We start from the raw sequence: 144,179 nt of genomic DNA, 5'->3' as shown, positions 1-144,179 counted from the left end.
TTATCCTCTTTCTGTATCTGTTGCATTCTGTTACACAGATAGAAAAAGGAAAACACCTCTTGCGATTGTTTCTATGCAGGAAGATGTCCCTTCCTGCACAAAAACAATCATTCCTGCAGCGCAGGCACCCTTGCACCATGGTGCAAGGGTGTCTGCGTTGGCACTGGGCAGCAATTTGTTCACCAGCGCAGAGGAGAGGACAGAAATGTGTGGTGTCTTGTATATGCAGCACATTTTGGCCCTTTCCCGGTGGTGCAGGGTGGTGCAGCAAGGTACTTGCTGTGCTACTCTGCACCATGGGCCTCGTAAATGAGGCCCTGTGTCTATGCAAAAGACATTAAATAAAACCGTGCCATTAGACTGCCACATAAAAATAGACATTAACAAATCCATCTGGTCTGGCATTTGAAGTGACAGTAGTTGTTTATTTATTGTTGTGGTCCTCTGTGGTTCTGAGAATTGATAAGTGAGTAAATTATTGGAGTTATGAATGAACTAGTTGATGAGTGCATGAATGAATGAAACAATGAATTCATGAGCGCATGGATAGATTCGATTTTAGGTTGCATGGATGGATGCTGGATGAATGTGTGAGTACATGGAAGGAAACTGAGCCAGTCGATGGAGGAAATCAATTATGAATTAAAGAGTGTATGGATGATGAATGGTTGACTTGATGATTAAGTTAATAGATGGATGATTGGGATCCCATCCCCTACGTCCATGCATTGGTCTCTCTGTCTCTTTATTCCCCTTCATCCACGCATATACTCATCCATCTATCACCCTACATGCTCTACCATCTATCCTTCAATTCATATATATCACCAAACCATGAATCTTAGCATCTATGTATACATTCACAATCATGCATTCTTCTTGTCATCCAGATATCGACTCACGTTTATGCATTCATTGATCATTCACTCACAGTCATGTATTATCCGTCTACCTGTGTATTATATGCTAGTACATGGAAATTGTATATGTACCTTCATGGGTGTTGACTGTTTTGTATTACATCTAAATGTGTGTTGTTTGTAAATAAATGAGTTTCTTTATGTTTGTTGATCAGTGTGTTATTACGTGTTTGTATTAGTATTTGAGTTTCCACGCGTGTACCAGAAGGTGCACATATGCACGGAGGTCTGTTGCATTGGAGCCCTTATATAGATATTGTTTTGATTGATAGTGAATGGCTGCAGATTTGTTTGCTCCTTGTATGAGATAAAGGACTCCTGTTGTCTCACCATGACTGATGACGCACAACATGCTACTTCCCGTCATCACAACCTGGGCTCTCTGGCCCAGACGCTCTAGGGGAAGTAAAAGGGAGAGAGGACTTCAGTAGTAGGCCACTTAAACATCTTGTTTTATTGGCTAGCTTTACGTACTATCAGCCAAACCTATTTTCTCTGTTTAGTAATTAAAGATATAGGTTTGAAATAAGGTCTGTTTATATAGATTCCAGTCCTACCTCATCATTCCAAAGCCCTCATTGTCCTGAAAGTTTTTTTTCATGTATAAGGAGAACAACCAGTTCTCGTGAGGGTCGTGTGTATAGCATATGAGTATATATAATAATATGACAGTAGGCCGGCCATATTTTTTTAAACAGCATTTTTAATGGATTAACTTTTCGCTTCACATCAAATGTTAGTAGCATCTGTTTAAAAACCCTAGTATGCAAGTTTTGTAGCCTAAAAAGTGAGGACTGGTGGAAAGCGTCAACTCGTCCATGCATTCATTTTTACAGCAAGGCATATATCTACCGTTAGAGTGGCTTCCCAGACACAAAGGTCAATATGATTATCTTTATCATAAAGGAGTTTTAAACCCATGATTCTATTTCATCTCATTTACATATTGCATTGTCCTGGAGTTTTCCCGTGTTAGGCATGGACAGCTAGTCCAGTCCAAGAGCTCCCTTTGTATTCCAGTACTTGAATAACCATGCCTGACAGATGAAAACATAAGAATTCTATACTAACAAAAGCTGACTATAATGAAGCAAAGTATATATCCACTGAAAGCCTCTCACCGTTGTATCTGTTTTCCATTCTTCTGCGTTGTATCTCTGCATTTCCTTTCATATTGCCATATTAGCTGTCAGTGAGTCAGATTTAAGTGCTTATATTCTACTTCTTCGGGGTCCTAGCAGTGTAAAAGGAAACAGAGCACTTCCATCCGTGTTCAAACTGAAACAGCTACTGTGCTGGAACAAAACTGAAAATTCATATATCATGACTCACAGGTACACTCAATGAATGTCAGGGGAATATGGGCTAATCCGTATGTGAATACTGCAGCCAACCATGGTGGCGTGGGCATGGCCTCTGGACTTCTCTTTGATAAGATAGCATAAGCTTTTGTAAACAGCTAAAGCTTCTATGGACAGATCTAACAGAAACACATAGGCCCTCATTACAACCCTGGAGGTAAATCCCGCTTACTGCCGTGCAGAAGACCGCCAACACACCGCTGCGGCAGCGGAATTCCGCTACAGCTATTACGACCCACAGCTTGGAATCCGCCATAATTCAGACACCCACACAAGTCCGCCACACCAAAGGTCAGTGATAAACTGGCAATAACAAAACCAACATCATCATGCCAACAGGAATACGCCCACACTATCATGACCCACGAATCCACGCAGCGACCCTTCAACCGTGGTATTCTATTGGCGGTACACACCGCCGCACTCAAAATACACAAACATTTACAAAACACAACCACATTGGACAATTCAAAATACACACACCTGATACACATACACACACCACACCCACACACCCAATCCAATATAAAACACACACCCACATCACCCACAAACCCTTGCTACCAGAATTCCGATACCACGCCAGAGAGAGACTCCACCAGAAACAACACCAGCCACGACAGACACACAACATCATCACTCACAAAACATCCACGCACCTCAAACAACACACAACAACACATCCCCTCACACAGCACAACACACACCACCTCACACATCACCCACACCACATAATGGCACCTCGAAGACAACCCAGGTTCTCTGAGGAGGAGCTCAGGGTCATGGTGGAGGAAATCGTCTGGGTAGAGCCACAGCTATTCGGATCACAGGTGCAGCACACCTCCATTGCTAGGAAGATGGAGCTATTGTGCAGAATCGTCAACAGGATCAACGCAGTGGGACAGCATCCAAGAACTAGGGATGACATCCAGAAGAGGTGTAACGACCTACGGGGGAAGGTGCGTTCCGTGGTCTCCAGACACCAGATTGCTGTATAGAGGACTGGCGGTGGACCACCACCTCCTTACAATATGGGAGGAGTAAGTCTTGGCAATATTGCATCCTGAGGGCCTTGCAGGAGTAGGAGGAGGACTGGACTCTGGTAAGGCAAATCTTTACTACTATATCCCCCACCCCACCTGCATGCCATCACATACTCCCCCCTTACCCTCACACCCATCACCCCAACAACCCACAGATACCCCACCAACACAACCCACCCATCCCAAAAACAAGCCTTGCATGTAACACCAATGCATGGACACCCATCACCCAAGCATGTCCACCACAGATACCCACACAGACCCCAAACCAATTATCACACAAGGACCTAGACAAGAATGCAAGCACTGGAGTACAGGGTCACTCACCCATTGCACACAATGGCACACACAGATGCAATAATCATGCCTTTACACCCCTGCAGGACCCCTACCCAACCTCACCAGACAGGAGGTACCAGACATATCCAGTCCCCCACAGTGATGACAGCAGCTCTGCACAACTGGATCAAGATGGACAGCCCGGCCCATCAGGGACCTCGGAACAGTCTGTTCCCCTGGCACAAGCCACCACAGAGCCTCCCCCTCAGGAAACACCAGCACAGCACCCACCCAGCGGGCCCATCCCTCTGTCCCCAGGACACGTCAATAAGCAGTGTGTCCAACACTACAGGGAACCCAGGCAAACCCACCAACCCATGACAATCAGGGACCTGGGGGCAGTGGCAGTGGGCACACGGTTCAGGGGACACAGGAACAGGAAAACAGGGGAACTGGGAGGACTGCTGTGCGAGAGGGGGAGGACATTCCCAGGGAACCCACTCTCCACAAGGCCCTCTCCAACATCATGGGAGCGTACCTTCATTCCCAGGAGACGATGGCAACGGTACTGGCCAAGTTTCAGGAGACCCAGCGGCTGCAGGAAGAACACTATCTGGGGATCAGGGAGGAACTGAAGTCCATTAACACCACCCTGGTCACCATTGCAGGGGTGCTGCAAGACCTTGTCAACACCAGGGACACAACAAGGGGCCCCTGACACTAGCCTGGATGATGAACAGCCCTCCACCTCCGCCAGCGCTAGCTACTGGAGGCACCGCCACAGGAACACAACACCATCACCCCACCCCCTGCAAATGGAGAGCCACCCCGCAAACGGTCCCTGAGATCCAGGAACAAGACAGAAAACATTGCCAAGACCCCGCCAGGAAATGAGACCCCCCTGAATGTCAATCAATCAATTAATCAATCAAGGATTTATAGAGCTCACTAATCACCCGTTAGGGTCTCAAGGCGCTGGGGGGAGCCACTGGTCGTAAAGCCATGTCTTGAGGCATTTCCTGAATGCCAAGAGGTCTTGGGTCTGGCGAAGGTGGAGCGGTAGGGAGTTCCAGGTCTTGGCGGCTATGTGAGAGAAGGATCTTCCTCCGGCGGTGGTGCGGCGGATGTGGGGGATGGAGGCGAGGGCGAGGCTGGCGGAGCGAAGATTGTGGGTGGGGGTGTGGAAGGTGAGTCTGTCGTTGAGGTAGGCAGGGCCTGAGTCATGGAGAGCCTTGTGTGCGTGGATGAGGAGTTTGAAGGTGATCCTCTTTGATACTGGTAGCCAGTGAAGGTCTCTGAGGTGGGGGGAAATGTGGTCGCGGCGTGGGATGACCAGAATGAGGCAGGCGGATGCATTCTGGATTCTTTGCAGCTTTGTTAGGAGTTTGGTTGTTATTCCTGCATATAGGGCGTTTCCGTAGTCCAATCGGCTGCTGACCAGGGCGTGGGTGACAGTTTTCCTGGTTTCGACGGCAATCCACTTTTAAGATTTTGCGGAGCATGCGGAGACTGTTGTAGCAGGAAGAGGAGATGGCATTGACCTGCTGAGTCATGCTAAGTGTGGAGTCCAAGATGAAGCCTAGGTTGTGTGCGTGGGTGGTGGGTGATGGCGCGGTTCCTAGGGAGATGGGCCACCGGAAGTCATTCCAAGTTGAGGGGTTTGTTGCCAAAGATGAGGATTTCTGTCTTGTCTGTTCTTAACTTGAGGTTGCTTGATTCCATCCAGCTGGTGCTGGCGTGAAGTCCGTTGTGGAGGTTGTTCTTTGCTGTTGTAGGGTCTTTCGTGAGGGAGAGGATGAGCTGAGTGTCGTCTGCGTAGGAAACTATGTTGATGTGGTGGGTTCGTGCGATGTTGGCGAGGGGGACCATGTAAATGTTGAAGAGCGTGGGGCTGAGTGAAGATCCTTGGGGAACGCCACAGTTGATTCTGGAGGCTTCTGACAGGAACGGTGGGAGGGGGACTCTCTGGGTTCTGCCTGAGAGAAATGACGAGATCCAGTCAAGTACCTTGTCGCGGATGCCAGCGTTGTGGAGGTGTGATGACATACCATGTCGAAGGCTGCCGAGAGGTCCAGGAGGATGAGTGCTGCTGTTTCTCCTTCAGTGAGCATGGTCCTAATGTCGTCTGTGGCAGCAATGAGTGCAGTCTCGGTGCTGTGGTTTCTGCGGAATCCAGATTGGGAGGTATCGAGTACCTTGTGGTCTTCCAGGAACCGGGATAGTTGGCTGTTTACGATTTTTTTGATGAGCCCGGTAGTTCTTGGGGGTCGTCTGGGTCTGACTTTGGTTTCTTCAGCAGGGCATTGATTTCTGCGTGCTTCCAGCTTTCTGGGAAGGTGGCTGACTCGAAGGAGCTGTTGATGGTTTTGCAGAGGTGGTGGGTGATGATGATGTTTGCCTTATTGAAGATATGGTATGGGCAGGGGTCCGATGGTGATCCGGAGTGGATGGAGGCCATGGTGGTGGCGGTGTCCTCTATGTTGATGGGGGTCCAGGTGTGGAGGAGGTGGGTGTTGCTTGGAGCATTGGGTTCTTGGGTGTTTGTAGTCAGCTGGTGGGTCTGGGGTTTGAAGCTATTGTGGATTTCTTCTATCTACTCTTGTGATGGCGGGGGTTAGTTGGAGCAGGTCCTGGGGATGGACAGCTCATTGACGATGCCGAAGAGCTCTTTACTGTTGTGATCGTTGGCGTCGGTGCGGTTTTTGAAGTGGGTCCTTTTGGTGGTGCAGATCAGTTGGTGATGTTTGCGTAGGGCATCCTTGAAAGCGATGTGGTTGGAGTTGGTAGGGTCAAGGTGCCAGGTGTTTTCCATTCTGCGACATAGCCGTTTGGATTCCTGTAGTTCTGGGGTGAACCAACTGGCCTTAATTCTGTGGGAGGTATTTGTTTTTTTTTTTGAGCGGTGCGAGGATGTTGGCGCAATCTTCTATCCAGCGATGCTGGTTGGTTGTGGCTGTGTTGGGGTCCAGGGTCCCAGGGTCCCAGGGGGTGGGGCCTGGGCGAGAGTGGGGATCAGATGATCCGTTGATATTTTGTCACAGTTCTGTCCCACTTTGTCTCGCTGTGCATCCATCAACTGCCCTTGCTCCACTTCCTATGCCCCTTTGGACAATGCACCTGTGAAACAAATAGACTGGACTCTGCCATGGACATTCCTCCACCACCACCCCTGCCTATTTTACAAACCCCTCCACTTATTTGCACAGAAATAAACACCCTTGAATCACAAAACAATCTGGAGTCAGTCTGTGCTTTCACAAATGTGTAATTGCAATAACTATGGAATATAGCAATGTCAATGTAATTGTTCACATACCAATGAAACACAGCTGTAGGGCTGGAGGAAATATAGCAGAGGGCACAAAGTGGGACCCACATCTGTTAAATGGAAAGGCAAAGTGACAAGTCTGGGTCCATACACTGAGTGAAAATGGCAGACGTATGCTAGCTCCAACAACAGTATGAGATGTTTGAGGCAATAAAATCTCCTTACCTGTGTCTCACTTTAAGTATTGCTGGATAATGTTGTTTCTGTTGTCGATATCCTCTTCTTCTGCCTCCTCTTCTTCACTGTCCACATGCTCCACAGCTGCCACAAGACCACCAGCTGGACCATCTTCCTGCAGAAAAGGCACCTGCCGTCGCAAAGCCAGGTTGTGCAGAATACAGCAGGCCACGATGATCTGGCACACCTTCTTTGGTGAGTAATATAGAGAACCACCTGTCATATGGAGGCACCGGAACCTGGCCTTCAGGAGGCCGAAGGTCCATTCAATCACCCTCCTAGTTCGCCCATGTGCCTCATTGTAGCGTTCCTCTGCCCTTGTCCTGGGATTTCTCACTGTGGTCAGTAGCCATGACAGGTTGGGGTAACCAGAGTCACCTTCAAATGTCAAGGGACAACTGTTAGACACACATTAACCAGTAGGGACAACCCCATACCCAGACAACTATTCACACTGTATAGGGTCCTTGTCCTCACCTATTAGCCACACACGGTGCCTCTGGAGTTGCCCCATCACATAAGGGATGCTGCTATTCCTCAGAATGTAAGCGTCATGAACTGAGCCAGGAAATTTGGCATTCACATGGGAGATGTACTGGTCGGCCAAACACACCATCTGCACTTTCATCGAATGGTAGCTCTTCCGGTTTCTGTACACCTGTTCACTCCTGCGGGGGTACCAAGGCCACATGTGTCCCATCAATGGCACCGATGATGTTGGGGATATGTCCCAGGTCATAGAAGTCACCTTTAACTGTGGGCAAATCCTCCACCTGAGGGAACACGATGTAACTGTGCATGTGTTTCAGCAGGGCAGACAACACTCTGGACAACACATTAGAGAACATTGGCTGGGACATCCCTGATGCAATGGTCACTGTTGTTTGAAAGGAACCACTTGACAGGAAATGGAGTACTGACAAGACCTGCACTAGAGGGGGGATCCCTGTGGGATGGCGGATGGCTGACATCAGGTCTGGCCCCAACTGGGCACACAGTTCATGGATTGTTGCACAATCAAGTCTGTAGGTGATTATTACGTGTCTCTCTTCCATTGTCGACAGGTCCACCAGCGGTCTGTACATCGGAGGATGCCGCCATCTCATCACTTGCCCCAGCAGACGTGCCCTATGGACGAGAACAGCGAGCAGAGTGTCAGCCAACACTGAGGTATCACAAAATGTAATTTGCACACATTTATTAATCCGCAATGTGCCTGTTACTGTGTATATGCAAGGCCTACATTGGTGTGACGCAGTTAATATTAATGCCATGTGGCCCCCTGAAATGGCGGATGCCTGACGTGTAAGGTGAGACAAGGGGATATGAGGTAACTGCGCTGACGTTGTACACCGTCGCGGTAGGCAGTCGAAGACCGCAGTACAATCCTGCATTGGTTAACATTGGACCCTATGGGTACCAGGAGCCAATGACGATGTACGCCGGCAGTGACGGTATGCACCACTGCAGACGTGTCCGCCATTTTCTGTCTGTTCCCTCAATAGATACCTAACCTTCAACAGGAGAGGACCTACACTGCAAGTGCTGCTGTGACCTCAGTCTGGAATCGACGATGGCTCATGTGTCTGGGGAAAGGGCTCCTGCCTTCACTTCGGAGGAGTTGCAGAAACTAGTGGATGGGGTCCTTCCCCAGTACACACAACTGTACGGTCCTCCAGACAAACAGGTGAGTACACTGTGAGAATGCTGCATGGGCAATGCCTGTTTGGAGTGGTGTGGATGGAAAAATGGGGGGGGGGAGACTGAGGCCTACATGTGTGGATGGTGAGTGTATGTGCGTCAGGGCAAGGGTGGGAACATGGGCCAAAGAGGATGACGGTAAGGATTTTCATTTTCCCCTGTACTATTCCTCTAGGTGAGGGCCCACCAGAAAAAGGATATTTGGCGTGCCATCGCCAAGGACGTCCGGACCCTGGGGGTCTACCACAGAAGGAGCACCCACTGCTGGAATAGATGGGAGGACCTTCGCCGCTGGAGCAAGAAGATGGCGGAGGCCCAGCTGTGGATGGCCTCCCAATGTGGGAGGGGTGCCCATCGCACCATGACTCCCCTGAGGTTCCTGATCCTGGCTGTGGCGTATCCAGAGTTGGATGGGCACTTGAGGGCATCACAGAAGCCACAAGTGGGTGAGTAGACTATAATTCTGCTGACTTTGTGCGCATTACAAGGTGTCTGGGTGGGGGAGATGGGCAGTGGGTTCCCCTAGGCCAGGGCGAGCTTTGTAGGCAAGATCCATTGTGAGGCAGGCTCTGTGGCATCCCAACCCCACTAGTGGTTAGTGCCATCTACACATAGTCAGGCTCCTGTGACTTCCAGATGTGCAGCAATCGGGCTTAGGCCTTGTAACCCATGGGCATGTGGTAAATCTAGGAACTATAAGTGCATGGCATAGTGCAGAGGGCTGCTGTGTCTGTTGTGTCTGCCAACGGTAGTGGTGTTGCATGCACTGAACATGTCTTTCTTCTGTCTCACCCCCCCTTTTTGTGGTCTCTCTGTTCTTGTGTGCAATAGCATCATCAGGCGGAGGAGCAGTGGCACCGGAGCAGGAGGAAGCTGCATCCCACTCGGCCCAGGAGGGCGAAACAACGGAGGCTAAAGCCACCAGTGGGACGGAGGGTGAGGGGAGCTCCACGGCGGGGACAGAAGCCGACAGCAGTGACAGCGACTCCTCCTCTGATGGGAGCCCCTCTGTGCCCCCGTCATCAACAGGTACAGCCGACACCCCCCCTACCAGCAGCACCCCCCCAGCAGCCCTTCAGCGTGTGTCCCGTGCCCGCTCACCCAGGAGGGTGGGCATCTCCTTCGCCCCAGGCACCTCAGGCCCTGCCCCAGTCAGCACTGCTGCCCTCAGTGAGGAGGCTATTGACCTCCTGAGATCCCTCACTGTTGGGCAGTCTACCATTCTGAATGCCATCCAGGGTGTTGAGAGGCATTTGCAAAAAACAAATGCATACCTGGAGGGCATTTATTCTGGGCAGGCAGCCCAACAGAGAGCATTTCAGGCTCTGGCCTCAGCACTGATGGCAGCCATTGTCCCTGTGTCCAGCCTCCCCCATCCAATTTCCTCCACCCAGACCCAATCCCTTGTACCTCAGCCTATCCCAAGCACACCATCAGACCAGCATGCACACAACTCAACACACAAGGGTGGCTCAGGCAAACATAAGCACCACACATCCAACAGGCACTCACACAAGCATCATACCCATGGACGCCTAACAACATCCACTGCCTCCACTGTGTCCCCCTCCTCCACGTCTCCCTCCTATCCTACCTCCCAGTTTTGTCTCCACTCACACCTGCATGCACTACATCCTCACCCACTACCTCCATCACCAGCACGCCCATCACCACACACCGCTCATGTGCACTCACCACCCCCACTACCATTCACACATCCCCAGTGTCCTCTCCCAGTGTGTCTGTGAGCCTTCCTTCCAAAGTACACAAATGCAGGCACACACCCACCCAACAGCCATCCACCTCACAACAGCCTCCAGCCCATGCACCTTCACCCAAATTCAGCAGACGTACACCTCCTACAACCACTACCTCTACCTCCACTCCCAAACCTCCTCCATCTACCTGTCCCAGTGTGTCTAAAGAACTTTTCCTGGCTAATCTTGACCTCTTTCCTACACCTCCCCCCAGTCCTTCCCCTAGGGCCAGGCTTTCCAGGTCCCAGCCCTGCACCTCAGCCACCACATCCCCAGGCACAGTGGTGCTAGCATCTGCGGGGTCATGGAGTGTGCCAACCATCAGGGCTGCCAGTGTGCCACGGAGCGAGGGCAAGGACATTCTGCCACCTGCCAAGGTGGGGTCAGGGAAAACGAAAGGGGATAGTGGCAAGACAGCTGTGCCACCATCAAAGGTGGGGAAGGGCCAGAAACTGAAAGGCAGGTCAGGAGAGGGCATGGTGGCACCGACTGAGGGACCAGTGTCACACCTTCGGTCCACGTCGACGCCAACCTGTACGGCAGAGAAGCCCGCCACCTGCACCGCCACAGAGCCTGCCGCCAGCACCGCTGCGACAGAGCCTGCCGCCAGCACCGCTGCCAAAGTGCCCGCCGCCAGCACCGCTGCCACAGACCCTGCAGCCAGCATTGCCGCCACAGAGCCCGCTGCCAGCACCGCTGCCACAGACCCCGCAGACAGCACCACCGCCACAGAGCCCGCCACAAGCACCGCCGCCACAAACCCCGCCGCAAGCACCGCTGCCACAGAGCCTGCAGCCAGCACCGCTGACACAGAGCCCGCTGCAAGCACGGCCGCCACAGAGCCTGCCGCAAGCACCGCCACCACAGAGCCCGCCGCAAGCACCGCCACGACTGACACTGCCGCAAGCACCGCCAGCGGCCCCGTGACATCCAGAGCCAGTGGCACCACCGCAGACATGGCTGCCATCCCCAGTGGTCAGTCGTCCAAGGCTGGTAGTGAGTTCCAGGAGCCTGGGCAGCTTCCATGAAGCATCACTGTCATCATAGTTGTCACCTGCAAATGGAATGCAAAGCCACAGCAGTATGGAGTATGTCTCTGCCTCCATGGCGTATCAGCCTATCTGTACCTCGGCAATCTCGTGGCACCCACACCCAGGCGAGTGTATTGTTGCAGCCACAATGCACATGGAGCACTCTGGGCACAAAGCTCCCTCCAGAACCAGTGGAGAAAGGCATCCACTACCCCAGTCCTTGGCAGGATGAAGCACTCTGGGCACTATGCCCCCTCCAGAACCAGTGGAGAGATACATCCACTACCTCAGTCCTTGGCAAAATGAAGCACTCTGGGCACCAGGCCCCCTCCAGAACCAGTGGAGAATACATCCACTTGAGAGACTGTGGCTTTGCACACCCCAGGATGAAGAGGTGGGGAAACCACCCACTGGAGAGACTTGAGAGACTGTGGCTTTGCACTCCCCATGATGCAGCAGTGGGCAAACCACCCACTGGAGAGACTTGAGATACTGTGGCTTTGCACTCCCCAGGATGCAGCAGTGGGCAAACCACCCACTGGAGAGACTTGAGAGACTGTGGCTTTGCACTCCCCAGGATAAAGCAGTGGGCAAACCACCCACTGGAGAGACTTGAGAGACTGTGGCTTTGCACTCCCCAGGATACATCAATGGGCATGGGGCCCCCTCGTGGAGCAGTGGTGTCATGCGTTCATCAGGCTGAGGTGCCCCTCTCCCTCTCCCCCTGAGGTGCCTGTATGATTTCTATGTGATGCCCCTCCAGTGTTCTCTCCGTTTGGAGTCAGGTATCTAGTGTGGGCCTCGCCCATGCATCTTGGGCCAAGTGGTCCATGGACAATGATTGGTGCACTATCCGGTCTTGTGTAGTTGGTGTACATAATTGTATATACTGGATTTTGAGTTTTGACTGATGGATTTTTTTTTTTTATTACAATTGTTACAATCATTTCCTTTTGTCCTTGCGTTATTCAAGGTGGGGTGGGGGGGTGTATGTGTAATGTTGCAGCATGTATTTGTGTGTATGGTGTTGTGGGTGAGGGTGAGGGTGGGGGTGTTGCATGTTGCGTGTGTGTGCCACTCTCTTTTCCCTCCTCCCTCCCCTGTGTTGTAGGTGCAGTACTCACAGTGGTCGTTGCCGCCGTCGTTGGAGCTCCTGGTAGAGGAGCAGGAAGACCACCGCCGGCAGAATCTGCAGTTCGGGCTCCATGGCGTCCTGTTTCCTCATGGGGTGTGGAGAGGTGAGTGTTTTCCCTTCTGTGTACTGTTTCCCCCGTGTTTTTATTCGCGTTGGGTCCGCCCCGGAAAAGGTGGGGGATAGCCATGCTGTGATAGGGTGGGCGGCACATTGTCTCCCGCCTGTCTGTTGGCGGTCTCCGCCGCGCTGTTTGTTTGTACCGCCGTGGCGGTCAGAGTGTTAAAGTGGCTGTCTATGTTGGCGGTTTCCGCCACGGTCGTAATCCCATTTTTTTTCCTTCCGGCCTGTTGGCGGTACTACTGCCGCTTTAACACCAACCGCCAGGATTGTAATGAGGGCCATAGTCCCTGATTACCACCTGGGGGTACAGGGTGAGGTATTCACCACTCCTAGTAAATATTGCCTTCCATGGGAGCAATCAGTACAGAATTCTGCATTTATCATAGCTTACACTATATTTTTCCTTGGTAAATTTTGGCAGGTTTCACGTTCCAAAATTTTCCATGAGAAAATTTCAGAGGAGGGTAGAAATTACTGTATTACTCCTAATGCAGTTCTTGACAACACAACTCACACCCCAAACCATATATGCAGGCTGTCTTTTATCAGCCCTCTATATGAATACCTCTGGTTATGTGGCTTCAAACCCCTTCTGCCAAACTCAAGTGGGCAGCCTAGCTTTTGCACAGGCTTTGCAGAAAATGTGTAAAGTACTGCATTTATATGATCAGAGAATTGCACCATACTGCGCTGAACTGTCTACATTTCATTTTGGAATTTAATTGTAACTGGCTTATTAATATCAAAAAGACGGGTGGATTGAGCTGATAATCAAGTCTTAGCTGGGATTCCTAATGATGTACTCCTCCTAAAGGCAGGCTGTTAGACCTGGCATCCTTGGTGGGGTTTCCCCTAACTTTTTTGCCTTTAAACCTCATGTTTTTGCTGACTTTGTTTGGTTGGCTTTGAGAATCTGAAAACTTCACCAATGCCAACCAGTGATATGGGCTTGCGTCTTTTCCCTATTATTAGACTTTTCATCCTTGGCTTGGTCTCCCTTAACTATTTGCCTTTGTTTCCCAGGTTGTTGATGTTTGCTGGACTCTGAGTTTACTTTTTTTTGTTACTCTGGGCACTTTACCAATGCTAACCAGGGCTACAGTGCAAGTGCTCCTTTACAAAATGTGTATGTAATTGGCTTATCCATGATTACATATTTGATTTATTAATAAGTCCCAAGTACAGTGCACTAGAGGTGCCCAGGGACTGTAAATCAAATGCTACTAGTGGGCCTGCAGCACTGGTGGTGCCACCCACATAGGAAGCTCTGTAATCATGTCTCAGACCTGCCTCTGCAGTGTCTGTGAGTGCAGTTTTAACTGTAAATTCGACTTGGCAAGTGTACCGACTTGCCAGGCCTAAACCTTCCCTTTTCTTACATGTCAGACACCCCTAAGGTAGGCCCTAGGTAGCTCCAAGGGCAGGGTGCAGTGTATGGTTAAGGTAGGTTACTATATATAGTAATGTGTTTTATATGTCCTGATAGTGAAATATTGCTAAATTATTTTTTCACTGTTGCAAGGCCTGTCCCTCTCATAGGTTAACATGGGGGCTACCTTTAAATCCGATTAAAGTGTAGATTCCATTTGGGAGCGGATGGACATGCGGAGTTTGGGGTCCCTGAGCTCACAATTTAAAAATACATCTTTTAGTAAAGTTGATTTTAAGATTGTGTGTTTGAAAATGCCACTTTCAGAAAGTGAGAATTTTCTTGCTTATACCATTTCTGTGGCTCTGCCTGTTTGTGGATTCCCTGTCTGGGTCAGTTTGACAGTTGGGCTGGTTGCACCTCACACTAGACAGTGACACAAAGGGAGCTGGGGTGTAGCCTGCATATACTGATGATCTATCTGTGCTAGGAGGGAGGGAGGAGTGGTCACTCACACCTGAAAGGGCTGTGCCTGCCCTCACACAATGCAGTCTCCAACCCCCTGGTAAGCGCCTGGGGCCCGGCCTGGGCAAGGTAGGATTTCACGTTCAAAAGAGCCCTACTTCAAAGGAGAAATTGGGTTTAAGAAGGGCACCCAAAACCACAGACTTTACAACACTTTTGCAAACCAAGAGGAACCTCTGCCTGGAGAAGAGCTGAGGTAGGAGAGCTGCCTTGCCTGTGACTGTGCTTTGTGGAGCTATCAATCAGTTGCTGCTTCTTCCGGAGTAAGAGGGCAAAGACTGGACTTTGTGTTGCCTTCCTTCTTCTGAAGATCTCAAAGGGCTGAATTTAGAGATTGCATCCTGTTGTTGAAGTCTGAGGGACAACAAAGACTTCTCTGTGCCAGCACCTGGAGTCTCTGAAGAGACTCCTACTCTGCCTTGTGGTGCCCATCCAGTTCCTGGGACCCTGAAAAGGAGAAGCTGGCAGCCTAAGAGGAGGAAATCCACGAACAGAGCGCCGTGCGGGGAAAAGATTGATGCGACTCCGATCTGCAGCTGAAGAAATGACGCGCCACCAGCTTCGCAGCTGAAAATCGATGCTCGTCTGCAATGTGACTGAAAAATCGACGCATGGAGCTGGAGAAACGACGTACAGCATTGCTGACGGAGGCTGGGAGATCGCAACCCGGCCCGCGTGGCTTTCGGATCATTGTGCAGCCGGATTTTTGATGCAAAGACCGCTGGCTGTGGAAAAGCAATGCAAGGCCTGCCCGGACCCAAGAGTGCTGACCGGATCGACGCATCGCTCTCCTGTGGAGAGAAGAAATGACACACCCCGACCCAACGAAAGGAGAAACGATGCAAGGTCTCGCTCGTGAGTCAAATCGAAGCTTCGCAAGCCCTTTTGGATGCAGACTCGCAAGTGCGGGGTTATTTTTGACACACCCCAGGTAAATGTTCACGCTAACAGTGTTAGTGTGTGTCTAAAACTACATGAAGACTCTTTTTGCTTTTTAATTGATAACTTGACTTGTGTATTGTGGATTTTTGTCGTTTTGGTCTTGTTTTGTTTAGATAAATTTTCCCTATTTTTCTAAACCTGTGTTGTGTCATTTTGTAGTGTTTTCATTAAGGTACTGTGTGTCTTGGTACAAATACTTTTCACCTAGCACTCTGAAGTTAAGCTTATTGCTCCTGCCAAGCTACCAAGGGGGTAAGCAAGGGTTAGCTGCGGGTGATTCTCTTTTACCCTGACTAGAGTAAGGGTCATTGCTTGGACAGGGACAACCAAAGACCCCATTTCTAACACAAAGGTTTGGTGCTGGAAAAAAAAAACTCTGTATATTTGCTGTACAGTGCCACACACAAAGAAAGTTGGAAAACTTTGAGAAAAGACTAGAAAAGGTGAAATTTTTTTAAGTAAATCCTGTTTACCAATGGTAGAGAGTTGCAGGGGAATGCCATTTCCATCCCATGACACATCCCTTTATGCATCCTTTGGTGTGTACTGTTACTTTAGGAGTCTTTCCAACACAACATTTTGCTGTGGGTTTTGTCACTTTTGTGACACAAACCTGCTGCAAAGTGTAGATGAATTCTCTACTTAGTCTCTACTGCTCATTATAAGTCCTTCGCTGGTGAGGCATTTCCCACCTCATTACTGTGTCATTCATTGTCGTTGGAGCACTCTGCGCTCAGGCCTTCAGAATTTTTTTCCACAAAAGGTATGCTGACTAAATTGTAATCCTTCTCTCCAATGGCAAGGATTCTACAGGTAGCAGGAATTTGTGGATTACAGTGGACAAAGAACAAACCCAAAAGGGAGCCAACTATTATAAAATCCTGCTTTTATTAAAAAAAGAAAAACAAAGCAAAGTGATCAAATTACACGAACAAAAGACTCGCTGTGTTAACGTCAACATTTTTCCAGCTTCCCAGATTTAGCAGAGATGTAAGAAAATCAATTTCTACTTCTGTTTTTGTTTTTTTCTCAGTAGAATTCAATTATTCCTAGTGTCTGTGGCTTCTATACACTTATAGTTTGTTGTGAAAACCAGTGTGAAACCCATTAAAGAGCCCAGAAAGCTGTACATTTAATAAAAGTAGATGATATTCCAATGTCATCATTGACTCATTTTTGTGGATAGCTCTTATTTTTCCCAAAATTCTAAATATTTTCTGTACTCCTTCTTGTACCCATGATACTCAGAACTGAAGACCCCCCATATGACATAGATGTGTCTCTCGTACCCTCAGTAAATCCATAAACATCAAAAAAGAGACAAGAGATTCTGATTGGTTACACATTAAGCACACTTTCAAAAATAAGAAAGGAATCTCTAGAAACAATAAACCCATCCTTTATCTGACATCACTTTTAAGGTAACTCTCTTGAGTTCAAGTTCAAAGTAAATAGACTAGGGATGTAGAAGGCTCCAGACGACTACAAGGAATAGGAAGAAGAGGTAAAAATCATAGACGTGTGTGACAAGGGACCCACAAGACGGAACAACATGAGTCTGTAGTGTCAAACAATAATAAGCAGTTTATTTGTTTCAAGAGACCTCATACATCCAGCATCTAATCTCCGTCACTACTCCTTTCTGTCACTCCTGTTGCTTTACAGTTTGGAGACTCTTAAAGGTTTAGAAAGTTTTACAAATGTTTCGTTGCCTCATGATTTTCTAATCATTACCCAATCACAAAATATTACTACTGTTTTCTTCACTGATTTCCTTTTGTCAAAGTATTCTTTATGTATCTTAACTTTCTCTTCCTCTCTCAACTTCCAATCATCAGATTACTATCCTTGTGGTCTGACTTCCAGGAGATCGCCCCCTCCACTGGTATCAGGGATCCCGATGAGTTGGCAGAAGTCAAAGCCATAGACAGCCACGGTAGTGCGTCAGTTCGGCACTGGCATCCTGATCACAACTTTCCTTTGTGCCAAGATTTTCATGGCGGGGTCCCCGCCATGAAAAGGCTGGTGGAAAAGCAGTGATGGGGGCTACAGGGGCCCCTTGCACTGCCCACAACCATGTCATGGGCAGTGTGGGCCCCCTGTGCCAGCACCTTTGGAATGTGCACTGTCTGCTACGGTAGACAGTGTGCAGTCCAAGGATGCTGTGTGCGATGATATTAGCCTTGACCCCCTAAGGGAGCCAGAGCCAATGCCCTTGCACTGTTCCCACCAGATTTACCAGCATAAACGTGGTAATACAACGGTTTCTGCTGGTCACCCCGGTGGAAACATCATAAGACGACAGGGGTGAGGCCGCCGGCTTGATGGTCGCCTCACTACTGCGTATTAGAGTTCAACAGCCCAAGTCCAAATCAGGCCCAATGGATTGTGGTGGAACTAACCTAGTGTCGCGAAACAGCAACCTTCCATTTTCCACGAATTCACCTTTAACACACCAGAAACCTTTAGGGGCATATTTATACTCTGTTTGCGCCGGAATTGCGTAATTTATTTTAACGCAATTCCGACGCAAAACTAACTCCATATTTATACTTTGGCGTTAGACGCGTCTAGCGCCAAAGTCCATGGAGTTTGCGTCATTTTTTTGCGTGGACACCTACTTTGCGTTAATGATATGCAAGTTAGGCGTTCCCGTCTAAAAAATTTACTCCGAGGCATGTGCGCCGTATTTACAATCCCGGGCAAAACTCACGCCCGGGAGTGGGCGGGTCAAAAAAAATGACGTCCAGCCGCTTTTGCGCTGTTTTTTAGCGCCTGGTCAGGGCAGGCGTTACGGGACCTGTGGGCTCGGAAGGAGCCCGGAGGTGCCCTCCCATGCCCCCAGGGACACCCCCTGTCACCCTTGCCCACCCCAGGAGGACACCCAAGGCTGGAGGGACCCATCCCAGGGACATTAAGGTAAGTTCAGGTAAGTATTTTTTTTTATTTTTTTGTGGCATAGGGGGGCCTGATTTGTGCCCCCCTACATGCCACTATGCCCAATGACCATACCCAGGGGACAGACGTCCCCTGGGCATGGCCATTGGGCAAGGGTGCATGACTCCTGTCTTTGCTAAGACAGGAGTCATTTCAATGGGGGTTGGGAGTCGAAAAAAATGGCGCAAATCGGGTTGAGGCGAAAAATTTGCCTCAGCCTGACTTGCCCCATTTTTTGGCGCCCAAGCTCCATATCCCCCTACGCCGGCGCTGCCTGGTGTACGTCATTTTTTTTCACGCACACCAGGCAGCGCCACCGGCTAACGCCGGCTAACGTCATTGATTAAATACGGCGCCCGCATGGCACTACAGAATGGCGTTAGCCGGCGCTAATTTTTTTGACGCAAAACTGCGTTAGCGCAGTTTTGCGTCAAAAAGTATAAATATGGCCCTCAGTTTCTCAGCTCTTTTGTTTTTTGTAAACAAGCCTTCTCTCATATGTAAGACTCCTTCCTGTATACCCTCATAGACTGGAATTCAGTGTGACATTTCTCATCTGACACTACTGCAGTATCCACACCGCAAACCGTTTCATAATCAATATAATTTTCATCTTCAAATTCTTCATAGTCTTGTCCCTGACCTGTTGCAACCAACCTGGACAAGGAATCTGCCACCATGTTCTCTCTACCAGGAATGTGCTTTACTATAAAATCGTACTCCTGGAGTGTAACCACCCAGTCTGTGATCCTACTGGAGACAGCAGTTGTTCCTTTTTTCTTAAAAAACTCATACAAAGACTTCTGATCGGTTCTAATCTCAAATGTTCCTCCCCATGAAGATCTTTTAAGCTCTCTTGTAGCCCAATACACCACTAATGCGTCTCGCTCTATCACTGAATATCTGGTTTCTGTCTTGTTGTACTTGGCATTGTAGGTAAGTACCCTCTTTCTTGGAATGGTTACCCCCTTTTTCTGCCTGATGTCAGTGTGATTGACTGTGTTCAATGGGATTCTGCTAACCAGGACCTCAGTGATTATGCTCTCTCTCCCCAAACTCTCTATTCCATCCCACAGTTGGCATACTGGTGCCCCCATGTGAGCTCGTAGTATATGGTACTCAGGTACCCAGGGCATTTGGGTTACAGGGGACCCATGGCCACAGCAGTTATTCTGCCACCCATAGAGAGTCCATGTTCCCAAGGGTTATGTGGGCTTGACATTGCAGTCTGCGTGAACCGGGTGCATGCACCTGTTTTCACTATAGGTCACTGCACCAGGTCACTATAAGTCACCCCTATGGTAGGCCCTCTCAGCCCAGAGAGCAGGGTGCATGTACCTGTGTGTGAGGGCACCCCTGCACTAGCAGAGGTAACCCCACAAACTCAGACCCATTTTCCTGGACTTTGTGTGTTCAGGTACGCCTTTTTATGTGTGTACTGGACATAGGATACTACCGATGTCCAGCTACATAATGGTAACTCCACATCTAGGTGTGTTTGGTTTCAAAGATGTTTGAATCATACCCCAATACTTTTGCAAGTATTGGTTGTATGATTCTATGCACTCTGGGGGCTCCTTAGAGGACCCCCAACATTGCTCCTACAGCCTTCTGAGGTTTTCCAGGCAGCCCCAGCTGCTGCCACCTCACAGACAGGTTTCTGCCCTCCTGTTGCTGAAGCAGTTCAAGCCCAGAAAGGCAGAACACAGGATTTCCTTTGGGAGGGGGTGTTACACCCTCTCCCTTTGGAAATAGGTGTCACGTGGCTTGGGAGGGGTAGCCTCCCCAAGCCACTGGTATGCTTTGAAGGGCACATTTGGTGCCCTCTATGCATCAACCAGCCTACACTGGTTCAGGAACCTCCAGTCCCTGCTCTGGTGTGAAAGTGTACAATGGAAAGGGGAGTGACCATTCCCCTGCCCATCACCACCCTAGGGGTGGTGCCCATAGCTCCTCCAGAGGGTCCCTGGCCTTTGCCATCTTGAATCCAAGGTTGGCAGAGAACTAAGGGAGCATCTGAGTTACCAGGTCAGGCAGATGACGTCAGAGCCCCCTCCTGATAGGTGGTCAGCCATCTAGATGACTAATCCCCCTTTAAGGGTTTTTTAGGGTCTCTCTTGTGGGTGGTTGCTCAGATTTGGCTTGCAAGATTGCATCAGTTTTCCCCTGCATCCCTTCCTTTAACTTCTGACCACGGAAACTGCATCTGGACTTTCAGGGACCCGACAATCTGCAACAAAGACAAAGACTTTGCCTGTAACATTGTTTCTCTGGCTCCTTCCAGCTTCTGCAACATTTCCCCAGTTGTGCATCATCTGAGGACAGCCTGTCTTCAGTCTGCACAGGAAAAAAGAAGGAATCTCCTTTGGAGTGAAGGAGTCACACCCCTGCATCTGCAGGCACCAACACCAACGATGACCGGCTGCGTGGATCACCTCTCCTGCTGAGCTGCATGGATCCTGCATCACAGGTGGTGGTCACAAGTTGTCCAGATGGTCCTCTCTACCAGCTGTCCAAACTTTGGTGGAGGTAAGCCCTTGTCTTCCCACACAGGAAGTACCCCCTTGCACCATGTCTTTTGCAGCTGCCAAGGCTTGTTGGCACTTCTTCCAAGAGGTCTTCAGTCTTAATTTAGCTCCAGCACTCCTTCTTGCAATGCATAGCTCCCTGAGTGACTCTCATGCGGCGTGGGACTCCTTTTCGTAGTGCTGCGTGGGTTCCTTTTGAAACTTCTGTGTCCCCATCCTGTGGGACCCCTGTGAGTGCTGCCTGTGCTTTTGTGGGCTCTCTGCAATGCTGCAGGCTTCCTCTGACTCCCACTCATGGGTAGAGTCCTCCTGGGCCTTGCTGGTCCCCGGCAGCACCACTTTCCACTAACCACGAGTTTTGCCTGTGCCAAGGCTTGTTGGTGGAATACGGACATGCAAACCCCACTGCAATCTTCCTTCCTGCATGGGACATCACCTGCATCCCCAAGGAACTGGACTCTGACTCCAGGGCTGCAGTGCTGACATTACTCCCTCACCACCAACCAACTCCTGCATCTTCAGCTTGGTAGGTAGGGGCTCCTGCCCTCACTGGACTCTGCTGTGTCTTCTGGACTTGGTACTCTCTTTCTACAGGTCTTCCTCTTCAGGAATCCACCATTGTTTTTTTTGCAGTCATCGCTGGGTTTTGCAATTCTCTTCTTTTCTTCTAAGTGGGTGTTCTGGGGAAATTCTAGTGATTTACTCCTGATGTCCTGGCCACTGTGAGGTGTTGTGGTACTTACCTTTGTGCTTTCCTGGTACCCCCAGTGCCCCTCTACACACTCCACTTACCTAGGTGGGGGTCCAACTCTCTCATTCCATTTTTTTAGTATATGGTTTGTGCTTCCCCTAGGTCCACTAGTTTCTATTGTGTTTTACACTGTTTGCACAATTTTCTAACTATTCTTATGCCTATTCCTGACACCTAGTGTATATATTGTGTGTATTACTTAAGAGACTATTGCCTCTATAGTAATTTTGGTGTTGTGTTAACATAATAAAGTACCTTTATTTTTGTAACACTGAGTGTATTATTTCATGTATGTAAGTGCTGCACAACTACAGTGGTATTGCATGAGCTTTGCATGTCTCCTAGATAAGCCTTGGCTGCTCATCCACAGCTACCTCTAGACAGCCTAGCTTCTACACACTGCCTACACTACACTAATAGGGGGTACCTGGTATAGGGTCTAAGGGCCAGATGTAGCAAAGTGTTTGCGCCTCGCAAACGGCGAAAATCGCCGTTTGCGAGGCGCACAAGCCACTTAGCTATTCAGAAATGCATTTTGCGAGTCGGCTCCGACTCGCAAAATGCATTTCCGACTCGCAAATAGGAAGGGGTGTTCCCTTCCTATTTGCGACTCGCAGTGGGATGCAATTCCATTTGCGACCGCGTACGCGGTCGCAAATGGACTCGCAGTTACCATCCACTTCAAGTGGATGGTAACCCACTCGCAAATTTGAAGGGGTCCCCATGGGACCCCTTCCACTTTGTGAATGGACCCAAAAATATTTTTTCAGGGCAGGGAGTGGTCCAAGGGACCACTCCCTGCCCTGAAAAAATACCGAAACTAAAGGTTTCGTTTTTTTTTAAAGTGCAGCTCGTTTTCCTTTAAGGAAAACAGGCTACACTTAAAAAAAAAAAAACTGCTTTATTTAAAGCAGTCACGAACACGGAGGTCTGCTGACTACAGCAGGCCTCCATGTTTGCGAGTGCCTATACTTGCAATGGGGCCGCAATTTGCGACCCACCTCATGAATATTGATGAGGTGGGTCATTGCGACCCCATTGCGAGTCGCAGTCGGTGTCTGAGACACCGTACTGCATAGCAAATTGCGACTTGCAATTTGCGAGTCGGATGGACTCGCAAATTGCAAGTCGCAATTTTGCATTTTGCTACATCTGGCCCTAAGTACCTTACGTACCTACCACACACCAGGCCAGCTTCCTAAAGGCATCTTTTTGTGTGTTTCCCCTGTCTTTTTGCCTTCTGACCTCTGGTTTTTATGGTATGCTGGATTCTGTGTTTGCTGGTTTGTTGTCTCTGCACACTTTACCACTGAGGAGTGCAAGTGCTCCCTATGTAAATTGTATTGGTGATTGATTTATCAATGATTGAAATATTTATTTTACTGGTAAGTCTCTAGTAAAGTACACCAGATGCTACTAGTGGGCCTACAGCACTGATTGTGCCACCCACATGAGTAGCCCTGTCAACATGTCTCAGTCCTGCCACTGCATTGTCTGTATGTGCAGTTTTAAATTGCAAATTCGACTGGGCAAGTGCACTAATTTGCCAGGCCCAAACCTTCCCTTTTACTACACATAAGGCACCCCTAAGGTAGGCCCTAGGTAGCCCATTGCGCAGGGTTCAATGTTTTTTAATGATAGGGCATGTACTGGGGTGTTTTACATGTCCTGATAGTGAAATACTGCCAAATGTGTTTTTCAATATTGCAAGGCCTATCTCCCCCATAGGTTGATGAGGGGATTGCATTTAAATTCCTCTTAAATGCAATTTCCCATTGGGAGCAGATAGGGATATAGAGTTTGGTTTCTTTGAACTCACAACTTAAAAATACATCTTTTGGTAGAGTTTTATTTTTTATTTTTTAGATTGTCTTTTTGTAAATGCCACTTTTTACAGGGGGCACTTTTTTGCTTAACCATTCTGTGGCTCTGCCTGCCTGTGTAATCCATAAGTGGGTCAGACTGACAGTTGGGCTGCTTGTTAATTCGCTCTAGACAGTGACACAAAGGGAATCTGAGGTGTGTCCTTCATGTCCTGATGAGTCTCCTGGGCTAGAGTGAGAAGTGAGGAGCTGACACCTGCACCTGAAAGGGCTGTGCCTGTTCCCACACAATGCAGTCTCTGGAGTGTGTCTGAAGCCTGTGCAAGGCAGGATCCTCTGAACAAGAGAGACTTTCCTTTGAAGTTTTCCTTCTTCAAAGGCAGAAATGAGTATAAGTAGTGGACTCAAAACTTTTTTAATACTTCAAGTGGAACCTCTGCCAAGGAGAAGAGCTGAAGAACTGGAGGAGGAGTACTGCCCGTTTGCTGTGTGTATTTGCTGGGTTGGCCTGCAGTTGCTGCTCCTGCCTGAAAGAGAACAAAGACTGGACTTTGCAGTGTATCCTGCTTGTGAAGTTTCTCCAAGGGCTTGAAGTAGAGCTTGCCAACTGTTGGAAGTCTTAGGGATATCAAAGACTTCAGGTCCATCTGGTCCATCTGCCTACAGCATTGGGAAGTGTGTGTTTTGTGCTGCAATAGAAGAAAAACTTTCACATTGCCATCAATGACTCAGCTGCCTGCAATGTGACGTGATGCTGCCGCATGGAGCCGTGCCCTGCTTCGCACCACAACCCTGGTCTCACCAACACTTCCACCTGATGTCACCACAGACCCACTGCTTGCACCGTGACCTGTGGGCCCCGCACTCTGCATTGCCTTGCGAACACTGCAGCCTTGGTTTCCCCAACGACAACATTCTGCACTGACACCGAAGCTGCTGCCTGCACCATGTATTGAGGAAACTGCTCATGAGGTATACGAAGTACCATCCTGTCCCGCATTGTAGCCCCGGTCAACCACTCCAACATCATCAACAGAAGCCCCTGTCTGCAACACGCCCTGTGGGCACCTCACTGTACCCGTCCTGCATTGTACTGCTACCTCGGGCCTACCGGCAACAGCGATTTACCCATGACGAAGCTGCTTTCTACACCACGACCTGTAGACACCGTATGTTGCACCGCTCCACTTCACACTGTAGCACTGATCTCACCGATACGCAGGACACTATCACCGAGCCACTGCCTGCACCATGACCTGTGGGCACCGCACGTCGCATCATCCCACTTCGCAGCACATCCCCGACGCCATCAAATCCAGCGCTCCTGATTTTGTCATCAGCCCAGAGTTCGATCTGCAAAGCGTGTGACTTCGAGGGTCCAATGACCCCTGCACTGCCCTCCAGAACCAACACCTGCCGACACCTGGTGACACCAGCAATGCCACACTCCTGATCTAATTGTGAGGATCATGTCATCCTACATTTCCAAGGTACTGTTTGCAGATCTTCGCTACACCATAGCTAGCCTGCGATGCCGCAGACGGCCTGAACTGTTGGATTTGTTGTTCACGGCGCTGTGATAGCTTGAGATTGAGCTATCAACTTAAAGGAACTGTATTTGTAAGTAATTCTTGAAAAAATTAAAATCTTTATTACTGTATGTTGGATTTTTCTCATTTTGGTATTGTTTTACACAAATAAATATTGGCTATTATTCTAAAACTGGTGTGGTGTCCTTTTGTAGTGTTTTCACTGTATTACTGTGTGTTATGTGCAAATGCTTTGCACATTGCTTCTGAGATAAGCTTGACTGCTCGTGCCAAGCTACCTAGGTGATGAACAGCGGTTATCTGAGCTGGGTATCTCCTTTGCCCTGACTAGAGTGAGAGTCCCGACTTGTACAGGGTGTAAACTAACTGCCAATGATAGACCCTCATCAGGCTGCCATCTGTAGAAAGTATTAACTTTTCCTTTGAATTAAAACTTATCAACTTAGGGGCACAACTAAGTTTCTCTTTTATTTCTTTGAATTCTTTTTTACACTAATCTTTCCATGAAAAATCCCACTCACTGCAGCACTGCTTAACTTTTGCTACAGCAGGAAATAATTACTCAACACGGCGCTGGCTGCCAATAAACATTTTAAACCCCCGTCCTTGTTTGAGCCTGAATCTTTTTATTTAGATGATGGAATCTCACCTCACATAAGAACTGAATTCTTCAAAGATGAATGCCCCCTTTAGTAAAAAAGGGATCTGCATTCACATTCTCCTGATGTACATAGGGTTGGGCCAGCATGAGCAGATATGAACCCTGTATTTGTTGCGTTCATTTTTTTTTCTTTTTTCAAAACAAATGTTCCATGTTCCTCAGCATCCCATCCTCATCACCAGCATGATAAGGAACCCACAGGAAGGATCTAACTCTAGAACACAAGGTAAAAGTCACAAATTACATATTATACTATTGTATACATGACAACATGCGTTTAATTTCCGAAGCAACACCTAAAAAGTTACAGTATGGACATGTTTTACTCACTGTAGAATTAAAAGCAAGTGAATGCTTATAAGGTGACTTTTCAATTAAGTTTTGCAAAGTAGCAATCCATGATTGTAGTCATCTGGAATGGCAGGGACGTTTGAAAATCATTGAGCCATGCACCCAAATTAATTTCCCTCTGCTGAGGTAAAGAAGAGTCTAAGAAGCATGAGACAAGCAGATGTAGCCTTTGAAACAGAATGACACAATTTGGGTGAGTCTGAATAAATGAATGATTTTTTTTTGTTTATTTCATTTAATAAAAACCGTACATAGCACAAATGTAATGAAGAGGAATTCAAAAATATTTCAAGATGAAAGAGGAAATGCATTTTTCAGAAATACTTAATGGTTTGCATAACAAGAAAACAGGCTGGATAATTCCCATACGTTCTCTTTTAAAAACCCAGAAAGTTTACTGGCCGAGAGCTAGGCTAGCATAAAGGTTTGTGCACATGTTTACTGTGGCTGGATGGAATGTGGGCACCTTCACACTGGCTTCTAGCTATCAACCACAACCTGGGGCTTTTCAAGTGATATTAAATGCCAATAGTCTGGAGGGGATTGATTTGTCCGCTCTATTCCAAGGTTTAATACATTTCAACAGAACAGCTATGAAGTTTCCTTTCAAGGGACAGTGAGTTGTGCGAAGGAGCTTGATGATTTGCTCAGCAAAATGCATAATGACATTTCAGGGCAAGTAACAGTCATAAGACTTCATTAGCTCGGAGGCTTTACTGACCTTTGGTTGAGGTGTAGCATTTGCGTATATGAACATGGTGACCGTGGAAGAATGGACTTTGGTAACCTTCAGCATGACGTCTAGCTGGCAGCCACACCTTAGAGATAGATTCAGTTGACAATGGTCTGGAAGAAAGGAATTTTTCCGCTCTATTCATGAACAATATTTAAAAATGTTTTACACATATCGTGCATCCTACAAACAAAATTGCAAGTGGTCTGAAGTACCATAAAAAAGCAAATAAAATCTCACAAAGATATTGTTTGCTTCCCTAATAAACAGCGCAAGACCTTGATTTAGAGTTTAGTGAATGGGTTACTCTGTGACAAACGTGATAGATATCCCATCCACATTATTACAAGCGCATTATATCCTAAAACCCTACAATTAGGTTGATGGTATATCTGTCAAGTTTGTGGTAGAGAACCCATTCACCAAATTCTAAATAAGGCCAGAAATTTCCAATTTGAAATGTGTTTTGAAAAATCATTAGGCAAAAAGGGTTCCATTAAAAAACAGAAGAAAAATATTAACGTAAAAAGTAAGGGCCACATAATATGTTCCAGTGAAAAACACAAACAATATCCAAAACAAAGATCAATTAAAGAACAAAAATAATAAGTCAGCGCCTACCCACTGCCAGTTGGGTGTGTGGCCCTGTAGCCAATGGCCACTATATACACCTGCACATTAAGCACATTGGCCCTCATTACAACCCTGGCAGTAAATCCCACTTACCGCCGTGCTGAAGGCCGCCAACATACCCTGGCAGCGGTGGAAATCCGCTACAGGTATTACGGCCCACATCCCGTAATCCGCCACAATACAGACACCCACACAAGTCCGCCACACCAAATGGCAGTGATAAACTGGCGATAGGAAAACCCACACCGTTACGCCAACAAGAATACGCCCACAATATCACAACCCAAAAATCAACACGGTGGTCTTTCAACCGCGGTAATCCAGTAGCGGTACACATCGCTGTGCTCAAAATACACACACATTTACAAAACACAACTACATTGGACAATTGGAAATACACACACCTGATACACATACACACACCGCACCCACAACAGTATAAAACACCCACCCACATTGCCCACAAACCCTTACAACGACATTTTGGCGAAGAAGCACAGAGAGAGGATATCCAACACTACACCAGCATCCACAAGCACACTACGCCATCACTCATACAACATCAATGCACCTCAAACAACACACAGCAACACAAAATTTCACACATTACAACAAACATCACCTCACACATCACCCACACCACATCATGGCACCTCAAAGACACCCCAGGTTTTCTGAGGAGGATCTCAGGGTCATGGTGGAGGAAATCATCCAGGTAGAGCCACAGCTATTTGGATCACAGGTGCAGCACACCTCCATTGCTAGAAAGATGGAGCTATGGCGGAGAATCGTTGGCAGGGTCAACGCAGAGGGACAGCACCCCAGAACACAGGATGACATCAGGAAGAGTTGGAACAACCTACGGGGGAAGGTGCGTTCAGTGGTATCCAGACACCAGATTGCTGTACAGAGTACTGGCGGTGGACCCCCACCTCCTCCCACACAACCAACAACATGGGAAGAGCAAGTCTTGGCAATACTGCATCCTGAGGGGCACTCAGGAGTAGCAGGAGGACTGGACTCTGGTAAGTCAAATCTTTACTAATTTATCCCCCCACCCTACCTACATGCCATCACATACCCCCACCCACCCTCTCACCCCATCACTCCAACACCTCACATATGCCCCACTATCACAACCCACCCATCTCAATACCAAGCCGTGCATGAAACACCAAAGCATGGACACCCATTGCCAAAGCATGTCCAGTACAGATTCCCACACAGACCCCAAAACACTAATCACACAATGGAAAACACAACAAGGCAAGCACAGGCATACAGGGTAACTCACCCAAAGCACAAGATGGCACACACAGATACTAAAACTATGCATTTACACCCCAACAGGACCCATACTTAACGTCACCGGACAGAAGGTTCCAGACATATCCAGTCCCCCCACAGAAGAGGCCAACAGTGATGACAGCAGTTCTGCACGCCTGGATCAAGATGACCAGCCTGGCCCATCAGGGACCTCTGGACAGTCGGTTCCCCTGCCACTGTCACAAGCCACCACAGACCCTCCCCCCTCAGGAAACACCAGCACAGCACCCACCCAGCGGGCCCATCCCTCTGTCCCCAGGACACGTCAACCAGCAGTGTCTCCACCACTACAGGGACCCCAGGCAAACCCACCAACCCAAGGCAATCAGGGACCTGGGGTCAGTGGCAGTGGGCACACGGTTCAGGGGACAGAGGCACAGGATAACAGGGAAGCTGGGAGGACTGCTGTGCGACAGGGGGAGGACAGGCCCAGGGAACCCACTCTCCATGAGGCACTCTCCTACATCATGGGAGCATACCAGCATTCCCAGGAGACCATCGGCACAGTACTGGCCAAGTTTCAGGAGACCCAGCGGCTGCAGGACGAACACTATCTGGGGATCAGGGAGGACTTGAAGTTCATCAACACCACCCTGGTCACAATTGCAGGGCGTGCTGGCAGACCTGGCCAACACCATGAGGGACACAGTGGCACACAAATGGGCCCCTGACAGTAGCCTGGCCGATAAACAGCCATCCACCTCTGCCGGCACTTGTGGGCAGGAAGCCCCACCACAGGAACAACAGTCCACCAGCACCCAACCCCCTGCAGAAGGAGAACCACCCTGCAAACGGTCCCCGAGATCCAGGAACAAGACAGAGAACATTTCCAAGACCCCACCAGGAAATAAGACCCTCCTGATTGTCACTCTTCTGTCCCACTTTGTCACCCTGTCCACCTTAAACTGCCATTGCTCCACTTCCTATGCCCCCATGGGCAATGTCCCTGTGACACAAAGAGACTGGAATCTACCATGGACATTCCTCCACCATCACCCCAGGCCATTGCACACCCCCCTCCACTTATTAGCACAGAAATAAACACCCTTGAATCACAAATCAATCTGGAGTCAGTCTGTACTTTCACAAATGTGTAATTGAAACCTTTCAGAAATCTAGCAAAGTCAATGTTCATGTTCACATACCATGGTTACACAGTTGTTGGGCAGCAGTAAGCATAGCAGAGGGCACAAAGTGGCACCCAGATCTGTGAAATAGAAAGCCAAAGTGACATGTCAGGGTCCATACACAGAGGTAGAAAGGTAGATTGTCCTACAGTAGTATGAGATGTGTGAAGCAGTGCCATCCTCTTACCTGTGTCTCACTGGAAGTACTGCATGATGATGTTGTTTCAGTTGTCTATATCTTCTTCTTCTGCCTCCTCTTCTTCACTGTCCACAGGCTCCACAGCTGCCACAAGACCAGCATCAGGCCCATCCTCCTGCGGAAAAGGCACCTGGCATCGCAAAGCCAGGTTGTGCAACACACAGCATGCCACGATTATCTGGCACACCTTCTTCGGTGAGTAGTATAGGGAGCCACCTGTCAGATGGAGGCACCGGAATCTGGCCGTCAGGAGGCCGAAGGTGCGCTCTATTATCCTCCTAGTTCGCCCATGTGCCTCATTGTAGCGTTCCTCTGCCCTTGTCCTGGGATTCCTCACTGGAGTCAAAAGCCATGACAGGTTGGGGTAACCATAGTCACCTTTAAATATCTAGGGACAACTGTTAGACATCCTCCAACTATTGGGGAATCTCCCATACCCAGACACGTATTTAAACTGTGTTGGGGCCTTGGGCTCACCTATTAGCCACACACAGTGCCTCTGGAGTTGCCCCATCACATAAGGGATGCTGCTATTTCTCAAAATGTAAGCGTCATGCACTGAGCCAGGATACTTGGCATTCACATGGGAGATGTACTGGTCTGCCAAACACACCATCTGCACATTCATTGAATGGTAGCTTTTCCGGTATCTGTATACCTATTCATTCCTGTGGGGGGGACAAATGCCACATGTGTACAAGCAATGGCACCGATAATGTTGGGGATATGTCCCAGGGCATAGAAGTCACCTTTCACTGTGGGCAAATCCTCTACCTGAGGGAAAACAATGTAGCTGCCCATGTGTTTCAGCAGGGCAGATAACACTCTGGCCAACACATTAGAGAACATTGGCTGTGACATCCCTGATGCCATGGCCACTGTTGTTTGAAAGGAGCCACTTGCCAGGAAATGGAGCAATGACAGGACCTGCACTAGAGGGGGGATTCCTGTGGAATGGTGGATAGATGACATCAGGTCTGGCTCCAATTGGGCACACAGTTCCTGGATTGTGGCACAATCAAGTCTGTAAGTGATAATGATGTGTCCGTCTTCCATTGTCGACAGGTCCACCAGGGGTCTGTACACCGGAGGATGCCGCCATCTCATCACATGCCCCAGCGGACGTGCCCTATGGAGGAGAAGGGTGAGCAGAGGGTCATACACCACGTAGGTTTCACAAGGCTGTTTAGCACAATCGTGAAATAATCTCTGTGTTCCTTTTTTCTGTCCGTATTCCTGGCCAAAATTGCTGTGACGCAGTTAGTTGGCCTGCCATGTGGCCCTCTGAAATGGCGGCTGCCTGACATTGTAAGGAGGGACAAGGGGAAATGAGGTAACTGCGCTGGCATTGTGCAGCGTTGCGGTAGGCGGTCAAAGACCGCTGCGTAATTCAGCATTGGTTATCATTGGGCCCTATGGGTTCCAGGAGCCAATGACGATGTACGCCGGTGGTGACAGTACGAACTGCCGCGGACATGACCACCATTTTCTATCAGTTCCCTCACTTGTTACCTTACCTGCAACAGGAGAGGACCTACACTGCAAGTGCTGCTGTGACCTGAGTCTGGAAGCGACAATGGCTACAGTGTCTGGGGAAAGGGCCCCTGCTGTCACTGCGGAAGAGTTGGAGAAACTGGTGGATGGGGTCCTCCCCCAGTACACACTAGTCTATGGTCCTCCAGACAAACAGGTGAGTGAACTGTGTGCATGGTGGATGGGACATGATTGTATGGAAGAGATGGGGGGACAGGCCAGCATGTGAGGATGGTGAGTGTATGTTATTCTCGGCCATTGTGGGAGGTTTGTGGTCAATGTGTGAGAAGAACTGTACAGGGGAGTAACATCCTTTTTTACTTCACTATTCCTCTAGGTCAGCGCCCACCAGAAGATGGGTATTTGGCGTGCCATCGCCAAGGAAGTGCGGACCCTGGGGGTCTACCATAGACGGAGCACCTACTGCTGTAAAAAATGAGAGGACCTGCGCCGCTGGAGCAAGAAGACAGCGGAGGCCCAGCTGGGGATGGCCTCCCAATGTGGAAGGGGTGCCTGTCGCACCATGACCCCCCTGATGTACCGGATCCTGGCGGTGGCATATCCTGAGTTAGATGGGCGTTTGAAGGCATCACAGCAGCCACAAGGGGGTGAGTACAGTCTCATTCAGCTGACTCTGCATGCTTGACGAGGTGTCTGGGTTGGGGAGGTGGGCTGTGGGTTCCCCTAGGCCAGGGCAGACGTGCCAATGTAGATCCATTGTTTAGCAGGCTCAGTCACACTCCAATCCCAAAGGTGGTAGTTGCCCTCTACACCTAGTCAAGCTCCTATGGGTTCCAGCTGTGCATGAAATGGGTCTAGACAGATTCCCCCATGGGCATGTGCTTTTCCTCTGCACTGTTAGTGCATGGCTTAGTGCATAGGGCTGCTCCCTGTGTGTTGTGTCCGCCAACGGTACTGGTGTTGCAGGCATTGACCATCTGTCTCCTCTGTCTTTCCCCCTTTCTTGTTTTGTAACCCTGTCCTTCTGTGCATTAGCATCATCTGGTGGAGGGGCATTGGCACCAAAGACGGAGGGAGCTGCAACTCACATGACCCTGGAGGGTGAATTTACGGAGTCTGAAAGCACCAGTGGGACAGAGGACGAGGGGAGCTCCACAACGGCCAAAATTGCTGTGACGCAGTTAGTTGGCCTGCCATGTGGCCCCTTGAAATGGCGGCTGCCTGACCTGTAAGGAGGGACAAGGGGAAATGAGGTAACTGCGCTGGCATTGTGCAGCATTGCGGTAGGCGGTCAAAGACTGCTGCGTAATTCAGCATTGGTTATCAAAGGGCCCTATGGGTTCCAGGAGCCAATGACGATGTACGCCGGTGGTGACAGTACGCACTGCCGCAGACATGACCACCATTTTCTATCAGTTCCCTCACTTGTTAACTTACCTTCAACAGGAGAAGACCTACACTGCAAGTGCTGCTGTGACCTGAGTCTAGAAGCGACAATGGCTACAGTGTCTGGGGAAAGGGCCCCTGCCGTCACTGCGGAGGAGTTGGAGAAACTGGTGGATGGGGTCCTCCCCCAGTACACACTAGTCTATGGTCCTCCAGACAAACAGGTGAGTGAACTGTGTGCATGGTGGATGGGACATGATTGTATGGAGTGTCGTGGATGGAAGAGATGGGGGGGACAGGCCAGCATGTGAGGATGGTGAGTGTATGTTATTCTCGGCCATTGTGGGAGGTTTGTGGTCAATGTGTGAGAAGAACTGTACGGGGGAGTAACATCCTTTTTTACTTCACTATTTCTCTAGGTCAGCGCCCACCAGAAGATGGGTATTTGGCGTGCCATCACCAAGAAAGTGCGGACCCTGGGGGTCTACCATAGACGGAGCACCTACTGCTGTAAAAAATGAGAGGACGTGCGCCGCTGGAGCAAGAAGACAGCGGAGGCCCAGCTGGGGATGGCCTCCCAATGTGGAAGGGGTGCCTGTCGCACCATGACCCCCCTGATGTACCGGATCCTGGCGGTGGCATATCCTGAGTTAGATGGGCATTTGGAGGCATCACAGCAGCCACAAGGGGGTGAGTACAGTCTCATTCAGCTGACTCTGCACGCTTGACGAGGTGTCTGGGTTGGGGAAGTGAGCTGTGGGTTCCCGTAGGCCAGGGCAGACGTGCCAATGTAGATCCATTGTTTAGCAGGCTCAGTCACACTCCAACCCCAAAGGTGGTAGTTGCCGTCTACACCTAGTCAAGCTCCTATGGGTTCCAGCTGTGCATGAAATGAGTCTAGACAGATTCCCCCATGGGCATGTGCTTTTCCTCTGCACTGTTAGTGCATGGCTTAGTGCATAGGGCTACTCCCTGTGTGTTGTGTCCACCAACGGTACTGGTGTTGCAGGCATTGACCATCTGTCTCCTCTGTCTTCCCCCCCTTCTTGTTTTGTCACCCTGTCCTTGTGTGCATTAGCATCATCTGGCGGAGGGGCATTGTCACCAAAGACGGAGGGAGCTGCAACTCACTTGGCCCTGGAGGGTGAATTTACGGAGTCTGAAAGCACCAGTGGGACGGAGGGCGAGGGGAGCTCCACAACAGGGACAGGAGCAGACACCAGCGACAGCAACTCCTCCTCTGATGGGAGCTCCCTTGCGGTGGTGAGCACCTCTGTGCCCACCGCAACAACAGGTACAGCCGCCAACCCCCCTACCAGCACCACCTTCCTAGCAGCCCCTCAATGAGTTTCCCGTGCCTGCTCACCCAGGAGGGTGGGCATCTCCTTCGCCCCAGGCACCTCAGTCCCTGACCCAGTCAGCCCTGCTGCCCTCAGTGAGGAGGCTATTGACCTCCTGAGATCCCTCACTGTTGGGTAGTCAACCATTTTGAATGTCATACAGGGTGTCAAGAGGCATTTGCAGCAAACAAATGCATACTTGGAGGGCATTCATTCTGGCGTGGCAGCCCAACAGAGAGCATTTCAGGCTCTGGCCTCAGCACTGATGGCAGCCATTGTCCCTGTGTCCAGCCTCCCTCCTTCAAATTCCTCTACCCAGACCCAATCCCCTGAACCTCAGCCTATCCCAAGCACGCCATCAGACCAGCATGCACACTCATCAACACACAAGAGTGGACATGGCAAACATAAGTACCACACATCCCACAGGCACTCACACAAGCACCATCCCCATGCAGAAACACCAACATCTACTGCCTCCATTGTGTCCCCCTCCTCCACGTCCTCCTCCTCCTCCTCCCTCCCTGTCTCGTCTTCACTCACACCTGCATGCACTACATCTTCATCCACTACATCCATCACCAGCACACCCATCACAACACACCGCTCACATGCAATCACCACCCCCACTACCATTTACACATCCTCTGTGCCCTCTCCCAGTGTGTATGTGAGCCATCCTCCCAAAATACACAAACGCAGGCACACACCCACCCAACAGCCATTCACCTCACAACAGCCCATGCACCTTCACCCAAATTCATCAGACGTACACCTCCTACAACCACTACCTCTTCCTCCACTCCCAAACCCCCTCCATCTTCTCTTCCCAGTGTGTCTAAGAAACTCTTCCTGGCTAACATTGATCTCTTCCCTACACCCCGTCCTTCCCCTAGGGCCAGGATGTCCAGGTCCCAGCCCAGCGCCTCAGCCATCAAATCCTCTAGCACTGTGGTCTCAGCAAGTCCGGTCACATCGCGGGCGGCACCCATCAGGACTGCCAGTGTGCCACCTAGCAAGGCCAAGGATCAGCCCATTCCGCTACCTGCCAAGGTGAAGAAGGTGCCCACATGCCATAGGGAAAAGCTGCACCAACCACCCAGCAAGGGCTCCTCCAAGCCTATAGGGGACAGTGCTAAGGGACCAGCAGTGACATCAAAGGTGGGGAAGGGACACAAGGCGAAGGGGAAGTCAGGACAGGGCACGGAGCCTCCGGCTGAGTAACCAGAGTCACCTCTTCTGGCAACCAGGACACCAACCTGTATGGCGGGGGACACCGCCACCTGGTCCTGGACCACAATGTTCCAGGTACACACACTGTAGTGGCCTGTTGGACACTAAGAAGGATGTCTGCGGTGGGCGTTTGATATTAGAGCCCTTGATCTGCTGGCAAATGTCACAGCAAAGGACATACTGCTTTGTACGTCTGCATAGACCAGGCCACCAGAAGCGTTTCTGTAGGAGTGTTATCGTGGCCTGTATACCAGCATGTGCAGAAGCGACACCCTCATGCGCTGCTTTAATTAGATCTAGTCTCTGGTCTTCATTGGGGATCACTCGATCTCCAACCCCAGGAATTGTTGTGTAAGCAATATTCTGTGCACTGATATGGTAAGTATAGTTTGTAGGGTATCCTTTCAGAAGGTGTTTGCCGGCAGCTGAAGCTTTAACGGCAATCAATATTTCACTATCCAATCTCGTCTGAGAACGAGTCACTGCAGCCACAGAAGCTGTAGCTACTGCTGCTTTGGCCGCTTCATCAGCCAATGTATTACCAGTAACGTGTACTCCTACACGTTGGTGTCTCAATGTATGGACTACGTGGACACACGGCAGCTTATCCTTAAGATCAGCCACCCTCCCCCACAGTATTTTGTGTTTAATGGTGTTCCCTTTAGAATCTCTAAACCCGTTTAGTTTCCAATGATTGAGATAGTCATTGTATGACTGGACACAGTAATAAGATTCACAAACTAATAAAGTCTGGCATCCTGGCTCAGTATGTTTGAGCGCTAGAATAAGAGCTTTAAGCTCAGCCAACTGGGCTGTGCAGTCCCCTAAGGTCTGTGTGTAGGTATTGTGAGGGTGAAAAACTCCATCTTCCATCACTCCGCTCACGGCTGCACAAGCTGCCAAGTATTGATGTTTAGTACCTACAGCCGGTTGTGCTGAACCATCAGTGTATTTGATAGCATGGTAGTTCTCCAGTGGCAAGATATTTAGAGGAGCGGTGTACTCTTGTTTGTACTGTAGAAACTCTTATGTGACTGAAGTTTTGGATCAAAAATGTAATCGACATCAGTGGCGGTCAGAGACGTTGCCCATTGAATCCAACGTTGATGTAGTGCGTTAGCGTTAGGAATGCTTGCTTTGGTGACAGCCTCTAAGGCCGGCACCGGGGAGACAACAATAATACGTTTCCCCTGTGCAAGTAGCCTCTCTTTTATGACGGCCATCTGAACTGCCGTCAGAATCTTTTGTGTAGGTGCAAAACGCTGTTCAGCATTAGAGTATAAATTAGATTTATACGCTATGGGTACCGTGTCACCCTCATTGAAGGTGACATAAGTAAATCCAATGGCACCAGCAATTATTCTGATGACAAAATTTGTTTTATTGTCACGTGTGTGCAAGTGTTTAGCTTCTAGTAGGTCCTGTTGCATTTCCCTAAGTATGTGGGTGTGTTCAACTGTCCAGTGTCTGCTAGAAAAATTGGGCTGAACCAAGTCATAAAGTGGCTTGATCCTTTGTGCATAATCTGGAATGTATGTTCTGCCAAAGTTAAAGAAACCCAATAATGACTCTAGTTTCTTAAGTGTGTTCGGAGGGTGCAGTTAAACACATTTTTCTAGAAAGTGAGGGGCCAGGCTCTTTCCCTTGTTTGATAGCTCATATCCCAGGAATAATACGCTAAGAAAGGCTAGCTTGCTTTTCTTCAAATTGAATTTGTAACTGAGGTCTGAAAATCCCAAAATGATCTGATCGACCCTCGCAAGATGAATGTCGAGGACGTCGTCTGTGAGATAAATGTCATCCACATAGGATAACGCCTCAGAATCAATATTGTGTAATATTGATGTGACACAGGCTGAAAATAGCCCTGGGCTATTTTTATAGCCTTGAGGTAAACGACAAAAGTGTTCTGAGAGCCAAATGAGAATGCACTCAGGTCCCGACTTTCATGTGCTAATTTCTGGCAGAAGAATCCATTAGAAATGTCTAATGTTGTTTTATATTTTTTACGCACTATATTGTTTATTAGTGCCGTGCTGTGTGAATTTTGTATAGGATATGTATGTGTATGACTATTTAAGTGTCTATAATCAATGACTATTCTATATGAATGGTCCGGCTTTGCAACAGGGAATAACGGATTATTCATTGCAGATGTACAGGGCTCAGTCACTCCCTGGTACTCAAGCTGGGCGAGGATCTCCCTCATCTGAGCTTTTGCTTCATGTTTAACAGGATATTGTGGCTGCGTTTGGGGTGTAGATCTAAGGGGAATAACATGACAAGGAGACTCCTTGTCCCAACCTACATGATTGTGATATAACGCAGGGGCCTGTGCTAAAGCCCATTCTGAAGCTTAGGCTTCTTTGTCTGCTTCCGGAACAAGATCGGAGAAAGAAGGCAAAATGACATCTTCCCCATGTGGGAGCTTGCGGACGTTCTCAGGTGACCAGTCTCTTTCGGCCAAAAGGATATCACTAGTAAGTTCATCCCAAAATATCACACTAATAGTGCGTTCCACGTCTCCCTCTATCTGAATTTTTCAACTAAACCCTATCGGGGGAGAACCCGGTCATCCGCTGTTTCAACTGAGATGAAATCACTAGTTGCTGTCGCATCCAGATGATCTTTCAGACTCTGGTGACATATTGTGACCTCTGCTGCGCTGTCTAACAGAGTCACTGCCCATGTCTTGTTCCTCAACAGTGTTCTCAAGCATACTGGCATTTTTAGCTGTCAGTGCTGCCACCTACTTCTTTTTAAACTGTGGCTTTTGCTGAGGAGTCTTATCTTCCTTTTTAATGGTAGACTGCGGTGAGTCTTTCTTTTCTTTCACGTACTCAGGATGTCGATCTTGACAGCCCCCTCTCTTGCTAAGTTTATCCGGTGTGTCCTGAAAGGAACGAGAGGGACGTGAATCAGTATATCTGTCTGGAGTTTTAATGTTCTCACTATTTCTGAGATTATATCTCCTTTCTGAGTTCTCCGGGTGTGGAGAATCAGCTCTCTTATTTCTTCTTTCTTTGAAATCTTTTTGTTTGTCCCAGCGCTTCTTAGAGCCCTCTTGTGCCTGCTTTGTACCCTCCTTATGGGCGGTACCTTGTAACTCCAATTTGTTTGGTTTGGCTCCCAAACTATCCCCTCCTATACTAGTGTAGGTATCGGAAATACTTTTCGGTAGCTGTCTCTCTTGTTCCTGGTGTGGAGTTTCCCGGAGATGCTGGTGAATTGCCAGTGCTACCGCTTCCCCTTTAATGTTACTGAGTATTATTGAGGATATGGTGTCAATGTTACGCATTAATTTCATCCCCAAATCCAGGGCTGGTGCAGCCCCATGCTCATTTTGTATTTGTTTTAACACTTCTGGTAAATTGGCAAGTGTTGGGGTACCATGTGTGGTAGTATATATGACAGCAAAGACTGTACCCCATGTGGCACAGTCATCCATTGAGGGAACCATACCAAAAGGAAAGCACATAGTGAGCAGTCTGTTTTTCCTGTGGTCCCGTATGGGGAAACACAGCTTCCAGCTGATTAGTTTTCTGGGCAATCCAGAGCGGTATTTTTTCCCGTTCCGCGGGTACTTTACCCATAATAGTATGCACTGTTTGTGGATTAATCCCAGTAGCCAATTGATAACCACCAGGTGCTGGCGGTGCTGGACGCGCTGGTGTTGTGTTCAATGTTCGCATTACGAACTGAACTAATCATCTATATAATGTCACCAATTCATTATATAAATCTTCCAGATCTGCTATTGGCATAGTTTGTATGCCTGGGTGAGATGTGTAGGTGGCAAACATAGGCCATGCCGGTCCATCGTTACTTAATGGACCTTACCTCACTTTTTGTAGTGCATGTCGTAGGGTGCCTTCGAACCAGTTCTGATGCTCTTGGTATGTGACCAATATTTCATGATACTGGTATGCTCGGTACCGTTGAGGTACGTTCACAATTTCATATGTGTGGAACGTATGTGTTCTTTGGTCGCCCTCAGGAAAGGTGACCCAACAGTAAAATGTTTCTGTTTGGTATGCTTCATTAGCTTCTATTATAAGAGTAACATCCCCGCCCTCATCTGTAAGGCCATGCATTAATAAATGTTGTGTTAGTGCTTGTCTTGCATTTTCGGGTGTGTCAATGGCGCTAGCCATATTTGTTTAGAAAAACGGAACACCAAAAATGGGGGGTAAAGTCCTGTTATGAGTTCGAGGTCGAACAACCTACAGCTTAATCAGGTGTTACCTTTTCGGCTGAGGAGGATTTTCCCAAAGACCACGGACGTCTCCCTATAATGGTAGTTAGGGTACCTGTTGTCTGTGAGACAGTGATTGTCGGGGTATCCGTAAATTAGTGCCGAAACACCATCATTGGTGGCGCCATGTCGTAGTTTGGACTCTTGCTCTGGGCAAGACTGCTGGTTGAAGTATGACATTACTTTTGTTTGTAGGCGACTACGCCTTTCCTACAACAAGTCGCAACTGTTGTCCCAACCTTATCGGCTCACTAGCAGCACCTCACCAGAAACACAATAGTAAAAGGTGATTTGTGGCAGCCTTTACGTATGGACTCGAGAATAAGGCAACTTTCACCCAGGATTAAGACATGTACATCAAGGTTTGGTTGGCTGTCCTCATCTGTGGCTACATGATTATCAAATGTTTCAAGAGCTTATACTAGAGTACCTGCTTACCAGCGGCATAAACCTGGACTGTACTATGCTGGTAGCCTCTGCTGGAGTGGATCATGGACTCTAAATGCTATCCCCAAAGTCCTGGGGATTTAAAAGCCTTGGAATTTAAATCAGAATTCCCGCATAATTATGTTTAAATATTAACCCATTCTGACCTTTATAGCTCACCTGTATGCTTCTTTTATACAATCATATGGGCCATCTTCCTTAAAGATAGGTGTATTAGGTCTGCTAAAGGATGCTACATCCTATTTCACGCCAATTTCTTTTAAACAAGGTCTAATAGACCACTCCCTAATTCATAATCACTCTTTCAGCTATAGTAAGTCACTGGCTGGTAAATGGATGACCAAATTAGGATTCTCTTACTATTGAATGGGAATAAAACAAGCATTTGCAATGCAACGGGTCTTGCATTTGCTTGATTTATGGCTATTAGTATTGTAAATTCCCAACTGAGCTTTCTTGCCACATAAATTGAAAATGAAAAGTAAAACAGTTGACAGAAGCAAGCAGATTCAAAGCAGTGGCAGCCAGGAGCGTGAGCGCAAGAGTTATTGGCTCCCTGCGTGAATGCCTAGAAAGGCTCTTGGCTGGGATGAAAGGCAAACCGAAACCGGAGGAGGGGCCATCCCACGCTGTAACAGGAGGAAGCTTGAGGTAGTGTGATGGGCAACAAAAATGTTCACTTAGTTAAATCGCCTAGGGAGACGACTCAGCACACAAAGGAGTGACATTTAAAAAAATGCACCAATAAAAATGAAACATTTAAGACAAGCACAAAAAAGAATGAATAGCAAGAGTGGGAGTGGTTAAAATCCCACAGAGAGATTACAACAGGCTAGAGCACTTATGCACTCGACCCTAAAAAGCAAGGGCTTGAACAAGGAAATGGGGCGTGGAAGTGAAGTTACGTATCCAAGAAGCAAAAATTATAACTTTCCACATGGCATGAGAGAGACTTTTAAAATATTCAGTTTTTCATCTAAACACACTAGGCATGCTGGGAATTGAAAGCCCACACTTTTAATGAAACAGATAGATGAAACTGCTGTTACCAGCTTGCTTAAAGCAGCTGTCTGAAAGTCACATTCTTACTTGACTGAGGTAGGCTGACAGCTATGAAAGAATTATTCCAAACTTCCAAAACTATTGTTGGTTGTTTGTGGCACAAGTGAACTGACACTACTATTGGATCTGAAATATACATGTATCTTTAAAAAGACTTTTGGATATTGTAAAATGCCATTTTGGGGACTCTGTAGATACCTCTCTTGTCATGTTTGACCTGAAGGGTGGCTTGCTGGGTCTGCCCTTGTTTAAAAGCTACAGCACAGCTACAGATACTTTCCACAGAGATGTCCAATACTCCTACCATATTGGATTTTTAGCTGGTTCTGTATTCCTATATTCTCAGCGTGCAGCATGTCTATTACAAAAACAGGACACACTTGGGGTGACTATGATCACTTAGGGTAATTGGGCAAAGATAGTATGGCCAGAAAATCTGGTTATTGCAAACATGAGCTCCAGAAGGGGAAAGCAGCAGAAAGAAACAGGGTCTGTTTTTTATCTTCCTATTTTAGCTTATCTATTCCATTTAAGCTATGCTATCTACAATGATACTGAGTAAAACAAACGTATTGCTCTAATGATAATTTGTGTGAGCGCTGAGATACTAAGCGCTGAAGTTTTACACATTTATGGTCTGGTACAATGCTTTAATGCCAAATTATGTGTAATGTGCATCATTGTATAGCTGAGCCCCATTTATGGAACACGCCCCATTTATGGAACACGCCACCAACCCACACCTCAAGTTTGAGCACCCAATTTGCCGTTATTTTTAATGTAATCTGTTTGAGCTTTCAGAAGCATGGTTGCATGCATCATAGGCAAAAAGGAAAAAGTTAATCATTTAATTTGTGCCTCATAGGCAAAACGAAATACAAGCATTTGCAATACAATAGTTCTCGCGTTTGCTCAAGTAAAGCTATTAGCGTTGTAAATTCCTGGACTTTTCTTGTCACACAAACTAAAAATGAAAAGTAAAACAGTTGACATAAGTGAGCTGATTCAAAGTGCTGCCATGAGTGTGAAAGAGAGAGATAAAAAATAAAAGAAGTTTGCTCACAGTCAAAGTTTTTGGCAAATGTGCCATTAGCCATAACAGGGTCGATGTCCAAAGCGGTAAAACAAACCGCTCTAAGGACCGTCAAACGTAATGCAGTTACTAATGAAAACAAAGGATTTGTGAAAGGCAAGCCAACGAACAAGTGATAGTGAAGGGTGTGAGGTGGGCGTGGTTCAAAGCCCAGATACATACCAACACGTCAGAAAAGCAGAGCATGTGCGCTGCTATGTTTGACATAAAACTGCCATTTGTAGGTTGAGGTCAGACAACATGAAGACTGTATTCTAAAACTTTGGGGTTTCATTGATTAGGGATATAAGATATCTCGAGGTGCTATTAATACAATCAACAAGAGGCAGACCTTATAACTATTTTTATTAGCTGTTCTTTATTACAAAGTTACAGAGAGTAGATTTTAACAGATTGAATGCATGTGAGAAAGTCATCCTTTTTGCCCTGATCAGCCCCTTTTTTTGACAGATTGTGGTGGTTACTGACTCTGAGTATGCCCTAGGCTCTGCTAACCAGGCCCATGGCCAGTGTTCTGTTTAAAAGGTATATTGCAAGTAGGCATATTTACAATTTAGTCTAACAACCGACCTGTAAGTCCCTAATAAATGGTTAGGCATATAGGATAAGAGGCCCAGTTGATTTAATGCATTTAAGTGTGTACTGCTGTGGTACCTGCTGGTATTTTAAAAGTCAGCCATGCCTTGCGGCCTGCTTTTAGAATAAAAAAATATGTCCGAATTTGAATTTGGAATTAAAGGTACTTCCGATGTCTTAAACTACCTTATTTTCACATATAGGTCACCCTAAGGTCTACCCTAGGTACCTCTAGGGTAAGGTGAATTGTAATAATAAGCATTGACATTATAAAATATGTTTTATATGCTGTGGTGAGGGAAGAGCTGCCCATTTCATTTTTACCCATTGTAAACCTGATCGGTCCATAGGCTAACATGAGGAGGTTTTATTAAACTTTAATGAAGTTAAACTATTGACAGGAGGGAGTTAGAACAGTCATTCAAAGTGTCAAAATAATAGTCATAATAAATCCAACATCGTCCCAAGGTTACATTTACTATAACTATGGCAGGAAAGTAGTTTCAGAACTGCTTTCCTAAAGCTACCTGAAATCAGCCCTGTAGCAGTCTCTTCTGACCCAAGGGTAGGTCGCTCCCCCTGCCGCTGCAGCTCCTCCAAGTTCCCGAGTTCCTGTGTTCCTGAGACCCACCTAACTGTAAGTACCCCCTCCTCCCAGCCCCTCGCCCTGCCCCGCGCCACTCACCTTCTCTCCTGCTCCTGCTTCTTTTCCTCCTCTCTGTCTCTTCCTCCTCGCTCCCCCTCTGCAATCTTCTTCTGTGTTCTTCTGTTCTTCTCTTCTGTTCTTCTGTTCTTCCCTTCTGTTCTTCTGTGTTCTTCCGGTCTTCTGTGTTCTTCTTCTGTGTTCTTCTCGGTGCTTCTGTGTTCTTCTTCTGTGTTCTTCTGTGTTCTTCTCTGTTCTTCTCTGTTCTTCTGCTCTTCCGATCTTCTGTGCTTCTGTCTTCTGCTCTTCTGGTCTTCTGCTCTTCCGGTCTTCTGTTCTTCTGTCTTCTGTTCTTCTGTTCTTCTGTCTTCTGTTCTTCTGTCTTCTGTTCTCCTGTCTTCGGCTCTTCTACCTCCTCCGTCTTCTTCCCCCGAGCCTGCCCTCCTGCTCCTTCCTCATCCCCCTCCCTCACTCGCCTCCCCCTCTCTCACCCCTAGCTAACCCGTTCGCTATCTACCTCCCTCACTCCTCCTATCTTCCTATCTCTCTAGCTCCCTATCTCACTATCTAACTCCCCCACTCTCCACCTCCTCCTACCTACCTATCTGTCTACCTATCTATTTCCCTATCTATCGACTTCTCTATCTATTTTCTCTATCTATTTCTCTATCTCTCCCCCCCTCCCGCCACCCCCTCTACTACCTATCTCCCTATCCTCTCACTCTACCTCTCTCCCTCACCCACCTCTACAACCCCCCCTCCCCTATCTTCACAACCCTACTCCTATCTCTCTCCCTAATCTCCAAACCTCCTAACACTCACCCTCCTCCACCCTAAACCCCCTCCCCCAGCTCCTCTCACTCTACCTGTCCCCCCCCTCCCTCGCGCTTTCCCGCCGCGACCTCCTGCACGCCCCCGCCCCCCAGCTCCCATTCGCCCCCAGCTGACCCCTCCCCCCCCCTCCTACCTCTTATGGCGGCCGCTGCGCGACAGTGGTAGCGACCCTTGACCCAAGGGTAGGTCGCTCCCCCTGCCGCTGCAGCTCCTCCAAGTTCCCGAGTTCCTGTGTTCCTGAGACCCACCTAACTGTAAGTACCCCCCTCCTCCCAGCCCCTCGCCCTGCCCCGCGCCACTCACCTTCTCTCCTGCTCCTGCTTCTTTTCCTCCTCTCTGTCTCTTCCTCCTCGCTCCCCCTCTGCAATCTTCTTCTGTGTTCTTCTGTTCTTCTCTTCTGTTCTTCTGTTCTTCCCTTCTGTTCTTCTGTGTTCTTCCGGTCTTCTGTGTTCTTCTTCTGTGTTCTTCTCGGTGCTTCTGTGTTCTTCTTCTGTGTTCTTCTGTGTTCTTCTGTGTTCTTCTCTGTTCTTCTGCTCTTCCGATCTTCTGTGCTTCTGTCTTCTGCTCTTCTGGTCTTCTGCTCTTCCGGTCTTCTGTTCTTCTGTCTTCTGTTCTTCTGTTCTTCTGTCTTCTGTTCTTCTGTCTTCTGTTCTCCTGTCTTCGGCTCTTCTACCTCCTCCGTCTTCTTCCCCCGAGCCTGCCCTCCTGCTCCTTCCTCATCCCCCTCCCTCACTCGCCTCCCCCTCTCTCACCCCTAGCTAACCCGTTCGCTATCTACCTCCCTCACTCCTCCTATCTTCCTATCTCTCTAGCTCCCTATCTCACTATCTAACTCCCCCACTCTCCACCTCCTCCTACCTACCTATCTGTCTACCTATCTATTTCCCTATCTATCGACTTCTCTATCTATTTTCTCTATCTATTTCTCTATCTCTCCCCCCCTCCCGCCACCCCCTCTACTACCTATCTCCCTATCCTCTCACTCTACCTCTCTCCCTCACCCACCTCTACAACCCCCCCTCCCCTATCTTCACAACCCTACTCCTATCTCTCTCCCTAATCTCCAAACCTCCTAACACTCACCCTCCTCCACCCTAAACCCCCTCCCCCAGCTCCTCTCACTCTACCTGTCCCCCCCCTCCCTCACGCTTTCCCGCCGCGACCTCCTGCACGCCCCCGCCCCCCAGCTCCCATTCGCCCCCAGCTGACCCCTCCCCCCCCTCCTACCTCTTATGGCGGCTGCTGCGCGAGTGCGCAGCGGGCACGCCGCTGGCGCGCCGGAGGCGCGCCAGAGGCAAGCCCGTCTGCGCCTGTCTGCGCCTGGCCCGCGCCCAGCGCCACGACCCCTGGTCCCCAGCTCCCCCAAGCCCCGCTGATCCGCTACGACCCCACCACCCTCCACGCCCTCAACCCAGGGCGCTCCAAAACCTGCTTCCTAGCTCACCCCAAACGCACCCATGGACCCTTCGCCTGCAACTCCTGCAAACGCATCTTCCACCACGCAACTACCACGACCACAAGCCCACGCGCCATCAACCACCTCAAGTGCATCCTGATCAACGCTCGTTCCGTCCACAAGCACGCCGTTGAACTTTGGGACCTCCTGGACTCCACAGCCCCGGACGTCGCCTTCATCACGGAGACATGGATGAACGCCTCCTCTGCTCCAGACATCGCTACCCGCCATCCCCGAAGGCTACAAGATCTCCAGAAAAGACCGCACCAACCAAGTAGGAGGAGGTGTCGCCATCATCTTCAAAGACTCCATCAGCGTCACCACCTCCACCGAAGACCCCCCCCTCGCCGCTGAACACCTGCATTTTCAGATTCGCACCGACCCAAGGACCACCCTCAGAGGATCCCTCGTCTACCGTCCTCCCGGACCTCGCGCCTCTTTCAGCGACGCCATCGCCGACTTCATCTCCCCGCACGCCCTCGCCTCACCGGACTACATCCTCCTAGGCGACCTCAACTTCCATCTGGAACAAAACAACGACCCCAACACCACCACCCTGCTCGACAACCTCGCCAACCTCGGCCTCAAACAACTGGTGAACACCGCCACCCACATCGCCGGACACACGCTCGACCCTATCTTCTCCGCCAGCAAACACGTCTTCTTCAGCCACACCTCTGCCCTACACTGGACCGACCACAGCTGCGTCCACTTCACATTCCGACGTGAGACCTCCCACCTCCGCACTCAACCCATCCCTCATCGACAGTGGAACAAGATCCCTGAAGAGCAACTCTTCTCTGCTCTCGCCGCCAACCAACCCACCCTCACCACCGACCCCAACAACGCAGCTCTCAACCTCACAAACTGGATCTCCAACTGCGCTGACAACCTTGCTCCCCTCAAACGCACGCATCGACAGACCAACACCAAAAAACCTCTCTGGTTCTCTGACACCCTCAAAGAATCAAAGAAAACTTGTCGTGCCCTTGAGAAGGCCTGGCGCAAGGACCACACCGCTGACAACATGACCGCCCTCAAGAACGCTACACGCGAACACCACCACCTGATCCGCACTGCCAAAAGGAACTTTTTCACCGACAGACTAGACAAAAACAGCCACAACAGCAGAGAACTCTTCAGCATCGTCAAAGAGTTCTCCAACCCCAGCGCCAGCGCCAACGCCGTCACGCCCTCACAGGATTTGTGCAAATCCCTCGCCACTTTCTTCCATCGCAAGATCAGCGACCTCCACGACAGCTTCGGACACCAGACCCAACCATACACCACTGAACCCGCTTCCCCGGACATCACCCTCAACAACTGGACCCACATCAACACGGAAGAAACCAAATCCATCATGAACTCTATCCACTCCGGCGCCCCTTCGGACCCCTGCCCGCACTTCATCTTTAACAAAGCCGACGACATCATCGCCCCGCACCTCCAGACCGTCATCAACTCTTCTTTTTCTTCTGCTACCTTCCCCGAATGCTGGAAGCACGCTGAAGTCAACGCCCTACTAAAGAAACCTACGGCTGACCCAAGCGACCTGAAAAACTTCCGCCCCATCTCTCTTCTACCTTTCCCAGCCAAGGTAATAGAAAAGACCGTCAACAAACAGCTGACCACCTTCCTGGAAGACAACAACCTGCTCGACCCTTCACAAACCGGATTCCGAACCAACCACAGCACGGAAACCGCCCTCATCTCAGTCACAGACGACATCAGAACCCTGATGGACAACGGTGAAACAGTCGCCCTCATTCTCCTCGACCTCTCGGCTGCCTTTGACACCGTCTGTCACCGCACCCTAATCACCCGCCTACGCTCCACCGGGATCCAAGGCCAGGCCCTGGACTGGATCGCCTCCTTCCGCGCTAACCGCTCCCAAAGAGTTTACCTCCCTCCGTTTCGCTCAGAACCCACCAAGATCATCTGCGGCGTACCTCAAGGCTCATCGCTCAGCCCGACACTCTTCAATGTCTACATGAGCCCCCTCGCCGACATCGTACGCAAGCACGACATCATCATCACCTCCTACGCCGACGACACCCAACTTGTACTCTCCCTCACCAAGGACCCCGCCAGCGCCAAGACCAACCTACAAGAGGGTATGAAGGACGTCGCAGATTGGATGAGGCTCAGCCGCCTAAAGCTGAACTCTGAAAAAACGGAAGTCCTCATCCTCGGCAACACCCCGTCCGCCTGGGACGACTCCTGGTGGCCCACGGCCCTCGGCACCGCACCGACCCCCGCAGACCACGCCCGCAACCTCGGCTTCATCTTGGACCCTCTTCTCACCATGACCAAGCAAGTCAACGCCGTGTCCTCCGCCTGCTTCCTCACTCTCCGCATGCTCCGTAAGATCTTCCGCTGGATCCCCGCCGACACCAGAAAAACCGTGACCCACGCCCTCGTCACGAGCCGCCTGGACTACGGCAACACCCTCTACGCCGGGACCACCAGCCAAACTCCAGAACCGCCTGCAACGCATCCAAAACGCCTCGGCCCGCCTCATCCTCGACGTACCCCGCAACAGCCACATCTCCGCACACCTGAGACACCTGCATTGGCTCCCAGTCAGCAAAAGGATCACCTTCCGTCTTCTCACCCACGCACACAAAGCCCTCCACAACAAGGGACCGGAATACCTCAACAGACGCCTCAGCTTCTACGTCCCCACCCGCCCCCTCCGCTCCGCTGGCCTCGCACTTGCTGCCGTCCCTCGCACCCGCCGCTCCACGGCGGGTGGGAGATCTTTCTCCTTCCTGGCGGCCAAGACCTGGAACTCCCTCCCCACCAGCCTCAGGACCACCCAGGACCACTCCGCTTTCCGGAGACTCCTAAAGACTTGGCTGTTCGAGCAGCGATAACCCCCCCTTTCCCCCCTAGCGCCTTGAGACCCGCACGGGTGAGTAGCGCGCTTTATAAATGTTAATGATTTGATTTGATTTGATTCTGATTGGTCAGCTTTTCACAGGCTGAGCCAAGCTGCTCTGATGAGATGTGAGGTGGCCTAGGCTGAGACAATAGGAACATCTGCTGGGAGGAGATCTGCTAATGCAGAAGATTGAACAAGAAGGGGGTTGGGCCACCAAACTAGTCTTGAAAGGGTGAAGGACAGATAGTGCAGGACCCAGGCCAACACCGACCTACACCCCAGCCAGATGGGAGTCTCTCTAATTAGACTAGAAGAGGGACTGGGAGGGAAGTTTAGGGAAAAATGTGCCATACCCGTGGGTTGCGTTAGCCAGACCTGAACCTCCAGGATAGATTTTCTTCAATTTGGATGTTCGTGACACAGGGCTTTCTGGGAAAAATATGACTCACTTGTAAGGAAGCTGTCATCACAGAGGGTGGAACCCCTGAACCCCATTTGTCAGGGGTGCCCCTCAGCTTGCTAGCCCAGAAACCATGATAACTATGGGAGGGCTGTCCTGCAACTCAGATCCCTGACTGGAAATATCAACAGAAGGACTGCCCTGCTGAACCCCTCCGTGATCTGCACCCAAGAGGACTACACTCACAAGGACTGTACTTGCTGCACACTTTGGGATTAACAAAAGAGGACTTTGCCTTGCTTCAAAGGGACTAAGGAGTACATTTCCTGAAAGCAACAGGTACAAAAGAGCTGCCAGAATGGCTGCATCTTAGCTACTGTGCTAGGATTCTTGCCTGTGGGGGTGATTAGGCACCCCTGCTACCATCCACATGCTATGGGAGTGTCGTAAGACTTCTTTCTGAGTGTTGGCTCTGGGCACAGTCACAAAGTTTTCTTGGTTACCTCAGCCAGTGGCTGGCCTGTTTCTGGAAAGGTTCTTCACATGTTGACAGGCAAAAAGAGGTTTACCTCAGCAGGAAGCCTGTCGCTCCAAGCGCTGACAGGCACTACTCAGAGCTACAATTATTCTCTTGGATGTCTGTCGCTTCTCACTCTGGCAGGCACAGCTCCTTTGAGTTGCATGGGATGGGTTCACTCACGCTGACAGGCACTGCTCTGTGGAACAAGTATAACCTTGTTCACTTACCTCATCTGAAGGCCAGTTCCACAAGAAGCTCTCAAGACGCTGACAGGCACAGCTTAGACCTCTTGAGGAAGCCTGTTTGCGAAGTTCCAGTGTACAGTTGCTGATGTCAATGGAGAGAGGTAAGCAAGTAGCCCTTTTCTTGCAGCTTTTGACTTCCTGTCTCTCTGAGGAGACTAATTTCTCAGTCAAACACATCAAGGACCTCAAACATAGAAATGTATTAGTGAGTGGTGATGAACCTATGTGTTAAAAATGTGGCACCTTGCAAATAATACGGCTTATCAGGCCGAAGCAGTCACTTGCCGGAAATGTGGAAAAAAATAACTTTTTGCCAGAGTATGCAGAGACTTGCACTCCAAACCTGTCCTTACTTTTGAGCCTGCAAATCAACAAAAAACCAAATGAGTTTTCCAATAACATAACCACACTTAGGGTAGTAAGCTCATCACTATCTTTACAGACTTATGTTCGCCTTATACTTTAGTAGATAAGGAGCTGTTTATTGCGTTGGTGCCAGGTAAGCAAAATGAATCAAACAAGACATCAAATCGAGGGGTTACAATGTTGATCTCATTAGGCATGATTACTATGAAGATCAGTTTCAAAGGAAGAAATATGGTGGAAAAAGTGTATGTGAATGAGAATGGTTCTATACTGTTGGGATGGTCCCATCAAAAAGAGTTAAGTATCAGACATAATCCAAATAGCTCAGACCAGGTATGACTAGTGGACCTCTCAATGTGTGGTGGTAATGTCTAGAGTGATTCCCTAGATGTTTTTTTCTGAAGAGTTATGGATGTTAAAGGATTCTCTGATTCCTCCCTTCTGTCCACCACACATGTTCTCCTTTCCTTCAACCACAAAGCTGTCATCTTAGTTTTGGCATCCCTAGCGACACGAAGGAGAAATTCCTGTGGCACAATTAGGAGTAGTGCAGTGTGAGAAATTGGGTTGTTTGTAGACAGGGGTGTGAACTCTGGTCAAGCAATAGCCACAATCCTTTGCATGTGCACCACAAAAAGTCACTAAATTAACCTGTGCATAACCCTGGGAAGCTAGCCACAAAACAGTTAGACTAAACTTAAAGCAACCCAATTTAGAAATCTAGAGAAAATTTCAATAAATTATTTGACACCAGAAACATCAAAATCCAATTAGTAGATCCAGATTTATGATTCTGTTGAAGTTTAAGGTTCAAAATACCAAGTCCTCAGTGTAGAAATGTGCACATTTGACATGGTTACCCCCCACACATTTTGCCTGATATTGATGCTAACTTGACTGAGTGTGTGCTGGGATCCTGCTAACCAGGCCCCAGCACCAGTGTTCTTTCCCTAACCATTGTTTTCCACAATTTGTACATCCCTGGCACACAGCCAAGTCCCTTGTAAAATGAACCAGTGCTACCAAGGGCTCTGTGATCAGGGACAGTCCGTAAGGACTACAGCATGTATTGTGCCACCCTAAGGGACCCCCCACCAAGCACATGCACACTGCCACTGCAGCTTGTGCAGGTTAGTGGGGACAAAAGTTAAAGTAGTCATGGCATTCCGCACAGGGTGCCATGCCCGCAATCCACGGCCTATGACATACCTAAGTCACCCCTCTAGCAGGCCTTACAGCCCCAAGGCAGGGTGCAACATACCACAGGTGAGGACATAGCTGCATGAGCAATATGCCCCTTCACGGTTTACGTCCATTTTTACATATTGTAAGTGCAGTGTGGCCATATTGAGGACATGGGCTGGGAGTTTGTCATCATGAACTCCACAGCTCCATGATGGCTTCACAGAAGACTGGAAAGTTTGGTATGAAACTTCCCTGCACAATAAACCCACACTGATGCCAGTTTTGGATTTATTGTAAAATGTACACATAGGGCATCTTAGAGATGCCCCTTGTATTTTACCCCACCCTTTAGGGCAAGGCTAGCCACTCTGTGCCAGCCTGCCACCAACAGACAAGTTTCTGACCCCATGGGGTTAGAGCCTTTGTACTCTCTGAGGTCAGAAACAAAGCTTGTCCTGGATGGAGAGGCTTCAACCCTCCCCCCTGCAGGAACTGTAACACTTGGTGGTGAACCTCAAAGGCTCAGGTCTCGCATTGCAGTGCCCCAGGGCACTCTAGCTTGTTGGGATGCCTGCCCCCTGGACTAAGCCCCACTTTTGGTGGCTGGTCTGGCAGGAAAATAAGGTAAAACAGAGAGGAGTAACCAGAGCTGAAGTGAACCCCTCCTTGCAGAATCCTCCATCTTGTTTTGAAGGGTAGGGAACACTAGGGTTAGGAATGTAACCCCCTACCCTAAGGGAGCAGGTGCCAAAAGGGTGTAGCCACCCTCAAGGACAGTAGCAATTGGCTACTGCTCTCTGACCCCTGTAACACTGTAAATACTATATTTAGGGGTTACCCGGATCCTCACTCACCAGATTCCTGGTGATGTCAAGAAGAAGAAGAAAGAAGAAAGAAGGATTGCTAAGCCTATCCCAGCAGCCTGTCTGTTGCCTCAAAGACGCCTGCTCCACAATGGTGATGCATCCTGCAGGACCAGTGACCTCTACAAACCCCCAAAGGACAGCCTGCCCAGCAGAGGACCAAGAACCCCAGAGGACGGTGGCCCTGTCCAGAAGAAATATCCAAAAGTACTTCAGAACCACCCTGGATATGTGAGGCCTGTCCACTCTGCACCCGACTCCCACAACCCGAGTCTTGGTGGCCCCCCGGTACAGAGAAGGTCCCCAAGTGATTTTGACCTTGAGTCCACCCTGGGTTAACCCCTCCTGGCCAACACAATGACACCTGCAGCCTGAATCCAGAGAACCCCCCCTGACTGCAGCTGGATCTGGGGAGAATTCCTAATGCCACAGGAGACCCCTGCACCCACAGTCCCCTGACTTTAGGGAACCTGACCGATGGTCCAGCAACATCCAGCAGGTACGTCTCTTGCCTGTCCAGCCTTTGGTTCCCCGAAACCAACCCCCTGGACCCAGCCTGCAGCATCTTGTGTGACACTCAGGGCCCCCCCTTTGAAAAGCATTGGGCACCTAGCTCTGTGTTTGCACCCTGCATCTAGCCGCCACTGTGCCACTGAGGGTGTGTTTGGTGTGATCCTGTGCCCCCCCCCCATTGCTGACCTAACCCCCTTCTCCCAGGCCTGTGTCCTGGAATAGTAGGTACTTTCCTGCAATCTGCTTTCTACCAAGCACCTCCAGTCCTCATAGGATTCCATTGTTAACCTAACACCAACTTTGACCTCTGAACCCAGCCGGGACCGTGTGGCTGGTGATGCAATTTTGGGGTCAGCCTAATCTTTGACCTGTGGGCATCGTAACCTCTGAAGACTACGATTGTAAGTCAGGTACTTACTTGTTATCTGTTCTGACATTTGCACCACAGGACGCTATTGATTCCTTTGAAAAATTGGACTGTGTCAACTTTTGAAATAGAAAAGTGTTACTTATTTGTAAACTGCTTTATCTTCAAAAACCAAACAAAGCACATTTGAGACATATGCTGGATACTCATTGACAGCTGTACTTACCGGAAAGAAAGTGCTTCTGGTTCTAGTAATAAAGTAACAAAAACATGTATTTCCTTTATACAAACAATTGGCCTCATGTTAGTCACTGAGTGGGTGTCTCATTTCTTCAATGTGTGTGTACTACTCTCTGATAAGCCTAACTGGTCGACCAGTATACCACAAAAGAGAGCATTAGTATTATCTACTTTTGCCTCTATTAAGACTCTGGGGAATACCAGGACTCTGTGCACACTAGGGCCCTCATCATGACATTGGCAGTAAAGCCCACTTACCCGCATGGTGACAGCCGCCAACATGCCACTGCGATGGCGAATATCCATTCACCATATTATGACACACAAACACCAATCTGACAGAAAACTGCCACATACACAAATCCGCCAGCACAAAGGTCAGTGTTAAACCATCTGTACCAACACCCATACTGTTCCCCCAACAAAACAACACCCACCACATCATGATCCACGAATCACCACAGCAGACATTCAATGGTGGTAAACCATTGGCGGTACACACCAGTGCGCTCAGAATGGCCATCAAAATACTAAACTACACAACATTGGACAATACCAAAATCACACACCTGATAATCATAAACACACCACACCCACCCACTCACAGCACTATAAAACACACCCACATCATCCACAAACCTTTATTAATACAAATTATTCCCACCAGACTTTCATCAAGACCACTGAGACAACTAGACACACACACCCACAAATCCCTCAAGCACCGCACTACGCTCACCCAAACACAGTACCCAAAAACCACACACTTACACACACCACACAACATCCATGTCCCCACAAAGGCACCCCCATTTCACAGATGAGGAGTTGGGGGTCATGGTGGAGGAAACAATCAGGGTAGAGACACAGCTTTTTGGAGCACAGGTCCAGCAAATATCCATTGCCAGGTAGATGGAGCTATTACAGAGAATTGTGGACAGGGTGAACACTGTGGGACAGCGTCCAAGAACAAGAGATGACATCAGGAAGAGGTGGAATGACCTATGAGAAAAGGTACATTCTGTGGCAGCAAGGCACCAGTTCACCATATAGAGGCTTGGCGAAGGAACCCACCTCCTCCCACACAGATAACAGCATGGGAGGAAAAAGTATTGCCATTACTGCATCCTGAGGGACTCACAAGAGTTGCCGGAGGACTGGACACTGGGGAGTCAAGATTTACTAATTATGAATCCAATCCCAGTAGAGAGGAGGTGCCACGACTATCCAGTCTCCCAACAGAAGATGCCCCTAGTGATGCCAGTAGCTCTGGACTTATCGATCTGGATCACAAACCTGGTCCATCAGGGACCACTGGGCAGTCAGTCACTCCAGCCCACTCCCAGTCTACCACAGAGCCTCCCCCACCAGTATCCAACACCACAGCACCTACCCAGCATCCCCACACTTCTGTCCCCAAGACACGTCAATCAGCAGTATGCCCACCTGTACAGGGACCCCAGTCCACACCTCACCCCCAAGACAATCAGGGACCTGTTGTCAGTGGCAGTGGGCACACCGTTCAGGGGAAAGGGGAACAGAGGAGGACCGCTATGTGCCAGGGGGAGGACAGGCCCAGTGAACCAACTCTTCAAGAGGCACTAACTAAGATCCTGGAGGCCTACCAACAATCCCAGGACACAATGGGCCAGATCCTTGACAACATGCAGGAGAACAAGCAGCTGCAGGAAGAACACCATCAGGAGATCGGGGAGGACTTGCAGGCCCTCAACACCATCATGATCTCCATAGCAGGGGTGCTGGCAGACATGGCCACCATCATGAGGGAATCAATAGCACAGCAGCGGGCCCCTACCACTAGCCAGTCTATTCACCACCCCTCCACTTTCACTGCAGCTAGTGGACAGGAGGCCCTGCCACAGGACCCACAGGCCACCAGCACCCCTTCTCCTGCAGAAGGTGAACCACTCCGTAAACATTCCCTGCGACCCAGACAGAAGCCAGAGACACTTGCCAAGACTAAGTCCACTGCCAAGAAATGGGACTCTCCTTGTTGTCCACCTTGTGTCCCACCCTGTCACCTTGTCCACTTTGAACTGCCTTTGCTCCCCTTTCTATGGCCCCTTGGACACTGGACCTGTGCTACAACCGGACTGGAACAATACCCTGAACTTTCATCTACCATCACCCCATTCCACTGCACTTTGCCCTCAATTTTATAGCACTACAATAAACACCCTTTAAAACTACTTGACTGATAGTATTTTATGTGTTGAGAGTGTGCATTTAGGGGAACAGTCACATCTAGTGCAAATGATCTAAACACTGTGATAGCATAAAATTAATGACCTGTAACTGTCTGTAGCAATCACATCAGGACACTTGTCACATCACCAACATCTATAAAATAACAAGTCATAGGTGACAGCAAGTTGAGATGCAAAGGAACTGAAAGCCATCATGCTACAGTCACACAGATGATATTAATAGTCAGAGCAATGATTAGTTCCACTGTCTCACCTGTGTGCCATTGGAAGTATTGACGTATAACTGATGCCCTGTTGTCCACATCCTCATCCTCTGCCTCCTCATCCTCACTGTCCTCGGGCCCCACTGTGGCCACAGGGGCATCTCCAGTCTCCTCCTCCTGCAGAAAAGGCACATGTCATCAGAGGGCCAGGTTATGCCACATGCAACATGCCACTACTCTCTGGCAGATCATCCGCGGTGAGTAGCACAGGGATCCACCTGTCAGATAGAGGCACCTGAACCTGGACTTCAGGAGGCTGATGGTCCTTTCAATTATTCTTCTGGTTCGCCCATGTGCCTCATTATAACGGTTCTCAGCCCCTGTCCTGGCGTTCCTCACAGGGGTCAGGAGCCACAATAGGTTTGGGTAGCCAGAGTCACCTACAATTACTGGGGGACAAACATTAACCTGACACAATGCAATGAGGAGAACACCTGAAGGCGTACACTGACATACAGTGGGTGGGGACTCTGGCACACCCTGTGTCTCTGTAGTTGGGCCATCACATTTGGGATGCTGCCAATTCCTCAGGACAAAGGCATCATGTACCAACGCAGGATACTAGGCATTGATGTGGGAGATGTACTGGCCCGACAGGCATACCATTTGGACATTCATTGAGTGGAAACTCTTCCAATTCCTGAATACCTGTTCATTCTGGCGGGGGAAAAATGCAATATGTGTACAGTCAATCGCCCCAATAATATTGGGGATATGCCCCATTGCATAGAATCCTGCCTTCACAGTGGCCACATTTTCCACCTGGGGGAAAGCAATGTAGCTACACATGTGTTTCACCAAGGCAGACAGTACCCTTGCCAGCACCATTGTGAACACTGGCTGTGACATTCCTGTCGCCAAGCCCACTGTCACTTGGAAAGAACCAGTTGCCACGAAATGGAGTACTGATAGCACTTGCACAAGAAGTAGGATCCCAGTGGGATGACGGATAGCTGATATCAGGTCAGGCTCCAATTGGGCACATAGCTCCTGTGATTGTGGCCCTGTCCAGTCTATAGGTGAGTATAATGTGCCTGTCCTCCATTGTAGCCAAGGCCGCAAGGGGTCTGTACATGGGGGGTTGTCTCCTCCTCCTATTCATCCGCAGCAGTCGGTATCTAAAGGACACAAGAGTGAGTAGTCTGTCACAATTTGAACAAGGGAACCACCAACTCAGTGTACATACAGCATCAATATGATGGGACAGTGGGAATGGTAATGTATGTTCAATTCTAGGCAATGATGCAGTTATGGATAATCAGATCACTGTCCACCACTGTGAAATGGCGACCGCCTGCCCTGTATCTTGGAACAAGTGGAAGTGTGGTAACTCCACCGATGATGGGCATCGTGGCGGAAGGCAGTCTTGCACCTCTGTGCAATTTCTCATTGGCTAATATGGGGCTCTATGGAGTACAGTGGCCAATGGGGATCAGCGGACGTGACCGCCATTTTCTATCTAAATCCTTACTTTCCACAGGACAAGACCTACACTGCGTGTGCTGCTGTGACCTGTGTCTGGAACCTAACATGGTCATGTGACCAGGGAAAGGGCCCCTGCCTTCACTTCGGAGGATTTGGAGAGACTGTTGGATCGGGTCCTACCCCAGTATTGACTGCTGTATAGGCCTCCAGACCAACAGGTGAGTACAACTATGGCACAATGCATGTAGGAAGGATGCATGGATATGTGTGTGCAAGCATCTTGTCATTCATCGGGGGAATGTCTGGTGGTAGTGAACATGGTGGGCGCCGGTCGATGTGTGTGCCAATGAAGATGGAAACAGGATCGGTGGGCCATGTGTGTAACAGGCTAGATTGTATGTGTAAAGGTGTCCTCCCATCTGTATCACCTCTGCAGGTCAGTGCCCATGAAAAGAAGGGATTGTGGTATGCCATCGCCAAGGATATGTGGACCCTGGGGGTCTACATCAGGCAAAGCACCCACTGTCAGAAAAGGTGGGGGACTTGAGATGATGGGCACAGAAGACCGTGGAGGCCCAGCTGGGGATGGCCTCCCAACTAAGAAGGGGTGCCCGTCAGAACCTGCACCCCCTGATGGCCCGCATGCTGGTGGTGGCCTACCCAGAGCAGGATGGGTGCTTGAGGGCATCATAGCAGCCACAAGGGGGTGAGTCCAGTGGGAGTTACAAGAATAATTGGTAGGTGGTATGGAATCCGGGTGGTGGTTGTGATTTAGTGGGTGCCCCTTAGTGCCAGGTCAGACATTGCTGCGTGATCCAGCTCAAGGGTAATGGGTGTATAGCAAATCCATGTAACCTACCTAGGTTGCATTCCATGTCAGACAGGGTCAGTGGTTCCCAGGAGGGGTGCAGTTGGCAGTGGTTGGCCCTCATCTTGCTGTGGCATCTTTCCAATTGAATGCTAGTGCAATGCATAGTGCTCAATCCTCATCCCTGTGTGTGACGGTACTGTTTATGCAAACTGTGGTGTTGGTGCTGTAATTGACTCAGTGCTCCTTTTCTCTCCCTCCCCCTTTCCTCCTTTTGTCATCCTGTTCATGTGTGCATTAGCATTATCTGGCAGAGGAGCAGGGGTACAGGCGACAGAGGGAGCTGTATCTCACAGGATCCAGGAGGCAGAGTCCACCGATGCCGAGGGAACCAGTAGAATGGAAGGCGAGGGGAGCAGCACAGCGGAGACACAAGGAGACAACACTAACTCACATATCTCCTCCGATGGAAGCTCCCGGATGGTGGCGGATACCTCTGTGACCACCCCAACTGTAGGTATAGCCACCACCCCTGTACCAGCACTGCCCTCCCAGTAGCCCCTCAGCAAGTGATCCGTGCTCGCCCACCCAGGAGGGTGGGCATCCCCATCACCCCATGCACCTCAGGCCCTGCCCCAATGAGCCCTGCTGCCCTGAGTGAGGATCCTAATGACCTCCTGAGATCCATCTCTGTAGGGCAGTCAACCATTGTGAATGCCATCCAGGGGCTGGCATCCCAGATGCTGTAATGCAATGCATTCCTTGAGGGCATCCACGGTGGATTGGCAGCCCAACGGAGATCGATTCAGGCTCTGGCCTCCTCTCTGATGGCAGACTTTGTCCCTGTTTCTACTGTCCCTCCTCCAATTACCACTTCCCAGTCCCAGTCTCCTCAACCCCAACCCATCCCATGCACACATACAGACGAGCATGCACACAAGACATCACACAAGAGTGGCACAGTCAAACACAGGGACCACACTTCAGTCCACAAGCACTCACGCAAACACCAGGCAGTTGCACACACAACCACATCCCTGCCTCCACTGTCTCCCCCTCCTCCTGCTCCACCTCCCTCACAGTCATATCCACACTCACACCTGCTTGCACTGCTTCAACAACCACCACCAGCATCACTACACCAAACAGCACACACACCTCACTAGCAGATTCCTCCACAACATCCATCCATGCGTCCCCTGTGTCCTCTCCCACCCTGTCTGTCCCCCCACCTAAAGGACACAAACGCAGGCACTCATACACCCAACAGCCATCCACCCCACATCAACACACTGCCCATGCACCTGCACCCAAGTCCAGCAGATGTATTCCTCCAACAAACACTCCCTCAACCTCCACTCCCATCCCTCCTCCCTCATCCGGCCCCACCGTCCCTAACAAGCTTTTCCTTGCTCAACTTGACCTCTTCCCTCTCCCCGTCCTGCCCGTAAGGGCATGGTTCCAATGACCCAGACCAGCACATCAGCCAAACAGTCCACTGGGACAGTGGAGGCACCTCCTAGTCGTAGAGGCAAGACAGTGAAGGATCCCACTCCATCAGCCAGGAAGGGGAAGAATCCCACTCCACTTGGCAGGAAGGAGAAGAATCCCACTCAACCAGCCAGGCAGGGGAAGGTTCGCACTCCACCAGTCAGGAAGGGGAAGGATCTCACTCCACCAGCCAGCAAGGGAAATGATCCCACTCCACCAGCCAGTAAGGGTAAGAAGCCATGACCTCCTGCCAGGAATGGGAAAAAGTATTCACCTCCAGCTTATACACAGCAGCCTTTGGCTACCCAGGAGGCCCCTTCCCCTGCTGAGAAACAGCAGCCCTCACCTCCTTCAGAGACTGGCAGGGTACCACCAAAACCACCAGTGGGCACGGGCCCTCATCCCCTGCTGAAACACAGCAGCCCTCACCTCCAGCAGAGGCTGCCCAGGAGGCACCTTCCCCAGCTGAGACACAGAAGCCATCACCTCCAGCAGAGGCTGCCCAAGTGGCACCTTCCCCAGCTGAGACATAGCAGCCCTCTCCTCCAGAAGAGGCTGGCAGGGTACCACCACCATCACCATCAGTGGTCAAGGAGACCTCACCTCCAGCTGAGACAATGCAGCCCTCACCTCAAGCAGAGAGCTTGTAGGCCACCCTCTAGGGACTGCTGTACAAGAAGCCTCCTCCAGAACGAGTGGGCAAGTACCCCACCTGAGAGACTGTGACCTTGCATTCACCAGCAAAAGATAATGTGCATGGAGCTCCCTCCAGAACCAGTGGGCAAGTTCCTGGCTTCAGCTGAGGTGCCCCCCTATCCCTTTCCCCCTGCGGTGTCTGCCCACTTCCAAAATGATGCCCCTGCGCAGTTCAGTGTGAAAACAAGTTGGGCCTTGGACTGTGCCCTCTGGCAATGTGGGCCTTTTGTACTTTGGACTGGGCATTGGCCCTTTCTGGACAATTGTACATATCTCTTTGTTATCCAATTGGTTCATTTGGTGGCTGTTCCTATTCAGTACATTCTTGGTACTGCCTTACTGTAGTCCTTGCATTATTATGCTGTGTGTCCTGTACCATTGTTTTTCGTCTTCAGCTGGTTGTGTGTTTGGTGTGTGTGTGAATGGCTTGTGTCGTGCGTGTGTGTGTCGCTCTCCTTTTCCTCCCTCCCTCCCTTGTGTGCTAGGCTGCTGTACTCACAGTTGTTGTCTTCGTCGGCGTTGGTGTTCCAGGTGGAGCATAGCATAGAAGAGCATTGGGAAGACTTGCAATTCCGGTTCCATGGCAGCGTTGACCTACTCTGTGTCTCTGATGGTGAGCTTTTCATCTTGATGGTTTCCACCACGCTTTTGATGGCATTTGTACACCTCGGAAATCATGGCAGATTGCAGTGTTGTGATATGGTGGGCGGTATCTTGTCTTCCGCCTGGCTGTTGGTGACTACCACTGTGGTGCGTGGTGTTAACACACTGGCGGATGGTGTGTTACATTGGTTGTCTATGGGAGTTTTCACCGCCATGGTCCTAATTTGGCAGTACTTACCGCCAGCCTGTTGGCGGTATTACCGCCACTTTAACTGTCACCACCAATGTCATAATGACCACCTATATATCATTTTGGTATACTATATACGGAGCCATCTTCTTACACTCAGTTTAAAAAAATGGCCACATTGGTACCTTTAGCACAACAACCAAGGGTCCAGGATTGGAGGGAGACCTCTTAGGGGTGCAAGGCTCACTCAGGCTGGGTCCAGGTGCAGGTTTAATATTGTGGGGGCATATTATGTCCCTGTGGATCAAAACAGGAGACCAGTTGAACTTGCCCTTGGAATCACTTCTGGAGTCCTGGGTGTAGGTGGTGATGCAGGGCTCTGTAGCAGGGCTGGTCTCTAACGGTCCCAAGCAGTCCCCCAACAGAAAATCAGTCCTTCCAGGTATATCAACAGTATGGCAGAGTGCACAGTAGGTGGCAGAAGCAGGCAGTCCTCTGAGAATCCTGCCATAGGTCAAGTAGGGAACTGAGGTAGAGGTCTGAGAGCGCTCTTGTTCTACCCTCTGCTTCTTATCTATAATTGCCCTTGTCCAATTGTGCTAAGGCAGGTTAGAGGACTAATGGCAGGAAAATGCCAACTTTTTTAAAGTGGCATTTTCAAACTTGTAAAAATAAGTCTAACTTTATCATTAAAGAGGGTTTATTATTATAAGATCCTATGAACAAAACATGACATATCTACCACCTCTGGTTCAGGAATTACAACTTATTAATTTTAATAAGGAATCCTCTATGTTGCCCAATGGGAGGGGAAGGCCTCTCAGTAGTGAGAAAATTAATTTAGGAGTTTTTCATTTGCTAGGACAGGTCAAACTAAAAAGCCCATGCCCTACCTTTTAATTACACAGCACACTGCCCTATGGGCTATGTAGAGCCAACCTTAGGGGTGACATATGTAATAAAAGGGGAGTTTAAGGCTTGCCAAGAGGTTTTAAATGCCAGGTCTACATGGCAGTGAGACACTGTCTTCAGACTGCAATGGGAGGCCTGGGACAGGTTTCAAGGTGTTATTTCAGGGGTGGCACAATAAGTGCTGTAGTCCCACTGCACCTTCCCCAGCTGAGACACAGCAGCCCTCACCTCCAGCAGAGGCTGCCCGGGTGGCACCTTGTCCAGCTGAGACATAGCAGCCCTCACCTCCAGCAGAGGCTGGCAGGGTACCACCACCACCACCATCACCACCAGTGGCCATGGATACCTCACCTCCAGCTGAGACAATACAGCCCTCACCGTTGTTGTCTTCGTCGGGGCTGGTGTTCCAGATGGAGCATAGCATAGAAGAGCATCGGGAAGACTTGCAATTCCGGTTCCATGGCAGCGTTGATCTTCTCTGTGTCTCTGATGGTGAGCCTTTCGTCTTGATGGTTTCCACCAGGCTTTTGATGGCATTTGTACACCTCGGAAATCATGGCGGATTGCAGTGTTGTGATATGGTGGGCGGTATTTTGTCTTCTGCCTGGCTGTTGGTAGCTACCACTGTGGTGCGTGGTGTTAACACACTGGCGGATGGTGTGTTACATTGGTTGTCTATGGGAGTTTTCACCGCCATGGTCTTAATTTGGCAGTACTTACCGCCAGCCTGTTGGCGGTATTACCGCCACTTTAACTGTCACCACCAATGTCATAATGACCACTTATATATAATTTTGGTATACTATATACGGAGCCAGCTTCTTACACTCAGTTTTAAAAAATGGCCACCTTGGTACTTTTAGCACCACAACCAAGGGTCCAGGATTGGAGGGAGACCTCTTAGGGGTGCAAGGCTCACTCAGCCTGGGTCCAGGTGCAGGTTTAAACTTGTGTGCGCCTATTATGTCCCTGTGGATCAAAACAGGAGACCAGTTGAACTTGCCCTTGGAGTCACTTCTGGAGTCCTGGGTGTAGGTGGTGATGCAGGGCTCTGTAGCAGGGCTGGTCTCTAACGGTCCCAAGCAGTCCCCCAACAGCAAATCAGTCCTTCCAGGTATATCAGCAGTATGGCAGAGTGCACAGCAGGTGGCAGCAGCAGGCAGTCCTCCGAGAATCCTGCCACAGGTCAAGTAGGGAACTGAGGTAGCGGTCTGAGAGCGGTCTTGTTCTACCCTCTGCTTCCTATCTATAATTGCCCTTGTCCAATTGTGCTAAGGCAGGTTAGAGGACTAAGGGCAGGAAAATGCCAACTTTTTTAAAGTGGCATTTTCAAACTTGTAAAAATAAGTCTAACTTTATCATTAAAGAGTGTTTAATATTACAAGATCCTAGGAACAAAACATGACATATCTACCACCTGTGGTTCAGGAGTTACAACTTATTAATTTTAATAAGGAATCCTCTATGTTGCGCAATGGGAGGGGAAGGCCTCTCAGTAGTGAGAAAATTAATTTAGGAGTTTTTCATTTGCTAGGGCAGGTAAAACTAAAAAGCACATGCCCTACCTTTTAATTACACAGCCCACTGCTCTATGGGCTATGTAGAGCCAACCTTAGTGGTGACATATGTAATAAAAGGGGAGTTTAAGGCTTGCCAAGAGGTTTTAAATGCCAAGTCTACATGGCAGTGAGACACTGTCTTCAGACTGCAATGGGAGGCCTGGGACAGGTTTCAAGGTGTTATTTCAGGGGTGGCACAATAAGTGCTGTAGTCCCACTGCACCTTCCCCAGCTGAGACACAGCAGCCCTCACCTCCAGCAGAGGCTGCCCAGGTGGCACCTTCCCCAGCTGAGACATAGCAGCCCTCACCTCCAGAAGAGGCTGGCAGGGTACCACCACCATCACCATCAGTGGTCATGGAGACCTCACCTCCAGCTGAGACAATGCAGCCCTCACCTCAAGCAGAGAGCATGTAGGCCACCCTCTAGGGACTGCTGTTCAAGAAGCCTCCTCCAGAACGAGTGGGCAAGTACCCCACCTGAGAGACTGTGACCTTGCACTCCCCAGCAAAAGATAATGTGCAAGGAGCTCCCTCCAGAACCAGTGGGCAAGTTCCTGGCTTCAGCTGAGGTGCCCCCCTATCCCTTTCCCCCTGCGGTGTCTGCCCACTTCCAAAATGATGCCCCTGCGCAGTTCAGTGTGAAAACAAGTTGGGCGTTGGACTGTGCCCTATGGCAATGTGGGCCTTTTGTACTTTGGACTGGGCATTGGCCCTTTCTGGACAATTGTACATATCTCTTTGTTATCCAATTGGTTCATTTGGTGGCTGTTCCTATTCAGTACATTCTTGGTACTGCCTTACTGTAGTCCTTGCATTATTATGCTGTCTGTCCTGTACCATTGTTTTTCGTCTTCAGCTGGTTGTGTGTTTGGTGTGTGTGTGAATGGCTTGTGTCGTGCGTGTGTGTGTCACTCTCCTTTTCCTCCCTCCCTCCTTGTGTGCTAGGCTGCTGTACTCACCGTTGTTGTCTTTGTCAGCGTTGGTGTTCCAGGTGGAGCATAGCATAGAAGAGCATTGGGAAGACTTGCAATTCCGGTTCCATGGCAGCGTTGATCTACTCTGTGTCTCTGATGGTGAGCCTTTCATCTTGATGGTTTCCACCAGGCTTTTGATGGCATTTGTACACCTCGGAAATCATGGCGGATTGCAGTGTTGTGATATGGTGGGCGGTATCTTGTCTTCCGCCTGGCTGTTGGTGGCTACCACTGTGGTGCGTGGTGTTAACACACTGGCGGATGGTGTGTTACATTGGTTGTCTATGGGAGTTTTCACCGCCATGGTCTTAATTTGGCAGTACTTACCGCCAGCCTGTTGGCGGTATTACCGCCACTTTAACTGTCACCACCAATGTCATAATGACCACCTATATATCATTTTGGTATACTTTATATGGAGCCAGCTTCTTACACTCAGTTTTAAAAAATGGCCACATTGGTACCTTTAGCACAACAACCAAGGGTCCAGGATTGGAGGGAGACCTCTTAGGGGTGCAAGGCTCACTCAGGCTGGGTCCAGGTGCAGGTTTAAAATTGTGGGGGCCTATTATGTCCCTGTGGATCAAAACAGGAGACCAGTTGAACTTGCCCTTGGAGTCACTTCTGGAGTCCTGGGTGTAGGTGGTGATGCAGGGCTCTGTAGCAGGGCTGGTCTCTAACGGTCCCAAGCAGTCCCCCAACAGCAAATCAGTCCTTCCAGGTATATCAACAGTATGGCAGAGTGCACAGTAGGTGGCAGCAGCAGGCAGTCGTCTGAGAATCCTGCCATAGGTCAAGTAGGGAACTGAGGTAGAGGTCTGAAAGCGCTCTTGTTCTACCCTCTGCTTCTTATCTATAATTGCCCTTGTCCAATTGTGCTAAGGCAGGTTAGAGTACTAATGGCAGGAAAATGCCAACTTTTTTAAACTGGCATTTTCAAACTTGTATAAATAAGTCTAACTTTATCATTAAAGAGGGTTTATTATTATAAGATCCTATGAACAAAACATGACATATCTACCACCTCTGGTTCAGGAATTACAACTTATTAATTTTAATAAGGAATCCTCTATTTTGCCCAATGGGAGGGGAAGGCCTCTCAGTAGTGAGAAAATGAATTTAGGAGTTTTTCATTTGCTAGGACAGGTAAAACGAAAAAGCACATGCCCTACCTTTTAATTACACAGCACACTGCCCTATGGGCTATGTAGAGCCAACCTTAGGGGTGACATATGTAATAAAAGGGGAGTTTAAGGCTTGCCAAGAGGTTTTAAATGCCAAGTCTACATGGCAGTGAGACACTGTCTTCAGACTGCAATGGGAGGTCTGGGACAGGTTTCAAGGTGTTATTTCAGGGGTGGCACAATAAGTGCAGTAGTCCCACTGCACCTTCCCCAGCTGGGACACAGCAGCCCTCACCTCCAGCAGAGGCTGCCCGGGTGGCACCTTGTCCAGCTGAGACATAGCAGCCCTCACCTCCAGCAGAGGCTGGCAGGGTACCACCACCACCACCATCACCACCAGTGGTCATGGAGAGCTCACCTCCAGCTGAGACAATACAGCCCTCACCGTTGTTGTCTTCGTCGGGGCTGGTGTTCCAGATGGAGCATAGCATAGAAGAGCATCGGGAAGACTTGCAATTCCGGTTCCATGGCAGCGTTGATCTTCTCTGTGTCTCTGATGGTGAGCCTTTCGTCTTGATGGTTTCCACCAGGCTTTTGATGGCATTTGTACACCTCGGAAATCATGGCGGATTGCAGTGTTGTGATATGGTGGGCGGTATCTTGTCTTCTGCCTGGCTGTTGGTAGCTACCACTGTGGTGCGTGGTGTTAACACACTGGCGGATGGTGTGTTACATTGGTTGTGTATGGGAGTTTTCACCACCATGGTCTTAATTTGGCAGTACTTACCGCCAGCCTGTTGGCAGTATTACCGCCACATTAACTGTGACCACCAATGTCATAATGACGACCTATATATCATTTTGGTATACTGTATACGGAGCCAGCTTCTTACACTCAGTTTTAAAAAATGGCCACCTTGGTACTTTTAGCACCACAACCAAGGGTCCAGGATTGGAGGGAGACCTCTTAGGGGTGCAAGGCTCACTCAGCCTGGGTCCAGGTGCAGGTTTAAAATTGTGGGGGCCTATTATGTCCCTCTGGATCAAAACAGGAGACCAGTTGAACTTGCCCTTGGAGTCACTTCTGGAGTCCTGGGTGTAGGTGGTGATGCAGGGCTCTGTAGCAGGGCTGGTCTCTAACGGTCCCAAGCAGTCCCCCAACAGCAAATCAGTCCTTCCAGGTATATCAGCAGTATGGTAGAGTGCACAGCAGGTGGCAGCAGCAGGCAGTCCTCTGAGAATCCTGACACAGGTCAAGTAGGGAACGGAGGTAGCGGTCTGAGAGCGGTCTTGTTCTACCCTCTGCTTCTTATCTATAATTGCCCTTGTCCAATTGTGCTAAGGCAGGTTAGAGGACTAAGGGCAGGAAAATGCCAACTTTTTTAAAGTGGCATTTTCAAACTTGTAAAAATAAGTCTAACTTTATCATTAAAGAGGGTTTAATATTACAAGATCCTAGGAACAAAACATGACATATCTACCACCTGTGGTTCAGGAATTACAACTTATTAATTTTAATAAGGAATCCTCTATGTTGCCCAATGGGAGGGGAAGGCCTCTCAGTAGTGAGAAAATGAATTTAGGAGTTTTTCATTTGCTAGGACAGGTAAAACTAAAAAGCACATGCCCTACCTTTTAATTACACAGCCCACTGCCCTATGGGCTATGTAGAGCCAACCTTAGGGGTGACATATGTAATAAAAGGGGAGTTTAAGGCTTGCCAAGAGGTTTTAAATACCAAGTCTACATGGCAGTGAGACACTGTCTTCAGACTGCAATGGGAGGCCTGGGACAGGTTTCAAGGTGTTATTTCAGGGGTGGCACAATAAGTGCTGTAGTCCCACTGCACCTTCCCCAGCTGAGACACAGCAGCCCTCACCTTCAGCAGAGGCTGCCCGGGTGGCACCTTGTCCAGCTGAGACATAGCAGCCCTCACCTCCAGCAGAGGCTGGCAGGGTACCACCACCACCACCATCACCACCAGTGGTCATGGAGACCTCACCTCCAGCTGAGACAATACAGCCCTCACCGTTGTTGTCTTCGTCGGGCTGGTGTTCCAGATGGAGCATAGCATAGAAGAGCATCGGAAAGACTTGCAATTCCGGTTCCATGGCAGCGTTGATCTTCTCTGTGTCTCTGATGGTGAGCCTTTCGTCTTGATGGTTTCCACCAGGCTTTTGATGGCATTTGTACACCTCGGAAATCATGGCGGATTGCAGTGTTGTGATATGGTGGGCGGTATCTTGTCTTCTGCCTGGCTGTTGGTAGCTACCACTGTGGTGCGTGGTGTTAACACACTGGCGGATGGTGTGTTACATTGGTTGTCTATGGGAGTTTTCACCTCCATGGTCTTAATTTGGCAGTACTTACCGCCAGCCTGTTGGCGGTATTACCGCCACTTTAACTGTCACCACCAATGTCATAATGACCACCTATATATCATTTAGGTATACTATATACGGAGCCAGCTTCTTACACTCAGTTTTAAAAAATTGCCACATTGGTACCTTTAGCACAACAACCAAGGGTCCAGGATTGGAGGGAGACCTCTTAGGGGTGCAAGGCTCACTCAGGCTGGGTCCAGGTGCAGCTTTAAAATTGTGGGGGCCTATTATGTCCCTGTGGATCAAAACAGGAGACCAGTTGAACTTGCCCTTGGAGTCACTTCTGGAGTCCTGGGTGTAGGTGGTGATGCAGGGCTCTGTAGCAGGGCTGATCTCTAACGGTCCCAAGCAGTCCCCAACTGCAAATCAGTCCTTCCAGGTATATCAACAGTATGGCAGAGTGCACAGTAGGTGGCAGCAGCAGGCAGTCCTCTGAGAATCCTGCCATAGGTCAAGTAGGGAACTGAGGTAGAGGTCTGAGAGCGCTCTTGTTCTACCCTCTGCTTCTTATCTATAATTGCCCTTCTCCAATTGTGCTAAGGCAGGTTAGAGTACTAATGGCAGGAAAATGCCAACTTTTTTAAAGTGGCATTTTCAAACTTGTAAAAACAAGTCTAACTTTATCATTAAAGAGGGTTTATTATTATAAGATCCTATGAACAAAACATGACATATCTACCACCTCTGGTTCAGGAATTACAACTTATTAATTTTAATAAGGAGTCCTCTATGTTGCCCAACGGGAGGGGAAGGCCTCTCAGTAGTGAGAAAATGAATTTAGGAGTTTTTCATTTGCTAGGACAGGTAAAACTAAAAAGCACATGCCCTACCTTTTAATTACACAGCACACTGCCCTATGGGCTATGTAGAGCCAACCTTAGGGGTGACATATGTAATAAAAGGGGAGTTTAAGGCTTGCCAAGAGGTTTTAAATGCCAAGTCTACTTGGCAGTGAGACACTGTCTTCAGACTGCAATGGGAGGCCTGGGACAGGTTTCAAGGTGTTATTTCAGGGGTGGCACAATAAGTGCTGTAGTCCCACTGCACCTTCCCCCAACTGAGACACAGCAGCCCTCACCTTCAGCAGAGGCTGCCCGGGTGGCACCTTGTCCAGCTGAGACATAGCAGCCCTCACCTCCAGCAGAGGCTGGCAGGGTACCACCACCACCACCATCACCACCAGTGGTCATGGAGACCTCACCTCCAGCTGAGACAATACAGCCCTCACCGTTGTTGTCTTCGTCGGGGCTGGTGTTCCAGATGGAGCATAGCATAGAAGAGCATCGGGAAGACTTGCAATTCCGGTTCCATGGCAGCGTTGATCTTCTCTGTGTCTCTGATGGTGAGCCTTTCGTCTTGATGGTTTCCACCAGGCTTTTGCTGGCATTTGTACACCTCGGAAATCATGGCGGATTGCAGTGTTGTGATATGGTGGGTGGTATCTTGTCTTCTGCCTGGCTGTTGGTAGCTACCACTGTGGTGCGTGGTGTTAACACACTGGCGGATGGTGTGTTACATTGGTTGTCTATGGGAGTTTTCACCGCCATGGTCTTAATTTGGCAGTACTTACCGCCAGCCTGTTGGCAGTATTACCGCCACCTTAACTGTCACCACCAATGTCATAATGACCCCCTATATATCATTTTGGTATACTATATACGGAGCCAGCTTCTTACACTCAGTTTTAAAAAATGGCCACCTTGGTACTTTTAGCACCACAACCAAGGGTCCAGGATTGGAGGGAAACCTCTTAGGGGTGCAAGGCTCACTCAGCCTCGGTCCAGGTGCAGGTTTAAAATTGTGGGGGCCTATTATGTCCCTCTGGATCAAAACAGGAGACCAGTTGAACTTGCCCTTGGAGTCACTTCTGGAGTCCTGGGTGTAGGTGGTGATGCAGGGCTCTGTTGCAGGGCTGGTCTCTAACGGTCCCAAGCAGTCCCCCAAAAGCAAATCAGTCCTTTCAGGTATATCAGCAGTATGGCAGAGTGCACAGCAGGTGGCAGCAGCAGGCAGTCCTCTGAGAATCCTGCCACAGGTCAAGTAGGGAACTGAGGTAGAGGTCTGAGAGCGGTCTTGTTCTACCCTCTGCTTCTTATCTATAATTGCCCTTGTCCAATTGTGCTAAGGCAGGTTAGAGGACTAAGGGCAGGAAAATGCCAACTTTTTTAAAGTGGCATTTTCAAACTTGTAAAAATAAGTCTAACTTTATCATTAAAGAGGGTTTAATATTACAAGATCCTAGGAACAAAACATTACATATCTACCACCTCTGGTTCAGGAATTACAACTTATTAATTTTAATAAGGAATCTTCTATGTTGCCCAATGGGAGGGGAAGGCCTCTCAGTAGTGAGAAAATGAATTTTGGAGTTTTTCATTTGCTAGGACAGGTAAAACTAAAAAGCACATGCCCAACCTATTAATTACACAGCCCACTGCCCTATGGGCTATGTAGAGCCAACCTTAGTGGTGACATATGTAATAAAAGGGGAGTTTAAGGCTTGCCAAGAGGTTTTAAATGCCAAGTCTACATGGCAGTGAGACACTGTCTTCAGACTGCAATGGGAGGCCTGGGACAGGTTTCAAGGTGTTATTTCAGGGGTGGCACAATAAGTGCTGTAGTCCCACTGCACCTTCCCCAGCTAAGACACAGCAGCCCTCACCTCCAGCAGAGGCTGCCCAGGTGGCACCTTCCCCAGCTGAGACATAGCAGCCCTCACCTCCAGAAGAGGCTGGCAGGGTACCACCACCATCACCATCAGTGGTCATGGAGACCTCACCTCCAGCTGAGACAATGCAGCCCTCACCTCAAGCAGATAGCATGTAGGCCACCCTCTAGGGACTGCTGTACAAGAAGCCTCCTCCAGAACGAGTGGGCAAGTACCCCACCTGAGAGACTGTGACCTTGCACTCCCCAGCAAAACATAATGTGCATGGAGCTCCCTTCAGAACCAGTGGGCAAGTTCCTGGCTTCAGCTGAGGTGCCCCCCTATCCATTTCCCCCTGCCGTGTCTGCCCACTTCCAAAATGATGCCCCTGCGCAGTTCAGTGTGAAAACAAGTTGGGCCTTGGACTGTGCCCTATGGCAATGTGGGCCTTTTGTACTTTGGACTGGGCATTGGCCCTTTCTGGACAATTGTACACATCTCTTTGTAATCCAATTGGTTCATTTGGTGGCTGTTCCTATTCAGTACATTCTTGGTACTGCCTTACTGTAGTCCTTGCATTATTATGCTGTGTGTCCTGTACCATTGTTTTTCGTCTTCAGCTGGTTGTGTGTTTGGTGTGTGTGTGAATGGCTTGTGTCGTGCGTGTGTGTGTCTCTCTCCTTTTCCTCCCTCCCTCCCTTGTGTGCTAGGCTGCTGTACTCACCGTTGTTGTCTTCGTCGGCGTTGGTGTTCCAGGTGGAGCATAGCATAGAAGAGCATTGGGAAGACTTGCAATTCCGGTTCCATGGCAGCGTTGATCTACTCTGTGTCTCTGATGGTGAGCCTTTCATCTTGATGGTTTCCACCAGGCTTTTGATGGCATTTGTACACCTCGGAAATCATGGCGGATTGCAGTGTTGTGATATGGTGGGCGGTATCTTGTCTTCCGCCTGGCTGTTGGTGGCTACCACTGTGGTGCGTGGTGTTAACACACTGGCGGATGGTGTGTTACATTGGTTGTCTATGGGAGTTTTCACCGCCATGGTCTTAATTTGGCAGTACTTACCGCCAGCCTGTTGGCGGTATTACCGCCACTTTAACTGTCACCACCAATGTCATAATGACCACCTATATATCATTTTGGTATACTATATACGGAGACAGCTTCTTACACTCAGTTTTAAAAAATAGCCACATTGGTACCTTTAGCACAACAACCAAGGGTCCAGGATTGGAGGGAGACCTCTTAGGGGTGCAAGGCTCAGTCAGGCTGGGTCCAGGTGCAGGTTTATAATTGTGGGGGCCTATTATGTCCCTGTGGATCAAAACAGGAGACCAGTTGAACTTGCCCTTGGAGTCACTTCTGGAGTCCTGGGTGTAGGTGGTGATGCAGGGCTCTGTAGCAGGGCTGGTCTCTAACGGTCCCAAGCAGTCCCCCATCAGCAAATCAGTCCTTCCAGGTATATCAACAGTATGGCAGAGGGCACAGTAGGTGGCAGCAGCAGGCAGTCCTCTGAGAATCCTGCCATAGGACAAGTAGGGAACTGAGGTAGAGGTCTGAGAGCGCTCTTGTTCTACCCTCTGCTTCTTATCTATAATTGCCCTTGTCCAATTGTGCTAAGGCAGGTTAGAGTACTAATGGCAGGAAAATGCCAACTTTTTTAAAGTGGCATTTTCAAACTTGTAAAAATAAGTCTAACTTTATCATTAAAGCGGGTTTATTATTATAAGATCCTTTGAACAAAACATGACATATCTACCACCTCTGGTTCAGGAATTACAACTTATTAATTTTAATAAGGAATCCTCTATGTTGCCCAATGGGAGGGGAAGGCCTCTCAGTAGTGAGAAAATGAATTTAGGAGTTTTTCATTTGCTAGGACAGGTAAAACTAAAAAGCACATGCCCTACCTTTTAATTACACAGCACACTGCCCTATGGGCCATGTAGAGCCAACCTTAGGGGTGACTTATGTAATAAAAGGGGAGTTTAAGGCTTGCCAAGAGGTTTTAAATGCCAAGTCTACATGGCAGTGAGACACTGTCTTCAGACTGCAATGGGAGGCCTGGGAAAGGTTTCAAGGTGTTATTTCAGGGGTGGCACAATAAGTGCTGTAGTCCCACTGCACCTTCCCCAGCCGAGACACAGCAGCCCTCACCTCCAGCAGAGGCTGCCCGGGTGGCACCTTGTCCAGCTGAGACATAGCAGCCCTCACCTCCAGCAGAGGCTGGCAGGGTACCACCACCACCACCATCACCACCAGTGGTCATGGAGACCTCACCTCCAGCTGAGACAATACAGCCCTCACCGTTGTTGTCTTCGTCGGGCTGGTGTTCCAGATGGAGCATAGCATAGAAGAGCATCGGGAAGACTTGCAATTCCGGTTCCATGGCAGCGTTGATCTTCTCTGTGTCTCTGATGGTGAGCCTTTCGTCTTGATGGTTTCCACCAGGCTTTTGATGGCATTTGTACACCTCGGAAATCATGGCGGATTGCAGCGTTGTGATATGGTGGGCGGTATCTTGTCTTCTGCCTGGCTGTCGGTAGCTACCACTGTGGTGCGTGGTGTTAACACACTGGCGGATGGTGTGTTACATTGGTTGTCTATGGGAGTTTTCACCGCCATGGTCTTAATTTGGCAGTACTTACCGCCAGCCTGTTGGCAGTATTACCGCCACTTTAACTGTCACCACCAATGTCATAATGACCACCTATATATCATTTTGGTATAGTATATACGGAGCCAGCTTCTTACACTCAGTTTAAAAAAATGGTCACCTTGGTACTTTTAGCACCACATCCAAGGGTCCAGGATTGGAGGGAGACCTCTTAGGGGTGCAAGGCTCACTCAGGCTGGGTCCAGGTGCAGGTTTAAAATTGTGGGGGCCTATTATGTCCCTGTGGATCAAAACAGGAGACTAGTTGAACTTGCCCTTGGAGTCACTTCTGGAGTCCTGGGTGTAGGTGGTGATGCAGGGCTCTGTAGCAGGGCTGGTCTCTAACGTTCCCAAGCAGTCCCCCAACAGCAAATCAGTCCTTTCAGGTATATCAGCAGTATGGCAGAGTGCACAGCAGGTGGCAGCAGCAGGCAGTCCTCTGAGAATCCTGCCACAGGTCAAGTAGGGAACTGAGGTAGAGGTCTGAAAGCGGTCTTGTTCTACCCTCTGCTTCTTATCTATAATTGCCCTTGTCCAATTGTGCTAAGGCAGGTTAGAGGACTAAGCGCAGGAAAATGCCAACTTTTTTAAAGTGGCATTTTCAAACTTGTAAGAATAAGTCTAACTTTATCATTAAAGAGGGTTTAATATTACAAGATCCTAGGAACAAAACATGACATATCTACCACCTGTGGTTCAGGAATTACAACTTATTAATTTTAATAAGGAATCCTCTATGTTGCCCAATGGGAGGGGAAGGCCTCTCAGTAGTGAGAAAATGAATTTAGGAGTTTTTCATTTGCTAGGACAGGTAAAACTAAAAAGCACATGCCCTACCTTTTAATTACACAGCCCACTGCCCTATGGGCTATGTAGAGCCAACCTTAGGGGTTACATATGTAATAAAAGGGGAGTTTAAGGCTTGCCAAGAGGTTTTAAATGCCAAGTCTACATGGCAGTGAGACACTGTCTTCAGACTGCAATGGGAGGCCTGGGACAGGTTTCAAGGTGTTATTTCAGGGGTGGCACAAAAAGTGCTGTAGTCCCACTGCACCTTCCCCAGCTGAGACACAGCAGCCCTCACCTCCAGCAGAGGCTGCCCAGGTGGCACCTTCCCCAGCTGAGACATAGCAGCCCTCACCTCCAGAAGAGGCTGGCAGGGTACCACCACCATCACCATCAGTGGTCATGGAGACCTCACCTCCAGCTGAGACAATACAACCCTCACCGTTGTTGTCTTCGTCGGGGCTGGGGTTCCAGATGGAGCATAGCATAGAAGAGCATTGGGAAGACTTGCAATTCCGGTTCCATGGCAGCATTGATCTTCTCTGTGTCTCTGATGGTGAGCCTTTCGTCTTGATGGTTTCCACCAGGCTTTTGATGGCATTTGTACACCTCGGAAATCATGGCGGATTGCAGTGTTGTGATATGGTGGGCGGTATCTTGTCTTCTGTCTGGCTGTTGGTAGCTACCACTGTGGTGCGTGGTGTTAACACACTGGCGGATGGTGTGTTACATTGGTTGTCTATGGGAGTTTTCACCGCCATGGTCTTAATTTGGCAGTACTTACCGCCAGCCTGTTGGCAGTATTACCGCCACTTTAACTGTCACCACCAATGTCATAATGACCACATATATCATTTTGGTATAGTATATACGGAGCCAGCTTCTTACACTCAGTTTTAAAAAATGGCCACCTTGGTACTTTTAGCACCACAACCAAGGGTCCAGGATTGGAGGGAGACCTCTTATGGGTGCAAGGCTCACTCAGCCTGGGTCCATGTGCAGGTTTAAAATTGTGGGGGACAATTTTGTCCCTGTGGATCAAAACAGGAGACCAGTTGTACTTGCCCTTGGAGTCACTTCTGGAGTCCTGGGTGTAGGTGGTGATGCAGGGCTCTGTAGCAGGGCTGGTCTCGAACGGTCCCAAGCAGTGCCCCAACAGCAAATCAGTCCTTACAGGTATATCAGCAGTATGGCAGAGTTCACAGCAGGTGGCAGCAGCAGGCAGTCCTCTGAGAATCCTGCCACAGGTCAAGTAGGGAACTGAGGTAGAGGTCTGAGAGCTGTCTTGTTCTACCCTCTGCTTCTTATCTATAATTGCCCTTGTCCAATTGTGCTAAAGCAGGTTAGAGGACTAGGGGCAGGAAAATGCCAACTTTTTTAAAGTGGCATTTTCAAACTTGTAAAAATAAGTCTAACTTTATCATTAAAGAGGGTTTAATATTACAAGATCCTAGGAGCAAAACATGACATATCTACCACCTGTGGTTCAGGAATTACAACTTATTAATTTTAATAAGGAATCCTCTATGTTGCCCAATGGGAGGGGAAGGCCTCTCAGTAGTGAGAAAATGAATTTAGTAGTTTTGCATTTGCTAGGACAGGTAAAACTAAAAAGCACATGCCCTAACTTTTAATTACACAGCCCACTGCCCTATGGGCTATGTAGAGCCAACCTTAGGGGTGACATATGTAATAAAAGGGGAGCTTAAGGCTTGCCAAGAGGTTTTAAATGCCAAGTCTACATGGCAGTGAGACACTGTCTTCAGACTGCAATGGGTGGCCTGGGACAGGTTTCAAGGTGTTATTTCAGGGGTGGCCCACTAAGTGCTGCAGTCCCACTGGTAGTATTTAATTTACAAGCACTGTATGTAGAGTATACTACTCTACAAGTAACTTACATATAAATTAAATATGCCAATCATGTATATGACAATCAAAACATATTTAAGAGAGTAAGCATGTGCACATTAGCACTGGTTAGCAGTGTTAAAGTGCACATAGTCCTAAGGCTAACACAGCAAAAATCCACCACAAATGGAGGAAATTAGGCAAAAGGTTTGGGGGAAGACCACCATAAGGATTACAGGTCTAACACGCAATAAGCTCACACAGTGTCTTGAAGGGCAACTTCGGCTGAAACACCCGATGCTTTTCCTCTATGCAAACACTCTTTCATCCTCCTGTTCATTCTCTCCACTAACCCATTTGCCTGGGGACAATACAAGGCTCTCCATGACTAAGGTGTTGGGGATGACTTCTAGGATGTCTTCTTCACAGAAGACATCCTTAGGGAAACTGAGTAAGGTTTTAGTACATATCTGATGCAAGCACTTGTTAACAACCCACTGTGTGGGGTATTCTATCAACACCAGTATTCTGAGATTCAAGGGGCTCACTATGTCTAAGGCTAATTTGGTTCATGGTGTGTCAGTAATTCTAACTAAGGAGGTTTTCTATCTTGGTGTATTTTGTTGCTGTCCATGCACTCAAGACACCCTTTCACCTTTGCCTCCAGCACAGTATCCATTGCTGGCCATCAGTGCTCTCATCGTACTTTGTTCTTGGTGAGGCTGCCTCCCAAAATGGCCCTCATGTACCAAATGAAATATCTTTTCTCTCAACTCCTCAGGGAGCACTATTTTCTCACCTTGGTACACTGTCATGCGATGTATGCTCAACTCCAGATTTACTTCCCAAAACTTAGACAGCCTGGCAGGAACGTCAGATTTACTTTCAGGCATACCTCTCTGTATGAGTTCTGTTAATGAACTAATCACTTCAATCTTTCTATTCAGTAACACATCCCTCTCTTCTTCTTCAATACAGCCTGTGGCACATTCTGTGGGGAATGAGAAAAAAGAAATCTGCTGTCACATTTTGTGCCCCTGAAACATACTGTACCCTGAACGTTTACCCTTCTAACCCAAGTATCCACCTGGGTATCCTGGGTGTGGTCTTGGTCGATCCTTAAGGGGTGAATGCATACACTAAAGGGTTGTGATCTATTTTGATGGTAAAAGGTGTGCCCCACATGGAGTATGATGCACCATTTCCGGGAATAGGTGTAGTGTAGCTATGTCATGCTGTTTAGAGAAGGGATGGATAATTGTTGTGTGCAAATATGGTACTGCAGCCTTGAGATGATGTCAAGGGCCTTAACAAAATGTTTCTATGGACCATATTGATGTGGCTGGGTTGCGGTCATATAATGGTATGGGTTTATTGTTGTGACAGAAATTGGTAGTTCAGAGTTGTCAACAGCTCTTAGGTGAAGGGGAGTGTTTGAGTCTTTCTAAGTGTGATGGTGGTAAGTAGTATTGCAGTGTTGAAGATGACATCTTGGTAGTGAGTTGTACTAGGGTAATGGATGGGTGAAACTACTGTTTTGAGATCATGCTGTACTGCCGTTAGGTAGTCTCAATGAGTGGTAGTTCAGTGCTTAGTGGGATGGTGCAATGGTAGGAAATGAGAGGTAAGGGATGGAGTGATAGAACAAAAGGAGAACTTACAGATATTTGGACATGAACAACATCCACTTTCATAGATTGTTAATTTGGTGAACAATATATTGTGCATTGGTTGAACTGCTACCTGCACAGTGGGTCACTAAATGAATTCATACTTATAATTAAAGAGAACATGTCACTCTGCCATCCACTATTATTTTATCCTTCATTGGTAGTTGATAGACTATACAATTTCATGCACTCTTCTTACTCAGCCCACTCATATCAGATATGATAATGAGCAGTATTATCTAAAGCCATTAATCCATCGTACTGGCCTAGTCAGATACATCTGCTATTTTTAATTGTCTGTATTGAGGGTATTTTTATATTCACTTTATAGGCCTGACAGTAGTGTAGCAAGGATGCTTTGGGCTCTGGTGAAAGCAAGGGAAATGACCCCTTTGATTGCTGTTGGATTAGTAAAATACAGCATTGTCAGTGTTCAATAACCCCTTCAGGGCTCTGGTCCCCAGTACCACTACTCCAACTGCACCAGTTGTAGCTATGCCGCTACTGCCTGATATATAGTGGACCCCAGGTTTACATGGAAGGACAGAGTGTACGTGCTTACAAGTTCAAACAATAGATGCCTAGGTCTAGGCATATATCGAAGGTCAGACAATCTATACACAAGTCAATGGCATAGAAAGTGAGAGCTTAGGTACTTTTTTTTTCTCGTGCTCAGAGAGAGGGGAAGATTTACGGGGAGATCTTTAGGTTTCCTGCATGGGAGTCAATTCACCAAAATGCCGGGGTAGCAGAAGTGACATCACACGCATTGTAATTTGACCTTTACTTTGACTCTCACACACATGCTTACACATACACACATATCCACATAAACACTCACACACACAAGCATGCATACAAGATACATTTAAATGTATATTTTACCTATCTTAGCTGCAAGATAGGGTCATGTCCCAGCTGATTGTACTCCCTTTTTATCACACAAATAGTAAATAATGTTATCTACTATTTGGATAGTAAAAAATGACATCAAACCAGGAAAGTGAGCCTCCAACCATGTGCACAAGGCCCCTGTGTTCCAAGCACTCATTCTGCCACCTAAGAGGCCAGGGGCCTCAAACAAAGTGACAAGGATAGCAAGGGGCAGGCCAGAGGTCGCAGCTGCAACCTATAAATGACGTCCATGGTCTCTTGGTGTGTATGAACAGGTTTCCTGCTGAGAATGAAAGTCCTGTCAGCTTAAGCAAGGAAACGTAGTCTAAAAAGAATGCATCACACTATTGAATTCAATTAAACAACATAAAGACAAATTCTTTCGGCAGACCCTGTCACCGTTCTGAAGCAGTTGAAAACCGTACCTGGCTCTGACGATGCATTCGTGTCAAATAAAAGAGCTTTGATAGATGGTTAGGCGGCAAGACTACGCAACGGCCTGGATTTCTAAGGGAGGAAGCTGCGAGCTGTTTCAATCTTCTACAATATGGCAAAGGGTGTTTTGACATACCATAACGGAAAACGAGGGCAGAGAAGAAGACGGATAAATGCGTGTTGTTCGAAATATTCCATGGAACAGTGCTGCCTGGGACTTAAATAGCAGGTTGCAAAGCTTACATGCTGTCTGCGGCCTTTTATCTTACATTGAGCACTTCAACCCTAACTACTGACGTGTATAGTTCCTATGCGCAATTCTGCAAATAGCGGTAGGCGCGAGGAATTCCATAGAAAACAAGAAGTATGCAATTTAGAGCAACGATTCTATTTAATATTCTGTGGAACACATCCTGAAAAGTATCACAAATCACATTAGGTGCTCATGAAAAGTGTCGGGAATCGTCATGAAATCACGGCACCAGGAATAACCGAAATAGATAGATGCAACAATGCAGTAAGATTTGAAAATATTCCTTTCTCACTGCAATATTTCCAGATGTGCAGCATGAGGGGTGCTATTTAACAAGCTGTTGGAGGAAAGCACATTTTGACACTTGACAGAAAGCTTTGAAGTAAAACGATCAATCATGTCAGATCAAATGACAATCTATAATGTCTACAATTGTCTGTTCCATTGCACTCCAATGCTTCAGCCTTCACTTAATCCCAGTAAAGTTATTATACATTTAATGAATAAGGAATGTCATGTTTTCCTCTCTACAGTGGATTAATCAAGACCGTTGCCAGCACAACAGATTGTGCAATCCCACAGTGTGTCAAGCCTCTTTCTACAAAACAATAGTTTTAACTTTGTTTCAAGTTTTTGTTTTTTAAAGAAGTAGCCTTGAAACAAATCTACAGCACAACGCACATAATAGAAAGTATTTTTTGACTTTGAAATAAACAACTCTTCTATACTCTTGAACTCTCAATCAAAAGTAATTTGGAGTGCACCTTCTTGTTAAAAAAAGCCTATGAACTTTGATTATATTAAAAATAGGTAAACGTTTCAAACACAAAACCTTTCATGACAACCAACTGTATGTGCCCACAGGTTTGTCACGTCCTGATCTGAGTGGTAGGAGCTGAGGAAGGCTGTTCACTCAGCTTGAACCTTCAACCGGACTGGAGAATGAAGTGGCAATGAAACATTTCCAATTAAATGCTTGTAGAAATATCTATACTTACGTATATTACAATGGTTAAGGACAAATAAATATATGCCTAAATAACCCAGTGTCCGATTTATCGTTGTGTTTGTTCATAATACAGCCATATGCTGATTAGAAGATGGGGCACAACTATGCATGCCTCCGTTTGCCCAGGTACAGGCCTCATATGTGCTGCGCCTGTCCATCAAGTTAACTGGGTGGACGTAGGCCCATATTTATACTTTTTGACGCTAAACTGCGCTAACGCAGTTTAGCGTCAAAAAATTTAGCGCCGTCTAACGCCATTCTGAAGCGCCATGCGGGCGCCGTATTTATGGAATGGCGTTAGCCGGCGCTAGCAGACCGGCGCTGCCTGGTGTGCGTGGAAAAAAACCACGTAGACCAGGCAGCGCCGGCGTAGGGGGAAAATGGCGTTAGGGCGTCTTAAAATGGGGCAAGTCAGGTTGAGGCAAAAAAATCGCCTCAACCCGATTTGCGCCATTATTTTCGCCGCCCAGACGCCATTTAAATGACTCCTGTCTTAGTAAAGACAGGAGTCATGCCCCCTTGCCCAATGGCCATGCCCAGGGGACTTATGTCCCCTGGGCATGGTCATTGGGCATAGTGGCATGTAGGGGGGCACAAATAAGGCCCCCCTATGCCACCCAAAAAAAATTAAAAAATATAAAAAATTATACTTACCTGAACTTACCTGAATGTCCCTGGGGTGGGTCCCTCCATCCTTGGGTGTCCTCCTGGGGTGGGCAGGGGTGGCAGGGGGGGTCCCTGGGGGCAGGGGAGGGCACCTGTGGGCTCATTTTGAGCCCACAGGCCCCTTAACGCCTACCCTGACCCAGGCGTTAAATAGTGGCGCAAATGCGGGGTTTTTTGACCCGCCACCTCCCGGGCGTGACTTTTGCCCGGGAGTATAAATACGACGCATTTGCGTCGCCGTCATTTTTTTAGACGGGAACGCCTTCCTTGCATCTCATTAACGCAAGGAAGGCGTTCACGCAAAAAAATGACGCTATTTGCCCATACTTTGGCGCTAGACGCGTCTAACGCCAAAGTATAAATATGGCGTTAGTTTTGCGCCGAATTTGCGTCGAAAAAAACGACGCTAATTCGGCGCAAACGGAGTATAAATACGGGCCGTACTGTCTCAGCATTAGTGCTCGAAGAGATGTGGCGTTGTGTCCTGGCAGTGATCCTGGCAATGGCTCTGCCCTATTGTTTCCTGACATAGCCTTATAGACGTGAAATCACTGGAGCTGTAGTTCTATCTGGTTGTTCTGTCTGGTGTCATTGGTCATTTTCTACTGAGGTTTCTACTACATCAATTTAGGCTTCAGTGACTCTCCTAGTTGTCCTCTGTAGTGCCCTTTGGTGGAGGTCACAGGAAAAAAAACACAATGCAAAGCTCATGTCCAATATGCCTTTCTCTTTTATTTATTCCAGGATCGGCAAACTTGACATTAAACTGCATATATATGCATCGCAGCACAACACTTGTGAAAGCTTTCAAGCAAAGTGAATGAATTAGCGCAAAGTTCATTCCCAGATGTGTAATTTTACAAATAACAGAGTAAAACACTACATTTCACAAAATCAATCAACCAATCCACCAAGTATTTGCAAAGCATGACTTGTCACCCGCGACAGTATCCAGGCTCTTGAAGTAAGCCTCATTTAAAGAACCTGGGGCCAGATGTAGGAAACGATTTACGAGTCGCAAACGGCAAAAAATGCCGTTTGCGAGTCGCAAATCTCAGTTTCCTATGCAGAAATGCATTTTGCGAGTCGGGACCGACTCGCAAAATGCATTTCCGAATCGCAAATAGGAAGGGGTGTTCCCTTCCTATTTGCGATTCGCAGTGGTATGCAATACCATTTGCGACCGCATATGCGGTCGCAAATGGTGTCGCAGTTACCATCCACTTAAAGTGGATGGTAACCCACTCGCAAATTGGAAGGGGTCCCCATGGGACCACTTCCTCTTTGTGAATGGACCACAAATTATTTTTTCAGGGCAGGTAGTGGTCCAAAGGACCACTACCTGCCCTGAAAAAATACCGAAACTAAAGGTTTCGGATTTTTTTTTAAGTGCAGCTCGTTTTCCTTTAAGGAAAACAGGCTACACTTAAAAAAAAAAAAACTGCTTTATTTATAAGCAGTCACGAACATGGAGGTCTGCTGACTACAGCAGGCCTCCATGTTTGCGAGTGCCCATAGTCGCTATGGGGCCCCAATTTGCGACCCACCTCATTAATATTAATGAGGTGGGTCTTTGCAACCCCATATCGACTCGCAGACGGTGTCTGAGACACCGTTCTGCATACCAATTTGCGAGTTGCAAATTGCGAGTCGGAAGAACTCGCAAATTGGATTTTTGCTACATCTGGCCCCCAGGTCTTGAGCCCCTTCCTGAATTCGGTCAGTGAAGGGAAGGTGCTGAGGTGGAGAGCGTTCGTGTTCCAGACTTTGACAGCAAGATGATAAAAAAGTGAAGAATTATTACACGCCATGCAGAGGGTAGGCTGCTTATCACTGACCCGAGTCTAGATCCGGTACCAGAAGTTATACATTTACACATACAAAGATTTCAGCAGCTGACAATTAGTACCTATTCTGTGACACACCAGTGTACCAAATTAATTTCATATATATTCCTGTGTTGGGATGCCAGGTGTTAGCTGGCCCACAATTTGTATCATGGCCGATGTGAGAAAAAATATTACGCTAAGAGGAAGAAATCCACGCACAGAACGCCATGCGGGGAAAAGATTGACGCGACTCCAATCTGTGGCTGGGAAATCGATGCGCTGTCAGCTTCGCGGCTGAAAATCAACGCTCGCCAGTAACGGGACCAAAGAATCGATGTGTGGAGCTGGAGAAACGACGTGCTGCATCGCTGACGGAGGCTGGTGACATCACAACCCACGCTGCATGGTTTTTGGATCATCGTGCAGCTGGATTTCTGATGCAAACACCGCGGCGTGTATAAAAACAACACAAGGCCTGCCCGGAACTGAGAGTGCTGACCGGATCGATGCATCGCTCTCCTGCGGAGAAAAGAATCAACGTGCCCCAACCCAACGAAAGGAGAAACAGTGCAAGGTCTCACTCGTGAGTGAAATTGAAGCATCACAAGCTCTTTTTGATGCACACTTGTCTGTGCAGGGTTATTTTTGACGCACTCAAGGTACATTTTTAACACTAACAATGTTAGTGTGTGTTTAAAACTACATGAAGACCCTTTTTGCTTTTTAATTGATAACTTGACTTGTGTATTGTGGATTTTTGTCATTTTGGTCTTGTTTTGTTTAGATAAATATTTTCTATTTTTCCAAATCTGTGTTGTGTAATTTTGTAGTGTTTTCATTAAGTTACTGTGTGTGTTGGTATAAATACTTTACACCTAGCACTCTGAAGTTAAGCCTACTGCTCGTGCCAAGCTACCAAGGGGGTAAGCAGGGATTAGCTGAGGGTGATTCTCATATACCCTGACAATAGTGAGGGTCCTTGCTTGGACAGGGGCTAACCTGACTGCCAACCAAAGACCCAATTTCTAACAGCAAGGCTGCAAGTAATATTTACCTTGGTGTATGAGTTCTTGTTACTTAAAATAAGTCTAACTATAACAGTTGAACTTCTATTATTTTGTGGTGTAAATTCACAACCTATCTATGAAATTCCTGTAACCTTTGTATTGTAATTTCATAGGTTGTTTAAATGCCAATTCTGAAATATATTGCCCCTGTAGCTTTTGCTTTTGTTTGTGAATTTCTACGTTTTTTAAATGCTAACTTCTAATTATAACCTCTCTGTAACCTTTGTTTTTTTTCAGTGAAATTCTGTGGCTTTTTACCACAGTGGAGTTTCTGCCCTCAGGGACTGGCCTGCATTCAGGCCCTGCATCCAGCCCAATGCCCATCATGGCCAGGCCCTGCAGCCAACCCTCCATGTGATGCCATTTTTCATTGGGCTCTGGAGCCACAGATCCTTTGCAGATTTACACTGGGAGTTGTGCTCAACCCTGCAGTGGATCTGCAGATATGTGGAGTGCCCCAAAAAATATTTGGCCACATTTTTGCCCAAGAGGGGTTCCTTCATCTATCCAATGGAGCCAGGATACCTCTATACTGATCACTTATGTCGCTTTTCAGATTCCCCCTGCACCAGGCTGATAAACACAGTGGCACTGCAACTTTTCTCTAAGGTAGCAGCCAGCCAATAAGTGCCATGCTTTGGTACGAGGATCCACTGCGGCAGATTCATGATGGATCCACGTCCATAGATATACAATTACATTTATTCTTCAATAGCTCCAAAACTATTGAAAGGATTTGCACCAAATACAAAAAGAGATCTCTCTGAACCAAGATTTACCTTTCTGCCAAATTTGGTATAATCCCATTGAAAGGTTCAGGCTCTAATAATGTTCAAAAGCCGCATGGGAAATAGCATGGGGAAAACATGTTTGGAACCCCCCTTTTCTCAATCTCCACATGATGAAACACCCTAAAACATTCCAAACTGCAGCCGAGGGGAATAGTGTACTACTTTTCAAAATTCTGTGAAGATGTGTCAAACGGTAACAGAGTTATTAGCAAAATATGTATGAAAATTAGGTCCTAACTATAAGTACACACTGGGTATTGCCAGCAGTAACATGTGTATATATATATATATATATATATATATATATATATGTTAGAAATGGGATTTTTGGTTGGCAGTCAGGTTTCCCTCTGTCCAAGCAAGAACCCTCACTCTAGTCAGGGTAAGTCACACACAATCCAAAATCAGCCTGTGCCCACCCTCTGGTAGCTTGGCACGAGCAGTCAGGCTTAACTTAGAAGGCAATGTGTAAAGCATTTGTGCAATAAATCATACCATACCATAATATAACACCACAGAAATACACCACACAGTGTTTAGAAAAAATATATAATATTTATTAGGGTATTTGCAGGTCAAAACGATCAAAGATGCAATATGAATTTCTAAAGATATCCCTGAAAAGTGATATAAAGTGTCTTAAGTCTTTAAAAAGCAAACAAAGTCTCTTTCAAGCACAAAGTACCTGGTTTCTGGTGGAAAATCTCCACAAAGGGCCGCAGAAGAAGAGATACGTGGAAAAATGGTGTGTGCGTCGATTTCTCCCCAGCACACACGGACTGGCGGCATTATTTTTCATGCGGGGGAGTCTTGCGTCGTTTTCCAGCGCGCGGACAGTCTCTTTCTATGGGTCGCGGGGATTACCAGATGTCCCGGGTCTGTGCGTGGATTCTCCTGCTTGTTTTCCGGCTGCGCATCGTTCCGCTGGGCTGTGCGTCCAAGTTTCGCTCTAACAGCAGGTGTCTCGTCGATTTCTCCTCTGGAAGTCGGGCGGCGTTGTCCTTGCGAGGCCATGCGTCGAAGTTCCGGCCGTCCCAAAGGCGTCGCGTCAATCAGCGTCGGTGTGCAGCGTTTTTCTCGCCGCGGAACAAGCTGTGCATCGAAAATTTCGCCGCACGGAGCGTCCAAGTGAAAAAAATAAGTCTTTTTGGTCCTGAGACTTCAGGGAACAGGAGGCAAGCTCTATCCAAGCCCTTGGAGAGCACTTTTACAGCCAGACAAGAGTTCAGCAAGGCAGCAGGCCAACAGCAAGGCAGCAGTCCTTTGTAGAAAAGCAGACAGGTGAGTCCTTTGAGCAGCCAGGCAGTTCTTCTTGGCAGGATGTAGTTTCTGATCAGGTTTCTTCTCCAGCAAGTGTCTGATGAGGTAGGGCAGAGGCCCTGTTTTATACTAAGTTGTGCCTTTGAAGTGGGGGTGACTTCAAAGAGTGTCTAAGAAATGCACCAGGCCCCCTTTCAGTTCAATCCTGTCTGCCAGAGTCCCAGTAGGGGGTGTGGCAGTCCTTTGTGTGAGGGCAGGCCCTCCACCCTCCCAGCCCAGAAAGACCCATTCAAAATGCAGATGTATGCAAGTGAGGCTGAGTACCCTGTGTTTGGGGTGTGTCAGAGTGAATGCACAAGGAGCTGTCAACTAAACCTAGCCAGACATGGATTGAAGGGCACAGAAAGATTTAAGTGCAAAGAAATTCTCACTTTCTAAAAGTGGCATTTCTAGAATAGTAATATTAAATCTGACTTCACCAGTCAGCAGGACTTTATATTACCATTCTGGCCATACTAAATATGACCTTCCTGCTCCTTTCAGATCAGCAGCTGCCACTTCAACAGTGTATGAGGGAAGCCCCAATGTTAGCCTATGAAGGGAGCAGGCCTCAGAGTAGTGTAAAAACGAATTTCGGAGTGTTACTCTACCAGGACATATAACTACACAGGTACATGTCCTGCCTTTTACCCACACAGCACCCTGCCCCAGGGGTTACCTAGGGCACACATTAGGGGTGACTTCTAAGTAGAAAAAGGGGAGTTCTAGGCTTGGCAAGTACTTTTAAATGCCAAGTCAAAGTGGCAGTGAAACTGCACACACAGGCCTTGCAATGGCAGGCCTGAGACAAGGATAAGGGGCTACTGAAGTGGGTGGCACAACCAGTGCTGCAGGCCCACTAGTAGCATTTAATCTACAGGCCCTAGGCACATATAGTGCACTCTACTAGGGACTTATAAGTAAATTAAATAGCCATTCATGGATAAACCAATCAATAGTACAATTTACACAGAGCGCATATGCACTTTAGCACTGGTTAGCAGTGGTAAAGTGCCCAGAGGTCAAAAGCCAACAACAACAGGGCAGAAAAAATAGGAGGAAGGAGGCAAAAAGTTTGGGGATGACCCTGTCAAAAAGCCAGGTCCAACAATATATATATATATATATATAAAACACTCATATTACCTACTGCAGTCAGTTGAGCTCCTATCTTCAAAGTTTTGGGGTGATCCATCAAGTGGGAGCCAAGAAAAAGGGGATCCCAAAATGTGCTTTCTCATGCATTTTCCCATAGGGAATTTGAACATGACTACAGCCAGAACTGCTGGACACAATTACACCTAATTTAGCAGAATACTAGGTCTTGATCCAGAAAGTATGCTTTTTGTGACTTAGTGCAAATCTGTTCAGTAGTTTTGAAGATATAACAGGTTAAAAAATATAGATATCTAGGAACCCGGATCCTTCACGGATCCAACTGTCCCAGGGCGGATAGCTGATTGGCTGCCAACACTTCAATAAGGAAATGTTAGTAGCCATTTTGGGACTCGGCTTCAGCTGAATCCCACAAAGAAAGATAAAAAAAAAAAAAAACAGGCCAGGGTAAATTTACCCTGTGCCCCTAGCCTTGCTGCAGGGTTCCCCCAGGGACCTCGCTAGGGTTTAAAAGATTCAACCCCAAAAAAACAAAAAATCTCAGAACAATCTGCAGATTGACCCACGGATTCAGCAGAGATCTTGTTTGTTGTTTTGCCCCATGGGCACCCCTCCTAGGGCTTATTGTAGCCACAGGCACCATCATCTCCTTGGGGCTGAGAGAAAAATATGCAGGGGGGCCCAGGGACCACTACCTCCTAGGGACAAATGTTTATAACTTAATATGGGAGGGCCAAAACAGCCCCTCTGCTGCCCCAGGGACCACCACCTTTCTGAGGCACTAATAAATATGCCACTGCGCCGACCCATGCTCTGGGGACTGCTACCTCCCATGGACACTACATGTAAGAATAATGAGATGGGCACGTGTGCCCCCCTTAGCAGCCCCAGGAACTCCAACCTCCCTGGTCAAAGATAGCAAAGACCCCTCCCCCCACAACCTCGGGACTGCCAACTCCCCTGGGCAATTTAAATATTTATGGGGGGCTGCATGGCTCCACTGCAGCTGCAGCCCCAGGACCACCACCTCCCTGAAGCTCAAACAAAATTATGAAGGAGGCCTGTCATTGACTCCTGGCTCCGGGAACCACCACCTCCCTGGGGCTAAAAAAAAAGTTGGAGAGGGTCAGCGCAGCCTTCCTTGTGGAGCCACAGATGGGCCTTGGAACTGTCCCTCCCCAAGGCCCGCTCCTGCTTCCTCCTGAGATGTCCACCCTCGGGCTATATCTGTTTGCTTTTGCTTGGTGGGTGATGACAACTCCCACCAAGCAAAAGTAAAGATGACTCCGCTTTCTGTAAGTCGGAGCTGTTAAACAGCTCCTACTACCAAAAAGTGGAGTTTTCATCTGTTTCCCTGCACACAAATGTGCATGTAGGGAAATAGATGAAAACATTGCTTCAGCAAGCAGGGAGCCGCTTTTTAAAGCAGCTTCCTGTTTACTGGAGCAATGCCAGGTCCCGCAGGAGTTGGGACCTGGGGCTAGGATTGCAGTGGCCTTGCAGCTTCCTCTTCTGTCCTGTCACTTTCTCTCTCTCGTCCATCACATAATGGGATGGAAGAGAGAGAGATACAGATTGTCATTGCAATGGTTTATCCATGCAATGACAGCAGAGTATGGCACTAGCAAAATGTTTGGTTCAAACATTATAGTTACATTATGATTATTGAAAAGAGAGTCATTTATGGCCTACATGTAAAGCTAGTAGACTGCCACTCAGTAAAGTGAAGGTTTAGATCCTGGTATCTCATGCCGTGTGCCTATTTATTTACTTGTTTTGTGACTGTTACACATTACAAGTGAAGGAACATTTAGATCTTATTGCAATGAAATCTTTGGGTTAAATGACATATCTATGTCTGGAAATAATACAGTAAATAGTCACCTGTGGCCTAGAGGTTAAGGTCCTAAGCCCTCACCCTGAAGGTTAAGTGTTCTAATCAGTAATCACATTACTGCTTTAATAACTTTTTAAATTAAAATATATAAGGCATATACCAATATGTAATCACACTCTTTTTTACTTGACAAATACTTTTTTAACTTTTCATTTTGTCCTAAAATATTTCATTCATCAAAGTCTACAAAAACTCTCTGGGTGATTATCAGGGGTTGGCTGCAGGGCAGACAATGCAGCTAATCCTCCTCCCGAGTACGGCCAAAGGCAGTGCATGGTGGTGGTTGTTTTAACATATCGTAAATAAAATTACTTTGTGTTGAAAAATTCATACAAATTCACTGAAAAAACAAAGATTCAGAAACGTTATAGTTAGGAAATAGAATTAAAATAATCATAGAAGTTCAAAAACGAAAGGTTTCAGGGATGCAACAGTTAGGTTCTGAATTTTCTCGCACAAACCACAGAAATTTAGCAGTTATAGTTATACTTATTTCAAGTAACTCTAACTCACGCCCTAAAGTAACTATAACTTGCTTCCTCACCATGCACTGCTGATGACACCAGATATTACAGCACTCATGACAACTTCTATAAGGTAATTAAAAATATAAATGAAACATTAGCAGTCAAAGTATTGAAGAAGAAACTGTGCATGGTGGAGGAATTAGTTATAGCTACCTTGGGGAGCAAGTTATAATTACTTGAAATAACTCTAACTATAACTGCTGCATTTCTATAGCTTTTTGTGAGTAAATTCAGAACCTAACTATAACGTCCCTGTAACATTTTTTTTAATGTGAATATAAACAAAGGTTACAAGGACGATGCTAGCACGACTGGTCCTTAACAAGTAAACTTATAAGGGGATGCGTATAGGTAAATTAACCTTTTGATTCGCATGGAGTATCCTAGCTACGGTGTGACCAATGTTCAAAATAATCAATACACAAATCAATAACCTTTATGACAATCATTAACCAGCATTTAATAAACATCACACTATGACCTTACAGCCATGAATAACCACAACTCAATATACATTTTAGCAATTTTATTTCCCTATTGGTTACAATACTAAGTCATGAGATGAATTCAAACTTTATTAAAAAACAAATCAAGATTAATTCATTAGTGACCAATAATAACATAATCTAATCAGAACTTGAGACAAAATCTATTCTAACAAATCAGCATAAGCCAACATATGAATCAAGGGTAAATACATCAACATGAGTAGTGGAGTTCAGCAAATCAGTCAGTCAATCATTTGTCACTGTATATGTCAATGTCTTAGAATAGGAACCTCATCTAACCCAGATTAGCATAAGCAGGTAGGATTCATGCGAAAAATGTTTAGAACATTAATTTGGAAAACATCTAGCTAAGAGAAAAACTATTAGACAGCGCAGTTGGTACCTAGAAAGAAAAGGCACAAAAAGTCAATCAGTCACATTGTCACAGCTACCTACCCACTGTATGAATCAGCAACAAAGTCAGTCTTCATCTTCAGGTCATCAATCGATCAGCATCTCATTAGGCTCTCAAGAGCATGAGCCCAATGACAGAATCTCAAATCCATTAGATCTCGTAGTCTCTCTCCGGACATCTGCACTAACATCTCCCTCATCCATCTGCATCTGAAGTTTTTTCCCCCTGTCACGACATTATATTAAAGTCACCCAGACCATCCCCCAATTCCTATCGGTCAATTAATCACCAGTCATGACTCTACCAAATATTTTTATTTTTCCAAATCCACAAACTCTAATATTACACAGTTCTCAGGATGTCAATTGGTTCACTGTACAATGTTCTCGTCATCTGGCTTGCCAGGTATCAAAAGTGTTGCATCTTTTTTTTCAGTCAGTGTCTCTTTTGTTCAAGCCCTGGGAAAGTACACTCTGAATGCTTTACACAGTCCTTGATACAAAATTGACTCCATCATCTCCTGTCCGTCAGTTCTTCGCAGAGAATTTTAGCTAAGGAAAATTTATAAAAACAATAAGCGGTTCATGGTCAGTGCAGCACATCAGCATTTCTACATTGAGTGTTATTATTCGGCTTCTGCATGAGGCCTGGCAACACTAGGCCACAACTTCAGCTAAGTTAGCACTACAATATAATGCAAAACATACCTTACATATCTTAATATGACATACTACTACATTATGTTTACATATTTTCAATGTTCCAAATTTTTTGTCACTTTTTAATATGATTTGTGAACTTAGGCAGCCACTCTTCGAGGGCATATTTTCAAACGTACACATTGTTTTTCTACGTTAGTCATTTTCTACTTCTTTTCATTATTCAAAATATATAGACATTCATTAAAAATGTCTAATTAGTATATCTGCGCTAGCAACGCTATAGTTAGGCTCACATTTTAAATTAACACAATTATGGAAATTCACCTCTTATAGTCAGAGTTATTTCAAGTAACTATAATTCTTGCCTTAAGATAACTATAGATCATGCCCCTGCAATGCACAATTTTGTCATAAATAATTTTACAGAAAATGTTACAGTGATATTATCAATGCTGTTATAAAAGATGTCATGAGTGCTGTAATATCAATCAATCAATTTATCAATCAGGATTTATAAAGAGCGTTTAATCAACTGAGTATCCAAGCGCTTGCATGCCCCGGAGGCTTAGTTGAACAGCCAGGTATTGAGGGACATTCGGAATTCCAGAAAGTGAGGTGATGGTCCAGAAGTGTGTGTGTAGGCTGTTCCAGATTTTTGCTGCAATGTGAGAGAAGGAGCGTCCTTCACTTCTGCTTCAGTAGATGTGGGGAGTAAGGGCAAATGAAAGGGAGGCAGAGCGTATTCTTCTTGACGGTTGGTGGAAGTTCAGGCAGTGGTTAATGTACGCATGTCCATGGTTGCATAAAGCCTTTTGTGTATGGGTCAGCAGCTTGAATTGGCATCTCTTCTGAGCCAGTGGAGTTGCCTGAGGTGGGGTGTGATGTGGGTTTGTCTGGCAACGCCAAGGATGAGTCTGGCTATGGCGTCCTGTATGGTCTGAAGTGTCTGTAGGAAGTGTGCGGTGGTTCCTATATAGAGGTGAGCTTCTTGGGTTTGTTGGTGAAAGGTGGGGGGTGGATCATCTTGGTTCTTCCCATGAGTAAGGAGGTGATCCATCTGAGTGCTTCTCCTTGGGTGCCGATGTGGTGGAGTCTTCCGATCAGCATGTGGTTGGATATGGTGTCAAAGGATGCAGAGATGGTAAGGAGGATCAAAGCTGCTATTTCTCATCAGTCAGGGAGGGGTCAGATGTCATCGGTGGCTGTGATCATAGCAGTTTGTGTGATGTGATTGATGTGAAAGCCTAAATGGGAGGCCATAGGTAGCTGGTTCCACTCCAGGTATGCTTGTTGATGATATTTTCCATTACCTTTGCTGGAAATGGGAGCAGGGAGATTGGGCGGTATTTTTTGGGTTTGCTGGTGTTGGTGGAGGTTTTTTTTGAGTAGTGGGCTGACTTAGGCGTGTTTCCAGGTGTCAGAAACATTGCAGTGTTGATAGAGGTGTCGAGCAGGGTGGTGAGTTCCTGGCTGATCCTTTGGTTTCCAGTGCTGATATATATATATATATGACTAGTCATCATGTCCCCTTGCCCTCTAAATCTTGCAGGTGATAAACCAAATTTGAGTCATCACTTGTGAGCTGGTTAATGGGGATTGAAACCTCACAAGATACCACCTTGTGTGTTATGGTTGTTCCATTGCATAGCGAGAATACCTCCTTGAACAAACCATGTTAAAAGATCATGCTTTGAGAAAATGTAATTGAAAATTGTCTAGTGCCCATGTCCCCTGAACAAGTTCACAGAACCACTTCATGATAGTCAGAGGTTCATGGGCAGCCTATTACCCCTCAAATTCCTGCCCTCTGCAATCCAATCTGGTGAGCTGTCAGTCTACAGGATCCATCCCCTGAGTCATTTTACAGGGCACCTTTTTGCATTGAAATCCCCACAAAGGAGATACATAGGTTCTCTCAATTTGGCAGGACCTCTGGGTTTTAAATTGGATAAAAAAGCAAACAAGTATTTAAAAAGGCTGCAGGTAAGATCTGATAAATCATTGTAAAAAATCACCAAGTAGAAGGAAAAACTACTTGACACATCCTTGACCAATATGGCCATAAAAGCAGGGATTCCATTTACTACTACTGGCACATTCACCTTCAGATTAGTACTGATCCACACAGAGAGCCCCCTTAGATCTACTATGCCTGAAGGTGTGACTGGGAAAGTCGAACCACATTAGTTTCCCAAGTTTCCTGTAGTACCACATAATCATAATGGCCTATTAAGTCTAGCCAGGCTGGGTCGTTAATCCTGTCTTTAAGGCCAGCAGCGTTGAAGCTCAATGAATTGAAGGAACGAGAACCCCCCGGACTAGAACTTGTGGAGCTTTTTGGCAATAAATTCCCAAACAGGTGATTAGAGTCAATGACATAAGTTGACATCAGGAAATGAGTCCCATCACACAAGGGATTAAAGTCAGTAGGATAAGTTGACATCCAGAAATGCCTCCCACCAGCAGCATCCCTCAAAAGTCAATCCACGCTTGAAAGAACATCAAACCTGTTAGATAAATGTATGGGGGACAAAACATTTTAATCCAGCTGTCAAAACAAAGACTGTGCTGGTATTTGAGCCACAATATCCTCATGGTAGGGCCCTCCTTGTGTGCTCAGATTCCGAATTAGACTGCCACAGATTCAAGGGCCCAGTGGGGGACCTGTAGAAAAAACTTAGCAGAACCACACCAGTGCTGCCCCTCGATCCCTCCAGAATAGGTGGGCCAAAAAGGACACTTGTCGCTATTGAAGAATTCATATTGATGATAATACCGTCCTCTTATAGAGAAACAGGACCACATCCATTCCGCCACACCCTCTGGGTCAACAAGATGACCTTCATATGTGAGAAAGGGAAACATCTGTTGTGAGCCAACCAGTCTAAAACTTAGTGAGTTCTGCAGTGGACTCCTCTTGCCCTCAGTGCAATAGAAGGCCTCTAACGAAGACAGGCATGTATGGGCATGCAGCAAGAAGTAGGTTGATTATGGGCAGGGAAGGATGAGAGCAACAAAAGGATGACCTCTCCAGTCCAAAAGAAGAGCTTGAACTGCCTTGAATGACAGGTGGGGCTGCAATCATCCATGTTGGGGGTGGCAACCCAGAAATGTTGTTTCCCAAGGAGCGGCATCTAGTACAGACAGCTCGGGTTGACATACAGGATGGCTCTCAGAAGAATTCTTAATCGGACCAGTGGTGCTGAGATTAACAACATAATGCACCTGAAGGGGAATAATGTGCCTGCTAAAATGGAACACAGAGTTGGCGATAGACTCCGCACTCCACAATGTAGTGGAGTATTTTTCTATTGCTTCCCCTGTTGCCGTGTGCTTACTGTCGTTTCATGCTCATAGGAAGTGAGATGAGAGACTTCCTGTCTCTTGCAAGCACAAACAAGATTTTTTTACTTGCTTGCGATAGTTAGCACAGGGGTTGGGAAAATCAGACAGGAGATACCATGTTGTCTGGTATCTCACGGGCAGGAAAGGGTTTTCATCAACTTTTCTAAGTTTGAAAGTTGCTCAATCACTGGTGAGAGCTCAGTTCTGAGCAGTTCCTTTATTTTTCCACTGCAAATGTCCCAAAATTTGTCACTGCCAACATGCACGATAAAGAACCCTCCATACATGCAGAAAGAAGGGGGGGGGTAAAATGTAGGGGGGTAGCTAACTCTGTATGCAGATTTTGCGTAATCCAGGGGGTCTGGATGACTGAGCTAGCTGAGCAGCCTGAGAAACCTTTAATGCAAGAACCTTTCCTCTGCAGGGCCCCCTCTTTGATTGAGTAGGGACCAACAGGGATTTAGCATCAGACAGACCCAAGTCAGCAGGTAGTACATTCATGACATCTATAGAACTAGCTTCACCCTCAAGGGTAACATGTGATGGACTTATTGTCCCTGTGGTCGTCGACCACAAATCTGCAGTCTCTCCATGATTGTGAGAAGAGTTTGCCATCCTCCTGCCCAATGAGTGCCTCCTCTCTGTCAGGGCAATTTTGGTGTTAATAACCCCCATAGCCCTCACTAACATTCAAATAATGGAAGTGCCTTTAGAGGGGGAATTAAGGGCCAAGAAAACAATGGCTGCCTTCTTCTTCCCATAGCAGCCTTAAGCAGGAAGTCCTAAGACAACACCTAACAAGCATAAAAAGGTTTCTTTAAAACCTTATTACCTGAAAAGGCCAGTTACAGGTCACAAAACACCCCCAACACAGAATCAACAGTGGTAGCCCACCCCAGCCTCTTCCAGGTCCTTCTCCAGGAACTAAAGGTTGTTGTCTGCCTAGTCCCGTTATGAAGGGCAGGTGTGCTTTATAGCATTTTAGACCACCTTGCAGCTGAAAACAGAGCTTTGCACTGTGGGATAGCCACAAACACTTTCAGCTCATTGATGATGGCTGTCCAGGCCCTTCTCCTGGTTTCGCAGCTCCTCCAGGCACTAGTTGTAGTTGTTGTAGATACTTGTTGTATCCCTAGCCCCTTATGGAGGACAGGTGGCCTCTGAAGCATTTTAGGCCCCCCTTGCAGATACAACAGAGCCCCTGTGCCTCTTTCTACAATGGTGCTGCTCAGTCACACAGTTCACAGATGGAGACTGATAAGGCATTTCTGGTCATCAGAAATATAACCCACTTTAGGGTTAACATCATCATGGTGCTTTGCTTTTCATCTGAAAGATGGACTCTATGGACACAGGCGAGCCTGGCACCCAAGCCCATTTTTCTTAGCCTCCTTTCTGAATGGCCTCCGGACGCGTGAGCTATAGCAGGCTTCTACCTGTCGCCTTGCTTCGCCCCTGCCCTCTGCTTTGGATATCTCTAACTGAACAACCTCGCTGACTCCTGGGGTTCTGGCACTATGATACAGGCCCAGGCCCTCTGGTCATCCAAATGGCGGCTCACTTCCACACAGGGAAGCACCACCTCACCAGCAATCCTGCTGATTCCTCTGGCTCATCTCATCAGTAGTCTCTAGGACGGAAGTCAAAGTCCTTCTCCAATGAACACTCCCTGGCGGTGGTGGATGTATCTTTCCGTGCCCTCCCTGTAGCTCCCTCAAAAACTTATGAATGGAATTAAACCAAGTTTGAAAGAAAGCTAGATCTTGGTCCAGAAAGTGTGATTTTTAAAAATTCCTTCAGTACTTTTGGGGAGAAATGAAGCCTCAAAAATGTTGCGTATTTCATTCTGCGGGGGATCTGAGGAGCTGACAGATCTCAAGTTACAATCTGATTGGCTGCCACCACATCAGCAATGAATTGGGCGCCACCATCTTAGGACTGGGGCTCAGTCCCTTGTACTAGAAAAAAAGTTTAACTAAACTATAAAGGGAAAGGTTAGATATACCCTGCCCCCCTACGGCCAAAAATCTACACCTTTTAAAATGTTTGCTGCACAGTTGCAATGGATCCATGAATCTGTGGAAATTATTTGTTAAAAAGAGTCATCTCCTGAGCTTTAAAAAACATACCCACCACCACTGAAAAGGGACAGGTCCTGGTGGGGCAGCATAAAAGGTTTTAAAACGGAGGGGCATTTTTCAGTCCCCAAGGATCCCATCCTTTGGCCCCTAATGAATTATTAACATCTGAAATGACATCATTGATGACAATGACAACACTATGCTTTGTGAGGGTGCAAGTTATAGTTTCTTTAGGGCACAGGTTATAGTTACTTGAGACAACAATCACTATTGAACTTTAGTGGCTTTCTTCATTTAAAACAGTGTGTTTTAACTGACATTTTCACCTAACTATAACATCTCTTTAACCTTTGTTTTTTTCAGGGAATATATACAGATACACAGATGCGGTAGCACATACTCAAGTGTGAGGCTAAATATATGAAGAAAATTGTTCTTGAATCCAAAACAGAAGGCACGTCATTCACACTCTTTAGAAATGAAAAGCATGATCAATTGTATTCGGCAGTAAACATACCCACATTTCAGCAACACCTTGTCTTGGTCACTGGTAAAATAGTAGTATTATAACCAATCAAGTTTAAAGTTAAAACTAAACTGTTCTAGAAGTGAAAAAAGGACAAAAACCAGCAGAGGATTGTTAACAGAAATGGAAAACTGAAAACCAGGGGTTGGATATGATCTAGTATTGTCTAAAAAACAACTTTTTAATTTTTGATAGAAATTGTTTTAAACAAACCCAAGTCACTGTGTTGACTTGTTGGAGCAAGTCTCCAGTCACATCCATATTTATGATGAAGATGTAGTGCTTTAGGTACAACACAGTGACAATATGTATGTAGTTTGTAAAGGAGCTAAGCACCTGTCAACAGATTCTGTGAAAAGATTGAATGATGATGGCCTTAATCTGAGTTTCACAAGTCATATGGATAGACATTAAACAGAGTTCCTGGACCTCAAGATTGAAGTGATCAAAATCCAATTAGAGACTACACTGATCCTGAAGAAAAATACAGGTACAGGTCTCTTGCACACATCCAGCAACCACCCCAAGAATCTCATGTACAGCTTCCCTTACAGGAAATTGCTTTGTGCCAGTTTAAATTCTAACCATATGGATACTCTTCAAACTAAAAAGAATAAAATGCAAAAAAAGATTTCAGGAAAGAGTTTATAAAGCCAGTCTCCTGCAGAATGTACTAGAATGAGTAGAAGAAATCTAAACAGAGGATTTACTCAATAAGGACAAGATTAACAAACCTGAAACTATTAAATTAATCACAACTTATATTAAAAAGGCCTAGATAATTAGACAAGTTTTTCATAAATGCTAGCATGTACTGCACACAGATAAAACACTCTCTATACATTTATGTATTATTCCCAAAATATAATAAAAAAAAAAACAACACTGAGGGCTGGTTTATGTAAGAACATGATTTTGAAAGAAACTGGGAATATGGAGATAGAACTAACATGTGGGTTCTTCTGCTGCACTAAATTCAAAACATGCACATTTAGCATTAACTTTAGAAAATTCTTGATCGGAAATGTCATAATAGGGAGACAGAAATACCGCCGGCAATGGCGGTATTCTGTCTCCCGCGGCCTCGGCGGTCTTTTCAAAAGACCGAAGAGGTCGTAATGACCCCCTATATTTTTTCAAAAACATTTTCACAATTGCAGTGAGGAGAAATCCACCTTTTACAAAGGGAGAGTTATCTGTCATGGTGGATGAACTCATTAGGGTAGAGCCACAATTATTTGGTGCACAAGTCCAAAATACCACAGTATCTCAGAAAAGTCAAATGTGGGCCAGAATAGTTGACAGAGTGAATGGTGTAGTTAACAAGCTGCGAACACAGGAGGACATTAGTAAGAGGTGGAATGACCTTTCGGAAAGAGTCTGTTCCCTGGTCTCCAAGAATCACCTTGAGGCCCAGAGGACTGATGATGGTTCTCCCAGCCCCCATTTACAACTCTTTCCCTGGGAGGAGAAGGTTTTGCAGATCCTATATCTTGAAGGCTTAACTGGAATCTGTGGTGAAGTGGAGTCTGATATGTTTAACTTAGCAACGTCTCAGCAATCACAAATAGAGTTCTGCCCTTGAAGTAGACTTTTAGAATGGGCCTACACACTTAGGAAAACAGATATATCTAAATTTTACTCCACAACATATCTTGTTTCATACCAATCACTAGCATCATGGTTGTTTCTCCCTTTTGAGAAAATGTGCAATATGTCAAGTAAGATTGTGTGTTGTTCCCCATTGTTCATCCCTTGCATGGATATCAATGCATGTTTTTTTTCACAAAAAACAGGTGTAAAACTCTATCCACTTACACAGGAAGGTATATTGCTTGTAAGTAGGTTATTTCACTGATTCACATCATACCCATATGTGTGGCCATGTTGTAAATGTGTGTTCATCTGCACTGTAATCATTGAAAAAGATAATGTGCAAATCACCTAACAACAATTATTATCTATGGTGTCAACCATTTACAACAACTACCATGATATCCTGTTCTGATACTTGCAAAACAATAGTGCAACACAACAATGCACTACCTTCCTTTACTTCTATATGTGAACACATATCCAAAAAATGTCCATTTGAAAGTCACCACATCATGCCATAGATGAAAATGTCAGTTGCTACATTGAATTTATGTAAATGGCAACATATATTATAGTCTGTTGATTCCAGATTTACTACCCTGTGACGTGGCATGCTGAATGTAACTAGTATCCACCACAACTCAATTAACACAGTCCATCTGATGAGCAAAGCCAGTCATAATTAGGCCTGGGTGAAAAATTCTGCTCCGCTGGCAGAGTTTGCAGAATTCAGCAACTCCGCGTTCCGTGGAGAACACACAGTTACCAATAGACTCCACACTCAGCAACATAGCACAGTTTTTCAGTTTTTCCCCCGTTGCCATGCGCCTACTGTCATTTCGCGCATGCGGGAAGTGAGACGCAAGACTTCTGGTCTCTCATGAGCACAAATGAGATATTTTACTCTCTCGCAAGAGTTAGCATCGTGCCAACAACGTCCCATGCATCTTTTTTAAGGTAGTCGAGCACTATCCACTTCTGCTGCTACCTCGAAAAGATGAAGCAGCTAAAATCAACAACTTTGAGGTAAAAATCTTCTCTAATGGACCGTTCGGGTTGATATTTTTGTGTAAAGAGTACATTTTTAATTTATTTTTTCATTAACAGGATTGCCCCAGAGACTCCAGATTCCTGTTTCTGTCCAGCAGGCTTCTCTCAGTGCTTTGTTTACCTCCTGGTCCCTTTTCACTTGGATTTTGAGCTGGAACGATCACTTTCTTTGTATCCTGGATGTATCATTGGATTTTGTTGTATTTGAGATTTCAAAAAAAGACGTGTATAAGGGTGTTGTACAACTTGCTTGTTTGATGGAGGCATGCAGCAGGATTTATTTGTACTTTTATTCAATTTTTACAATTTATTGTGCTGGGTGGCCTGCATTTGGGGACCAATTATAGTTTTACTTGTCATTTTTGTTCTATAAAGGAAAAATGTTTTAGAGTTCACTACATTTTCTCCATGTTTTGTAAATATAAAATAGTCATTTAATTCACTATGTTAATGTTAAGTGACCTAGTCTGATAATGGAATAGGCCTTCCAGCTATAGGTCCAGTACTAGTCATGGGTGCATGATGAAACAACTGTTTGTGGTGTCTGTTGAACTGAAACACCATGGATGGCATGGGATTAAAGATAACAAAGTTTTGTTTGGTGGTATTTTAATTTTTTTCTGCAAACAGTGTATAGTGGGGTAATAATACTTGATGCCTTTGTATGATGTGTGTTGTTGTTGTAAAACTTTGAGGCCCTTCAATTTTTGTTTTTGGAATTGCTGACTTAATGCTGTTTTTTTTCTCCTGTACCAAGGCTTTCTTTGTCTGGTCAGTGCGTGAGAGCTTGTCATAAGTCACCATTTATCTTTGTTCCCCATGCCATGTGGCCAGGGGCCCTTTTTTAAAGTTATTCAATTACAGTCCTATACCTGTATGTGGTTTTTCTTTTCCATTCATCCTCCTTGTTGTTTGACCAAGTGGATGGTGGCCATTTTGTGTAGGCAGCCAGTGTGCTTTTAGGCCTGCATGCATTCTTCTTTGTTGTGGGGGCCATGCCTCCTTGCTGGTTGTTGTTTGACCGTGTGGATAGCGGCCATTTTGTGTAGGCAGCCAGTGTGCTTTTAGGCCTCCATGTGTTCTTCTTTGTTGTGGTGGTCCTTCCTCCTTGCTGGTTGTTGTCTGACCATGTGGTTGGCAGCCGTTTTGTGTAGGCAGCCAGTGTGCTTTTAGGCCTGCATGTGTTCTTTTTTGTTGTTGTGGCCGTGCATCCTTGCCGGTTGTTCTTTGACCATGTGGCTGGTGGCCATTTTGTATAGGCAGTCTGTGTGCTTTCCGGCCTGCATGTGTTCTTCTTTGTTGTGGTGGCCATGCCTCCTTGCTGCTTGTTGTTTGACCATGTGGCTTGTGGCCATTTTGTGTGTTATTCAGGCCTAGGAGTTTAATGCTTATTATTAAATGTACTGTATGAGCAGTGTTTTATATTTTATTATATACTTTTTTGCGTTGTTCACCTCCACCACAGATTGCCTCTCAAATTTCTGTGGTTTTTCATGGTAGTCCCCTTCACATAGTGTATCAGCAATTAAATTCTATCTTTTAAAATGTTATTCTTCTTTTATAATTTGTTTCACAAACTTTATTTTATTTAGTTTTATAATAACAGTATAATAATAATATTTAAATATTTGTTTATGTTTTGTTCTTGGTTTTTGAATTTTCTTAAAATATTTAAATTTTTTCCCCAATTTTCTCTTTAACCCTATGTCTGCCATAGGTGAGCAGTTGCACTACATTACATTATTCAAGAATTATTATTCCGTTTTTCACCAGCACCTCCCTGAGTGCCACATGCCAACTTAATGCAGATAAAGCTGACAGTTACATTTTGTATGTTGTAGATGTTGCTCTTTCTTTTCCTTCATCAGTGCACATGATAATGAAAGTTAATGTTGGTGAGTTTTTTTTTAATGGATACACAATTATTTCTTAATTATATGTAAGTTTAGTTAAGTAACCATTAAATTATATTGTTTCTACTACTAATGCAACTGCAGCAATGACACATTTCACGGATCCTTTTTGCACGTTTGTTTTTAGGTGGACGGAGAGAAAGAAACATCACCCACAGTACTGACAGAAAGAAAGCCTGTGCATGACATGATGCGTGACCACACTCATGACCATATGGACATCTTTTCAGCTTGTGAAGCTAAGTGCTACTATCAACTGAAAGCTTCAAGATGGCCCCAAAGAAAGCTGCTACCAAGATAGCAGCCAGTGATAAGGAGGAGCTTCCCATCACTGGTATGTTGCCCCAGACTTTTTTGGGGCAAAAACGTGTGCCTGCAACACCAGCCTCTGGGGCGCAGGCTGGGAGCAGCACTTCCGAATCAGTGGGTACTTTCCAAACTAGGCCCAAGCCCATGTCTGGCACAGAGGCATCCTCTCTAATCACAGGAACGCTGACAGGCAGCGACGTTGAATTGGATTTATCTCTTTCTCAAAGTATTACCCAATCGTTGTCGGAAACTCAGGCCAGTGGACAACAACAGCCAAAGCCAGCAATAACACTTCCTCCCAAAGTAGGAGAACATCAGAATGTTGAGCTTCATGCTGAGGAAGCTGAAGAGGCCATTCTTTTACAAGATCCACTGTCTTCCAGATCTCCGTCATCTTCTTCTTCAAGCCCCCTTCTGATGATCAAGACTCCACTTGGATGGCACCTCAGTCTGAAACATGCCTGGAGAGGGATGAGGTGAAAAAGAAGGTTCCTGAAAGCCTTAGAGTTATGGATGAAGAAGAAGAGGGTGACAAGTTTGATGATGAGGCAGTCATCATGGATGTCAGCCCAGCCCCTGCAGAATCAAACATTACCCCATCTTCTCAAACTAATGACTCAACCTCCACCAGCTTCCATATTTACAAGTCCCCCGGTGCGACCTACATCCACAACCACCTCAATAGAAGAAGGCACCGCAGAGAGGCAAAGGTCATCAAAGCCTTAATACTATTGTATTTTAATGAAGGGATTTATCCCGTGAATCTATTTGATGTGTTCCTTGATCAATCTAATATGCAAATGAGGCCTTATAAGAATTTACTTTAAGAATATTTGAAGAGCCTTGAGAAAGCCCCAAATATATACACCACAAGGGGGCGAAACAACTGTCGGCGTTCGTTCTTCATCTATGCATGCTATATTGGCTCTTTATCATCTATGTACCTCAAAATAAATCTTCATTGGATCTACTGACCTGGCTGGATATGTTAATTTAAATTAGAACTGTGAAAGTGAAGATATGAATTAATAAGTTGAAATATGAGGTTACCAATACTCTGTTGCTAAATTCTACATACTGAGGCTAACACAAGGGGTCCACACTTCCTTGGTAACCCATATCCCTCAAAATAGGGCATCTAGAAAGAAAGTGCTGGACCCCCTTTGGAGTATACACGTCATCAAAACAACATCCACCTATCACCACTTCTTCAGACTTTGCCAGTGGCCCCAGTGTTAGAAAGTTGACCTCCTAAGTTTGGGCTTTTTTACGGTTAGTGAAAAGGAGCCAAACATTGCTATATGCTCCATTTGCAGAGCAAGTGTTAGTCTGGGTAAGCTTGGTACAAACTATGGAAATGAAGACAAACAACACATTTGAGAAAACATCACGCAGTCCACTGGGAGGCGCACTTTAGCAGCCAAAAGCCTGAAAGTGGTGTTAGTGAAAGTGTTGAAAGCAGGGAATCTGATCTGATCATGGTTGAAGGTGAAGGTGAAGAAGAGGGTGACATTTTCATTACACAAATCAGCTGTGTCCCCAACAGTGCAGTAATATTGTTACTCACATCCACAACAATGTAATGGCTCAGGAAGACTCAGAGACAGGTCGTACCACCAAGGCAAAAACATACAGTGGATGCCCCATGAGACACACATTGAGCCTACCACCACCTTCTAAGTCACCTGAAACAGTGGCACCAGCAACGAAAAAAATCCAGGCTACTATTACTGCCATGGAGAAGCAGAAGGGACAGTGTGAACGCAACCACCCAATGGCACGTTTGAAACAACGGGAAGTTGGCTAAGATGTTAATGTTGGACCTCCTCCCTTTTTCTTTTGTGGAAGGAGTGGGTTTTCTAGTATTTGATGCTGCTATCTACCCGAAATGTAAGGTTCCCAGCTGGCCCTATTTTACCAGAGTTGCTGTTGCAGTGCTACACTGCAATGTGCTGGAATTGCTTGGACAAAGTGCTGCCCACACAATCCACCTGATGAGAGATATGTGGACCAGTTGCCAAGCCACTGATGACATATGCATCACTGCACAATGGATCTCTTTTGCGGAGGTTAGAGAAATTATATCTGCAGGTGTTGACACAGCTGAAGTTTTTAATGGTGCTCAGATTCAGGCAACCATAGATATGTTTGCCATGGAGAAATCATATATAGCTGCAAACATCTTGGATGACTTTAGCAACAGGGCCTTTGAATGGCTGTGTCCCAGAGGGATTTACATTGTATTTGTTGACACAGAGAATGTAATAATATATGGCAATAATATATTTAAGGCCCTGATAGATGGTGGCTATTTCAGGGTCCTTTGTTTGGCACACTACATAAACATCATTGTGCAGGACTTCCTCAAAAAACAACCCAGAGTCAGCAACTTGCTGTCCACTTGCAGAAGAATCTGCACTCATTTTAGCCATTCTTTTAAAGCCAGTAAACTATTGAGGATTATCCAGCATGATAGTAGAATGCCAGTTAAAGCCCTCATGCAGGAGAGGCCAACACATTAGAATTCTACTTATTACATGTTACAATGTCTGTTTGAGCAGTACAGACCGATCAATAAATATGTCACACAAAGAGAGAATGCAACTGTGAAAGTCATGATCATTGAGATGGACCAATGGTGCCTGGTCAAATGCTTGATAAAGATGCTGCTTCCTTTAGAAATTTTCACACAGGAAGTCAACAAGGAGGACTGTACCATGGGCCAAGCTATCCCATTGGTGCATATGCTCAGAAACAACTAAAGGAGTTGTCCGAAATGTACACAGGTTTGGTTGAAAAAACAGATGTGCAGGAGTTTGGAGGAGAGCTTAACCCTTAGCTTATCTGTTTATACAAGGCTGCAAAGAGACATTGTGTCATCCAAACATTACATCTGTGCCACAATACGGTACAAACAATTACTGGCCGCCTTCATTCCTTTTTCAAATGGGGATGTTTCAGCCTACAAGACATGGATTGCTGAGTGTTGTAAGTAGGGCTCAACTTGATTCATCTTCCCAAATGATTTAATCAAGACTGTTTATACATAAACATTAATATTTAATTGTATTACATTATTATGTATTATTACATATTTAGTAGTAGTAAATATTTTATAATGTAAGTAAAATACTCTATATAGTTAACAATGGTATCCTCCAGTCCCCTTAGAATGTCAGAACAAATGGACTGGCTGGGAGCTGAGATTAGAATGTTGGTGAAGAGCGAAGAGGCTGGTGGTGACCTGAGGAGTTCGAGGAATAAAAGTTCTTACATCTAAGTTGTTGTCTATTGAATAATTACAACACTGAGCAAGCCAGAGGCCTAGAAAAAGAAAGGTTGTAAATTAGAGACCCACTCATGGGCAAAGTTCTGGGGTGCAGCCTTCAATTTCCATTGAGCCTGCAGAGAGTTCTGTTGGCTCAGATCAGCCAAAATCAACACCAGCAACAATAACAGGAAGAGGAGCAGCAGCCTAAAAGTCTGCATTTGATTGGTTTCTAAAGGCAGGGCTTAGGTCCACTGCAGAGACGAAGGCAAAAGAGCTTGAACAAGGTGGAGCACCAGTGACTATTGAGAGGATGGTCCAGGCCTACCTGAATGACACAAAGGAGGTCTATCTGGATCAAAACCCATTGGTGGATTGGTTTGGGAAGAGGCGCCAATGGACAGTGCTCAGCAGATTGGCAATAATGTATCTGGCTTGCCGTATAGCCAGTGTGTCTGCTGAGTATAGGTTCAGTGCAGCTCATGTGTTTGTCACAGTGAGAAGGACCAGTCTTTCTCCCTAAAACGTCAAGAGATTGACCATGATCTAAATGAATCAGCACTTTATACCACCAAATTACAGCATACCTGAAGTACAACATGATATGGATGAGGTGATTGGACAAACTCTTTTCATGGTAGTGTGTTAGCTGACTAACCTCTGGTTGAACTAACTGAGTTTCAGGATAAAGTATACTTCCCTGACCAGACCTGGGATGCATAGAACTTTCTACTTTCTACTATTGATGAACTGCTTTGAGAAAAAAAAAAATAGCTAGCTGGGGGAACCTTATTATTTTATATTGTTTGTTTTGGTCTAAATAACTAATTATGAAGCACAACTGTTTTAGGCACATTTATGGCAGTTTTGGAGTTAGACCAGTGTGCTTGAAGAAGCCCCAAAATTCACTTCGAGGACATTTGAGAAACAATGCCTGCCTCCATTCTATGCCTACCCTTCCTTTTTGTCCCCTAGCAGGACTACCCCAGATATATGATTTACAACTTACTGGCCAGTATGTGTTTTGTTTCCTGAATCGAAGAGGACCAGCAATGGACCATTGTGCTTGATTAGAACAGGTAAGTAATGCTATATGCCTCAATGACTGACATGAGGGATACTTGTTTCAATGTTGAGACGGTTTGTGTGACTCATGTCTAGTGGTGGCAGATAGTGAGAGTGGGTGTTTATTGTTTAACTATATTATTCAGCTTGCTTGTGTTTGTGTCCTGATTGAGTTACAACGCATCCATACTATTCCACATTTCCTAACCCTATTCCAAGTTTCATAAACTACATTTTGGAATTACTAATAAATTGCAATGAATGATTTCTACAGTTCTGATCTCATTCTCAATCTGTCAATGCATAGATTAGGTGCATGCATGCAAAACTACTGCAAATCACTGGTAAATTGCTTGGCAGTTGGCACTGTACAAGCTACAAAAAGTAAAGGCAAAGAGAAGTGAGAGAACATACTAACTCACTAATACTAACATTAACTGTGACAACCTTAATCAGCCCAAGCAAATCCACCCCTACCAAATCCAAATCTACCCCTCCCAATCACCAAGGACCTCCCTCCCAGTGATGACATTAAGGTGCCTTCATACGTTATTTAGCTATTTTGAGAGAAGTATCTAGTTTGTACATGAAACACATTTTATTTTTTTTAAATACCTTTATCCTGGTCTTCTTTATGATTGTCACTGATTGTTTGCTGAGGATGGTAATTCTGGTAATATGTGAGAGCCATGTACTCCCTCTCAATGTGAGAGTGACAAGCACAGGCTGTATTTTTTACTTTTGTTTCTAAATACATACATAAGTGTTGTAGACTAGTGATGTACAGGATAATTGTGATGCAAGCATTCATCATGTTTCTGGACACTTATGCCGAATGTATGTGTCTTTCTGATTGTGTGAATGGAGAATGTATGTGTGCTTATTTTGACAGGCTGTGCCAATAATATACACATATACACATATGCATTACCCAGGGTACTTGACACTCTGAGGTTCAATATCATCTACTGTTTGTCATCAATTCCAGATGCCAAGGGGACATATGAGATTCAAAGATCTATCACATGTTTGCTGTTTAGAGGTAAAATTGGTTGTACATTCTGTGTACACTTCCTTGAAGCTTTTTGAATTGCAATTGCTACAGTGTCATGGTGTAGAGTAATTCCTATAGGGGATACTATTTATATTTGGGTCTATTGTTTGGGGAGATTATAGCACACACCTGTATGGTCACAATTCTATTTGTGATTATTGTGCCTTATGGTGCAGGTGTCCAGTGCCATGAAGGCAATTAGTGCCAGATTGGTGGGTACTACAGACATCACCAAGGTGTTTTGAAAAATGTTTCTAAGTGCAAAACTGCAGGCTTCTACATTGCACGTCACTATATTGCTGTCTAGGACACTTGGGTAAAGGAAGTCGAGTCCTGTGCTGTTGTACTGTGCCAAGTCTGTGGGTGACAGTTAACATGGTGACTTACCTCTGGTTCTGGCCTTGACGGTGTTGGTTGTCACCTGGGTCCAGCAGCAGGGGTGTCATTACCACTAAGGGTTTATGTCGCCAGGAAAGAGGAAAACTATTAAAAAAATACATTTGATCGTTTTATGGCTCCCAAACCACCAACTCAGGTGTGGAGGTTTAGCCGCCACAGTTGCATTGGCAGGAATGCACATATAGCTGCTTTTGCCTATGGTGCTATCAACTCGGGCGGTGATTGTTGGACGTGGCGACAGACCGTTGGCGGTCTTTCACCTATGAACCTGCTAACATCTAAATACAGCAGACATACCCTCATGGGGGTGGGTGGGTTTTCAGTCAGAAAACCCGCAGTGGGATGGTTACCACCAAGATCTATATCAGGCCCTTACTTTGAAAACAAGCGAGCTACCACAAATCAGGACAAACAATACCACATAGTGAGACTTTTTTCTGCTGTTGTGAAGGAGAAATGGAGGGAGGGAGGAAGGCAGGAAAGAGGAAGAAGAGAAGAAACAAACCAAGAGGTGGAATTGAAAGGGGAAAATCTAAAACTGTTCCTTGTCCTTTGTCTTCCAGTCCCCATTTTCTGATTCAGCGACTCTGTATCCTAAAGCTTCTCTTTTCAAGAGAAGCATTGGGAGAGGAAAGAGTTGTGTGTTTTGGCTCCAGCAAGTAGTCAGATGCCACTTGTATTTTCTTTAGCCTCAGATAAAACGCCAAGCAGAGGATAGCTCTTTGAACACAAGCAACTGTTAAGGGCAAAACCAGTTCTAAGTTACATGTGTACTGGTTCAGGGAAGACCTGGCTAGGCAGTTCAGTCTGGACTGTTTCCGTTAGAGCAGGACCAAGACAGATTTGCATATAACTGGGTCTAAACTGAGGTTGCAACGTGAGTGAAAAGTGATGGATTGTGATGTGTCCAGGAGTGATTGACAGTGGCTGAGATTACTTCAAGCAATCCATCCATCTCTTTGTTTTTGATACAGCACAATGCTGTGGCCAGCCAATCATGGAAGAGAGGTTTGTCACCCAGCAATCAAAAATATACAATTGGGGGAGGTTTACATACACTGCAGTGGTGGTGCTTGTGACTCAAGACCTTTAGCTGAAACTAGCATTTCATTTGCACTAACTTCACATAATTCCAAAATGCACTAAACCTATTTATTCACCTGTGAGTACAGCAAACCCAAATAACACTTATTTATGTGTGCTGCTCACAGTAGCCAAAGGAACAACACTGGGGGGGTCAAACTTTGCAAGGCATATGCTCCTCCATCAGGAAGAAAGGAGAAAATTACCAAGTTTTAGAAACAAAAAATGCTACAAATCTGAAAAAATAATTTTCATACTGTTCTAGTTCCTGGACATTCAGGGCAACAAATGTCTGATTTGCATCAATAAATTCCATATGTTGTACATAAGTTAAATATATATCACCTTTCTACATTCTATATAGCTCTGATTTGAGTTGTTAGTCCTATCATTAAATGAACAGTGCACCTTTCGAATGTGCAAGTAATACAAATCAATATGGAGTCCAGGTTTCACTACATCTTTGAAATTTTACTCTTACTGAACTCCACAGCTACCTTGAGAAAGATAGATAAAAGTATCTGAACATCCATATGGGGTGGCTAAAAGCCTACATTGAAGAGTTCCAAGCTACAATCCACTAGTTAAATTGAAGGATTTTGTTGCTCATTAAAGAGATGTTATATGACAACCCACCAGTTAGGCCACTCAGTGTTCATAATTATCAGTTTTAAATAGACACTAATGTGGGCTCACTCAGAACAGCATATTCTGAGGTCTAAGGAGAAATTGGAATCCTAAAAAACGACACCACTAAGGGGCAGTGACATACCGAATCCAGTATTGCAGGCATCTTGTGACACAAGGAAAAGGGCTCACACAATATTGGAAGTTTTGAAACACCATAATTCACAAGCACTCTCATAGCACAATGTATCGGTTACAATGGGGGAAGAAATAAGTAGGAGTGAGTGAAAGTAACTTAAGATACATTGCATAGCTGATTTGATTAAAGCTATGTCATTAAAGTTATTTTTAGACCTCTTGCATGAATACAATCTTCCATCAACTCAAATCTAGAGACATAGCCAGATGACACAGGCCCTAAAAGATCATTTAGTGAATTCACAGTATGTGGTGGTAGTCTCTACCCTTCAGAGCTATATCAATACATAGAAAGAGCTCAGGGGCACTATGGGCCATATTACGAGTTTGGTGGCCCTCAGACCGCCATACTCACAGTGGCTGATGGTTTGCACAGTTGTGGCAGTACAACTGCCACATTATGAGATTTGCGGGCAGCCCCATCAACCTACTGCTGTCTCTGCTGGGATTAGAGATCCCGACGGGCTGACAACGGTGGAGGTTGGATTCAGCCAATATGGCTCTGAACTCAGTGCTGCCCTGGTGATTTCAACCTGGTTTTCCACCAGCATCTTCATGGCAGTTTCACTGGCATGAAAAGGCTGGCAGAGAACATGTACAGGGAGCCCAGCAATCTCATAAAGCATTCTGTCTGCTGTGCACATTACAAGGGTGCTGGTACCCCCTGCTAGCTGGTGACAATTCTGTTGCTACTTTCCAGCTGGGATGACCAGTTTTAATAGTACCTGCGGAGAGGTAGCCAGCATGGTGGCAACCACCCCATTGGGAGTTTTGCAGACGGGTGTTCCCCTTCACCAAACTCATAATCGGGTCCTATATACTTCTCTGTCATTGATCATGTCAAAAGACACATTGAATGATTTGCAGTCATGGTGGGAATGATACTTACAAGCATACTTTGAGAACAAAGACTGGAGAATGCTATTAAGAGACCATGACAAGGGGCTAAGAGAAGCACACTTAAAGTACTGCTGCTTTAGCATCTTGCACCATTGACATTGGTTCCCAGAGAGACCCCAAACAACCAAACTATGCCCACACTCCAATTATGGCAAAGTAGAGGAAATGGGAGGAATATAGCACATCTCTTATGGGAATGTGAAAGTTGGTGACTACTGGAAACAAATATGGTAGAACCTGTGAGGGGATTTGGACACAATGCCAGGCTTTACTAATAAAATGGTGATTTTCGTGACACTTCTGCTTTCCCAGAGAAAACCTCTCATGAAGACATTAGTTATATAATGACTGATGATACTAAAGGTGGGATTACTGAGATTTTGGAAACCTAGTAAGGTCCCAACCTATAGTCAACATTCTGAAAATATGCAAAAAATAGCAAAGTTTGAAAAATTGATACATAAAGTCAACCACAGGCTAACCCAATTTGCAGATGTATATTGATGATTCTTGGGAACATAGGGCCAGATGTACTAAACATTTTGCACGTCGCAAACAGCTAATCTGCAAAAAGCACATTGTAATGCCCAAACCCCTTTTTGTGATTTGGTAACCTGGTTACCGAATCACAAAACAGGATTGCGAGCCGCAATCCCGCAATCCTAATTGCGAGTCGCAGCGCGATGTTGTATTGTTTTGTGACCGTGATCGCTGTTGCAAAACAATCGCAGTTAGCACCCATTTCAAATGGGTGCTAACCCATGTGCAAAAGGGAAGGGGTCCCCATGAGACCCCTTCCCCTTTGTGAATGGCATTAAAAACATTTTTCCAGAGCAGGCAGTGGTCCTATGGACCACTGCCTGCTCTGAAAAAAATGAAACGAAAATGTTTCATTTTTTAGTTTTGTAATGCATCTCATTTTCCTTTAAGGAAAACGGGATGCATAAAAAAAAAAAAAAAAGCAGTCCACAATCCCTGTGAGTGCTGCGAGCCTCAAAGGGGTCGCAAATTGTGACCTACCTCATGAATATGCATGAGGTGTGCCTTTGCGTCCCCCTTGCGAGTCGCAGATGGTGTCAGGGACACCATCCTACATTCTGATTTGCGACTCGCAATTTGGAAGTCGCAAATTGGAACCTACCTACATCTGGCCCATAGAGACTCTGGCATAGCTGACATAGTGATCAGTTTCTTTCCTTCATCTTTCCATTTATTCTCCTCAAATAGGAGACAAGAAACATGTAGGTACTAGCAGGGTGAGAGGAAAGATAAGCAGGCTGCTCTCCTGTGGTTAGGTAACACAGAGAGAATTTTCCTTCCTTTCTACAACAGACTATCTCCATTCTTTCATTCACCAAGAAGTGAGTATCTAATGTAGTTATGGTGTAGGGTGGTGTAGGGTTTGCAACTTAAAATTGTATCTGGAATATAGAGGATTTAGGGGACTGTAAAATGGTGTAAGGTATTGGAACTGGCATGGTACTTAAGATGTAAAAGAGTTCTTATACACATTCATACGGAAGTTGGGTTCTGTGTACAGGTAAACTTGCAATATACACACCAATAAAGTATTGGCATAAGGAAGTGAAGAGTGTGCCAAAAGCAGTGATTCTGCAACAATGTTTTAATTTAAACTAATTTTATATAACTTTTTTTTGTCCATTTGAGAAATAAAACTGAACAAAATCTCTCCACATCTTTTATTATAACTTCAGGGTGTGAAGAGCTACTGATGCAGGCTTTGCACAAATAGTTAGCCCTGAACAACCAAAGAAAACCATTTAGTTTGTATGGGTGCAAAGAGATTTAAAAGAGATACATGTATTTGACCAACCTAATGCTGATTTGTTAGAAAAAAAGTCCTTACACAGAAATGCACAGACGTACAAACACTCAGGCAATAAAAGGATTAAAGCATCAATACTGCAATTGTTTTTGTTCAGAGAAAATGAACTCATAAAGCTTGAGTTAGTTTTCTTTGAATAGAAAAAAATTGCCCCACTGCATATACATTTTTTTCTCTGATAATGGAGGCCTTTTAACATTATCGTGGACACTAAAGAAATGATTGACGCTCAGCCCGCCCTCAACTGGACAGGCATTCGTTACTATGATTCAACCAGTCTGTGGTAGATGGGGCCCCTGAGTCTGGGGTTATTGTTGGCAGAGCCAGGAGAGGTTCCACCAATAGTACTCCAACGCTAAGTAGTGCAGGGAATCTGTGAGTTTAGTGGGCGAGCAGTCCTGTGTTTCACAGCATTCCATTTGCTCAGCCAAACCCTATCACTAGATCAACTTACCAACTACTACAAATACATAGACACACCTAATACTAACATTGAAGATGATGCATTTCACACATAATGAAAACAGCCACAATACAGTACTGGTTGGAACATGTGGCTGCAAAGCTGTAAAAGTACAGTCCAATGGGCACAATGTCCATAGTGATAGAATTATCCATGGTTCTGAGATTGATGTAAAAGCAGATGTCTCAACTGATATCACAAGGAAAGCAAAATAAAAGAAGCACAACTACCTCTGAAATGGGCTAATAGCAGATACTACGGGACAATTCACAAAACATTTACAAGTAAAGTCCATAGTGTTACGGAACTACTTATTTACATATTCTTACATGCCTTTGTGAATTATCCCAAAGTGGCCAACTCCTTGTTAGTAAAAACGAAAAGAGGGATCTTTCCATTTGTACTAAGTCAATATGAATATTTCTTTAAAATTACCACTTTATTCTCATTTAAGATTTACTGTGCCAAATTCATAAACTCATGTAACAGCACACAAACTGGTACTTATGCACTCCAAAATATCTTTGTGAATAGTCCTGTAGACTGATAATTTTAAAGAATGTAGGGCCTTACTTAGAGTTTGTAGATTTCCCAACCACCATCTTACATATAGACTTAAGATCAGTAACAGTAAATTATGAAGATGAATTTCACTGAGGGACATCAAATAGATAAGATTGAAGCTGTCAATGTCTATGATGTCATTAAGAACCCCAGTGCGAAAATCAACTCCGTTGGTATGTTATGTATGGTCCCTAAAATCATATGCCCATACGTTCATCTGCTATGCAGGGAAAGAGGAGTAATGCAGAGCCATGCCTAATCTGGCCACTGCTCCCCGTCCTAAATTAAAAAAAGAAAAATGGAACTCTGTCATCCAGCTCCCTCACTTTCTGTGCCTTCCATTTCCACTCATCCAAAAGCTGGGTTATCTGCTTTCCAGCCCTGCTGTAACAGGTCCACAGAGAGGCCAACCAGATCAGCCTGAATTTACTTTATGATGTAGCAACAGTGGTTAACAAGTCCTGATGTCCACCATTCCTATGTAATAGCAGTGAAATACTAGATTCATAATCCTGCTGTGCTAATAATTCTCTATGAGATCCATGCAGAACATGTGCTTTATAGACTATGGCAGTTGTAATAAGGTGGACAGGATAGGTCCCATATTTTGATGGAGTATCCTGCCACCAAACTCTAAACAAAAGCTCTTGTTCAAAGCCACATGAACAAAGTATTTTACATCTCTTTAGTGTTTAAGAACTTAAGATATTCGTGTTCAAAAGCCATATCTCCGCTCCACCTATGCCCACTGAAACCCAAACCATACTCTGATTGGCCCATGAAACAGAGAAACAAATGAAAATGTATTCTTAGCTACACATGGCATTTATTTATATGTTCAATGCCATTCCTACAATTTATTATTATTAATTAATTATAGATATTTCATTTTATGGGTTGGAGGGTTTCTTTAGGGGTTTGCGTGGATGTTGCTTTATTTTAAAGAAAAAAAGTATTTCTGCACATTTTTACTCTAAAAGTTCATGTTTATTAGCAAAGTACAACATAAGAAATCTTTAATTAATAAATTTAAAGTAAAGAATCACAAGAACATGTTTAATAAAATAAAATGTGTTTAAATATGTTTATAATTAAACAAAAATATTTGTTAATATATCTGTTTGCCAGAAAATAAATTAATAATTAATTCAATTTTGAAAATTAATGTAAATATAATCCATTTAAAAAAACTTATTTTGAGTTTTGTGTGTTTTTCTTATGCAGGAGACAATGCACCATCACTGCAGTGACTTACAATGAAACCCCATATGAAATAATGTTAAGAAATGTATTTTCTAAAAGGTTAAACACATAAATAAATATAAATTAATGTAACAAGCATTTAAATTGTTTATATTTATTATTAAATTACAAAAATGTTTTAAAAATATATTTGAGATTTAAAAAAAGTTATAATAACTTTCTATTATTAAAGAATGCATTTGTTTTAATTAGTTCTATACATCACTGTTAACAACTATTAATGTCATTTTTTAGGTGGGATATTGTGCCTTTAACTTCAAAAAATAAATTCTATTTACTTTAAAATATGTTCATTAAGTGAAGATTTATTTCCATATTAGGTTACTGGTACTATCGCATTTTTCTTTATTTTGTTCTACATTTAACATACACATATGCAGTTAATATTACGTTAATATTTATTAAAATATTACAATATTTACTTTTGAGTTATTACTTATTTGTTTCTGTTTCAACATAGGGACATTTGTAGTTGAGGTCTAGACCCCTGCATGGTAGAGTTTAAGGAAAATGTAAAAAGTTTATTTAACACAAAAAGTAAATAATAACATTATTTTTAATCTTAAATATTAATATAAAGTAATTATATAGATTCTTCTAAAGGTGGAACAAAAATAAAAAACAAATGCAAAAGCACTAATACACTAATTTTGAATTAAATCTTTCATTATTAGAATTATATTACATTTAAGTACATTAAATTAAAATCATTTTTCCAAAGTTTAAATTAAAAAATACTTTCCCACCTAAAAAAAAGTAATATTTCTATACTTAATTTTTTTAACCCCTTTTCCCCCTCAAATGCCAAACCTTTTTTTGGCTGTTGGGAATCAGAAAACCACAATTTTCCATACAATTTTGGCATCCTAGTGGGACATACCTCATTTTTACTATTTTTTGTGCTTTCAGCCTCTTTTCATTTAGTGACAGAAATGGGTGTGGAACCTATACTAGATCCTAGAAAGATAAACATTTCTGCATAGTAGACAAAAATGTGAATTCATAAAGGGGTAATTTGTGTAGATGCTACACGGCTTTCCTACAGAAAATAACAGCTGAAAGAAAAAATATTGAAATTGAGGTGAAAAAAACAGCCATTTTGCTCAACGTTTTACTCTGTAACTTTTTCCTGGGATGTCAGATTTTTTAAAGCAATATACCGGTACGTCTGCTGGAATCTCCTGGTTCCAGGGATATATAGGGCTCATAGGTTCATCAAGAACCTTAGGTACCCAGAACCAATAAATGAACTGCACCTTGCAATGGGTTTTCATTCTATACCGGGTATATAGCAACTAATTTGCTGAAATATAAAGAGTGAAAAATAGGTATCAAGAAAACCTTTGTATTTCCAAAATGGGCACAAGATAAGGTATTGAGAAGCAGTGGTTATTTGCACATCTCCAAATTCTGGGGGGCCCATACTAACATGTGAATTACAGGGAATTTCTCAAATAGACTTCTTTTTTACATACTGTCTTACATTTGGAAAGAAAAAATGTAGAGAAAGACAAGGGGTAATAACACGTGTATTACTATTCTGTGTTCCCCCAAGCCTCCCGATAAAATGATACCTCACTTGCATTGGTAGGGCTAATGCTTGTGACAGGAAACGCAACATGGACACATCACATTTTTACAGTGAAATCTGATGTGTTTTTTGCAAAGTACCTAGCTGTAGATTTTGGCTTCTAGCTCAGCCGGCACCCAGGGAAAACGACCAAACCTGTGCATTTTTTAAAACTAGACATCTAGAGGAATCCAGGATGGGGTGACTTGTGGGGCTCCCACCAGGTTCTGTTACCCAGGATCCTTTGCAAACCTCAAAATTTGGGCAAAAAAACACTTCTTCCTCACGTTTTGGTAATAGAAAGTTCTGGAATCTGAGAGGAGCCACAAACTTCCTTCTACCCAGCGTTTAACCAAGTCTCCCGATAACAATGGTACCTCACTTGTATGGGTAGGCCTAGTGCTCGCGACAGTAAATGCCCCAAAACACAACTTGGACACATCACATTTCCCCAAAGAAAACAGAGCTGTTTTTTTGCAAAGTTCCAAGCTGTGGATTTTGGCCTCTATCTTATTTGGCCTCTAGTTGCATTTTTGAAAGCTAGACTCCTAGGGGAATCCAGGATGGGGTGACTTGTTGGGGCTCTCACCAGGTTCTGTTAACCAGAATCCTTTGCAAACCTCAAAATGTGGCCAAAAAAACACTTTTTCCTCACATTTCAGTGACTTGTGAGAGGAGTCACAAATTTCCTTACACCCAGCATTTCCCCAAGTCACCCGATAAAAGTGGTAACTCACTTGTGTGGTAGGCCTAGTGCCGGCAAAAGGAAATGCCCCAAAACACTATCTGAACACATCAAAATAATCAAATACAAAACTACCTATTTTTTTGCAGTGGTGGGCACCTGCGTTTTTGGTCCTGGGCTCAGCAGCCATACAGGGAAACCTACCAAACCAAGACATTTCTGAAATCCCGAGGAAGTCCAGGGAGGTGTAACCTGCGTGGATCCCCCAGTGTTTTCTTACCCAGAATCCTCAGCAAAACAAAAATTTTACTAAAAAAGCATATTTTTCCCACATTTCTCTGTGGGATCACTGCACCAGGACAGACTTCCTACCACCCAACGTTCCCCTCAGTCTCCCGGTAAACATGATACCTTGCTTGTGTAGATGGGCCAAGTGCCTGTCACAGGGAAGAGCCAAACACATGTTGAAACTGAGGGGGAACTAAAGCGGGTCCAAAAGGGCAGTTGGAAAAAAAACATTTTTAGGCTGACAAGTGGGGCAGAATTTTTATTGGTATAGATGAGACAATGCTGGGTGGTAGGAAATTTGTGGAATCCTGCAGATTCCTGAAGATTCCATCACAAAACATGTGGGAAAATGTGTAATTTTCAGCAAAGTTGGAGGTTGCAGGGCATTTTGGGTAAGAAAATGGTGTAGGGTGCATGTGAAGCACACCGCCTTGGACTCACACAGATGTTTAGTTTTCAGAGGTGTCTAGGTATTGTGGATTTTTCTACATGGCAGCGTCCCAAAGTCCAAAATGTGCAGACCTCACCTTTCCAAGTGGGACGATTTTGAGAGTTAGCCAAGCTCTCATGGCCCAAATGGAAAACCAAAACCCAAAATAATCAAAGGTCCTCTTGCTTGCCATGTGATAAGATGTTTTAGTGTGCGGGGGGACAGTGGAAAAACTGTTACCCCCTTCAGATGGGGTGGGGGCATGACCAGTACCAAACTGGTTGGTAGCCACCACCACACTATTTTTTGTTTTATTTGAATTCCCTGGTATCTAGTAGACTTTCTGACCTCCCAGGGTGTGTATCAGCGGTAATTGCCCTATCTGCCCACTGGTGGTAGAACAACTTTGGCCCCATTTATTTGGGGTGCGGGTATGGCCATACCCCCACCCTCTTATTTTGGAAAAAAAATCTTCCCTGGTCTCTGGTGGGCTTTCTGCCCCCTTGGGGGCAGCTGGGCCTTCCACAAATAGGCCAATCTGCCCCCGGGGGGGGCAGGTATGGCCAACAGTAATGTGCCCCCTATGGGGAACGACCCATGCCCATGGGGCTGCGCCCCAAACAAAACACACACATACTCATTCACCATTCCCTGGTGCCTAAGTTGTTTCCGCGCCCGGTGGCATATCAGCCTAATAGAAATAGGCTGATCGAAATGGCCTAAAATAAATTCCCCCCCCCAGGGGAGCGACCCTTGCCTAAGGTGTTGCGACCCTTGCATGAAATTGGCATAAAAAAATCCCTTGTGCCTAGTGGTTTCTACTACCCTTATGGGCAGATCGGCCTAATAAAAATAGTCTGACCTGCCCCCAAGGGGGACAGAAAAGGCCTAAAATAAATGTGCCCTCCTGGAGAACAACCCTTGTCTAAGAGGTCGCTCCCCTTGCGTGAAATTGACCCTAAAAAAATAAATCCCTTGTGTCTAGTGGTTTCTGCCCCGCTTGGGAGCAGATCGGCCTAATACAAATTGCCCGATCTGCCCCCAAGGGGGGGAAGATATGGCCAACAGTAATGTGCCCCCATCGGGAGCGACCCTTGCCCAAGGGGCTACCAACCAAACAAAACACACACATACACACACACCAATCCCTGGTGCCTAAGTTGTTTCCGCCCCCAGGGCATATCAGCCTAATAGAAATAAGCCGATCTGCCCCAAAGGGGAACAGAAATGGCCTAAAATAAATTACCCCCCAGGGGAGCGACCCTTGCCTAAGGGGTTGCGGCCCTTGCATGAAATTGATGCAAAAAAAAATCCCTTTTGTCTAGTGGTTTCTGCCCCCCTTGGGGGCAGATCGGCCTAATAAAAATAGGCCGATCAGCCCCCAAGGGGGATAGAAAAGTCCTAAAATAAATGTAACCTCCTGGGGAACAACCCTTGCCTAAGGGGTCGCTCCCCTTGCGTGAAATTGACGCAAACAAATAAAAGGCCATTGTGTCTAGTGGTTTCTTCCCCCCTTTGGGGCAGAAATGGCCAAAAAGTAATTTTGTCCTCCCGGGAGTGACACTTGCCTAAGGGGTCGCTCATCATATATAAAAAAAAATAAATAGAAAAAATAAAATCCCTGGTGTCTAGGGGGTTTCTGAACCCCCCCCCCCCGGGGCCTAAAAATGGCAGAAATTGCCTAAAAATAATTTGGCCACCTGGGAGCGGCCCTTGACCAAGGGGCCGCTACCCTCATGACAATAAACTACAAAAAAAAAAAAAATCTGTGGTGTCTAGTGGGCATTTCTGCTGTGCAATTGCATCCTTTGATGCCTTTCTCGGCCCCTCCACGTGATCGGAGGAGAAATGCAAAAGCATTTCTCCTCCGATCAGCACTGGATGCTAAGCTTCAGGGCGGAGGGGCAGGCCTCTGATGAGGTCAGCGCAAAATCACGCACTGATGTTATCAGACGCCACAGGGATGGGGTGGGTGGAAGGGGAAGCGATTCCCCTTCCATCCCTGTATTGGGGGCGCCGAGGAGAGGTTCATGGGGGTGAGCACTAGCGCCCCTCCCCATGAGTCAGTCCAAGGACATAACGGTTACGTCCTTGGCGCCTCAGCACCGCAGCCAGGACATAACCATTGCATCCTTGGCTGCAAAGGAGTTACTGTACATGAATGATTATTAAAATGCTTAGTATCAATTAAATATAGTTGAGTAAAGTGTACTGTTACATTATTAATTTCAAATAGTTTCTTAAAACGTTTTAGTGTCATAATAATTATATATTAGTTTCTATACTTTTTAAGAATAAGTTATATTATTTAATATTAGCAACCATTTTAAAGGCTTTGGGCCTGGCCAGAGTCGAAGTTTGGCAGTCAGCTCGAGGGGATGAGACCGTCATCAACCCAGCAGGCCCACCCCCAGTCATATTACGATGTTCCCACCTGGCTGACTGTTTGAAACATCATATTACGATGATCCTGCCAGTCAGCCCGGAGGGAACAATGCTACGGCATTGGTCTCGGCTCCCTTAAGAGAGCCAAGGCCAATACCATAGCACAACAGCACCCTTGAAATGTGCAAAGCAAACAATGCTCATTCCGCGGGTGCTGGGCACGGGCCCCAAAACCTTTTTTTTTGCTAACCTTTTCATGGTGGAAAGAGGATTCTTGATCAGCACGGAAGTGCTGCTTTAAGCAGTGCCATTGCTGACCACAAGTCTGACCGCCATCAGCTCATCGGGAACCATGTTGCTGGTGCGGATGGTGGTCCCGTGGAGGACAGACCGCCAGGGTCATAATGTGGTCGTCGGACTGCCAGGAGTGCAGCGGTTCGACCGCCACCGCAAGGCTGACAGCCTCAAGGTGCCAGCCTCATAATGAGGCCCTTAATTTAATGTCACATTTAATGTCACATTATTTCCTATAAGATTTCATTTTAGATCACTGCCTCATTATTTTCTGTGGGATGGTGTTTCTATACCAGTGGTTGGCCATGTTAAGTATTGAATTTAGCATTGCGTCAATATCCAAAGGTAATAAAGTTACTAAAAAGTGCAAACTTAATTGAAGGCAAAAGTTGCCTTTCTAAATCAGACCCAATGTGTTGTCACCAATATTGTTGTAATCTACGTAAATTGTATAGTAATATCAATATTTTTTACCACAATCCATTTGTGTTTGATGTTATGACATACAAAAATGCTTTAATGTGCCACAAAAGCAAAACGGTATGTTTCACTACCAGCTAAATAGTTTAAGAAGTTTTAAAGTGTTTTTATGATGGCAAAGGTTAGTGGCTCCCAAACTGTCTGTAGTAGCAATTATTTATTAGTGAGAACTTCTACTTTGAGGTAATGATGTCTGCTTCAGGAAAAAAGCATATTTACAACTTTAATTTAAAAAAGGATTTTGACATGTATGTTTGACTAACAACCAGAAATAGCTACAATTCATGCCTTGCCTTTCATTAACTATGTAATATTCAATGAGTTGCATGTGTAAATTGCCCTTATTAAGAGATTGACATTTTTCATAGTTCTTGCCTGATTTCATACATACTTTATGCATATCTTCAATCTTTCATGTAAAGAAAGCAAAATAACTGGTTCAAGACCTGAACATTATACTAATTTTATGTTGAGCTTAAAAGGGACTTTGTAAGTAATGATGAAGGGCAAGAAAAGGTAATCATGGACCAGAGTCACAAAGTGCCAAGATGAAAGGCAGCTCCGTGTGTCAACGTAAGTAAATTTAATTTAAATAATCAGAGATTAGGTTCATCAACCTGCAAAATGTGATTCAGTTGATTAAAACATCTGAATCTGAAGCAGAAAATAAAGCTTCAAGGGTACTCCAGCAGCTGTTCATCTTAGTGCTATATTCGGTTACAACAAAGAGATATGAGTGGTAGAGCAATGGTGTTGGGTACAAGACATTCCTTTAGTTTAACTGATTTGTTAGAAGTGGCAGACATGTACTACCCCACATCTGGTCATCCTAGACATGGCAAGTGAAAGGGAATTTCAGCTTGTATCATCAACTTTACATTCAAAAGCTTTTGTGTCACATGTCGGTTCAACATGCACTGATATTTTTGTTGTTCGAACAGAGACCCAAGGGTAATTGCAAACACCTCTGCGGGTGTAGGAAGTCTGGCCTGGCTCATAGTGGGTACCTGATGGTATTTACACCTTGTGCCAGGTCCAATTATCCCTTATTAGTAGATTAGTAGTGTTCTAGCAGCTTAGGCTGATAGAGGTAGCTATAGCAGAGCAGCTTAGGATGAACTAGGAGACATGCAAAGCTCCTACTATACCACTTATATCACATATGACTATATTATAAGAAACACAATCCTCAGAGTTACTGAAAATAAAGGTACTTTATTTTAGTGACAATATGCCAAACATATCTCAGAACATATACTCCCTTAGGAGGTAAGTAAAATACACAAAATATACACACAAACCAAAAACAGGTAAGTAAAACACTTCGAAAAGTAGTGCAAACACTGTAGAACACAATGGAATGCAATAGGAGAAAATAGGCCTGGGGCAACACAAACCATATACTCCAAAAGTGGAATGCGAACCATGAATGGACCCCAGGCCTAGTGTAGTGTGTAGAGGGTCGCTGGGAGTGTAAGAAAACACTAAGGGTGTCCAAGATACCCCACCCCAAGACCCTGAAAAGTAGGAGTAAAGTTACCCCACTACCCCAGAAAAGAAAGTAAAGTTGAGATAGGGGATTCTGCAAAGACAACAACTGACTGCAAAGCACTGAAGATGGATTCCTAGACATGAGGACCTGCAAAGGAAGAGGACCAAGTCCAAGAGTCACGCAAGTGTCCAGGGGGGGCAGGAGCCCACTAAACCCCAGATGAAGGTGCAAAAGGGCTGCCTCTGGGTGGAAGAAGCCAAAGATTCTGCTACAACGAAAGGTGCCAGGAACTTCTCCTTTGGTCAGAAGATGTCCCACGGAGTGTTGGAGGAGACCGAGTTGTTTCCACGCAGAAAGACTGCAAACAAGCCTTGCTAGCTGCAAGAGTTGCAGTTGAAGGTTTTGGGTGCTGCCAGGGCCCAGGAAGGACCAGGAGGTCGACCCTTGGAGGAGGAGACAGAGGGGGCACTCAGCAACACGTGAGAAGCAGGCAGGCAGCACCTGCAGAAGCACCTGAACAGGCATTCAGAAGATCTGAGCACAGTAGTCATCTCAGCAGAACAAAAGAGGGTCCCACAAAGTCGGGGTCCAACTCAGTGAGTTGGGCAATGCAGGACGGAGTGCTGGGGACCTGGGCTATGCTGTTCACAAAGGAAGTCTTGCAAAAGTGCACAGAAGCCCTAGCAGCTGCAGTTAACACAGTACACAGGATTACTGTCTGGCATGGGAAGGCAAGGACTTACCTCCACCAAATTTGGACAGAAGGACCACTGGACTGTCGGGGTCACTTGGATCCAGCTCCTATGTTCCAGGGACCACGCTTGTCAAGATAAGAGGGGACCCAGAGGACCAGTGATGCAGAAGTTTGGTGCCTGCATTAGCAGGGGGATGATTCCGTCGACCCACGGGAGATTTCTTCTTGGATTCCAGTGCAGGGAGAAGGCAGACAGCCCTCAGAGCATGCACCACCAGGAAACAGCCGAGAAAGCTGTCAGGATTAGGCGCTACAATGTTGCTGGTAGTCGACTTGCTACTTTGTTGCGGTTTTGCAGGCATCCTGGAGCAGTCAGCAGTCGATCCTTGGCAGAAGTTGAGGAGAGAAGTGCAGAAGAACTCTGGTGAGCTCTTGCGTTCATTATCTGAAGAGAAACCCACAGTAGAGACCCTAAATAGCCCTCTGAGGAGGATTGGCTACCTAACCAGGTACGAGTCTATCAGGAGGGGTCTCTGACCTCACCTGCTGGCACTGGCAACTCAGAGGTCCCCATTGTGCCCTCACACCTCTGCATTCAAGATGGACGAGGTCTGGGACACACTGGAGGAGCTCTGGGCACCATCCCTGGGGTGGTGATGGACAGGGGAGTGGTCACTCCCCTTTCCTTTGTCCAGTTTTGCCCCAGAGAAGGGTCTGGGGGCTACCTGAACCGGAGCTGACTGGATTATGCAAGGAGGGCACCATCTGTGCCCTTCAAAGCATTCCCAGAGACCAGGAAAGGCTACTCCTCTCAGGCCCTTAACACCTATTTCCAAAGGGAGAGGGTGTAACACCCTCTCTCAGAGGAAATCCTTTGTTCTGCCTTCCTGGGACTGGGCTGCCCATGCCCCAGGGGGACAGAAACCTGTCTGAGGGTTGGCAGCAGCAGTAGCTGTAGAGAAAACCCCAGAGTGCTAGTTTGGCAGTACCCGGGGTCCAGAATGGTGTTGGGGGGACAATTCCATGATCCTAGACATGTTACATGGCCATGTTCGGAGTTACCATTGTGAAGCTACACATAGGTATTGACCTATATGTAGTTCACACTTGTAATGGTGTCCCTGCACTCACAATGTCCGGGGAAATTGCCCTGAACAATGTGGGGGTATCTTGGCTAGTGCCAGGGTGCCCTCACACTTAGTAACTTTGCACCTAACCTTCACTAAGTGAGGGTTAGACACATAGGTGACTTATAAGTTACTCAAGTGCAGTGTAAAATGGCTGTGAATGACGTGGACGTTATTTCACTCAGGCTGTAGTGGCAGTCCTGTGTAAAAATTGTCTGAGCTCGCTATGGGTGGCAAAAGAAATGCTGCAGCCCATAGAGATCTCCTGGAACCCCAATACCCTGGGTACCTAGGCACCATATACTAGGGAATTATAAGGGTGTTCCAGTGTGCCAATCAGAATTGTTAAAATTAGTCACTAGCCTTCAGAACAATTTTAAAAGCAGAGAGAGCATAAACACTGAGGTTCTGGTTAGCAGAGCCTTAGTTATACAGTTAGGCACTACACAGGGAACACATATAGGGCACACTTTATGAACACTGGGGTCCTGGCTAGCAGGATCCCAGTGACCCAGGCAAAAGCAAACATACATATAAGTAAAAAATGGAGGTTACACGCCAAGCAAGATGGTACTTTTCTACAATGGGTTAATTCACTGAAAGTGTTAAAACATTCTGCAGACATTTTTATGCAAGTTAGAGTTAATAATGTCATTTGAGAAGTATGCAAATTAAAAAAATCAATGAAAGTGGCATTCTTGTCCTCACAGGTGACCGAACCTTGACTCTTTACAACTATCTTCTGACATCCTTTTGCTGCAGTGCCAGAGCATCACAAAAAGGTATTGAACTGAACAAAACACACAACTGTTATAAACAGGCAGTCTTGTGCAATATTAAAGTAACACTTCAAGTGTCTGAAGCACACAGGTTAATTGTTTCTATATTTAAAACCTGTTATGTCCAAAGAAAGTTATATCCTGCTGTATGTTGCACAGTGGCGCCCTGTTCAAGGGCAATCGTAATTCTCATCTCTGTTTAAATGTATATGTCCTACCTGCTAAAGGGAGCATGGAGTGACTGTGGGGGATCATGAAATGCATGCCTTACTCACATAGGCATGATTGGGGTAGTGCTGTAAACTCTGATATATGTGGTTTAAACGTTGGATCTTACTTATGACTAGTGGCATACCAAAACCTGAGGGGACCCCAAGCAAAGTACCTGGAGGGGCCCCTCTCCCTCTCTTTCTCCCCCCAGACCCAGTCAGGAGCCTGCACCTGTGCACAGTGTTCTGTACTGAGAGTGTCCTCTAGAGCTAGTCTACCCCTCACCCCCAGAACATCGGGGGCTGTGAGGCCTTTGTTATGCTACTGCTTATGACATCAAGCCACCAACAATACCAACAATACCAAGAGGTACCATAGTGAAATGTAATTACAACCAGGAACAATGCCACTTTCACCATGAAATGTGTATCCATTACATGTGGCAAGGCTTTTATTCATTCAACACTCATGTATGTGACAAGCATAGTTATTAATCACCACGAGGAACACACTAATTCAGGACACTGCGATACTTTGGAAAAAAATGAAGTAGGTGTTATTGTGTGACATCAGCAGGTCTACAGTGCAGCAGTTGTGATGTAGATGTGTGGTGAAAATAAACATGTCATAGCTGCTCCCACCCATCCATGTAAATGTCTAAGGTACTAAAAGGAATAAAATATAAACATGCTGACGTACATAAATTCCTTTGAGGATTTAGTGTGGGGATCTGACTTATTGTTGGTAGCTGACAGTTGGTCCTTTGCACTATGTGAAGTCCCTGTATTCTGAGGATTAGTTGTGTATCCATACTACAAAAAAATAATACCACATTGAAGGTGTCAGGATCCATATCACAGTGACCCACCAATAGCACAAGAGAGGGTTGTGTTGCTGATCCAGGCTACTGCTACTATGAACCCAATCTACTATTACTACACAAATACTGCCAGGTTTGCAATCTCCAAGCTTGCAATGTATGAACACATAATTTTGAAATATGTTGTGCTTTTTAGGTGTTCTGTTGCTATCTCAGTCTGAATTATGGTACCCATGTCCTGGTTCTCCCACACATCCAATACAATATAAAACACACACCCACATCACCTACAAACCCTTACGACCACAATTGCGACTGAGGGCCAGAGAGAGACACTACCATCTACAAACAAGCATCCACAGGCACTCCACACAATCAGTCACACAACATCCACGCACCTCACCCAACACACCTCTAAATATCACCCCACACATCACAACACACACCACCCCACACATCACCCACACCACCCCATGGCACCGCAAAGACACCCCAGACTCTCTGAGGAGGAGCTCAGTGTCATTTGTGGAGGAAATCATCTGGGTAGAACCACAGCTATTCGGATCACAGGTGCAGCACACCACCATAGCTAGGAAGATGGAGCTATGGCGAAGAATCGTGGACTGGGTCAAAGCAGTGGGGCAGAACCCAAGAACACGGGATGACATCAGGAAGAGGTGGAATGACCTACGGAGGAAGGTGCGTTCCGTGGTCTCAAGACACCACATCGTGGTTCAGAGGACTGGCGGCGGGCCCCCACCTCCTCCCCCACAACTAACAACATGGGAGGAGCAGGTCTTGGCTATACTGCATCCTGATGGCCTCGCAGGCGTAGCTGGAGGAATGGACTCTGGTAAGTCAAATCTTAACTGTTGCATCCCTACCCACCTGCATGCTATCACATACCCCCACCCTCGCCCGCACCCCCATCACTCCAACTCCTCACGTATGTCCCACTATCACAAACTACACATCCCAAGCACAAGCCTTGCATGTTGCACCAAAGCATGGACACCCATCACCAATGCATGGCTACTACACTTACCCATACACCCCCCTAAACCATTATCACACAAGGTCCTACACAGGAATGCAAGCAGTGGGGTACACGGTAACCCACCCATTGGACACCATGGCACACACAGATGCAATAATCATGCCAATACACCCCTGCAGGACCCCTATCCAACATCACCGGACAGGAGGGTCCAGATATGTCCACTCCACCCACTGAAGAGGCCCACAGTGATGACAGCAGCTCTGTCCAACTGGATCAAGATGACCAGCCTGGCCCATCTGGGACCTCAGGACAGTCGGTTCCCCTCACACTGGCACAGGCCACTACAGAGCTTGCCCCCTCTGGAAACACCAGCGCAGCACCCACCCAGTGGGCCCATACCTCTGTCCCCAGGACACGTCAAGCAGCAGTGTATCCACCACTACAGGGAACCCAGGCTAACTCACAACCCCAACAACACCAGGGACCTGGGGGCAGTGGTAGTGGGCACACGGTTAAGGGGACAGAGGCCCAGGAACACAGGGGAACGGGGAGGGCCGCTGTGCGACAGGGGGAGGACAGGCCGAGGGAACCCACTCTCCACGAGGCACTCTCCAACATCATGGGAGCCTACCACCATTCCCAGGAGATGATGGCAACGGTACTGGCCAAGTTTCAGGAGACCCAGCGGCTGCAGGAGGAACAGTATTTGGGCTTCTGTGAGGAACTCAAATCCATCAATTCCACCCTGGGCACCATTTTAGGGGTGCTGAAGGAACTCGTCAACACAAGGAGGGACACTGTGGCACAGCAAGGCCCTGAAAATAGCCTGGACGATGAACTGCCAACCACCTCCGCCGGCGCTAGTGGACAGGAGGCATCGCCACAGGACCACAACACCAGCACCCCACCCACTACAGATGGAGAACCACCCCACAAACGGTCCCTGAGATCCAGGACAAAGACAGAGAACAATGCCAAGACCCCGCCAAGAAATGGGACCACCCTGATTGTCATCCTTCTGTCCCACTTTGTCACCCGGTCCATACTTAAACTGCCCCAGCTTCACTTCCTATTCCCCTTTGGTCAATGCACTTGTGAGACTAATAGACTGGACTCTGCCATGGACATTCCTCCACCATCACCCCTGACCATTTTACAACCCCCTCCACTATTGAACACTTAAAACAACACCTTTAAGTCAAAAAACAATCTGGAGTCAGTCTGTGCTTTAGAAAATGTGTATTTGCAATAACAGTGGCAAAATGCTATATCAAATGTAATGTCAACATACCTATGTCACACAGCACTAGTCCATGCAGAAACAAAGCAGATATCACACAGTGGGACTCACATCTGTGAAATCATAAGGGAACGTGACAACTTAGTGACCATACACTGGGTGAAAATGACAGACAGATGAGAGGTAGTAGAATTAAATCAGATGTGGCAGGCTGTGTTGTCTTCTTACCTGTGTCTCACTGGAAGTATTGCAGGATCATCGTGTTCCTGTTGTCTATGTCCTCTCCTTCTGCTTCCTCATCTTCACTGTCCACAGGCTCCACAGCTGCCACAACACCTCCATCTGGAACACCCTCCTGCAGAAAAGGCACCTGTCGTCGCAAAGCCAAGTTGTGAAGCATACAGCAGGCCACGATGATCTGGCACACCTTCTTTGGTGAGTAGAATAGGGAACCATCTGTCATAGGAAGGCACCTGAACCTGGCCTTCAGGAGCCCGAAGGTCCTCTCTATAACCCCCCTAGTTCGCCCATGGGCCTCATTGTAGCGTTCCTCTGCCGTTGTCCTGGGATTCCTCACTGGGGTCAGTAGCCATGACAGTTTGGGGTTGCCGGTGTCACCTGCAAATGACGAGGGACAACTGTTAGACACACACTAACCCTTAGGGACAACCCCAGACCCAGACACCTAGTCACACTGTATAGGGTCCATGTCCTCTCCTAATAGCCACACACGGTGCCTCTGGAGTTGCCCCACCACATAAGGGATGCTGCTATTTCTCAAAATGTAAGCGTCATGCACTGAGCCAGGGAATTTGGCGTTCACATGGGAGATGTATTGGTCTGCCAAACACACCATCTGCACATTCATCGAATGGTAACTCTTCCGGTTTCTGTACACCTGTTCACTCCTGCGAGGGGGGGACCAAGGCCACATGTGTCCCATCAATGGCACCTATGATGTTGGGGATATGTCACAAGGCATAGAAATCTCCTTTCATTGTAGGCAAATCCTACACCTGAGGGAAAACGATGTAGCTCTGCATGTGTTTCAGCAGGGCAGACAACACTCTGGACAACACGTTGGAAAACATAGGCTGGGACATCCCTGATGCAATGGCCGCTGTAGTTTGAAATGACCCACTTGCTAGGAAATGGAGTACTGACAGCACCTGCACTTGAGGGGGGATTCCTGTGGGATGGCGGATAGCTGACATCAGATCTGGCTCCAACTGGGCACACAGTTCCTGGATTGTGGCATGATCGAGTCTGTAGGTGATGATCACGTGTCGCTCCTCCATTGTTGACAGGTCCACCAGTGGTCTGTACACCGGAGGATGCCACCATCTCCTCACATGCCCCAGCGGACGGTGCCTACGGAGGAGAACAGTGAGCAGAGAGTCATCCAACTCTGAGGTACGTAAAAACAGCATACTCAGAAATATTAGCAAATCGACATATGCCTGTATGAGTGTTTAGGCAAGGACTAGTTATGTTTGCCGCAGTCCAAAATAATGCCATGTGTGCCCATGAAATGGCGGCTGCCTGACCTGTAAAGTGGGACAATGGGATATCAGATAACTGCGCTGGCCTTGTACACCGTCGCGGGAGGCGGTCGAAGACCGCGGCGCAATCCTGCATTGGTTAACATTGGACCCTATGGGTTCCAGGAGCCAATGACGATGTACGCCGGCGGTGAGGGTACGCACCTCCGCGGACGTGACCTCCATTTTCTCTCTGTTCGATCACTTGGTACCTGATCTTCGACAGGAGAGGGCTTACACTGCAAGTGTTGCTGTGACCTCAGTCTGGAAGCGACGATGGCTCATGTGTCTGGGGAAAGGGCCCCTGCCTTCAGCACGGAGGAGTTGGAGAAACTTGTGGATGGGGTCCCCCCAGTACACGCTACTCTACGGTCTTCCAGACAAACAGGTAAGTACACTGTGTGCATGCTGTATGGGCAATGCCTGTGTGGAGTGGTGTGGAAGAAAGATAGGGGGGGTGAGAATGAGGCGTGCTTGAAACGACAGTGAGTGCATGTGCATCACGGCAAGGGTAGGGATGCGGGCCAATGACTGTGACGGTGCAGACGGTAATAACTTATCTTTTTCCCCTGTACTATTCCTGTAGGTCAGCACCCACCAGAAGAAGGGCATTTGGCGTGCCATCGCCCAGGAAGTCCGGACCCTGGGTGTCTAGCACAGACGGAGCAACCACTGCCGGAAAAGATGGGAGGACATTCGCTGCTGGAGGACGAAGATGGCGGCGGCCCAGCTGGGGATGGCCTCCCAACGTGGGAGGGGTGCCCATCGCACCATCACCCCCCTTATGTTCAGGATCCTGGCGGTGGCGTATCCTGAGTTGGATGGGCGCTTGAGGGCATCACAGCAACCACAAGGGGGTGGGTACACTCTCATTCTGCTGATTCAGCGCACATTGGAGGTGTCTGGGTGGGGGAGGTGGGTTGTGGGTTCCCCTAGGCCAGGGCGAGTTTAGTAGGCAAGGACCCTTCTTAAGGAAGGCCCTGTGGCACCCCACCCGACCTCTGTTCAGTGCCAACTGCACCTAGGCAGGCTACTGTAACATCCATGTGTGCAGCAATCAGGCATAGCCTTGTAACCCATGTCCCTGGGATTGAATAGGGAACTCCAAGTGCGCGGCGTAGTGCAGGAGGCTTCTGTGTCTGTAGTGTCCGCCAACGGTAGCGGTATTGCATGCACTCAACATGTCTTTCTTCTGTCCCCCCCCTTTTTATGGTCTCCCTGTTCTTGTGTGCAATAGCATCATCAGGCGGAGGAGCAGTGGCACCAGAGCAGGAGGGAGCTGCATCCCACATGGCCCTGGAAGACGACACTACGGAGTCTGAATTTACCAGTGGGATGAAGGACGAGGGGAGCTCCACGGCGAGGACAGGATCTGACACCAGCGATACGGACTCCTCCTCTGATGGGAGCTCCCTTGTGGTGGCGGGCCCATCTGTGCCCCCGCATCTACAGGTACAGCCGCCACCCCCCCCTACCAGCACCCCCCTCCCAGCAGCCCCTCAGTGTTTGCCCCATGCCCGCTCACCCAGGAGGGTGGGCATCTCCTTCGCCCCAGGCACCTCAGCCCCTGTCCCTGTCACCCCAGCTGCCCTTAGTGAAGAGGCCATTGACCTCCTCAGGTCCCTCACTGTTGGGCAGTCTACCATTTTGAATGCCATCCAGGGTGTAGAGAGGCAGTTGCAACAAACCAATGCATACCTGGAGGGCATTCACTCTGGTCAGGCATCCCATCAGCGAGCTTTTCAGACTCTGGCCTCAGCAGTGATGGCAGCCATTGTCCCTGTCTCTAGCCTCCCCCCCAACTTCCTCCACCCAGACACAAACCCCTCTACCTCAGCCTATCCCAAGCACACCATCAGACCAGCATGCACACACCTCAACACACAAGGGAAGCACTGGCAAACATAAGCACCACACATCCCACAGGCACTCACGTAAGCATCACACACATGCAGACACACCAACATCCACTGCCTCCACTGTGTCCCGCTCCTCCTCGTCTCCCTCCTCCCTCCCTGTCTCGTCTCCACTCACACCTGCATGCACTACATCCTCAGCCACTACGTCCATCACCAGCACACCCACCACCACACCCCGCTCACGTGCAGTCACCACCCCACTATCATTCACACGTCCCCTATGTCCTCTCCCAGTGTGTCTGTGAGGCCACCTCCCAAGGTACACAAACGCAGCCACACACCCACCCAACAGCCATCAGCCATCCACCTCACGACAGCCTCCAGCCCAAGCACCTTCACCCAAAGTCACCAAACGTACACCTCCTACAACCACTACCTCTTCCTCCATTCCCAAACCCCCTCCATCTACCCATCCAAGTGTTCCTAAGAGACTTTTCCTGTCCAACCTTGACCTCTTTCCCTCACCTCCCCCACCCCTTCAGTCTCCTAGAGCCCTCCTCTCCAGGTCCCAACCCAGCACCTCAGCCACAACATCTGTGGGACCAGTGGTGCCAGGAGTAACCGGCTTCTAAAGTGCGCCAGGCAGCAGGCAGCCAGTGTGGCAAGGAGCCAGAGCACGGACAGTCCCCCACCTGTAAAGCATAAAAAGTTGGCCAGTGCCCGGCGGGAGAGGGGAAAGAAATCAGCCACCAAGGCTACTACCAGGGGTACAGTTGGGGGTGTGGAGACAGCTATGCCATCATCCAAGGGTGGGGAAGGGGCACAGTAAAACCCGCTGCCCCGTTGCCCAGGACACTGCCGCCACCAGCCCCACTGCCCAGGACACCTCCGACAGCAGCACCGCTGCCCAGGACACCGCCGCCACCAGCCCTGCTGCCCAGGACACTGCCGCCGCCCGCTGCCCATTACACCGCCGCCAGCAGCACCGCTGCCCAGGACACCGCCGCCAGTGAGCACCAATGATTCCGACGCTACTGAGGCCGCCACGGGCAGGATGAAGCACTCTAGGCACAGAGCCCCCTCCAGAACCAGTGGAGAAAGGCATCCACTACCTCAGTCCTTGGCAGGATAAAGCACTCTGGGCACAAATCCCCCTCCAGAACCAGTGGAGTATCACATCCACTGCCTCTGTCCTTGGCAGTATGAAGCACTCTGGGCACAAAGCCCCCTCCAGAACCAGTGGAGAAAGGCATCCACTACCTCAGTCCTTGGCAGGATGAAGCACTCTGGGCACAAAGCCCCCTCCAGAACCAGTGGAGTATCACATCCACTACCTCTGTCCTTGGCAGGATGAAGCACTCTGGGCACAAAGCCCCCTCCAGAACCATTGGAGAAAGGCATCCACTACCTCAGTCCTTGGCAGGATGAAGGACTCTGGGCACAAAGCCCTCTCCAGAACCAGTGGAAAATGTTATCCACTTGAGAGACTGCGGCTTTGCACTCCCCAGGATTGAAGAGTGGGCATGGAGCCCCCTCTTGGATCTGGCATCATGCACTCATCCGGCTGAGGTGCCCCTCCTTCCCTTCCCCCTGAGGGGCTTCCTATCTGATGCCCCGGCAGTGTTCTCTCTGTCTTGTTCGGGTATTGAGTGTGGGCCTCACCTGTACCTTTTGGGCCCAGTGGTCCACGGACTATAATAGTGGAATACCTTAGACTTGTATTCTTGGTGTATATATTTGTTTATAGTGTGAATATTTTAATATATGTATATATTTTTGATTACTGTCTTCGTATATATGACAATCATTCAACTCATTTCCTTTTGTCCTTGCATTCTTCCAGGGGGGGCTTGAGGGTGTAACTGTGATGTATCATGATGTATTAGTGTGTGTGTTGTCGTGGGTGAGGGTGGGGGTGGGGTTGTTGCGTGTGTGTGTCACAGTTTTTTCCCTCCCCCCTTCCCTGTGCCGTGGGTGCAGTACTCACAGTGGTCTTCGCCGCCGGCATTCGTGCTCCTGGTAGAGGAGCAGGAAGATAAGGGCTGGAAGAATCTGAAGTTCCAGTTCCATGGCGTCCTGGTTCCTCGTGGGCGGTGAGCGTTTTCCCTTCCAAGTCCTGTTTCCGCCGTGTTTTTGTTCGCGGTGTATCCGCCCCAGAAAAGGTGGCGGATTGGTGGCTTGTAATAATGTGGGTGGTACATTGCCTTCCGCCTGTCTGTTGGCGGTTACCGCTGCCGCGTTTGTTTGTACCGCCTTGGCGGTCTGAGTGTTAAAGTGGCTGTCTATGTTGGCGGTTTCTGCCACGCTCGTAATTCCATTTTTTTCCACCGGCATGTTGGCGGTTTTACCGCCGCTTTAACACCGACCGCCAGGGTTGTAATGACCACCTAAATGTGATTAAAAATGATCAAGCATCAAAAAAGATGAAATTATTATTAGATTACATATTCCTCCTTTCATATGGCTTTTGTTTCTCTTCAGAGTTTGATGAGATGCCCCCGTATGCACTGGACTTAGAGGAACCAGAAGGTATTATTTGGAACCATAGCACAATAAAATAATCACTTTAACATACTAAATTGGTGAAATCTTTATATAGATACATATTACCAGTGAAATATAACTAATAAATGAAAAATCTGTTCTTCCTTTGTGTTCCTTTGGGAAATTATCTATGTACATAGATCATTATGCCAAAGGACGTGTCTACAATTTTCAGAGGAACTCAGCTATAAACCTGTCTACATTTAAAAATCTATTCTCACATCTGATCTTCATCTGGGAATTTGAATCTCCTAACCTATTGTGCAAGAATTTGCAGTACAACCTAAGAGTTTTACCTATCAGGAATATATGCAAAGGCTCAACACAAATTAGGCTCATATTTTACTTTTTTAGCACTGCATTTGCGTCATTTTTGTGCCAAGCGGCGCAAACTTACAAATTACAATTGTGGGCCATATTTATACTTTTTGGTGCAAAACTGCACTAAGGCAGTTTTGCCCCAAAACGTTTTGCACCGGCTTGCACCATTTTTTAGCACCAGCTGTGCACCATATTTATGGAATGGTGCAAGCCGGTGCAAAGGGTAGACTAGCTTTAAAGAAAATGACGTTAGGCAGTTTTGAGTCAAAATAAATGATTCTGACCAGATTAGCATCATTTTATGAAGCTAAGGGGCATATTTATTCTCTGTTTGCACTGAATTAGCGTAATTTTTTTTTTACTCTAATTCAGTGCAAAACGAACTCCATATTTATACTTTGGTGCTAGACCCGTCTAGCACCAAATTTATGGAGTTAAAGTCATTTTTTAGAAGTGGAAACCTACCTTGCCTTAATGAGATGCAAGGTAGGCGTTCCCGTGCAAAAAAATGACTCTATGGCCTTAACACCATATTTATACTCCCATGTAAAAATGGTGCAAGGGAGGGAGGAGGGATAAAAAAATTGAGCAAAGCTTGCTTTGCCCCATTTTTTAAGACCTGGGTCAGGACAGGCGTTAGGGGACCTGTTGCCCTATTTCCATGGTGGAACACCATGGAATAAGCCCAGATGTGCCCTCCCTAGGCCCTAGGGCACCCCCACCCACACTAGAGGGACTGCGAGGATGGGGGACCCCATCCCAGGTAAGTACAGGTAAGTGCATTTTATTTTTGAAAGTGCCATAGGGGCCCTGAAATGGGCCCCCATACATGGCACAGGGTGCAATGGCCATGCCCAGGGGACCCCTGTCCTTTGTGCTGGCCACTGGGGTGGTGGGCATGACTCCTGCCTTTTCTAAGGCAGGAGTCATGTGGCATGGTAGGTTTAGCACCATAAAATGACACTAATCTGGTTAGAGTAATTTTTTTTTACTCTAACCTGCCTAAAGCCCTTTTTTGGTGCTAAACCGTCTTCTTCTATACTGCCAGCCCCACCCGACTAAAGTAATTTTTTTAAACTCTAGCCTACCCTTTGCACCGGCTTGCACCATTCCATAAATATGGTACCCGGCTGGTGCACAGAAATGGTGCAAGCCGGTGCTAAACTTTTTGGTGCAAAACTGAGTTAGTGCAGTTTTGCAGCAAAAAGTATAAATAAGGGGCATTATTTTGTAAGTTTGCGCCACTTTTGCATCATAAAATGACGTTAATGCGGTGCAAAAAAAGTTTAAATCAGGGCCTTGGTGCTAGATGGGTCTAGCACCAAAGTATAAATATGGAGTTAGTTTTGCACCGAATTAGACTAAAAAAAAATGACACTAATTTGGTGCAAACAGAGTATAAATATGCTGCAGAGTATAAATATGCCCCTAAATATGGCGTTGAGGCCATAGAGTCATTTTTTTGCACGGGAACGCCTACCTTGCATCTCATTAAGGCAAAGTAGGTCTTCACTTTAAAAAAATGACTTTAACTCCATAAATTTGGTGCTAGAGGGGTCTAGCACCAAAGTACAAATATGGAGTTAGTTTTGCACCGAATTAGAGTTAAAAAAAATGACACTAATTTGGTGCAAACAGAGTATAAATATGCCCCTGTATTTTGTAAGTTTTCGCTGCTTGGCGTCAAAAAGTGGCGCAAGTGCGGCGCCAAAAAAGTATAGGCCCATATTTATACTTTTTGACGCTAAACTGCGCTAACGCAGTTTAGCGTCAAAAAATTTAGCGCCGTCTAACGCCATTCCGAAGCGCCATGCGGGCGCCGTATTTATGGAATGGCGTTAGCCGGCGCAAGCAGACCGGCGCTGCCTGGTGTGCGTGGAAAAAAACCACGTAGACCAGGCAGCGCCGGCGTAGGGGGAAAATGGCGCTAGGGCGTCTTAAAATGGCGCAAGTCGGGTTGACGCAAAAAAATCGTCTTAACCCGATTTGCGCCATTTTTTCGACGCCCAGACGCCATTTAAATGACTCCTGTCTTAGTAAAGACAGGAGTCATGCCCCCTTGCCCAATGGCCATGCCCAGGGGACTTATGTCCCCTGGGCATGGTCATTGGGCATAGTGGCATGTAGGGGGGCACAAATAAGGCCCCCCTATGCCACCCAAAAAAAATTGAAAAATATAAAAAATTATACTTACGTGAACTTACCTGAATGTCCCTGGGGTGGGTCCCTCCATCCTTGGGTGTCCTCCTGGGGTGGGCAGGGGTGGCAGGGGGGGTCCCTGGGGGCAGGGGTGGGCACCTGTGGGCTCATTTTGAGCCCACAGGCCCCTTAACGCCTACCCTGACCCAGGCGTTAAAAAGTGGCGCAAATGCGGGGTTTTTGGACCCGCCACCTCCCGGGCGTGATTTTTGCCCGGGAGTATAAATACGACGCATTTGCGTCGCCGTCATTTTTTTAGACGGGAACGCCTTCCTTGCATCTCATTAACGCAAGGAAGGCGTTCACGCTAAAAAATGACGCTCTTTGCCCATACTTTGGCGCTAGACGCGTCTAATGCCAAAGTATAAATATGGCGTTAGTTTTGCGCCGAATTTGCGTCGAAAAAAACGACGCTAATTCGGCGCAAACGGAGTATAAATACGGGCCATAGTTTTTAAGAAAACCCAGACTCTCAAAAGAAACCCATTTTTCATCTTTCTGAGCAACGAACGTGTGTCACTCTAAAGTAATGTAGATGCTGTTTTGAATGACAACAGAAAAAGAAATGCCCCAAAGTGCTCGTATGTAGTTCCAATAATCTGGAATAACCGATTTCCTTAACATTATTTTCTTAGGAGGTATATTTTAGATTATGGTTCACCTTTAGCAATTCCTCAGCAGAAAACTTACAGACTGATGTATTTATCCATGGCTCTATTTACTAAGACCCTCATTGGAGGTAATTCCAGGGGAAGAGGAAAAATAACGAGTATTATACTGGGTCGCTCATAAGCGGGGTCCAATTATTTCCAAAATGTCATTTTCGACACTATTTTGCTCGGAATAAAAATGTAAAATAGTGGGGAACATCTTTTTAATGTAAAGTACTATTTCAATAAAATATGTTATACTTAAACGGCTGTCTATTTTGGGAAATAAGTCCTTCTTAAAAGGAAAAGAAAGCAGCATTTCTATCTGATATTCAGTTAAAGCTCAAACTTATATAGTTGAACTTCTTTAAAATATATGTCATAGTATTCGTCCATTATGGGAAAAATATCTTAACAATTTACTATTTAACTACTTTGCCAGAGGAATGAACCGCTTTAATCATGCTGAATAGAAATTTCCTCAGGCTACTGTACACCGTGTCAAGTTGTGTGCCAGCTGTTATTGACTTTTACATTTGTCGAATAGATCTGTTTCATACTACGATGTCTTTTCCTGATACTTCTTCGTAGACATTGAAAATAATTAGCAGACTTTTTATATAAGGTCATGTTCGATTCTAAATTATGTTGTTTGTTGATGGCGTGTACTATGCTATGTTTGGTAAACAGCAGAGTTTGAACTTTTCATTTAGAATCCAAAATGTGTCCTTCAGTTGTATTACCGATTCTCAAAAATCGTCTGTCGATTTCTGAGTGATTTCTCCATTGGTAACAGATTTAGATTACATTCCGCTATATTTGCAACTCTTTTCTTCTATTCATTCCTTTATTCCACTTAAGAGTTCGATGTTTAGGGAGGTAATATTGATCTTTACCTCACCTGGCTTTGTATTCTGTTTCGTTTTGCTATATTCTTGAATGCCTCTGTTCCTTTCCTTCATTTTCTTCTCCCTCATGGCGACAGTGGCATGTATTTTGCTTTCAAGGATGTTTAACTTTTAAGAAGTTCTCTTTTGTATTATCCCTAGGAATAAACAGTTTTATATAACTAAGATTATCTCCTCTGTTCATAGGAACTATCTCCTAACTACACCTATATGCAGTGCTTAATTTGTAAATAAAAACGTGCCGGTGTCCAAAGGTCTCTTTTGGAACGCATGGCTGCTGCAATTACATGTGCGAGCACAGACTACTAAGGCAGTGTAATCCTAAAGCCATGTCAGGCCTCCTTAATCCATTTACAGGCACTCTTTGCCCTTTTTGCACTCTCTTGAAGCTTTCTGCCTTCTGCCTGTGTGACGCTTTTTCGTTTTTCTCTTCCTCTGTCTTTCCCATATGCGTCTTTTGCTTGCAGTAAATGCCTGATGACAAAAAATAAGTGCCGGCCCTCAAAAATAAATGTAGGTGCCCCCATCGGAAACCACCAGCTCAAATTAAGCAATGCTTATATGCATTTTAAGGTTCAGATTTGTAGGGCTTTTGGCACAGGGCAGCGCAGCATTCACCTTGAAAAGGAAAGGGCCAGAATAGTCCGTATATAGAGCATATGGCACATTACTATCACTTCCCCCCCCCCACGCTGGCGCTCCATTGTATGCCTAGAACCAAAGCAGGCATCCTTGCATTATGTTGCAAGGGTGGTGGTGTTGCATGTAGGATTGTTTTTGTGCAGGAGAGGACACCTTCCTGCTCAAAAACAAACCTTGGTGGCTGTTTCCTGCTTCTAAGTGTGTTGCAGAATGCAGCACGCAGAGAAAGAGGGAAAAACAAGGAGAAATAAAGATATTTCTCCACGTTGCTTCTCCCTTGGGGATGTGTACGTTTGTGACAAATCCCCAGGTTTACAAGTCCTTGTAAATCTCAGGATGCATCAAAATCCATGGGTTTTGCGTGGAAACACCCACCTCATTACCCATGGAATGCCTCCCTTGTGCAGAGTAAAGCAACCCATAGATTTGCACAGCCTTGCCTTACTCCATATCTATGGGGTCATTGAAAGGCATGCAAAGTATCTTTCTGTGGCATCTTAGATATGATTGCAAAATGTTATGCAACTGTGGCACAAGGGGCTTACAAATATGCCCCTACTTTTAAGAAAATATACACTTGCTTGTAAATTTTGGAACATGGGACATGGTTATACAAAAAAGATGGATCTCACAAATCCCAACCAGAACCATCCATTATAGTAAAATGGAGAATATTAACCAGGAACGTTTCAGATCAGAAAACCACAGCAAATGATTCCTCGCTGTTTAAGTTTAGTTTTATGGAGTACAATTATTTCTCTTTTTAGAGCAAGACTAAAATCACTAATGATCCATGCCTTCATCAGATGCTAACCAAGAAAAGGCAAACTTAGCAGACTGATACAGGTTTGTAGGCACCGTGTCATTCTAACCATAACTGACCACCCTGGCCACTTTCACTCCTTTCCAAACCACTGTGAATTACCCACTGGTCCGCCGAACATTTGTTACTCTTACTAAAATACTGCTTCACCATGACTTTTTAATCATGCTGCTCCCCTCCTTACATGTAACAATGCATGAAATAAGCCTGAGGTGCTCGCTTAATGACATATGTGGCTCTTTTAAAACGGTCAAAAACACTTTGTAGTCGGATATATAGAAATGCAATCAAACAATTCAACAAATAATTATATGACCTCACATTTGCACACATCTTTTTTACATCAAGGAAGTAGTAGTGCGTGTTACTCCCACCACAACCTTAAACATATGAATATAGAAACAGAGATTCAATTCATTTTTGACATGTCCTCATGTCCTCATTTTCTAAAAAGTGAAGATTTAGGGGCATATTTATACTCCGTTTGCGCCGAATTTGCGTCGTTTTTTTCGACGCAAATTCAACGCAAAACTAACTCCATATTTATACTTTAGCGCTAGACGCGTCTAGCGCCAAAGTTCATGGAGTTAGCGTAATTTTTTTGCGTGAACACCTTCCTTGCGTTAATGATATGCAAGGTAGGCGTTCCCGTCTTAAAAAATGACTGCGATGCATATGCGTCGTATTTATACTCCCGGGCAAAAATGACGCCCGGGAGTGGGCGGGTCTAAAAAACCTGCATTTGCGCCGGATTTTAGCGATTGGGTTAGGGCAGGCGTTAAGGGACCTGTGGGCTCAGAATGAGCCCAGAGGTGCCCTCCCCTGCCCCCAGGGACACCCCCTGCCACCCTTGCCCACCCCAGGAGGACACCCAAGGATGGAGGGACCCACCCCAGGGACATTAAGGTAAGTCCAGGTAAGTATTTAAAAAAAAAAAAAATTGTGGCATAGGGGGGCCTGATTTGTGCCCCCCTACATGCCACTATGCCCAATGACCATGCCCAGGGGACAGAAGTTCCCTGGGCATGGCCATTGGGCAAGGGGGCATGACTCCTGTCTTTGCTAAGACAGGAGTCATTTCAATGGGGGATGGGCGTCGTAAAAAAATGGCGCAAATCGGGTTGTGGCGATTTTTTTGCCTCAGCCTGACTTGCACCATTTCTGGACGCCCATACGCCATTTTCCCCCTACGCCGGCGCTGCCTGGTGTACGTTGTTTTTTTTAACGCACACCAGACAGCGCCGCCGGCTAACGCCGGCTAACGTAATTGAATAAATACGGCGCCCGCATGGCGCTTCAGAATGGCGTTAGCCGTCGCAAATTTTTTGGACGCAAAACTGCGTTGGCGCAGTTTTGCGTCAAAAAGTATAAATATGGGCCTTAGTATGTTCAATAACTTGAATGCCATAAATGTATATGTATTATAAAATGTGATGTCGGCCAAGCAGACTGAGCCCATGTGAGCATGAAGGTGTTTTCATGTGAACATTATCCTCCAAAGTGAGTACCAACACATCAGTTGTACCTATTGAGACCTATTGAATAAATACGGCGCCCGCATGGCGCTTCAGAATGGCGTTAGCCGGCGCTAATTTTTTTGACGCAAAACTGCGTTGGCGCAGTTTTGCGTCAAAAAGTATAAATATGGGCCTTAGTATGTTCAATAACTTGAATGCCATAAATGTATATGTATTATAAAATGTGATGTCGGCCAAGCAGACTGAGCCCATGTGAGCATGAAGGTGTTTTCATGTGAACATTATCCTCCAAAGTGAGTACCAACACATCAGTTGTACCTATTGAGAGTACGGGACGTTGTGTTCAATTTAAAAAATGATGAAGTACATAGAGAACACAAATGCATAGTTCACAATGTAATGAATCACCAGGTGAACTATACGTGGACGTCCAATTATGTTGTTCAAGATGTGTGCCAAATACCTAATAGTGTCTCCTGAAAGCAACCTAGGGTGCTGCATGAAATCATTGCCCTGACTCATAGGTCGAGATAAACTCATATTGAGAGCCTGCTGTAGTTCCAAGGGCTAATATTAGACAGTAGATCAACTTGCCTTTGGGGACTAGCTTCAGAAACAAAGGTAATATTATGTTATAGTTGTATAGTAAGGCTAGTTTTTGTTCAATATTAAATCTCACTTTCAAACTCCTATTCTGGTCTCCTGTGCATGTCTGTTTGAGTATCACAGTAACCAGAATGTCTGAACCTGATTAACACCGGAAGGAAGGCAGGGGCACTAAGTAGCATTTTAGATGGAGAATATTTTGTTGCATTGAACATGTTGCAGGGAAATTGTGTTATTAGTTGTGTGGCCAGCGCCAGAAATTGGTCCACAGTTCCACTTACCTGGAAGCAAGCACACCATTGTAGCAGTTGACTCTCTCAGGGGAGCGAGGCAGAGCAGTGCAAGGCCTACTCAGGGGAGGGGACATGGGCTAGTAATCACCATCCACTGGCACACAATAGCACTTAATAAATGATTGCCCAGTCAGTACATTTTTCTTTAGATAAAGAAATACATTTATTATACACACACTATTAAATACTATGCAATCATTTACAAATATATACACTGGCAGATGGAAAATACCATAGTTTACATATCATATTCACCATCGACCCCCTAAAGGCTTTATACAAAAATGTCAAGTAAGTCTATTGGCTTGGTCAAGGGTCAAAAGTAACAAACCACATGTGAAAATCATCATTTTACACTTAAATAGAATTATCAAAGATAATGATTATGGGTAAATGCACTTAAGAATGCCAATAAAACATATAAACTATGAGCAATAACCATTGTCAACATTATGTGAAACCAATAAATCATTTATAATATGCAAAACATGTGTTTGGATATATTTTGGTACATTTTCCATTCAAAGAGATGCACTTATAAAAGCAGCCAATGGAAGACATTACATTTAAATTACATGGCATTTTAAAAATATACTTGGCTTTTTACGCTACCACAACAACTGCAGCCATAACCCTAGCCCCTAGAGGGTACAGCCCTCTCAGCTGTATAGCAAAATCTCTAATCTGGTGTGTCTTTGAAAATATTGAAGAAATCCGGGAGAAGCTCATCAATTCACTAACCCCTCAAACTGAAAGTCAGTGCTTAAAAATTAACTGGGGGGGAGCTGTTGCAATCCTGCAGCCCCCTGTCAGGCCTCTCTGGTGCCTCCTGCCCATTTTGGGGCCCACTGCAAGCAGACAAGTAAGTAGTCAGTGAAGCCCGGAAAGCATTACAGGGTGCTCCTCTGGGAGCAGTGAACAGTTCAAGAGCAGCTCCCCTTTTGCTTCAGGGAGAGCCGCTGCCTTTCTCTTCTTTCATTTTCTGCCACACAGATTTGAACAGTGTGTTTTTTTTCCTTTTTAAGGGACAGTGTGTTTTTTTTCCCTTTTTTAAGGGGTCTCCAGTCCCACTCAGGCACACCAAACCCTGTTCACATTGGAGGGCATGCCAGGAAGCCAACTCCTAGATTAACCTGCCAACTCCACACCCATGCAGCACTCCTCCATGCTGGTGTGGGTGCTGGCAAGGTGTCTCTGCTTGCCCGCTCCTGCAGGACAGAGCTTTTGTCAAAGGCACAGGAAGTGGGATGTGCTGACTACAGCTGGGGGAGTGCAATTGTGGTCCGCCCTTCACTTTAGGCATGCATGCGGGATGGGGTCCCAGCCCCCTTAGAATGAGCACACCTGAGAGATGAGATCCCTGGACAACTAGGAGAGTCAGGGGATAGGACCCCCTGCACACCTCTCCCAGGGATAAATTGTTAAACATTCCTTACACCAACCCCCAGGCCTTGGCCCACCCTGGGGTTCACTGATGGACTGGCTGTTGAGACCCACAAGCTTCCCAGGCAGTAGAAAGGTCACCAGGGCCCTGTGGGCTAATTTAATGACCCTGGGCTCATTTTACTCCAGGGGGACGAGGTTCAGCCACCATGGCAGTTGCAGGAGACCTCCTCCCTTTCAAATCAGTGCAGTCCTCAGGTAGTTAGTTCTCCTGGCACTCTGTGCCAGACCTCATCCTGTTCTTGGATTCTAGGTACAAAATTCTAATACTTTACATCAACAGCCTCACTGGCCTATGGGAATACCCACTAGTCTTGGGGTCAACTGGGCAGAGTCCTTAGTCTTTAGTCCTTTGTGGGCTTTAGAGGGTTTCTCCTTCCAGCTTGCCATGATAGTCCCAGAATCAAGCAGCGAAGTGCAGAAAAATCCCCGGGCAAGAGAACCTCTCCCTTGTGCAAGAGTTTTTAAAAGGAATAGGAAGGTTCCAAAAGTCAGGTACCCCTA

Source organism: Pleurodeles waltl, chromosome 8 (genome assembly GCF_031143425.1).
Source record: "Pleurodeles waltl isolate 20211129_DDA chromosome 8, aPleWal1.hap1.20221129, whole genome shotgun sequence".
Lineage (NCBI taxonomy): Eukaryota > Metazoa > Chordata > Amphibia > Caudata > Salamandridae > Pleurodeles > Pleurodeles waltl.
Note: the sequence above shows the minus strand (reverse complement) of the source record.